The sequence below is a fragment of the Solanum pennellii genome, chromosome 2 (assembly GCF_001406875.1).
Source record: "Solanum pennellii chromosome 2, SPENNV200".
Classification (NCBI taxonomy): Eukaryota; Viridiplantae; Streptophyta; class Magnoliopsida; order Solanales; family Solanaceae; genus Solanum; species Solanum pennellii.
The window spans coordinates 50,969,338-51,089,497 of NC_028638.1; the positions used below are offsets into that span (position 1 = coordinate 50,969,338).

Sequence of the window (120,160 nt, forward strand, 5' to 3'; positions counted from 1 at the left end):
TAATTCAAAGATACCCCACCCCCACCATCACCATCACAAATTTTATTAATTTATTTAATTCATATATTTAAAAATTTGACACAAATAATTTGATTTAGTATTTGAAAAATTCACGCCAATTCCATTTATGTACACCTAACGGCTAACACCCTAAAAAGGTTTAGATAACGGAATATCTTTATATATTATTAAGCATTAAATATTACACAGAACAACCTAATTAGAATTAGATCTACTAAATTATTATTATGTAAGTTTCCTATTAATTTATTATCAAATAAATATTCAAATCAAATCAAACGAGTGAGTTTTCCAATTTAGATATTTTTATGCTTTTTAAGAGTTTGCTCCTTTTATTTAAGATTATATTAATTAATTATATTCTTTTATCTAAGATCGTGTTATTTGTTTTTTCGTATAATTATGATTAAGTGTAAAAAATAAATACGTGAAAGCAATTTACATATTTTCCTTTTCAAATTTATGAAAAGTTGTCATTTTCTTCTAAAATCATCCCATTTGAAAATTTAATGATTTAAGGTAACAAAGATTTGTGAAATAACACATTAACTAAAGTGGGAAAACTAGATGTCTTCAATTAGAGTGAAATTTAATTAATTTTGTGGGGTTAAAAGGAATCTAAGTAATTCACCTTAACTTCTCCTTTCCTATTTCAAATTTTTAAAAATCAGAGAGAAATTGATAAATAAATCAGTATCACTCGAAAAATAAAGGAAAGATCATTAATTTTGTTGCACCATGTTTTTTTGTTATGAATAGAAATTTTCAATGTAGTGTTATTTGTATATGTCATATTTTGTTCATATGAAGTGTCTCGACATTTTAGTTTCTCTATTTTAATTTAGATCTCTTATAACTTTTTTTTTAATCCGTTTAAAGAGAATACTACTTACAATCTTTTAATCTAAAACAATTTTTACACATATTTTTTTTAATCTGAAAATATCGTTTTATTCACTCTTTTGACTTCACATATATCTATGAAAATATCAACCATCTCTCTATTTTATTTTTTAAAAAATATGTATTATATGACATTATGTTATTGAGTGAAATAAAAACTCCACGCAACTAAATTTTTTTTTACCATCCAAACGGAAAAGGTTCACAGGACAAAACTTGGCAAAACAAGCCTGTGTTTGTTTGTCTTTTTCTTTTCTTATAGGAGTAATTTATAATTGTTCATATAAAGATTTTCTTAAATAGACAGCCAAGAACTGGATGGACAACAAAATAAGCTTTTTGAGAACACCGCACTGCGATTGAATGGCTGATGAAGAGAAAAAAAAGATGCATCTATATATAGCCTGGAAAATTTGGACAAAAGCAAGATGAACAAGTTGATTAGTATGTCTAAGGTTGTGGTTTCTGTAATATAAGGAGCGAAACTATATCATCTCATCATTGTTTTGATCAAACCTCTCCATGATTTCTAGGAGAAAGTGGAATATGTAACTCATCACATTCTGAGATCTCATTGGTACAACTTTGCTCAAGAGGGACTCGTTGTTTCGACTCAACTGTACTCTCAGCAAACACCTCTGTGCTGATAGTAGCAATGCTATGAATTTGATCTACCTCATCCTCCGCCAGGGATTCTAATGATGTGGTTGCTAACAATATTTCTGGAGAAACAACAGAACCTTCTAGTCTAGTTTTCACCTTGTGTCGCCATCCATGTAGCGAAGTCCTAACATTCTCTGAAACAATGGTCTTCTTGTATCTCGAACCCATCTGCTTAAACATGGATCACTGACTTGACATAAAATGTGTAGAATGATTACTAAGGACAAAAAAAGAGATTACATTGTGTTTGTTAGTTACCTGAGCAACAATAACATAGAGCGGAAATGTGACAAAGCTACACCAGAATTGAGAAACAACCCTGCACCAAGTCACAAGGATCATGCGAAAATCAGTGTATTCAGAAACAAGTTAACAAGGAAGTGAGACACAAGATAGTTACCCAAATGACAAGCGAATCACAAGAAATGTGTGATTGTCTGTGAAACATGAAGATCCCTTAATTTCCCACTGCACCAAGAAAAGGAAATTAGTTGTCATCCCCATGTACATATGGAAAAAAGTTGTATTCATGCAGTGACACGAATGTCTGTGTTGCCTCGCCTAAGGATTAGGTATAAACATAAAACAGACAAACTACATATGAAAGCATTGTCTGTTTAACTCTCTGTGTTGTTTAGACCATAGTTCAATAGTACTTTGCAGTTTGTTATAAGAGTTGAAAAGTTCTATATATGTTCTTTAAAGTTGTACAAGTTCTGTTTCCAACCAAAACTAATTGCTTCTCCAGTTGAAAATTTTGGTCAAGTTATATTGTAGAGGCTCCCAAAAAGGCAAAATAATCAAGAGCGTCAAACAAGAAAAACACTAGGCAGAAGAATCTATGTCCCTCGCTTTGATCACACAAGGGCGCAGAGTAAATGGAGAGTATGTGAATAGTTAATGTTTGAAACTTGCATCTACCGACTAACAGAAGGGATATATTGGGTGAAGAATTAATTTACAGCAAAGCAAAACTTCTATCAGAACACTAGTTTCTCAAGTTCTTACCAGTGACCATATGTATGTTGCCATCTCGAATGCATTCTGCATATGATTGAAAGAAGAGCAATCAGTAAAGCATATCCAAGGACGCTATATCATTGAGCTAAAAAATTAGTTGTAATATTCTTCTTGTTACCATTTGGATTCGAGGATAAAAAGATGTTATTGGTCATACCTGGAATGATACAAATTGTATTATCCGCAGCAGAAATCTAGGCTTCCCAAACCAGAAGAGCTCATCTCTAAGGTTGAACTGATGAAATCCTTCCAATGGACTACTGTCAATGATTTCAACTGCCAGCTTGACCACCACGCGATGAAGCTTGGTACCAACCAAAAGGATTAACTTCCAATAACAATTTTTGACAAAGTCAGAAATATGAGAACAAATTATTCTTCAGAAGCAAAATGAAAAATGGAACAGCAAATAACAAGGACTTACGATAGCTGGAAAGAAGGAGATCCAAAAGTAGATATTTGTGCCTGGACAATGATCATTAAAATTGTACTGAAAAAAGCATTCCGAAGCAGAAATTCCTGATAATATCTAGTAGATAAAAGTTACCATGAAAGCTTAAAAATACACAAAGTATGACGAAAATCCATAGTGGAACACTGCACACAAGAAAAAGAAAAGGAGTGTCTTAGATGACTGGATCCATAGTGAAATTGTGCAGTAAAGACAAAAAAATGGAACATCTTAGATGTCTTTCCATAACCATAGTATCTTACAGTTTGTGAAATATTGCATTTAGTCCTCCAACAGGGACATATATGTCAGCTTTTTTCTTACAGCACCATATAAATGGAAATAAACAACACATCGTATATGCCTAGAGATAGGGAAAGCTTTAACTGTTGATCACGACAGTCAGGAACAGAAAATTAGAACAAGTTATATGAATTCTCATAGAATCTTTTATAAGTACTTACTATAGTTCACGTGGAGCAGCTATTTTTTTGCCATGAGATAGAAAATAACTAATTCTAGTTGAAGGGGAAAGATAGGAAGGCCAAGTTATAGATTTAAAACAAAAGGTTCTTGTTGGCGAAGATAAAACAGAGAAGTAGAACTTGTTGGTGAAGATAAAATAGAGAAATAGAAAGGCAATATTTATACTCCCTCCAGGGAGAGTCAAGAAGTCAATCTTAACATCTTTACTGGTTTAACCAAACATGATAGCTGTAGCTATTAAGCGGAAACACGGAACTGTAATAAAAAAGAAAACATAAATTGTGTAACCTCAGAACTAGCAATTCCATATATCTGTATGAGTGCAGATATTTTATATGGAGTTATTATTGCTCTGCCATCATGTAGGATGATTCATAAGTTGGAAGACCTAGTACTGAATATAACATTGTGACACAAAAGTTATGTTCAAAACATAAACTTAAACTTCAAATAGATATGCCAATGTACCTTATGCCAACAATATCACGAAATTCTTCCTCCATGCTTCGAAGCATATACTTATGGAAATCATAAGTTAATGGCAGCTGATGAGTCTGCAAGACCACAATAACAATATAAAGTTTTTCTGTCAAAGGGATACATAGAGGTGTAAATCCTGATATCGCAACAACAACAAATACATTTGGCAGTAGGAAGTCACTGTAATTCTAGATAGCGAGCCCTTTGTTTCATGGATTAGTAAAAATGCTTCTATTAATAAAGAGAACTTAATCAGTGGAACAACATAGAAGTACCAAAATTAGGGCCTACTTGGTATTTCTTATGTACTGATTCACATCATCTACATAAGTGAATGTTGTATTAAGTGGTTATTAGCTTAGAGAGTCATTTTCATAAAATAACCAAAATTCAAATACGATTAATAACTGATTTATATTGTTATAAACGGGGGCAGCATGAAGTCAGCCATAGAAAGTCAGTCAGTTTTCACTTCCAAGTTTAATGACGATTGAGTGAAATATTTGCATTTGTGAAGTATAACAATACATGACTTACAGTAATAAAAGCCAAGCGCAAAGCCATGTAGTCAGCTTCATTTATAGAACTCCAGAACTGGCGGCTGAAACAAAGCTAAAAAGGGAATATTGAATTAAATATCTTGAATCACTGGACTCATTGCATCACTTGTCAAGATTCAAGAGGTTGTGAAGATTAAAGCATGAAGGTGAAATTTTCGTCAGACGTACATAATGATAAGAGAAAATTGTTAAATTTGATTGATGCCAATACAAGTAGGACATATGAATATGCTTCGATGCACTGGTTTACAATAATTCTTTCTGAATACGTGAATTAAAGTAACAGCAATGTAAGACCTAAACATAATTCTACAGTATTGTTAAGATTTGTGACTTGGACCTGAGTGAACAATGATTGTTTGCATAGTCATAGAATTAGTGAATGACATTGCAGATTAGTATCAACCTAAATCATAGTTTTAGCTGCAAATGCCACCTTGAATTTGATATTCTATATTAATTTTTAGTTTTTCATCTTCTTATTGTGTACATGTTAACACTTTTCCCCGCACTTGTCCAGAACAAATGTACACAGTTGTCCAGAACCCTTTTCAATGACTGAGATACCTCCACCATTGGGCTATGATAACTCCCCTTAAATTGAGATAGAAGAATCATTTCACATAACAAGGATTCACTCAACCAGATAAACAAGATTTGCCGTGAAAATACCAGCCAAACAAGAACTCTGTGCTGGCTCCATGGATGAGTGGTTTGGTGAAAAGTAAAAGTTGATAGACGTCCCATTCTCGTATTGTTTGGGACAGCTTCTTCAGAACCTAAGGTTAAACTTGCAAGTAAGTGTCCTGGAAATGACAAATAAAGTATGAAGAATAGTAGTATGGCTGGAAATTTTAGCACCTTTTAGTCTTTGAAGAGCAATCGACTTGGCATAGTTCTCCCATGTTCTCCAACTATATATCTGCATGGTTAATTCATGTTTCTTGATGGATATGAGAAGAAAGTTTTGAGATGTAATTAGAAGTTAATCATGAAGAAGATATCCAACCTTGATCATTGCCAGGGCAATGGCAAAAAAGCTATAAGATACATGGCTAACACCGAGGACAAGCAAAAAGCGATGGAGCTGCTCCAGGCTCTCCTTTGAAGCAAACGATTGGAGACCCTGGTAAAACCAACATGAGTGTTCTCTGCTCATGTGAATCCAGTACAAGCACTGGCCATTTTACTAAAGCAATTTGAAACTTGCAAAGAGAATTAAATGAAAATGAGAAAATGTGAGAGAACTTCCTTTCTTTTTCCTTCCTAAAGACAAGCTTCAGTTGTTGCTTGAGCTAGGGAGTCCGGAGGAGTCTTTGTTTAAATGAGTCTTATTTTCAAGTTCAAGGCACGTTAAACTTCCAAAAGAATTTGCTTCTTAGCGCGACCAATCTTGTAACTGATGAGCATTAGATGTAGTAATATCATGGAACTTCAGTGAACGAAAACATTTGACTATTAATTATGCTACATTTAGGATTTACATAGAACAATCTCATGTGACAAATTTTAGCTTACAACAATAGACTAGAGATTCCACGGTAGCATTAGTTATTTTCAGTAGATTATAGCTCGTGACAGATCAACCAAAAACTGTTAAAAGTAAATGTCAGATTAAATTTTGAGTAGAACATTCATTACTGGGCTACCTCAGGACAAAAATCTTCATGTCCACTGCTTAACAGTAGCCTTGATGTTGAGAAATTCGAGTATGAAGAACCTGATAAAGCAAATCTTGTAATTGCTGACTTCATCTTGTTTCTTGGCGGAGAACAGGGATAAAAGTGGCTGCTCACTGCTGACGATTTGACACAAATCTTTGCAATATAAACGATCCAATGCCCCATAAGCAGTGATAGCAGTCCAAAAACCATAAGCTCTGCTTGCCGCACAAAAAAGGGGAAGAGAAAGCAAAACAAATGAGTTAATCAAGCAATCATAAATTGTAGTGGAATGGATAGGATCCCTCCACTTTAGCGCAAAAAAGCAGTAACGTTTAGAAGAACCAACACCATCTGTTTAGGATTTATTAGACTAGAGGTGTAACTTCTGACATCAAGAGTTTTAGCTCAAACTCTATATTTGTGTTTAAGAACACACTTAATATGTACAATTTTCTATAACCGATAACTGTAGTATATTTGAAGTTCAAGTAAAAAATAACTGCAGAAACCTTCTATATATACAGTGATCAAGAAAGACTCAATATACAGATGATAAATAGGTGGCTTACCTTCCTTGATTTTCTCTAGTGCAGCATACAGAGGTTCCCTCTTTGTCCTATGCAACCACTATAACAACAAAACACAGAAAGCAGAGAATTCAACAGAAAATTTTTCACTTCCAAGAAAGATAGTCTTTTTTTCCTTACCTTTCCAAACTTCTTCAAACTTCCATGAATCAAGAAACCAATGCTCACCAGAACAGCTACGACAGTTGCCACGGCCCATGTTGGTGTTTCAGCAAACGACGCCCCTTCCAAATTACCCATCTTGACAAATAAGTAAAGTATGCAACAACCTTTAGAAAACTACATAAACCTTATTTACATCATCTTCTTGAAACAGAACAAAATGTGTTGCAGAAAGATGGAATCTTTTTCAAGTGCAAAAACTTCAGCAATGACTTATCATTAGTATTCATCAGCTGGATTTGGTTGACAACTTCATAGTCATAGTGATGAACATTTAGTAAGGCCATTGGGTGTTACAAAACATAATGGTCCCATGTGAAATGCCTGATGCAAATCGTTAGGCTATATGTTGTACAACCAATTGGCATTCTGACCATCCTTGTTCTGCTATAAATGCCCGCCACACCTATGTTGTAGTAATTACAGTTTTTCCTCTTTTCTTAAAAATCATATTACCTAGGTTTAGGCACATGTAAAAAAGAAATCTTGATGGTAGCTATTGAAATTTGAACTCTTTTATTCAAAGATTTTCACCCACTCTCATAGTTGGAGCTAGGGGTGTCACGGGTTTAATTTGGATCGGTTATTAGCTGTTTTAAAATTATTAAAATTAAATCAAATCAAATATAATATATATTTATTGATTTGGTGGTTAACAGTTTTGGTTTGGTGTGATTCTCTTGGTAGATTATTAACCATATATAAAAATAAATTAACAATTCATTCAAAATATGACTTAAATTACTGAACTTTCGATCACTAAATTTACTATCTGTAAAACTTTAAAATTCCATAATTTGACCTAGAAGTAAGAGAAAATAACATTTTCAGTCCCATAAAGAATTGTTATAGATACTAATATACATGAATAAATATTTTCATCTTGGACATTTTTGCTTTTAATAAGTAAATTATAAAGAAATTTTAATGAATATATATAATATCTTTAAAATTGTTTATAAAAACAATATATTAAGTATGTATATAATTCATCGGCTCGGCTCGGTTATTTCTTCGATTTTTACGAATAAAATCATAACCAAATCAAATACTATCGATTTTCAAAAATCAAAAATAACCAAACCGAACACAAATAAAATTGGTATTATTTTATCAATTTGGTTCAATTTTTCGATTTGGATTGATTTTTATCCAAACCGCGAACAACCTTAGTTGGAGCTACCATATGACGTTTGGGTTCACGTTAACCCTCATGTTGTTCGAATTTAAATAACACACTTCGTTCGATTTATATGATACACTTCCGATTTTCTTAATTGACAAATATTTTACTCAGATCCTACATATTTTGAAAAAAGTCACAAAAAGTCCAACTTCAAGTGTGTTTTGGAACGTCTCGAAGTCTGCATATTTCCTAAACCTAGTGTAGATCTGATCAGTCAAACTACATTACATAAATTAAAGACTAGAGCAATAATTCCTATCAGAACATAAAATATGATAGTATATATACTATTAATTTAAAATTTTGCAAGAACTATAAACTTCAAATTTTAAATTCATTTATCCCTCTTTATTAGTGTTGTCGTCAACATTGACCCAGTCTGGTTTAGACCTTAAAATTGTTCTTTTTTGTAGTTAATTGATTAAAGAGTTGTCTTATTGTTGGGGAGGTTGGTTTCTATGTTCTTCCAACAATGGAGTAACACAATGCATCATACAAACACAATCAACCTAAAATTGCATCAGCACTTTCAAGGTGTCACAGGTCAAACGTTGTGCTAAAATTTTGTTAGAAAGAATAATGTAGCCATGGTAAAACGTTGAAGTTGTAGAATTAACTTGTGTAAACTTCGATTAATTTTAAAAAATTATTATTAACTTCTACCACAATATTCGCTTCGATAAATTTTTGAACAAATAAAACAAATCAACTACTACTTTTTTTTTCCACAATAATATATCCTTGTTATTTTAAGGTATTGCGACAATCTTAAGTTCCCACATGCTCCCTCACGCCTATTTATGGGGTGTGGGTCTTGCTGGTTATCACGCTATATGTTTACTGACACTAGTTGTGGCAGTTAAACATAGACAAAAATATTATTTCCTCCATTCATTTAAATAGATTTTATTTTGGTCTATTCACGTAATTAAGAAAATATGATTATCTTTTTCTCATTTTGTTCATGTTTTAGATAAGTATATCTTTTTGTAATCTATAGTATTTTTTTTTCCATATTTACTTGTCATGTTTAATTTTTTTCATATTCATTAGAAAAATAATTATTGATATAAATATTTTACCAAATAATTTCTTTTAATTGAAATTTAGTATTACTATGTCAAAAGTGGTAAGCGAGCTATAGAGTTTTTAATAAAATTATTTAAAATTTAAAGAACAAAACACACGAACTAACTGGATGAATTCAACATTTAGTATCTATATATAAAATTAATTCCAAACACGTATGAATAGTAATATTATACGTTGGCTGGCTCTGCCCTTATCATAAGTAAAAGCAAAACTTCATTTTAAAATTAAAAGTGATTGGAAGAATACTATTTAATTCAAAAAAGTAGGAATGGTAATAGATTTATGACTGGACGGATGGCGTACTCGGTATAAATAAATTTTAAAAAGGTGATGAATTATGTGCCGGCGAAATTTAACAAATGCATTAAATAATTGCAAATTAATGACGGTACTATTTTATTAACAATAATTTAAGCTTATCATTCTAGAGGGCTTATTTGGCAGTTGAGAATTTATAGAAAGGTAGAGGAACAGCTTTAGTGGTTGGAGTTCTGAAGTAAAAAACAAATTCAGTTTATAAAAGTAAATTTGTAGAACTACTCAAAAGTATTTATTTTTCTTTAAAATTTAATCTAACATCTTGCTTCTGAAAAAATAAAACATTTTTTACTACTACTCTAGTAAACATTACGTATAGTGACCGCAATCTAAAAAAATGTAGAGGTCAAGATCAGACGTTATGCAACTCTTTTGTTTACATCTAACTAATCATCGGGATAAATGCGAAATCAGAACTTGAAGATGATGAATATACAATTAAAATTAAATACACGTTAGCTAAAGCATGTCACACAATATTGATTTTTATGAAATTGTTATTAAACATATAAAAATAAAACTAATGTACTTACATATAAATATGAATTAAAAGATTCTTCCCCGTAAAGTTCATTTTGCCTCGTGTGAAGTCATAAATTCGAAATTAGCTAGCCCGTTTCATTTAATATTTTTAAGGTTCAAATAAAAAAGTTAATAAAATTCGAAGATGCATCACATGTGATCCCGTGGGTTCGCCTCTGTTTCGAAGCGGAGGCGAATACACACGTGGGTGGACAAATAGAGAAAATACATGCTTGATTCTAATGAACAATTTATTGGTAGGTGATTAATTTGTTTACAGTTGATCTCCAGCGAAACTGCTGCAATTAAGGTGATCAAAGCTCATCTTGTGGTTTGTTTACAGCAAATCCATTCTCCACCCAAGCCAGATACCCACCTCCCATGTTGCTCGCATGCTTGAATTCCTACCAATTTCATCATATCATATTGTTTATTTAACCAAATCACATAATTGTATAACCAGATAGAAAAAAAAAAAAGAAAAAAGAGAGACAATTCAACTTACAGCATTAACAAGATCAGTAGTAGCATACAGGGACCTCACACCACTTTGACATCCCTGAATGATTACCCATCAAATTACATACGTAACATTTATCTTGGAAAATAAACAATACAATTATAATTAGATGTATTACCACAATTAGTTTTTCTTCTTTGTCGCACGCTGAAGATACCTGCTCCATAAATTTTGGATTCTTCACCCTACCTAAAATCACCAAATATCATTTATTTTACCTAATTAGGAAATAAAGATACAAACACAAAAGAAAGAGGAGAGACCTTGTGGAGTATTAAACATATAGGGAATATTCAAAGAGTTGTGTACATGCCCTTTCTTATATTCTTCTTCTGTCCTGTTCAATATGAATTGAATGAAAATCAGATCAGATTTCAATTTTCATATTGAAGAAAAATATTAATCTAAAATTTGTGTTAATATTTTTTACCTAACATCAACATAACGGTATCCAGATTGGATGAGTTGACGAGCTGCATGAACATCTACTGTGACAACCTCTGCTCCTGAGCTACAAAACAGAAGCAGAACAACAAAAAGAAGAGAAATAATACCATTACCCATAATTAATTGACGTAACAAATTGTGAATATAAAGAATTTTGTTCTATTGTACCCAAGTTGACTTGTTGCCATGACAATAAATGGAAGTTGTACTTTTATACAAGAATTTTTTCAAAGTGAAACTTTGACTTTCAGTAAATGCTGTTGAATCTATTGGCGTTTTCGATTGTTTTGTGAATGAAAATTAATTGGCATCTGGAACAGAAAAGCCAGTGGATTTTGATTTTGCCGTCTGTTGTTTACGGCACTATGTTTCGTGCGTGTAGGCTACTGACGCTGTGGCACAAAAATTAATATGAGCAAATGGGCCATTTTGTAGAGCCCATCAAAGTCTTAACCAGAAAGTCTTTCGTGGATAATGTCAAATGACAAAAAAAATTTAAATATATATAATATTTTTTTATTTTAAAATAAATTGATATTGTTTTTCATTTTTCAATTAAAATGTTAAAAAGAAAAAATAACATGATAAAAATATTTTTTCCTTTTTATCAAACAAATCGTCTTTTAAGGTGTGTTTTTTTCGCAGAAAATAAGTAGTTTTTTAATTTATTTTTCTTGTGTCTTAAGAAAAAAATGAGGTGGGTTTTAGTGGCGTAGCCACATACTGTCAAGGGTGTCCAATTCGTCGAAAAAAATTTAGCATATATACAAGTAAAATGATATACAAAATGATTAAATAATATATTTTGGACATTCTTAACATAACAAATTGCTATTTCTAGACATATTTTAAGAAATTTCTGACTCGACCACTGGGTGAGTTAGCATGTGAACAAGGCATGTCAATGTGGAATGAACAGAGATGAAAGTAACTCCATAAAAAATGTATTTTAACTAAAATAGGCAATCTCTTAAAATAGAGAGATGACTTTAACGTGTCAAATTTGAAACTAAATTTATAGTCGACTTAATATATAAAACAAGCTTTATGTAGTGCATTCTGACTAGAATGACAAATTTATGTGTTTTAATATATGTTATTTTTTCGTATTTCTTCAGTTTATAGTAAACTTTAGTGGATGCTTTTTCTTCTCTCTAAATTGAGTGGAAGACAAGTTGGATAAAGAAAAAACTTATGGTGAATTTTATTGGGGTCGTTTGAACAGAACACAAGCGGCCTATAAACGTTCAGTGGGCTTTTGTCTAATTTGCCCAAAATGTTTATTTTCATGTAATCATTTTTTTTCCTCAAAATTACATGTATAACCAAAGATATACTAGTTAATTAGTTAACAAAGTCATAGTTTGTCTTAATTATAATTCACGATCTACTTTTAGTTATAATTATGCGGCTAAAATTTTTTAGTTTTGTATAATTCGCATGTTTGTATAATTTAAAATTTGTATAATATAATTTATACAACTTTTATATAATTCAGAATTTGTATAAGCATTTACTCTTATGATGTTTGTAAATGTATAAATTTGTTGTTTCGAGTTTTGTACAAAAATAACTGAATTATACAAATGTAACTGCGAATTATATAAATCTGCAAAAATCCATGAATTAGACAAACGAGACAGCTTATATTATAACTATAACATGTAAATATACAAAGAATAAGCATAATTAAATTTATTATGATGGCTATTTGTGAAACTTCCCACGGAGGATTTTTGGAAATCTTTGCCATAAATTGGTTTTTTCTGATTGGAACGATAGCTCCGCTATTTGTTTGACTAGTATTGCAGAAAGCGTTTGTATATCTTAAATTATCATCAAGAAAGAAGAAATATAACACAACCGTTAGCGAGCATGAATATAGAAGGAATAGATCCTTTCCTCAAGGAAATAGGACTTAGGACACAAACTGAGCCAATATATAAATTGGCCAAACTTGCCTCTCTCAAAGATGATATGTATTTTGTTTCTAAATAAATAAATTGTTTATGATAAATCAAAAGCAAACAACTTCTTCTCTTTATCTTAAAACAAAACCGATCGTTCTCTTGTTGATTTCTTTCCCCAAAATTTCACAATCCTAGTTACTGATTGGTATAACCAAGTGAAAAAAATCTACAAGTTGTTGGGTTTGAAGGAAAAGTAACCTGCATTTGGTTTAATCTGTTAGAAACCACGGTAGTTAGGGTTTGATACTGGAAGTGCAACAACTTCATAAAAAAGAAATGTGTTACTATTAATACTCCACTTATAGTAAACATGACTATATTTATTGATCCTAAACACAAAAGATAATGAACTATTTTGGTCCATAAATTTGACAAAAAGTGAAAGGAAGACGTACAATCTTCATCATTAGTAATAAGCAAGTTGGGTGTCGATATTTCAAGGGAAACACGTTTTGTTTGTATTTGCCCATTTATTTTACATTTTGTTGTGGAAAAATAATCGAGGAGTTGACCAAGAGAAAATGGATTTAAATCATAATACTTGAGCCTCATATATCCTTGGAAACATTTTCAACAATGTCACGAGTTTAAAATTCATAAATCTTAGAATTACTACTAAGACTGTTTGGCGTTGAAAATGAGACAAGTGTTTATTCCAATTTCAATAGTGTAACTCAACATCTTTATACCAATTTGGGGGAAAATCTCAGCAATGAATGATACCGAATCGGAAATCTCAGCTCTACTAAGTAAGAATTCCACTCCATTTTTTTCCCCAATAACTCTACTTAATTTCACTATTCTCAAACACAAACATCACATTAATTTGTAGTTCAAACGGATCAACTACTCCATTGCAACAGTACTGCTGATGATGATAATGATGACTCTCCGGTTGAACAAGTTGCACTCACCGTCCCCATCACCGACGATCCTACTTTGCCGGTGGTTACTTTTCGCATGTGGTTTCTCGGCACTATCGCTTGTTTCCTACTCTCATTCCTCAACCAATTCTTCTGGTACCGCAATGAACCGCTCACCATCACCTCTATCTCCGCCCAAATTGCGGTGGTTCCGTTGGGCCACCTCATGGCCAAGGGTATTACTGACCGAGTTTTTTTCGAAGGAAGCAAGTGGGAATTCACACTGAATCCTGGCCCATTCAACGTGAAAGAGCACGTGCTTATCACGATCTTCGCTAATTCCGGCGCCGGGAACCCGTATGCGATTCACGTGGTTAGCGCCATGAAGTTGTTCTACAAGCAGAAGTTGACTTTTTGGGTGGCGTTGATCGTCATTATTACCACGCAAGTGTTGGGATTTGATTGGGCTGGGATTTTCCGACGGTATTTGGTAGAGCCGGCAGCCATGTGGTGGCCCCAAAATCTCGTTCAGGTCTCCATATTCAGGTATGGCCACTATTAAACCACAATGACAAGAGATAGTTGAATTGAATAGATTCACAGCTAAATTTATGTGGCGGGTTTAATTGCATATGAATTGTGTCGGCGGTACGTGAGCGGTGACCCACATATCTTTTTACTTTAAAAATAAAACAGAAAAGGGTCGAAATTGTCCTTAACTATACGAAACAGACCACTTATATCCTCCATTATATTTTGGGATCAAAAATGTCCGACCGTTTACGAGATCACAGATATCCTCAAGAGTTAACACCACAATTTTTTAGTGATGTACATGCCACATGGGACTAATACCTTCAGCTAAGTGTTGCCAATTAAGATTCACTACAAAGAACATGACATTTAGTGGCAATAAAGTTGCCACAAAATTTTAAAATATTGTCACTAAAGGTTATGAGTAATTTTTAGCCACGACTAAGGCTCCAACAACCATTCGCTAACAAAATCAATTTTTTCAACAAAAAAAACATGATAATTATTTTTTGATTGCAACTTAATTTTTTAAAATAAATAATTTGCAATATCAATATTAAAGACACTCAATATTATTACAAAAAATCATAAAAATTACTTCTGGATTCACATCTCCTACTATATAATTCATCATTGTAGATTTTATACCTATATATATAACATAAAGATAAAACGTACAATGTCTTCAAACTCCTATTTAATCAATATCGTTTTTGTTTTTTAAAAAGAATGAAGAAAAAAACACAAAATTATGATTTAATGTTAAAAAAATTTAGTGACGATTTTTCAAGCTTTTGTGGCGACTATTGTCGCCTCTAAAGTTCTAGTTCTTTTTTAGTGAATCCTAGTTGGCAACGCTTAGGTGGGGGATTAGTCTCATGTGACATGCCACATCACTAAAAAATTGGGGTGTTAGCTCTTGAGTGTATTTGTGGTCTCTTAGGATGACGGCGGGGATATATAATTGATCTATTTCACATAGTTTATGACAATTTTGATCCTTTTCTGAAAATAAAATATTGCTCACTCTCTTTACTCCTATTTATCTATTGATTCAAAAACAATTTTTTTTCTACTTCAATTTGTTATTTAAGCATATGAAAAAATTATATATTTTCTCTTACTCTTAATAAACTAATTATCTTAATCATTTTTTAAAATCTAGTATTTACTTCATTTCATTTTATGTGGCTTTATTTATCCTTGATATGATATTTAAAATAATAATCATGTTTATCATTATTTTTAATGATTAACTAAATTCAAATATGACAAGTTAAAGTAAAAGAAAAGAGTATCTTTCTATAACTACAAATATCCTGGTTTTTAATTTTTCCTCTTACCATTTAGTCAGAATAATGCAAGTATTAGTAAACATAAAATTGTTATGAGATAATTTATGTAATTATTATTTTATACAGAATTTCTCATTTTATCATACATAAAATAATACTACATAAATTTCTTTATAACTTATAGATCTATGCTTACTTTTAACTAGCAAATCAAACATAATATTAATTTTATAAACGAATAATTTACCTCCTAATTAGATACTAAACATGATATTACTTGTGATTCAGTACACCTACATAATTCACCTCTAAGTTACCTACTAGGATTTAGTATCTAAGATTTGTTTTTGATTAGAGGTTAGCGGTTGTTTCTTTTTAAAATTTTGTGGTTAGTAAAATCTACCACATATATAAATAGATAAAGAAGAAGTAATCCAAAACAAATTATAAATAAGGTGCGATTAATAAATTATAAATATGATGTGATTATAAATTATATTATTAAATAATTTTGATGTCTAGTCAAATATAATCACACAAAATTTAAACACAAAGTGTAATCTTAAAAAAAAAAATAACTATGATGATATTATAAATTATGTCATCTGAGATCAAATTAAAATTAAAATAAAAAATTATTTTAAATTTAATAGTACCTTATATTGAAACAAATTCTTACAAAAAAAAAAGTGTGACATAGATAATAGTAAGTAGCGTTCCCAGAAGGAAAAGTATAGCACATTCATGCTTGCAAGTCTTTACAACAAAAAATAAAGTTTCCATCATTATTATGAAAATACATAACTCTTTTTTCTTCAATTGATATACATTTCCGTATCAATTGTTACTGAATAATTATAAGCTATTAAATTCATTTCAATTGATATTTTTCCTTTCCCTGCCGCCAATTTCAAACCAAAAAGGGTTAGTTTTGTCATTTTAAAATTTAATCCGCGTATTATTATATACATTTTTATTCCATACTCTATTCCGCACGAACAAAGATATACATCGCATAATTTTTTATACACATATTGCATTTTGGTTTATGATATCATAATTTAATATTTGTTAATTTTAGTAGTAATTTTTATATAGATAAATATAATCATATCGAAAATGTTAATTCGTTAAACTGAACATGTTACCTTTGGTTTGGTTTGATTTGATTTTTTATTCTTTTTGAACACTCCTACATGTCACCACTGCTTTAAGATTTTTCCTTCCAATGGCAGGGCCCTTCATGATAAAGAAGAGAGACCCAAGAATGGAGTGACAAGAAACCAATTTTTCCTCATTGCCTTTATCTGCAGCTTTGGTTACTACGTCTTTCCAGGTTACCTTTTTCCAATGCTAAGTTCCGTTTCTTGGCTGTGTTTATTGTTCCCTTCCTCTGTCCTAGTCCAACAGTTGGGTTCAGGGCTTCATGGCCTTGGAGTAGGCACCATTGGGTTCGATTGGTCCACCATATCCTCCTATCTTGGGAGCCCACTAGCTAGCCCATGGTTTGCAACTGCAAACATTGCTGTTGGTTATTTTCTCATTATGTATGTTGTTACACCTCTTATGTACTGGTTCAATGTCTACAAGGCCAGGAACTTCCCAATATTCTCGGATGGCTTGTTTAAAGAAAACGGTCATGATTACAACATTTCAAACATCATAGACCCTAACTTTCACATTGATTTAGAGAAGTATGACCACGAGGGTCGTCTTTATCTCAGCATTGTCCTTTTACTAACTTATGGATTCAGCTTTGCCTGCCTCACTGCCACGGTTGTTCATGTCTTCCTCTTTCATGGATGGTAAGCTTCATACTTTGCTGTTATAGTGGATAAAATTCAGTATTTTAATGTGGCAATAGTTTTCAGACTAGAAAAGTTTAGTGCATAAAGTTTAGTAACCATTAGTGAAAGTAACCCCTGCCTCGATGTATAGAATGGAAGCACCACTTGACTAGTTATAGTGGTGCAGGGATCTATGGCATCTCAGCAAGTCTGCTTTACAGGAAAAGAAAATGGACGTGCACACGAAGCTCATGAGAAAATACAAGCAAGTTCCTGAATGGTGGTTCACGATTATACTACTAATAAATATTATAGCAACTGTATTTGTATGTGAATATTACAAGAACAAGCTTCAATTAACATGGTGGGGTGTTTTGTTAGCATGTGGCCTGGCGTTCTTTTTCACCCTCCCAATTGGAGTTATTACTGCTACCACAAATCAAGTAAGCACATATTTAATTTTCAGTAAAATAACAGCTTGAGATCATCAATAGCTACAGTTTTTGTCCAAATACTCACTGTCGGATTTAGTTAAAATTATAGCTTGGTGTCAGTGTTGTGAGTTGCTTTCTTCATTTGGCAACTCTGATGTTCCACGAGCTTTGTTGCTCAGACACCTGGTTTGAATGTGATCACGGAGTACATAATGGGATACTTGTATCCAGGATATCCAGTTGCTAATATGTGCTTCAAGGTGTATGGCTATATCAGTATGAAGCAGGGTTTAACCTTCCTGCAAGACTTAAAACTTGGACATTATATGAAGATTCCTCCAAGGGCAATGTTCATGGCTCAGGTTAGTTTTCTTAATCTTTTGGCAAAGAGAAGTAACAGAGTTCTGCAAATTGAAAAGCTTGGTCTGCAAAGGCGTTATTCATGTTTTAGGTCTATAACTATACAGACCTGTCCCAAATCTGTTTTTTTTTTTTGGGATTACTTATTCAGGTAGTTGGAACCTTAATATCAGCGTTTGCACATCTGGGAACAGCATGGTGGCTAATGGACTCTGTCCCATATATTTGCGATAGGGCTCGGCTTCCTCAAGGCAGTCCATGGACATGCCCAGCTGATCATGTATTCTATGATGCCTCAGTTGTCTGGGGTCTGATTGGGTCACAGAGAATTTTTGGAAATCTTGGCTATTACTCAGCCATAAATTGGTTTTTCCTGACTGGCTCTATAGCTCCTGTATTTGTTTGGCTGTTACAGAAAGCTTTCCCAAACCATCACTGGATTAGATTGATTTCGGTGCCTGTGGTATTAGCCGGAATAATTAAAATACCACCTGCTACTGCTGTCAACTACAACAGTTGGATCATTATTGCATTTGTTTCAGGATTTGTTTTATATCGATACTACAAGAGTTGGTGGAGTCGTCACAATTATGTTTTATCTGGGGCATTAGATGCCGGATTAGCATTCATGGGAGTATTATTGTATTTGTGCTTAGGACAGGAGCATGTTAGCCTTCAGTGGTGGGGAAGTCATACAGATACATGCCCTTTGGCTTCTTGTCCAACTGCTAAAGGGATTGTGGTTGACGGATGTCCTATATTTTAAGCAGATTTGCTGCCGGATATGTGGTGAAGGCCATGGTTCCTTCAACGTAGTTCGTCTGGTCATGTCTGTCCCCATTGTTACAAGACTTCTGTTTGTGATCATGGCTCTTGCTTGAGTCGACAGGTTCCTAGGACGTGCCATTAGCAGCAAGAATTGGAGGACTCTATGTAAAGTTTTATGATTAGTCCAAGATGTCACAAACTTGTGCCAGAAAATCATGACTCAAGAAAATGCTCTGTGAAAATAAAACTGGGATTGTTCTACTGTTCCTCCACCTCCTGTAATGAAGTTAAAACTGTTTTTGGGACACATACAATACTGTATAATATTTTCATTGTTGATGAATCTCCTTCATGTACGAAAAAAAAAACCAACCATTATACTTAGCAATTTTCCTCAATATTTTAATTAATTTTCTCCTCTCCGCTATTTGGGTAAGGAAGATAACAGGTGCAACACCATCTCTACGGCTGAAAGTGATCTGAGTTACACAGAAAAGAGTCATTGAACTTGGATGTGGATTAGCTATTGCAATGACAACAGAAGAAATAGAAGTTATATCAGATGGAAATCCTCAAGTAGCTGGTTGTATCCTTTTCATCCAATTGCTAGATGAGTCTAATAATAACACTAAGTTTTTCTACTGTATGCTTTAATGATTCCTTTCTTTCTTCCAACTTTTTCGGTTCATCAGTATATATCCAGCTGCATATGAAAGAATTACAGCTGCTTTTCCACTCCCTTTGATTATCATATACATAAAAGCCTCTTCTCTTATATTCCTGGGGACCATCCATATATCAGGAAGAACGAGCAGAAAGGCTAGTTATTGCTAATGGTTCCTCTTAATATTTGAAGAAAAACAATTTGGATTCGAATTGAAGGACAATTGAACTTCACATCTTAACTTAAATACAAGCACCATTTAGTTTCTTTCTTACATTCACTAAAAGGATGAGTCACTTTAGTTCAGCAAGTAGGCCACAAGTCATAGTTTCTCTAGCAGTGTATATATGGATTTTAATATCCTCAGTTCATCAACTCAACTATTTGTCAAGGTGGCTGTTGCTGGATATTGGGATACAATATGCAGATGAGATTATATTACTTCTATGATTCTGATCACTATTGAAATACCCTAAAACATCTCACTTCGTCGTTTTATTGTTGTTTCTGAATCTTGCTAATGTGTGGCTAGCCTCAGTGCAAGAACTAGGTGGAAAATTTTTTTTACTAATGACTTAGAGAGAGCTTTTCTTAGGATTCTGAAGAATTATATTGAACAAGCAAATTAAAGATTTAGATGGTGGCATGGGAATGTATAGAAAAGGTGAAATGTGTGGTACCACTGAAAAAGAGTAAAGAAGGTACTATAAATGCTAGGGTCCTTTTCTTCATAAAAAAGATAAACCACTTTCTCATGTTTTCTTGACATTGTTTGGTACCCAAGTTGGCTAAGGAATATTTTCTCAACACATCAGCCTACCTTGAGTCTTTTCTGTCTATTTTCAGTGGCTAATCATTGTCCCAAAGTATATTTGTATTGATAATCATTGTTGTTTTTAGTTGCCTAATACTCTTTTGCAATGTGAGTGCTCAATGAAGAACAGCCACACAACTTGTTTTAGTTTTTCTTTTATCACTAATATGAATTATTTAATGAATGGCCCTCAGATTTCAGAAACTAATGATTTAAGATGCATTATTTTATGAAAATTATGGAACAGAGAAGGCCAAAATTCTAGCTAGTTTTTGCCATTGGCTGATGAATTTGCCAAGCTTATCTAGACAGCTTTCATCAGGCCAATTTTTTTAAAAAAATTATAGCATCTTCTGCTATCACATTGTAAGGTGTGGATCTATGCATCTATCTAATAATCATCCTCTTTGGTATGGAAGCAACTAGTGAAGATATTTGTCTAGACATACTGTAGTTGATTACTACTACTCCGTCTCACTCAAATATGTTGGTTTGATTGAACACAAAAAAAAAAAAACTTATGATTTATAATAAAATAATATAGATATTTATTGAATTGTCAGTGTCGTGATGAGACAAGGTAATAATAATAATACATGGTTAAAAGGTGATTGGATCGGCATCCTAAGCTTGTTAATTATGTTGGGTGAGCTTCCAGATACCTCCAAGCTGCAAGTGAAAATCTTGGTGATAATTCTGTAGCTTAAAGAAAAAATTCATATGGACTCACCTCTCATCTTCCTCCAAGTGTCTTCTGACTTGTGTTATCACTTATCAGGCATTTGGAATCTGTAATGTTAATTGACAATTTCTCTCTAGTGCCACAAATCCGAAAAAAATCTTTCGAAGGAAATGAAAATATCTTCATAAATTCTGTATACTATTAAATGTCAATTCAACAAAAAGAGTAACTGCTAGCCTGGTAGCTATAAAAAAAAAATTAATGTGAAAGATGGAAATGTCTTTTAAAAGTTAACCGAGCAGTTTGATTTTTTTATACTATTACTTTCTTTGATTAGTCAAAAAGGTATTTGAAAGCTAAAATATCTTCTTATCATGATAATTTCCCTTTTGCTTACACTAAATAATTTTTTAAAAAAGAACAAATACTTCCATAAAGTTTATACGCCGCGCAAAGGAAGACGTTGCCCACTAATTATTTTGGCTATCTAATTACTAATAATTGTGTTTGTTTTATTTTAATGTTTTCAATGGAAGAATGATGAATTCACAAGCACTTACAATTGACCGTTGGTGCACAAAGGTAAAAAGTAAAGTGCCCAAAAAAATATTCCCCAATAAAAAAATTGGGAGATTCCCTCAAATTGGAGTTTATCAGGTGTAAAATAATAGTGTGCTTAAACATGATATGTAGGTACAAGATAACACTTTTTTAATTATATTATATGAAATGGGATGAAGAGAGATGTGTTACTATCGAATTAATTGTTTGCATATTGATATTTTTTCAACAAAGCAAAATATAAGTCATTATTCAATAGGCAAAAGTTTAAAATATCTAAACAGGCCTTCACAATTATGTAAGTAGAACAATTAGCTATTTTCGCAATCTGGTAATATCATCCATCAACAAGAATTATTATAAAATTCTACTAGTATAAGAAAAGGGGGAACCATGGTCTAACTGTTCATGGATCTGAGTTCTTCCAACTGTGCCTTTATTTGATCTTGAACAAGCTCTAATCTCTTTGAATAAACTTCCAATTCCAGAATCTGTTGCTTCCTCCATTTCTCATCCGTCTTCATATTGATATCACAGCTCATTAAACTGTTCCCCAATCCTCCTAAAGGGGATGGACCCAATGCCATTCCGAACCCAGAATATCTAGATCCATTCAAATTGTTAAACAATTCCTTGAAAATGGGTGATAGACAGCTCCTCACAGTTTCCTCGACCAAACTAGGAATTGAAGCTGCAGCTGTAGCTGTGGCCTGGGGGGCGGCCATCGAGACGGGAGTTGGGGGAAGAATGACATTTGTTCCTCCACCAGATGACTGATGATAGAACTGTTGAATATACCCGGGTTTTTCTTCAGAGTTAATTGCTCCTCCTCGAGGCCTTTTTTTCGACTTAGAAGTTTTAACATCAAACCCGTTAGGATTAAGATTGAAGTTAGGGGTGTGATCAATGAAATTTGCGTGGTTAAGGTTGAGATGTGAATCCTCATCATCAAATCCACCATCATCTGCTGGTGGTGGTGGTGGGGGACCACTGCTACGGACGACAATTGGTCCGGCATTGCTCCAGATCTTGCGAGAGATCTCGAAGGTGGCTTGATCGTGAGGGCTCTTAAACACAAATTCCTTACCAGATCCCATCTTGCTCATCACTGTCCGATACTTCTTCTTCAATCTCCTTAGCTTCTCTACTAATTGATTCTTGTTGAAATCCAACTGCAGCTTGTTCTTGATTTGGTCATAGAACGCACCTGTATCATGATGATGATGCGAAGATGAATTTATCCCACCGCGCTGGGTTGTGTATTCCAGAAATCCTTGTAACAATTCGATCTCATCTTCATCCATCCACAGACGTTGAAAAAGCTTGCGAGAATCATCCAAAACTAAGGGCTTTTTTTCTTCCACAACAATCGTGGCCGGAGTAACGCCGAAATCGTTGATCCGCTCTCGTTTTGGTTCAATACAAAGTGAATCAGTTGCAGGGACACCGACAACGGCTATAGTAACCTCTCCGGCGACGGAATGGTTCGCAACGGGCACGGGAGGAGAGGAAGTGGAATCATCCTCTTCTTCCTCCTCCTCATCGACATCTACGTCATCATCTTCATCAACAACGGCTTCGTTCTGGGGATGACCGCTCTCTTCATCATCTTCCTCATCGTCAAGATCATCATCGTTATAGACGACGGCCTGATCTTCTACGGAAGCCATTTGAGAAGCTTGAAGGTGTAATTAGGGTGAGGTGAGGGTTGGGTGGGGGTGGCGATTAGGGTTCGAGGTTAAGATGTAAAAGGGGGGTGGTTAGGCCGAAAGTAAAGGGAGTCACGAGCGGGGAGAGGTTTCGTGTAAGACTGGGTTGGGTTGAACGGTTCATCCATATTCACACGTGTGCCAGCCGGTCTGGATTCTCACACGTAACTCACCATTCAATTCTATTTATTTTATAATTTAATATAGAATCCATTAATTACTTAATTAATTGTTTTTCATAGATAAAATAAAACTTGCACTATTTTACCAGCGGTAGGTTCCAACTTCCAACCATGTTATATATTTAATAATGAACCAATGAGAGGAAATCAGATTTTTTTACATTTTGACATTTTAGGAATATATCATGAAGAGCACCAACAACTAGTTTCTCTTTTCTTTTTGGACTTCTGAAATAGAACCGTCTTTTATTATTATAAAAAAAATTATACTCTCGTCTATTTTTATTTGATCATTATATTATTTTAATTAAAATATTTAATAATATTTATTCGATTTATAAAATTAATGAATAATATATTATTTTATGTCTATTTTAACCTTTGTTATTAAATACTATTTATTTTTCAATTGGATGATTTGTATTAATAAGAGTAATTGGTAAAACTCTCTATTATTTATGGCTTTTCAATTCGTGTGACCTGTTAATAGTGAACAACTACTGTGTCTATTCCTAATTACTCGTGCACTTTTAAATTGTCACACTTATTAAGAAAACAATGATTGATATAGTGAGTTTATCATTTTTACCCCTATTAATTGTGAAGTTGATGAATTCCAAACTTAATTTTTTAAAAAGGATGAGAGGAAGTTGCTCGGATGGTAAGTGAAAACACCCTTCACTTCCAAGCCGAAGATTTCGAGTTCAAGTCACCAAAAGAGCAAATGGGTGAGAGCTCCTAGGGAGGGTAAAAAATCAAAAACTTTTACCTTTTTCAAAACAATAAATTGAGTATATAATAGGTAAAGATTTTTTTCCCTTTTCTAATTTATAAAATAAACAAATAATTCGGAATAATTAAAAAAATATAGACAAATAATTAAAAACATTGGAGTATTATTGTACGAAGCGTATGGTACCATATAGAAATTTCCTATAGTCGCATTAAGAAGATATAAATCGGACTTGTTTCATTATCAATCTTTTTTCCAATTGTTGTTTATGTCTTCTTCTTTAATGTTCTTATCTTTTTGTTTGGCTATTAAGACGTGAGAAAGGAACATCCAGTCATTTTAATTTCTAATACTCCTTCTGTTCATCCGCGATCAATTGTCATAGTTTTTTATTTTAGAGTCGAATTATAAAAATTTTAATTAACATTTTAGGAAAAATGCACAAGTACCCTTTCAATCTATATCAAAAATCCTAGTAATTATACTATACTAAGGTCCTATTGCTCCATGAACTTATTTTATAAATAATTTTCTACCTTTTTTCGACCTATGTGACACTAGCTTGAAAAAAAAGTTAACCAGCGTTGGACCCACAATATAGTACCACGTAGACCCAAAAGGAATAGAAAATTATTAATAAAATAAGTTCAGGGCAATACGATCTCAGTATAATATAAGTGTGTCTATGAGATTTCGGACACAGGGTACTTATGCATTATCCAACATTTTATAATGTATAATTTCATTATATTGATATACAAAAAATTGCAATTTATAGTATTTTTCATATAGTTTATGAATATCTATTTTTTTAAAAGAAATATATTAAATTAATATGATCTAATTTAACTTTAAAAATTTATCAAATTAATTTTTAAAAAATACAACATAACAAATAAAAATAAAGGGAGAAAGTAATATTTATTTAATTAAAAGGAGAAAGAAGAAAAGGGATGAGCTTATGTAATTAGTGGAATCGTTTACAATGTGAGTTTAATAGAAGCTAGCACATTTGTACCTTGTTTTGCTCTTTTTTTTTTTCTTATTTAACAATTAACAACCTTATCTACTATACTTAATGAAATTTTAATTGTAATTAGAAACTCTATAATTTCAAAAGTGAACCTATAAAAAGTACAAAAGCCACCATTAGTGGTATAAATTGAATAATTCTTGAAGGTTGATTACTAGTTGAGCTTCCTACCGCCAAACTAGCTAACCAAGATCCATCCGCTAGCATGGTCTGACCCATCGCCCCTGACCCTGACCCTGATTCGGAGCCAGGTAATGATTCGGGATCTGACCCTGATTCAGAACCTGACTCGGTCCCTGACTCAGGTGTCGATCCGTCTGTTTTTGAAGATTTTTTGCTGCACAAAAAGGAGAAAAATGTTAATCAAAGCTTATTAAAATGATTTATAATACTAATGTACATCAAAATAAATTTAAATTTTACTAATGAATAGTCATTTACACTTCTCTTTTGACTTAAAAGTTCTAACCCATAAGTTACCGTCAAGAGCCGTAAAAACAATCACTAATGCTAGCTAATTAGCCTGTAATGCCAAAGGTTTACAGTATATACAATTTAAATTGAATATAGATTTTATGATTTCATTTACCTGGTTTGAGAGGATGGACAAAATGTGATGATGTAATTGGCATTAGAACATGTGAATGTACTTGTCGCATCGTCATATGCATAGCTGTAAGATTTTGGACACGCTAACTTGAACATCTGCGAGTAAACCGACGGCGAGCACGTCGCCGGTGAAGCATAAGCGCCTTCACAACAGTACTGTGGAGTCTTAAAAGCATCACACGCGCTCCTACAAGCGCCGCCACCGTCCGCCCTTAGCTCCGTCGGGCATTTTTGGTTCAAGTCGACGTTGCAACCCGTGGATGCGCAAGGACCCATCCCGCCACTCACCTCCACCATCATAGGCAAATTGTACCCGTCCACTAGGCTCACGTCATAGAAATCCTGCGAACCTGAGCCGAGTGTAAACTCTGCTAGTGTCGCCGGAGTTGCAGCTCCTCCGCCGTTGCACTCCACCTTTCCGGAACCGCAATCGGCTGTTGCACATGTACCGGTTCCCGAATCGTCGAAATTACAGCCGGTTCGGCCCCAGAAACGGCCAGACCAGCCAGTCGGCGCTTGGAATGAACGAGAAGTGTCTTTGGTTAGCTCGAAACCAGTGCTATCCAGTTTTGGACTGCCCAGAATTCCAGGCCACACAGTATGGTCACACTTGTTCACAAATGTAAACGTAGCCTCAAATATACCTACATAAGCAAAAAACCGAAATACCAAATTAAACAATTAAAAACCAATGTAATCATCACTGACAATTTTTCTATTCATAACAATAAATAACAAAGCAAATTTAGAAATGTCTGTGATAGCTTAGTAGCTCAATTGATTGATTGGTTATCTAAACTTTCATGTTGTGAGCGAGAGAGTTCAATTTCCCTACCCCAATTTGAATAGAAGAAGAAAAAAAGAGCATTCGTTGGTTACCTTGACAGAAGGTGAGGAAAAGAAGGCTGAGAATCATCAAAGAAGTGGAAATTGCCATAGAGATTTTCACAATTGGTAATGTCTCTTTTGTTTTGAACAAAAATGTTGATAAATAAGCTTAGTCACAGTGGAGAAAGCAGATGCAATGGTTATGGTGATAATGGATTCTTGATTGGTAGGGGATAAGTAATCGGAAAAGGTAGAGTAATATAATTAGAAAGAAATGCAGATGAAATTAAAGAAGAAATTAGACGAAATTTGAAGGTTAGGGCCAGGGGGGCTGGCACTCACTATATAAGAATTGGGAAATTAAGGAGGGTGTGTGAGTGTGAGAAGGAATCTTTGAAAGATGAGAAATGGGGTTTGTTGCGTATTAATAAACAATCAAAGTCGGCACATAGATGGTGTGTGGTGGGGAAGGCTAGTAACTTTCACCAATTGGAATGCATTTTAGTGAACTTGTAAGTTGTTATAATCTTGCAAATTACCAAAAAGAAAAAATAAATTAAGTTAATTAGCTAAATAGAGTGCTTTGCCACAAAAATGAAGATATAATTAACAAACATCTTATTCAATAATTTAACTTGTAATTTGTTTACACTTTGCAATTATGTCATTGAGTTGTCCTAACAGTCTAAAATTATGAACTACATGTCCTTAAACAGTCTAAAAGTAATTCATTATTTCTACAGGCTAAAATTTTAGAATTTTTAGTTAGAACAGAGAAAAGGAATATAAGAGTCCGGAGCTTAAAGGGCAAAAATAATTGATAAAAGTTTTAAAAGGGTACATCAAAAAATTTTCTAACCAAAAGGGTAAAATCGCTAGCAATTTATGTTGACAAAATCGCTACCCCTGTAGCATTCTTGTAATTTCTTTAAAAAAAAAAATTAAAATCACTACTATAACAGCATTTTCATTTTTTAAAAATCTTTTTTTAAAATTGGAAGGCAGCGATTCTTTTAACAAAAAAGATATTTTGGTGGAAATTATTTTTTTAAGATTTAGAGGTTTTTTTTTAATATTTTAACATTTTTGAAATGTAAATCGCTGCCAAGGCAACGATTTTTATGAACTTTTTTTTTTTAAAAAAAATTATCAATACTTTTTTAATTTTTATTTTATTTTATAAATATTCTAGCCAATTATATTTTAAATCGTATTATACTTTTTATATTCCAGCCATTTATAAAATAAAATTAAAATTAAAAAATTATGGACAAAATTTTTTTAAAAAGAAAAAGAAGTTCACAAAATTTACAATTTCAAAAATGAAAGTCGAAAGAATTAAATAAAAATATTCAAAAAAAAAAAAAAGTTCACAAAATTTACAATTTCAAAAATGAAAGTCGAAAGAATTAAATAAAAATATTCAAAAAAAAAAAGAAAAAAAAGAACAAGAAGTTCACAAAATTTACAATTTCAAAAATGAAAGTCGAAAGAATTAAATAAAAACATTAAAAAAAAAAGAAATTCTGAAAATCGCTGTCAAAGTAGTAATTTCATCTTTTTTTAAAAAAAATTTCAATTCAATATAATCGCTGCCAAGGCAGCGATTTCCAAAAAAAAATCTAAAAAGAAATTAAGGAAAATAGGCAGCGATTTTCAATTAAAAAAAGATTTTTTATTAAAAACGCTACCATAGCAGCGATTTATATTTTTTTTAAAAGAAATTGTAAAAACGCACAAGGTATAGCGATTTTCAAAAAAAAATAATTAGGTTAACATCGTTAAAATAAATCACTATATTTATAACGATTTTACTTTTTTAATTATAAATCTTTTTAATATATCCTTTTAAAATTTTTATCATTTTTTCTCCGGACTCAAGAATATAATGTGCAAGTGCATGTAAAGTAAATTTATCATAGAGTTTTAATTATGAAAATATGGTTTGTCACATTTCCACAAGTGGTGCATGCAAAGATCCTAAAATAACAGAAACTAGTTTGAACACTTTCAGCCGCCGGCAAAGGCTGAAAAAACAGCAACTTGTCTAAATTCATAATCTTAGCTATAGTAGATAGTTGTATTAGACGTTTAAAATTACTAAAAATGAGGGGAAAAAAATATATTCCCTCGTTTGATTTTATCTGTCTTAATTGGCATCAAATTAAAGAGGGTAAGAAATTTAGAATGCTTTTTTACGTATCAAGATGTCGTTTAAATCTAATCATGTTAAATATATGTGCCGTGTAAATTAAATCCATAACCTACCCAAATCGATTCATCGTGAGAATACGTGTTGATACGAGAAAGTGGGAAGTCCCCACCCCCTTAGCTTATGATGGGAAATGTTGTCAGCTAAAATGGATGAGTTACATAATGCCACCGTTGCAACTCACCGACACATGTATTCCTAATCTCTCTCCGCACTATTTTTAGCGCATTCCGTATAGTACAACACATTACTCCTATTTTGGTTTTTCTTTCTCATTTTTCTTTTTTTTTGTTATTTTACTCATCTCTTTCAGCTGGTTATGTTAACACTTCATTTCGTATTTTCTTTTCCACAAAAAAACACATACTACTTTCTTTTCTCTTTTAATTACTGATTAAGTAATATATAGTACAGTGACTTCTACGTTCTTATTTTATGAACTACTCACACGAACATTAAAAGGGTATGTTATGACTTATGAGATTACGCAAGTATCAATTAAAATGTATTTACTATTAATATTCTTTTGTGATATTTTTTTTATAAAGTAAGGGTGAATTTTAATTCACATCTAGATATATAAGAACGTACTAAAAGAGCACTGCAAAGTTCTTTTCTTTTTTTTACCTTTTCTGGTGCCAATTTCTGCATTTTGGCCCTAAAAAAGGTAGGTTGAAGATATGATTTTCAGAGACTTTTAGATGAGCATCATCATCTCTCTATCTCATTTTGTGCTTTTTCCTTCCTACAACATTGGCCTCATCCCACTAAAGATATATGTCCGTATCTAAAAAATTCCCTTCTCAAAAGTTCACAAACAAAAAAAAAAGTTTTTTTTTTCATGTTTCTTTAATTATATTTTCTTGGTAAAGCAAAAATCTTGTATTTTATGATCAATTGATCATGATAAAAAGGTGTGGGAAAGTTGGTCTTGAGGGTGATGAGGATGATAAGATTATGCCCATTTGATTAATTAGTCAAGGAGTTAATAATTATTAGCTTAATAGAAATTTAACACTAAAACAAAAGGAGCTAGGAGGAAGGAGATAAATAATTATTTATTATTCAAAAGTGGAAACATAGTCTTTTATGGAGGGGACACAAGTGGGGTGCATGCATGGAAATGGCTAACTACTTTAAGCTTTATTGTTATTTGGAATCTGGAAAATACTTTTACCTTAACTAGTAATTACTGCTCTTATTATAGTTAATTGGGAAAAGGGTTTGATATATCTCTCAACTTTGTTATTTGGAGCTAATATATTCCTCGTTATAAAAGTGACTCATATATGCCCTTACCATTATATAAATAGCTCACATATACCCCTACCGTTACAAAATGACTCACATATACCCTTCACTTAACGGAAGTTAAAAAATTAGTTTTAAATTTATATTTATTACTTCTAATTTTTTTTAAAAAATTATTTAGGGGTATAGATGATTCTTCTATCAAAGTTCAAGGTATATTTTAATTTTTTTCATATATAAATTATTTTTTGACTTCTTTTATTATAATTATTTGAATTTCTTATTCTTATTTTGTTTTTTTCTTTCATTCTTTAGTTTAAAGAAAAAAAATTAAACTAGTTTTTGTGTGTATTGTAATTTAATTTCGTATTCAAAGAAAAAATTTGGTCATCTACTATAAGTTTTACAAGAATATTAGTGAAACATAAATAAATTTGATAATCAAAATAATAATTATAAATTAGTCATTGAAACCAAAAAAAGTCAAAAAAAATATGTTTGACGAGGATTAAACTTACTCATATGGGATTATATTTTTTAGAATAATAAAATTTAGATTACAATTTTTTTTTTCATTTCCGTTAGAGGAAAAGGGTATATGTGATCCATTTGTTTACAATTAGGGGTATATATGAGCCACTTTCATAACAAGGGGTATATCAGCTATAAATGACAAAGTTGAGAGATATATCAGACCCTTTTCCCTAGTTAATTAAAACTAGTATAAAGTGTACTCAATCAACTAATCTAAGATAGGAAAATTATTTTTAATAGGCTTACATCGATCGAGTTTTAAAAAAACCCTCATGCTATATATATTTTGAAGTAAGTACTGGATTTGTTATATGGTGGTCCTATTAGTTTGCTGATCGTTTTTATCACCTTATCCTAGAGAATTCCTTAGAGGTCAACCATATATCTCTACTGCTCATATCTTTTTTTTGATTCTCTCTCTTGTTCAGTGTATATATGGATTTACAATTTTAAAATAGACATTTTGAGAAACTAAAAAAAATGAATTTGCTTTCATCTAAAACAAACAATATTCTCCCTTTTCTTTTTGTGCATCTGTAATTCTGTATGTATGTGTGTCATATAAATAAGACTTGGGAATTTCTTTTGGCAAAAAGATAAAAAGTAGGGGTATTTGGGCCAAAAAAAAATTGTTTATAGGATTGGGAAATATTATATTAAGGCATCTCCAACACTACATTCTATTTTACTTTTTAAATATAGAGTTCTCTATTTTTTCAGACAATCAACTTCAACCCAATTCTCTATTTTACTTTCTAAAAAAAAATCTTTTTCCATATAATTCTTATTTTCTTATTTTACAATATAAATATTTTATTTGTTTTCCTGATATTACTTTATATAATTTTCACGTGATATAAAATATTTTTATTTTAATAAAAAATTATATTTGTTCTAAATTTTAAATAACATAAATTGCAAGAGAATATAATATAATATTCAAATTAATGGGCAAATTCAAATAAAGTGAAATACAATTCTATAAACATTACATATAAACATTCAATATTTGAAATTATTATGTTGTCCCCATTAATACTCTATTAATGCATTACGAAATTTAAAATGAGTATTTTTATCCTTAATTTTTTTATGTCTAGCTAAAAAAATGTTCAAATCGGAAATTTCATCTACCTCCATTTTTTTTGTTGGAGTTGGAGCCTCTATGACATCTTGAAATTGATGCATTAAGATAGCGTTCAACCTCAATTATCATGTTGTACAGTATAATACATGTAATCATTATATCATGTAGCATTTTCTTTTTCCAAAAACGTGACGGTGCTGCAAAACTTTTGCAAAATGTGATTGCAAAGTTCGAATGGACGTTCAACATCTTTGGCATGATTCATGTTTCATTGCGAATCAATTATTATGTTATGTATTGTATTTTATATTGTATTTTAATTATTATGTTATGTATTGTATTGTTATCTTGCATTTAAATTCATTATATTATTTGTTGTATTTTAAATTAAAGCGTTCATCTTATCATTTTAATTTTATGTATTTTTATAGTGAAAATTAATAATAAAATCAAATTATACTATCGACGAAAGTTAGAAAAAAATAAATACTATTAATTCGAGATGAAAGTAGTATATATTAAATAATATATATTTTAAAATATCATATTATATTCAAAAAGAAGTAGAAATATTAAATATTTAATTAATGACATTATATGTAAAATAATATGTTAATTTAAAAGTAATAAAAAATAATAAAACATTAAAAAAGTGAAATAGAGAGTGTGAATAGTAGTTCTCCAAATATAGAGAACAGAGGTGGCTTGAAAATGGTCTAAATAACTGTTAATCGTTGTTTATTTTTTGCATTGATGGATCGTTATTTAATCTAGTAATTGTATTAGTAAAATAGTTTTTATTAAGATAACGTGTGTTATAATTTTAGATAATATATTATTTAGGTCATTATAAAACTGAGAGTTTTGTGTCAAATGTATGAGTACTTCAAATATTTTTACAACTTATGGCTAGAAATTATGTTTCAAGAAAAAATTTCCATGGCCAAATACACATTAAAACTTCAACCAAAATCTGATTTCCCATACATATTTGGAAATATATGACTAAAGATGAGCTTAACTTAGTCACTTCAACTAAGGTTAATTTCAGTTGCAGACTTTAACCTCAGTAAATGAAATGTGTATTGATAAAGGCACATATATTGATTAATTTTTTCCCTTGTTATTGAAAATTCTTGTTAGTCACAAACTAAAACTTGAGGAGCGGACCTCCTCAGTACATGAAGATAGAAATCAATCCAAGAAGCCATCGCTAATGGAAAAGCAGACACTCATTCACTACAAAAAGTAGTTGAAGCTGAAAGAGGTCATCAAGATGATAACTGGATCGAACCTCAAATCGAAAAGGTTTAGATTTTCTTATACAAGGAACTTAAGGGTGCAATGTTGTTGAGGCTGCATCACCAGGTGTCTTGCACTTGCACTTGCACTTGAAGGGGTTGCCAACTCCGGAAGCGAAGCATCAGAAGAACACTGAAGGAAGAAATTTATATGCTTATCTAGCTCGCATCACCTAAAGGTAAATAAAAGAGACTATACAGTCACTAATTAATGTTACATTACACTATTAGACACCTAAAAGTTGGCATAACACAAATATTAAATTAGAAAAAAAAATCAGAACCAAGGATGCCGCCGTCGGATCCATCATGCACAAGTTCCTGGGAGTAAGGGCAGCTTCAACCAACTCCGCTACACCCCTCTGCACACATTGTGGCGGATCCATGCCATTCTTCTCCTATACAAGTCGAGAGAAGCCAAACTCAACAATGTCACAATGCAGGCATTTAGATATTAACTGAAGCCAAACTTACCTAAGCATATGACTTCAGTCACACGCAGATGTCTATATAATCATAGAATACTCAGGAGATGGCTAATGCTTGATTTTATTGAAACAGGGAAGTGGTAATTACTTGGTGAGGAACACAAAAGCTATATAAATAGCACCAAAAAGTAAACAAGTGGATAACTCTTCTGAGATGTATTGAGGGGCTATTCCATTGATCAGCCCAATGACATTCTCAACATTTGTAGTTACTTTTTGTTTTAAGTCCACAGGGTTCGGATTACCTGAACATACAACAGTGGCCAGAGGCATCCCAAGAGGTCTTCTCCAAGACCAAGATAGCAACTCATCTCGAAAAAAAATTGCCAGATGATACCATAAGAGCTGGCTTTGCTGCAGATGGCAATTATTTGGTTATCAGCATTCAGGAATTAAACAAAGTAGAATATATGATGTGTGCAGAAATAAATCTTACTTTAGGAGAGACCACAGCCTGAGCAGCAGCACACATGACAGAAACAACTAAGCCTTCTACTCCAAAATGAGAGAAAAACGCTTGCAAATTTCTGGTCAGGAACGGCACTGGCTCATTAAATTCAATCATTCCATTTGCATCATAAGCAGGATGGAAATCGATCTGGAAAATTTTTTCGGTGTTTTTAGCAAATACTATCTTTTTTGGAGACCTTCCACCAATTTGGAGCATGAACAACATAAAACTAGAAAGTGCCAACTGGATTACAAACTGCTTTTGAGAGCCCACTTGTGATTGCCACTCAAGAGTGTTTTGAACATATACTCTGAGAATATGCTTTCTGTGGCAAAACTTTTTACGATCTCATTATATGCTTGAAGACGGAGATCAACAACAGCACCTGGTGAGATCTATCCAGATATTGCTTGGTTGAGTTGCTTCTTCAAAAATGTGATTGGTAAGTCTGCTTCTCGGTCATTTTTTGCACAATGGTTCTCATAAACCTCCAGGAAAGTGCTGTACATCAAATCATCCTCTACCATGCGAACCTATATCATGAATTCACATGGATTTATTGAAAGAAAATAGCTCAATGTTGAAAAGTTAGGACAATCAGATAACACAAACAACTAGATATAAAGGCACTTACTGTGAAGAACGCAATTTGCATCACTACAGCAATTGTACTATAACACAATAGAGAATGGCTGCCTTATTTCTGCTAATAGAGCAAAAAAGGGGGAAAGGTAACACTAGTTTATGAGGTGAAGAGGATTAGTTAATACCTGTGACCATACGGGTATAATAATAGGGGTGTGAATGCAGATGTGCCGCCCGGGACTCCATGTGCTTCTCAAACATCCGATTCATCATACGGAAAAGCTGTAGGATCCGCTCATCACTTCTGGCATTTGGTGTTAAAGATGACTGAACAATAAAATGGCGCTGAGAACCATCTGATCCAATCAGCTTCAAATGGCGGAAGCTGCTACGATGTCTCCGCACTATTGGAATATCTGCTGCCACCCTGTCTAACTTCATAGTATTATCTGGTATTACTTCCTTAGGAGAAGACCATAGATCAGGGGAAAGTACTATGGTATCTACTAAAGCAAGAAACTGAACAAGGGAAACCAAAAAACAAGTCCCATTGATCATCACGGACTATCCCACTCATTTGGTATCTTTTGCCTCCATGTCTCAACGATGTCTTAAGATCAGCATATAGGCTACCATGAACCCCAACAGAAGAATTTCCAGAGATCTTATTTCCATAGGCAATGTCCATGAGATGGATTCTCCTGGTAAAACTGAGAAGCAACATTATCCATGTGATGGATTCTCTGTTCCCCTCCCATTTCATTGCCGAAAAAGAGATCTTGTACCACGATGAAGATAGTCATCTAAGTTGTAGCCCGTAGACCTCATTCTTTCCAAGAGACCAAAAGCATGCTGTGCTTTATCTTGAGAACGGAGAAGGGACTGAAGCAATTTGTTGCAAATTCGTGGCATCAAGCGGACACCTCTCTCCAACGTATACAGGAAGACCTCAACTGCTTGATCCAAGTTTCCTTCCTCACAAAGACTATGAATCAACATTACACAACTTGGGGCTGAAACCATGACATGAAACTCCACAAGTAAGGAAAAAATCTTCAAAGCCTCGTGTGGCTTGCATTCCTGACACATCCCAATCAACCAAATGTTGTAAGGTGATGAATCAAAGTCTGCCCGTTTTAGGTCAAACTCAAGCAACCCTCTAACTACTTTTTCCAGATCACCTTTCTCTAAGTGTTCCTCAATTAACCCTATCACTTCGCCATCTCGAAAAGCATGGTTTCTCAAATACTGAAACCAAAGGCTAAACGCAATAGAGATCTGTCCCCTCCTACAGGACCAAGTCATAAGGGACTTGTAGACCTCTGCACTTGGCATGCAGCCATTCTTGCTCATTTGGTCAAAGAGTTTAAAAGATTCATCTACCCTGCCAACCCTTTGGAGACCATCAATAAGTGTCCCATATGTAATTGAATCGGGGAAATGCCCCTTGACTTGAAGCTCTTGAAAAAGCTTTAAAGCACCATTAATTATTCCTGATTTGCATAATCCATTGATCAAAATATTATACGTAACTATATTTGGTACAAATCCACAATCAGCCAACTGCATAAGAAGCTTGTAAGCTTTAAGGATCTTACCTGTTTCACACAATTTCTCAATCATTTTTTGCAGGCTTGCACTGTCAAGGACTCGATCAGCACCTTGAGAGAGACGAAGAAACAATGAAGGGTTTTTACCTATCTCCATTTTGTAAAACATTAGATGAGCCTCCTCAAGCTCACCGGCCTTACAAAGACCATCAATGAGAGTATTGAAAGTTACAACAGAAGGAAAACATCCTAGCTTCTCCATCTCATTGAAAATATGCCTAGCCTCCTCCACGAGGCCATTTCTGCACATTCCACAAATAACAATAGAGTAAGTATAAGTGTCTGGAAAGCAATCATTTTCTGATATTTCTAGCTGAAGTGAACGAGCTTGGTCCAAGACGCCCATATCACAAAAGCCCTTGATCAGAGTATTATAACACTGTGTGTCTGGTTGCACACCTCTCCCTGTCATATCTCTTAACAAACTCAATGCCTCTTTCACCCTACCTGCACCGGATAAACCCCGAATCATAGTTGTGTACAACACAACATCGGGAACCACATTTTTTTCGAACAAATTTTTAAAGATAGATTGTGCTTCATCAATTCTCTTGGTTCTAACAAAACCATCAATCAGACATGTATATCCCTTTATATCCATTAGATAACCTTCTTTTTCAAAAGACCTAAGAAGTACATGTGCTTCATCAACCCTACCTAGTTTACAAAATCCATTAAGCAAGGTATTGTAAGTAACAAAATCCGGCTTACATCCTCTGGTCTTCATCACATTAAGCAGCCTATATGCATCATCAGTTCTCTTAGCCTGACATAACCCTGATAAAATAACCGTATAGGTAATCTTACTAGGCAATACACCTCTTTCAGTCATTTCATCAAACAGTGCGAGCGCATCGTGAGTCCTGCCACTCTTACACAAACCATCAATCAAAATGCTAAAAGTAGAACTATTGGGCTGCGAATTCAACTTCAACATCACATTATACACGGCTAAAGCTAACAAAATAGCATCTTTTTGAACCGCAATATGAAGAATCATATTGTAGGTATATATATTAGGTTTACAATCAAAATCTTTCATTCTACTAAAAGCCTCAATAGCCTTTTCTGCCTTATTTACCTTCCAATAACCCCAAATCAAAGCTGCAAAAGCGTTAGAAGCTATGGGTATACCTGAAAACTTAAGTTTATCTAGAACATTCCAGTATAAATCGAAACCACCATCTTTTGAAAGCATATCGGCGATTAAGTTTTTCGGAATCCATCTCTGAAATCGCTTACGTTTTGCAGCCCAGATGAAAAATCGAAAACCCAGTTCAGGATTCTTCCGTTTTTCTTCCAGAATAAAAGATATAATATTAGGACACAGGAAACGAACTAGTTCGTCAAGTGCTGGTTCCAGTGGATCCACTCTGTCGATGATGTTTAGGACCTCGTTGGACACCGCCATTTCCCGAGAGGTAGAAAATGATTTCGAATATACTGAACGAAAGATAGGAGAATGTAGGAGTTTCATGGCTTGGAAAAGAATGTAATGCTGATTGCCGATATGAGTCGACTGAGCGGGGGAGGTTTCAATGGGCCGCCATGAGAAGGAGACTTTGGTTCACTGTTTGTTAAGTTAATCAGAGATTTTGCGATTGCGAGGGTGGACGGCGGTGTCACTGAGGTGGCGGTATGGTAATTTAGGATTTTAAGCTCTGAGTCAAAATAGCAATTGCGTCCCTCAAGTTTATAAAATTAAACTTAAACCCCTCTCAACTTTTGGAAATGAAAATATAAAGTTTTGTCCAGACACTACAGTGTGAAACACAAATGCTCAAAGTCGAGTCGATCTTCATTTGAGATTTTTAAGCTCTAGTTTACTCACAATGAAACATCGTCATACCCTCTCTTAAAATACAGATTTCAAATTTTATCCAATTTGATCTATTTTGTACTTAATTTAATGAAAAAAAAATTAGAAGTAAATTCTAATGCATGTTGCACTATTATTTTATTACCATAATTTGTACCTCAATCTTTTTCCTCTTTTCCTCCAAGCTTAATCTCTTCAATGCTTACTTTGAATAATAAAGTTTAAAGTTCTTCCAGTATTAAATTTTATCAGTTGTGATTTTGTTTTGTTGAAACAAAATTTGACCTGGAGTGAGTTGAGCAACAGTTGATTTTTTTTAAAAAACAAAATAATCATGTCAAATTTCTTAAAAATACTCTTAGAGAAATATAATTTGACTTATTTATTAAGCATCAAAATATAAATTTAAAATTATATTTTTTCTACATACCAAGCACATCCAATAAAAAGCACTACTTTATATACCGAACTTAATATTATCGGATAATTTTTATTTTAATTTATTTATTGTACTTATTTAAAAAAAATTATTTTTTTTAGCAATTGATTTTCACATATTTAACATCGAACATTAAATGATAGTATGTTACATTCTATATATTGAAATTTAATTTCATAAATTTAAAAATATTTTCTTATTTTTTTTATCTACATATCAAAGTCAAATTATATGAAAAACTATTTAAACTAGGGAGCATACATGCACGACGAAACAAATCTAGGGGCATATATGCACTTTTCCGTGACTAAGGGGTCCGTATGTTGTTTTGAACAATTTTGGGGTCCAAACAGTATTGGCGTCTCCCGAACACGAAGTCTATCGCAACCACTATTTTCATCCGTCGTTGTCACTGGTGAATTCTCTGCAACTTCCACCGAGGAATTTTCATCTTACTCGGTTCTATGGTGATAAAGTGAAGAAACTTCAGAGTTAATCTCGAACTTGGATATTAATTTGTTATAACAAATGAAGATATGTTAGATTCAACGACGCGACGACAATGGAGGAAGCTTTTTCTTCTGATAATAGGAGACGCAGGTTCGCTAACATAACGAAGATCTCTTATACCTGCAGTCATCAATTTATATCTTCTTATACACTGTATATATTTGTTTTTTTTGGCTAGGCTATTCTCGCTAGAAAGTGATAAACTTCGATGAATTGGTACTAATTGATGGCAATTATTAAATCTTGTCTTGAAGATGAGGATGGAGGATTTTCCTTAATTGTTCTTCTAGATAAGCACATACAAATGAATGCACATCGAATTTACATTTTCTCCGAAATTATACTAGTACTTATTTATCATGATTCAGGAATATGTAGTAATGTAGATAGGATATTGATCTTGCAAATATTTAGCTGAAAACTGTTTATTAACAGCTGTCAGTTGATTCATGTCATCATATGTCTCAATTAGGGCAATTATGTGGTAAGAAGTTTGAACATTCGGTACTTGTATATTCTTTCAGTCTGAAATTTGAAATGAGTGTTACACTTAGCTAGTTGCTTGCTTCAATTTAATTTACTATGAATTTAAGGCTTTAGCTTTCAATTGATTAAACTTCTCTTAGAGCATATAAGAAGATACATCACAATGCAAATAACAGAGAACACATCAAGTTAAGGTACTATAGAGTAAAAGAGCTCCCAAAACCTTCCTGGAGCTATTGCATGAGTGCAGAGTTTCTCCGGCTTCTAGATGCTATCTATCTCAATTCAGTGAAATTGTTTAACTAACCTCTCTCCATATTATATATAGGAAAAACGCACACATGTATTCCTTCCCACCATATGTACCAACCTCTTTCATAGCCGCAGAAGAGCCTCCAAACTCCACCTGGTGTCCACTGTCATTTTGCAGAGTTCGTGGTTTCATCTAAATATACATGTATGCTACGTGGAATGTGTTTCTGTTCAATTCAATTGCAAAACCATCCATAATGATACCCGCTCCATAATATTTGTAGCTTGACTGTCAAGAGGTGCAAGCGAATTGAATGGGTGGTCAGTACTGTCTTTACTCATTGATTTCTTGTACTTGAGCATTATTTAGTTGCCTGTCCATGCCCCTTCTGTACATACATAGTCGATATAGTCGTACCAATCTGACTTAAATTGTAAATTTGTAGATTCCAGCTCTTTTCTCAAGCACCTGTCGTATTATAATGTTTATTGCACATCTTACTGAATCTGATATTGAATTTTTCAGTTCTAACAGACTCTTCAACAAATTAGTTGACAATGAAATGATATTTTTCTCACTTTGTAATTTCCCATTGTTCTGCCTTCGCCTCAGATTGCAACTGTTTCCACGTGGTATCATACAGAGGGCATCTTTTACGGTATGTAATATTTTCTTTCTTGAGAAACAAATCTTCCACACCCTGTTGTCTCGAGTTTCACCATTTTTGGCCAATTTTCATTGTTTTTAGGTGAGGTGTTCTTAAAATACGATAGACATATTTTCAGCATGCTATTCATAATCAGCTTAAGATGATACTGCGAGGAAGTCTAAGAATTTTTTTTTCACATGGATGTTTTCATCAGTGTCCTATTGACTAGAAACAGAAAAAGAAACGTTGCAATTTGGCTTGGTAAGTTAAAGCTTCTACATTTGTTTGCAGTCATTACAAGATGGATATCCCAGCTTAAGTAATCCAGGCTTGTATAGAGACTCTCTTTTGCTTTAAAATTATTTTAATCATGTAATCATGATCTTTCTCATCTTTTTAAAGTTGTGTTAATATGCATTTTCTTGTATTGCATACTCTCTTTGTTCTCTGCATGTTAACAATGTTCGAATATAACCATAGAAATTCGTCGGAAAATGAGAGATGTCCACAAAATCACAATTGTGCTATCATTGCCCATTACTTTAGTTTCGTCCATCATCATGGGACTCAGACTCTGCTTATTGCATCTGTGCTTCATTCTTCCTTGAATTAGTGTGTTTGCTCTTGTTATATTGAAAAAGAAAGCTTCCCCTTGTCTCGAAAGTATGTTGAAAAAGAAGAACTCTTTTATGCCTGTTTACCGTAGGAATACTTAGGGTTCTCCATTGTTAAGAAGGTAACTTTGTAAGGATTAATGCACATGCATAACTGAATTTATATTTGTTTAACTATTAATTGTGAAAAAAAACAATCTACTTCATAGCTAAGACCTGGGAGTGACCCAACTGCAATAATTAACAAACGACTGTGAGTTCATGAATCACTTTTCTTACTTTGATCAGATAAACATTGGCTATTGGTTGCTGATGGAAGAAGGCGAGAGGTATGATGAACAACTTTTATGCTTTATCTACAACAATGATTTGTAGCAACTTAATTTTATAATCTGACATTGTAGGTGTAGCTTCTTTTTTTTTTTATCTTGCTTCTTATTATTTATCTCTTCACCTTATAATTGGGAATGCTTTACTTTAGAGTTGAGAAAAAGGTGCAACTCTCCATAAAAATTTCAGCTATTAGTGGATGCTATATAGATGGACTTTTATTCCACGTGCTATTGCCCCTTAAGAGGTGAACTGCTTAATGTGCATTTGTTAATAGCTAGTCTTGTATTCCTACTTCCTTCCAATCAGAAAAACTGTGATATAACTAGGCGATCGAGATAGCCTAGCTAATTGATAGGAAGAGTATATTAACGGAGACAAATTGGTAACTTTAGACTCTCTTTCACTTCATTGGTTAGTAAATTTGTTCAATTTTTTCCAGTAAAATGTGAAAGCAAATGGACATTTGGGATTTTGCATGTCTCAAAGCCACGATGCTCTGACGTTGGAAACAATTCGATTTCTACATGAGGTGCATTCCTATTGATTAATCTCTTCTCCTTCTATTTCCAGTAAGAATTTCACGTGCTATTTTTTTTCCCTTAATGGTTTTTCTCATGAACATTTTTTTATCTTCATGTTGGTGGAGTTTGCCAAAGCAATATTGCCTTTATAGTTAAATAGTGGCTTTGGTCTTATATATTTAAATTAATTTCGAACATTATCTAGATAAAAAGGTGCCTTGTTTGAATGGTTATCATCACTAATATTGCCCCACTAAAATGTTTCTTCAACTATGCAATCATAGCTAAACACGAAGAATTGTTCTGTCTCAATTAGTTAATATGTCGCGTATATTTTTGAAAGGATTAAATAATAAGGGAGGCAGTTTATTTAGTTTCACACTCAAATTTTTATAAGTTTTTACTTGCCCCTTCGTACTATGCAGATGGGAGAAAATGTGATTAGGAACTTCGAATGCTTATTAAACACTCTCTTAACCAAAGCCAATTACTTAAGCAAATATATAGCAGCTACCCATATTAATTAGATTGACTTCACTTCTTTATTCTTGAGCTAAAAATATCTTTTGACATGAGTCTTTTTTTTAAAAATATATTTTATATAGTTCAATTTCTTTCCGAAATGGATTGATCAACCTCTTTCATAAAATTTGAATATTGTTAAGGAGCTCGTATTAATAGTACACATCATGATATTGTCTGGTTATTTTGGACTCGAAGAGCACAAATCATATTAATTTTCTTATTTAGTTGCTTAGGTTAAGGTCATAATCAAACCAAAAGGAATTATGGGGAACATTCAAACCCACATAGTTGAATTATAAAAGGATTAAACCTTGTCCACACTTTGTAATATAAAATCCCAAACAACTTCGATGACAATGATCATAATCAAATTATATTACACCATGTACGTCGGCAATTAGGACTTGGCTGTTCTTCTTGTAGTTCAAATACTAATATATGATACAAAAATTAATTATGTTGTAAGTTTACTATTATAGGTGAAGTTTTATGACCACGCGAAATTTAAAATGCTGCAGAAGTAGTGACATAAAAAATGGCAATGGAACTAGAGTAGTAGTGGTTGAAATACCATTAGTAGTGAGCATTGAGACGTTGCCTCCAACTTCCTTATTCTTGTCCAGTTGATATCTGACTGCAAAAAATAAAACAAAATAAATAAATATTATTATTATTATTATTGTTGTTGTTATTATTATATTATTATTATTATAACACCATAGTAATAATGTGACCTGATATTACAGTATTAAATACTATTAATGGCTGAGCATGGACGGTGCCTTGTTAGGACATAAGTAAGCATTTTGGATCTACGTACGTACCAAGAAAATCATAGCTTTTTGGGTTTGTTTATAATATACTTCCTTCGGTCCTATATTAGATAAACATTTCAATAAAGATAATTGTCTCATAACTTATTAAATCATAATAAAATTGATTATATTCTTCTCATGTTATCCGTACAATTAATATTGTTTCTTTTTGAACGTGAACAATTCTCAATACTAGCTATTCCTATACTCTATGTATATTTTCTATTTTATTTTTATGCACATTAACATAAACAAAGAACAAAATAAAATAATTGATCAATTTATTAATGATTTTTGAACCACGGTGTAAAATAGTGCCTACCCTTGGACTGAGGGATTATAACCCAACACACCCCCTTGAGAAGTTAAGATATAATGTAAAAAGTATGATGAAGCACATATTGTACGCATAAAATGAAAAAAAAAAAAAAGATTTACGCAGCAAAATGGAGCATCTCTTTTCCCTTAATTTTCGTTATATTTCTTGGATTTGTCTCATTAGATTACCCACTTATAATAGAAATTAAGCTAAAGATATAGATGAACGACACACAAAAGCAATTATTTAATTTAGTAATGCATTATCTACGGAACATAAAATTTGTATGTTGAAACTTGAGGACTTTATGAAGTGGGCATAGCTCTTTTTATCTATTTTCTTTTTTATCTCTTCATGCTATATTATATCTAAAGATCAAATTGGGAATTAATGCTTGCTTTAGATTTGAGAGGAAGTGATTAATTTCCAATTAGAATTTCTGATCATACTATTATGCTTTCATATTGTGTATATATTTTTTCTTCCCTTATTGGGGATATGATCATACCCTTTTAGTCTAGCGGCTTGTACATGACACTTGAATTTTTTATCCACATGCATGGTGATGGAGTGATCTGTCAAAGCAAATTTGACTTTGTTATTAATGACTTTTTCTCTTCTTTTTTGTAATGGCTGATGTTTTGAAGTTGAAAATTTGGATGATAAATAAGGTGATTGCTTTGATTTGTGTGTGGTAAAGTTACTCATGGCCTGTGATATGAGCAAATCTTACTCATGGCCACGAATGTCTGATTAGGCCTAAAATGCAATTCAGCCTTCCACATGGGCTGCACTCTCACATTCGTTTTTCATTCCACATAATAGTACACTTTTAACTTTTTAAACTACACAAATAAATATTTAAATTAAACAAACTTGAATAAAATAGATATATATGTAGTGTTATAAGTAATATAAGATAGTATATATCCTATTTGTTCAACTTTATATAAATTCAAGTATTTACTTGCACAGACTCAAAATTGAAACATACAAATACCATATTATCAAGTTAAATAACACGATTATAGCCTTTTTGAGTTCACTTCTAATTTATCTTAACTCAAAACTAAGTACTTCAAAAACTCTCTTTCACCTTATTCGAACAACGCAAAAATACTTGAACGATATTTTGATTTATAAAAACATGACTTGAAATCTACTTTTTTCTTTCTTCTATGTAGAGGCGTAAATAGTTTTTTGAACAACGAAGTTACCCAATAGATTGTGGTATCACTTTCTAAAAATACAGTTTATAATCAGGAAAAATTAATAATGAAGTTTTTTACTACGAAGTGTAAAATATCCGGTGGTATATATAGAACTTACACTATTAACATATGCGCATTCAGATTTCAATCAATTATATAAAGATAAAAGGTTATTACTGTTACTAAAATTACAGTGGTCAATTTAGGCCCTCCAAAAAATAATATCAAGTTATGCACATAAAAACTCTTGAGATTGTCAACATCAGTAAGGGCATTACTTGACATATAAAAATGATCGAAGCCTCATGCCCTAAAACTTGTCTACACTTCAATATTATTTATTTACAAAAACCTGCTAAAATATAATCTCAACCAACCCTCTTTAATTAGTTCACTTGTTGTTTTCTTTTTTTCCTATAGTGCTCTCTCTTCATGCAGCCTTTTTAAGCAAAAAAACAAGAAAACAGAGATTCCCACGCCACATGGATACCAATTCTTGAAAGTGTCCAAAAAATTGGCCGACTTTGGTCAATTGAGTTCACATGCAAAAGTTGGTATATTTTCTGCTTGAGGCCAAAAAACTGTCGAGTGACTTGACCCACTTCAGTTCTTATAGATCAAAAATATAACTGCTAAAATGGTGATCATCAAGCTTGGTAATGGACCATAGGATAAAACGCCACAGCTACTGATCAACGAAACGTTACTGCCACCACCAGGGTATTGTCCTCCAGATGATTTCTGACTGCAAAATCATTATATATTATCGAATTAATATTTTTATTAAGGTGACATAGCATAACATGGACGGTGCCTCGATTTGTTGGGGACATAATGAATCTACCTAACATGAAAACCATATAGATAATTTTTTAAAAATAGATAGGACACAACTAACCGACTATTAGGAAGAAAAAGATGTAAGGCTTATGTATGGTACACAACGCACATGGGTCCCCAATTAATACCCCACCATACTCTCAACTTAAGGTTTGCTTCAAATGAAACCAACAATATAATCCTTTTTTCGGGTGACCCATTATAAGATTATCAAAAGGTAAATGCTCCCATTTCCTATAACAACTTTCATCCTCGAAACATCTGCAACCATGTTATTTGTTCAACAAATGTCCACCTAAAAAAGCTCTTCTAATTTGCATGCATATTACTACATGTTTGACTTAATCATGCACATCGCAACTCCTTGTAATAATTGATTAAACTGTACTGTGAAAATGTTAATATCAATAGTTAATTAAAGAGTTGTTTTGATTTCTATCGAACATCCTAGGCTTATTGCGTATAAACTAATTAAATTTCACGATCAAATAATTTTTTTAAAATTTAACCCAAGGGTATATAATGTACCTAGTTGAAGGAGCAGGACAAAATGTTATGACATAATCTGCAGAAGCACAAGTGAAGGTGCTGGTTCCATCATCATACGCATAGCTGTATGCGCGCGGGCATGAATTCTTGAAGAATTCTGAGTAATCAGTTGGCTTGCACGTATCAGGCGTAGCATAGGCTCCACTGCAACAATATCTTGGATCCCCAAACGCTTCACACGCGCTTTTGCACGCCACGCACTCATCGCCACTGCCGGTACTCACAAGCTTTAGCTCCGACGGACATGGCCCATTCAGATCAACAACACACCCAGTTGCAGAACAGTTTCCGGAACCGGTTCCACCTTGTGGGGTTATTAACATGGGCAAGTTATAACCATCCACTAAACTAACGTCGTAGAAGTCAAGCCCATCGGCTCCGTTGAGTGTGAACTCCGCCAAAGTCGCCGGCGGAGCAGCTCCGCCGGTGCACTCTAATGTTCCGGAGCCGCAATCACCTGTTACGCAAGTGAATTTACCCGTTGCCGAATCTTGGGAGCAAAAAGAGCGACCCCATAAACGACCTGACCAACCCGCCGGAACAGAAACGGGAATGGCCTGTCCTGGATTCAGCTGAAATCCAGTAGTAGAAACCGGGGATGTTCCAGCCCCAGATAATATCCCCGGCCATACTGTATAACTGCACTGGTTTACTAATGTAAATGTTGCTGATGACACCCCTGTTTTTTTTTTTTTCCAAAAAAATTAACAAAAATGAATACGGCAATACTTCAAAGTAAACAACAACAATTATCAAGCAGAAACAAAAACTTACCTGAAATTAGGAACACGAAACATAAAGCAAGGAGGGGAAGAAGGAAAACTTGAGCTTTCTCCATTCTATTTTATTTGAAGAGAATGAGAAAGAATATATTTGGCAATGTGGAGAAGTAGTAAAATGTTGAATCTAAAGTTTTTAAATGTCCGATATTTATTTATAGGGAAAACTTAGAACCGACGTTAAAGGGGAAGACAACCAACACCGCCAGAGTGTGGTCGGCTCCGCTGAAAATGGGTTGTAATAAATTAAAGGGAAGAGAGGTAATTAGTAAAAATATTTGTACTAAGGAGGATGTGTATTGAAGGAGGATTTAAATAGAATGGTAATTAGAAACTTTAAAGAGAATTAAGGGAAGGAGGGACTTTTGGGTATGGGGAAGGTCGGGAGTTTAATGACGGTTAAATCCAACGGCCCTATGGGCCTTCGGAAGATAGCTATGGGACCCGCCACTTGGTGGGACCCGTCATTATGAAAAGGTCAAGTTGAAACCACTGAACTGAACATCAGCCGCAAAGATTCATATCGTTTTTTTTATTCTGCTTCAATTTATTCTTTTGATTTTAAGAAAATATAGTATGTTATAACTAGACAAGAATTGCTATGTTACATTAAATAATATTTGGAATTTAGAATATATCAAATATTCATTTAATCTTTTTTTTTTAACATTTAAAAAGTTTGAAATTAAAAAAACAAACAAACTGGATCTGAGGGAGTAGACTAGTATTATTTCTAATATGTTTTCACGCTTTCTGTAATTATGTCCCAAAGATCAAAATCGAAATGGAGAAGAGTTTGACAGTTGATACTCTCTTCAATTTAAAAATATGTTACTACACTATTTCAATTATAGAAGTTTAAAAAAATGGGGTGGGGGATTTTAAAAACATACATACTTAAAATTATGGTTGTTATATATTACCTAAAATGAGCAAAAATTGGAAAAACAGATTACATAGGCCAAAGATAGAAATCAATAATAAAAAAAATATAAACTAAGATCTTTTCACTGTCAGCCCAAAAAATTGAAAAAGGAAAAGCAAAGTGGACGCTTATATCGTCCACAATAAGCAGTTGTTAACTAGTTGAAAGCTGTAATTGTTTATGAAAAAGTATTGAAGAGCACATGTGATTCTGATTCCTCCTCCTGCAAATATGGGTTAACTTTTGGGTACGATGCAAAGCAAAAGAAGACACAATACTGGTCGCACTAGTATTTTCAAAGGGAATAATCACTACAAACCATTCAATCAAAAGTTTTACCATTAAGCATTTGCAAAACCATATACTGTTACAGTCAATGATTCTATTGGGGATCAAAAAAGTGAAAATAAACCAATACAACACATTGTATGTTTTAGTAGGTTTTTAATGTGGAATGCCTTGATTAAACCCAAGTTACATATTAACTATACAGTAAAAGATAATGTATAGTCAAACATTAACACACAGACGTAAGAGCTTACGCTTCACCTCCCTTCCAGTTTTTGAATCTCGAGGAAAAACAAACACAGGGAAGAAAAGCTCTCTGGTTAAGCACCATACTATCTCGAATCACTCGTAATATAAATCAGTCCAATTATTAACTCAATTCTATACTTCCTGGGAGAACTTGAACAGTAAATGAATTCAAACACTGCCGTTTAAATGTCAAGGATAGTAGACACTTCACCACTAGCCCAAATTTGACCCTGGCCAGGAGATGCACTAAACAAAACTAAGATGAAGAATCAAGGATTCAAAGTCATCAGTTACCTTCTCCACAAGGAAGAAAACTTGGTTTAAAAACTTCACATGAAAGGATTACAAAGGAGAAGCAAGCTGAGAGGCATGGGGGAGTTCAGCCGGAACAACAAGGCTAATTCTCATTTCCTCAAGACAGTGATTAGATTCAACACTCAGCAAATTCTAGATTCAACACTTGGCATTAGAACCAACTTCAGCTAGCTATTTATCTTAAGCGAAGTTCCAAAACTTTGTTTGAAGAAAACAGATTGGTTCTAGAATTAGATAATTCCTAACTTCCACTATTTCACTAGCACTTCAACTGTTCAATAGTGAATCCAAATTGCATCTTCACACAGAATCCATAAAGGCTAGACTAGTAGATCTTCCCATGTCAACCATCTATTACCAGAAAATGTCATGAATCATAATCATTCACGATCAAAGCCACGAAGGGGCAGACAGAACTAGAACAGCCTACAAAAAGTGCAGTCCGTAAAATCCTTCAAGGACAACATGATAGACCGAGCACAGCTCTGCCCTCAAGAAGTGATTAGCTTAAATCAAATCCTGAGCCCTATCCCTTCTTATCTCAAACAAAACTACTGGCTTCACCACTTCATGCGTCAATAGCCAAAGGGCATGAAGATTCCTTACACTAAAGAACATCATTAAGTTCTATATTTAGTCCCTGAACCACACAAACCCTTCCCATATAATTTAGCAAGATGTGCAAAAGTAAAATAAAGCAAACAGACCTAAATAAGCCAATTGACAAAGAAAGAGAGATTATTTGTATGAACTTTGACTCATGAATCTGATATATGACCACAGAGTTCTGGCACCAAGCTACTACAGAATTTGAAAGACCAGAATATTCAACAAAAGGACATTATGTAACCACAAGTCTCTCTCACATGATCAATAAAATTATTAAAAAGTCTAAAAAGACAAAAATGGTTCTATTTCAATCAACTATACTACAACTATTCAATCCCAAGCTAGTTAAGATCAAATGTTATTTCAAAACTAACATTTGCAAAAATATATTCTCAGCTAATTCTGAAAAATTGAATACTTCATTTGACACCAACTAACAAACGCACCTGGTGCGCGGAATATCTGACATTGAAAGGTCTGTCATCCATGAAATGGACGCATCCCAAGGAGATGTAATGTGGATAACCTACCTTGATGCAAGCATGAGTGGTTGATTCTAGGGCTCAAACCAGTAACATATATAGGTCACACTGAGACAACTCGCCGCTACTATGCGATGCAAGCATAAGTGACTCTCATTATCACTAGAGCAAATCTTTTCTACCATATCTCTCACGTCGCCAAACAGTAATTCAGAGTGTTGTTTCAATATATTATTCATCCTTCCATTTCAGTTGTTTTTACATGTTTATTTGTCCAGTATTCCAACTTTTTTCAGAAGTAAGATGGAAATAACATTAACAGGTGATAATTGTCAGTGTAAAAAAAATGGGAACTACAACGAATGTGAAGAGAGATTTGGACTCTATGACATTTTTTTATTTGAGATAAGATCTAATGGAAAAACAAATTTTAGAAAGAATCCTAACTTCAATAAGAACAGAACAGTCAGCTTAGGACACTTAGCTAGATTACTTGTTTAAAGACAACTCTTTCCATATACGACAATTTTTATTATAGAAGGAAAAGATCACAAGCACTATTTGCTGGTTTGGAAATTAAACCAGTGTTCAGATATGGAATATGGTGGGATATGTCTAATCGGCAATTAAAAGAATTTCCAATTGACATCTAAATAGAAAACACTAGGTTGAATATTTGATTACTAGTAGGGGTAAGGCTCGGTACACACCACCCTCCCAAATGACTGTGTTGTTGTTGTTCAAAATGAACAACAAAGCAGCATATTCTCGACAAACAAACAAGACAATTACAAGTATAAGCACAAGCAGAGATGACAAAGATTCCAAATAGAGGGCAATATTGTAGGACAAGCTTGGCCTTGTGTATCAGGGTCACAACTGAGTCACCTAACTTAATCAGCATCATGTGAATTCTCATGTTTTCCCCATGAAGCACAATTATATGTATGTATTGTATACGGTATCATAATATAAGCATAAAAGATGTGCTTAAAGTGCAAGAATCGAACCTTCAGCTTTTTTATATACTTGTATATAAACCATTAACTAAAACTTTGCATCCCAAGAACATGAATTCAAACAGCTCGGTAGAGCTACTCCGAAAGCACAAGCGGTCACATAGCTAATCAAAGAAAAACTGGAAAAACATGTCACTGCTAAGAAAATGAGTACTAAGAGGGTGTAGAGAATAAAGAGAAAGATCATTTACATGATCAGTTCACGGATTGGTTAGTGCATTCCCTAGCAAAGTGGCCCGCCTCTCCACAGTTGTAACACTTGCTTCCTCCACTACCACCCCCAGATCTCCCAAAATTACTACCACCACCACCGGGACAGTCTCTAGCCAAGTGTCCTTGTGCACCGCATGAATAACAAGCCCCACTACCTCCACCACCACGGGCGCCAACACGTCCAGCACTCGGGCAATTTCGAGCCATATGGCCATACCCACCGCAAGTGTAACAGACACCACCACTTGCTCCTCCTCCACCACCACCACTACTACGGTCACAATCCCTAGCTAAATGTCCAGCAGCACCACAGTTATAACACCCGCCTCTGCCACCTCCTCCACCTCCACTGTTGCGATCACAGTCCCTAGCCAAATGTCCCGTCCTTCCACAGTTATAACACTCACCGGCGCTACGATACCCACCATCATTGCCGTTCCTCCGATAACCACCATCATCACCACCATAACCGTAACCCCCACCCCCACGACTGTTACTATTTCCCCTGCCATTGCGGCCACTATCGAGAGGAGCGCCATCGGGCCCAGTGACATCAGTAGCCTGGTACTTATCTCCATTCACAGTCATGGTGAACTCCACTTTCTGGCCTTCGTAGAGAGAACGGTAGCCATCAGATTTGATCTCTGATTGATGAACGAACAGATCTTCGGATCCATCATCAGGTTTGATGAAACCGTAACCCTTTGGGTTACTGAACTTAGAAACTGTTCCTGTCATTCTGGATGCCTCCACCGCCATTCTTAACCAATTTATTGATCGGAACTCCGCAAAACCCTTGAGAATGTTCTAATTCTATGACAGATTTTTTTTTATTAAAGAGAAGTCTAGGGGAACCCTAAATACGGTTTCTGCGTCTAAAACCGTTTTAAAAGGCGGCGTTAGCGCTTTTCGGCTAGGTTTGGATCTAAGTTTGTTATCAATTTATCTAATGTTTTTTATTTACTTTTTGTTTCGTGAGTTATATCACTTAATTTTTTTTATAACGTCAAAATTTGAATCTCTGCATATTTTAATAGATTGAATCACTATGATTTTTGTACGCACTAAAAAGTGAAAAAGAGCCACCTAACTTTGAAAATTTATACCCTAGAATTTGTTTATATTGTAAATTAGGACTAATTGATAATCAAATATCATTTTGGTGTATAGATGTTGATAAATACTGCTGTAAAAAAGATGGCAAATGTTTTAAATAATGGCAATTTGCTTCATAGTCCTTTACTGTTTGAATAAAAGAAAAACCACATTATAAAGATATTGGTGCATCTTTTACGTGTAAAAATAAATATTTTATATAATAAACGTAATAATTAATTCATAAAGAACTACATTGACCCATACCTCAACAAAGGATATTGTAGTTAAGAAAATTGGAAAAAAAATATTGTGATTTTTGGTTGATTCAGCTATATGTTATTGATCCATGCCCTCAAAATTCAACTTTTTAGAGGGACAAATGCCAATACACTGATTCATTAAAAGATACAGATGAAAGATTTAAAAAGGGAAGTCCCAAAAAATGAAATTAAAATTTCAACGGAAAAATTTACCTATCTACATGGATGCAGGGGGAGAGAAGCATAGTGTTGGCTCATATTTGTACAAAGAAAAGTAAAAATATTTAGTAAACTTCAACATTCCATTGCTCTGCCTTCTTCAATTGCTTCTTGTAGTCCGCCCAGACAATACCTTCAAAAGTGAAGCAAATGTAAGCCTCGGATCGATATATATACCATACTAAACAACAACTATGCCTTAATCCCAAGCAAGTTGGGGTCGGTTATATTAGTTCCAAACTGATTAATGCATATTTATGGTGAATGAGTCAAGTGTGTGGATTTTATCAATGTGTGGAAAAAATGACGACATAGTTTTGACATATGTTACCATCTCTTTCTGCAAGTGAAGACATGATTTCATCAATTCCCTGCTCCATGCCCTTGAGTCCACACATGTAGATGAAGGTGTTGTCTTTTTGGAGCAAAGTCCATAGTTCTTCAGCATATTGAGCCATTCTGGTTTGAATGTACATCTTTTCACCCTTTTCGTTCGTTTGTTCTCTGCTCACAGCAAAGTCCAATCTGAAGTTTTCTGGGGCCTTCTCCTTCATTTTCTCGAATTCCTACAACATAGCAACATGAAAAGTCCAGACTTCAAAATATGATCAACTTTGATAGAAATACTTCGATTCAGCTGAGTAAACTGTGGAGATCAAAAAGTTATCGATATGCTAGAAAATCACCTCCTTGTAAAGTAGTGAGCTGCTGGTGGGAACACCCAAGAAAAGCCATGCTGTACCGTTGAACTACATAACACAAATCCATGTCAATCAGCAGATTAATGATCGGAGGTAAAAAAAAGAATTGCTACATAACACTACAATGAAATTCTGCCGAACCTTTGAATAAACTACAACAACTACATACTCAATGTAAATCCCACAACCATTTCTGAGTAAACCAATGTTTGGTTATTTTAAATGTTTAATAAACATTCATCCTTGACTCAAATAGCACTTTATAGTTCACCGCGTCGTCCATCTAAAACTCCTACTTTTATGCGTAACTTGAACTCATTAGATAGAACACTTAAATAGACATCAGATTGGCCTATACTTATTGCTTTAGTTCAGACTAGAAAAGGCTTTGACGGTAACCAAGCAGTTTTTTTCTTTTACTTCTTTTCCTAGCATATGCTGAATAGCCAATTAAATTAAGAATGAAGAGAAACAATCAAAGAAATATTTATTTTGTGTACCTTGTAATCCTCGTGTTTCTCAAAGAACATTTTCCACAGGAATGAACGGAAAGGAGCAATTCCAGTTCCAGTGGCAAGCTGAGACACAAATTCAAATTAAAAATAATGCATAAGTCAAATTGACAGGCAGCAGATATATCTGAGATGACAACAATGTAGCTACAAACAAAATTCACCATTATAACGGTGGCATTTGGATCTTTAGGCATGAGCATTTCTTTGCCTACAGGTCCAGTAATCTTGACCTCTGCTCCAGGCTTCAAGTCACCTGATATCGTAACATTTGTAGTTTCATAAGTATAGAACAAGCAGAATCTACTACTCCTACTATATATTAGGAATAGTCAAACTAAAATAAAATGGATAAACCTTAAAATCGCCTATGAAATTAGGGAGTCGTGGATTCTTACATAAGAAGTTTGAGCAAACTCCTTTAACTTCTTCCCCTTTGTCATTGGTGTACACAAGCCTCTTGACACACAGAGAAACCTGAATAAAACCTCAAGTTCAGATACTTTTGTTCACCGTAAAACTTGCAGGCCCCTAAACTATGAGTAATATTAGGACGGTTGGCTTATTTTAGGTGCTTTTATGCAGTTTTTGAAGAGTTGGGGTAAAGATAAAACAAAATGACAAAAATAAGTCAAAACTCTTAAGTTAGAAATCCTAACTTATGATTTTTGGCTTATGATTCATAAGCCAAAAAGTGGATCCAAACGGGCTCTAATAGTCTAACGTATCACCCTATAGTATATAATCTCAAATTTTCTGCCGTTACCTTCACTGGCAGACTTGCAGACCCCAAAACAACTATGAGTATTTTGGAATTTGCATAATGTATCACCTATAGTTATTGGTAGAAATGATAATCACGCCAATATTAATCACACTCAAAATATATGCTTATCAATCTGTTAAGAGTCAACTGTAATATTTGAAATTTTGTGAATATATAGGAACTCAAAGCTTACAGTTTTGGAGTCACCGAAGTCACCAAGGGCACTGCTAGCAATTGAGTACAATCTAAGCTTGTGAGGCTTCCCATTGGCATCAACACCATCAGCAATTACACCAATGGATTGTCCTTCTCTATATGGGACCTCTCCTGATCAACCCATTAAAATTAATTCAGATCAAACAAAATTTACCCCTACCTAGTGAAAGGCAGAGAGTTTGTTTCTGAAAGACCCACGGAATTTATACAAGAAAACAAAAACTATTGATTTGTCAGATTAAGAGCATACCCTCAGTGCTGAAAACCATATGCCAAGTTTCACCAGGTGCATCATCACCAGTGATCTTAGTGTTTAGTAGACATCTACCAACATAAGGTTCCTTTGGCCTGAATTTATTGACAATTACACCTTCCTCCTGTTTCTTTGAAATCTTCTCAACTTTAGCAGGAGCCTCAGTGGTCACTTGGGCTCTGATAGAAACTAATCTACTACCACCAGACACATTTCTGTAGTACAAGGGCACCTGTCATTACAAATTATTAATCCATAGTCAGTTATATCACAATTTGCAAAAGAAGTAAATTGAATTTTACCTTGTTGAAGCTGATTTTGTCAGTAGAGATGATGGAGTTTCTAGAGGAAAAGGAGGTGGACTTGGATGAAGGAAGAGAAACTGCAGCACTTACTGCAGTAGCCATGTTTTTTTATGAATTATGAGTAAAGAGAATTAAGAGGGGGGGAATGGTGAAGAGGAAAAATAAGGAGAAATGGGAATTGGGATGTTTTTAGTAGAGATTGGGTAGTGGATTATGAATTGGGTGGAGGAGATTGGATGTGAGGATAAGGGAAGTGTATGATTCTACAGCCCTTACCCTTTGCTCTTTTGGCACTCAGTTTCTAACTAATTTGTGGCCAACAACAATCTTCTTGATATTTATGGATTCCAAACAAAACACATATTTCATGTAACAATTTAACTTATACTAACTTATATGCACACATCACACTATCGAAGGACTCTGTAATGCGCGATCCAAATCTAATCGGAGCTTCAATGTGAGCTTCAAACACCAAACGAAAAACGAAAAAGAAGAAAAAAACCTTATATGTACACATTGTGATTTGTGAGTTGTGACACTAACAAAAGAACTAATGATATTTGGGATAATATAACTTGTTATTTATCAGTCATCTGCTATTACCAAATCAATATTGCATGTTAAATAATTTTTAGGCCACCAAAACAATAAGGCAAACTCATGAGAGTTAGCTATTATTTGAATTTTGTTCATAAATTTTGAAAATTTATTTTTAAATATTTATTTGGTCATAAGATTTTATCAGATTTTAATATTGTATAAGTTTTCAAAAATTGGATCAAATCAATTTTTTACTCACAAACTTTTTAACAAAAGCAAATAAAATATATATTCAAACACAACTTTAAATTTTAAAAATCATAATTTTAAATTTAAGTTTCATGCAAATATGAAATCTGAATTTTTTCAAGAATGGGTTAAGCATTCCACTCCCCCCCCCCCCTTTTTTTTTTTTTCTTAAATAAGGCGTGAAGTTGATGTCCAGTTAGTAACAATTAACGACGTAACATAATTTTAAGATGAAAGAAGTTATGGTAAAATAAGTTTAAGATTAAATAAAACATTGAATTAGGTGAAACTCTTCGTATCAGTAGTATCCTTTTTACCTTTTACATATTGAGCCCAAAGAAAAGAAATGTCTTTTATTTAAAAACATAAAATAGAATTGCGACGTGAACTAATTTAAATTTTAATAAGTTTGAGATTAGATCAAATAAGAATTATTTCATATTTAGTGTTAACAACACTTAACAATTAGTTCACTAATTCAATGTGTTATTTGTTGGGTCGAAAAAGTTTTGGGCTGGTTTGCCACCCCTACTTAATTTACATTTTCAAAGTTCTACATACTGATCTAAGTGAAGATGATGAGTTTGTTCTTTTAGCCCATGACGTTATCAAATGTTCCAACGAGTTTGCTCTTACAAGTTATGATTCCCTTTTGTTGCATATATCCTAATTCACATTTTACCATCATTCCATACAAAGGTGACCCAAATTCGAGAGCTTTTGACTAAAAATAAAGAAATGCTTATCACTTCACTATAATTCTTGTTAGATGTTTACTATGTGTACACGTCCTGCCAAAAGTTTACAGCTTAGCACTATTTCAGCTAACATTACAAGCAATTTGCAGCCAATGGCCAGTAGTAACCACTAACTAACCAGTCAACACTAATTAATTAGAATGACATGTATTAACCCAACTAATATTATCTACTTCCTCCTAAAAAGTACAAGTTTTAATTTGAATGACAAAATTGAGGAAAAAGAACAATTTGTTTTAATGGATTATAATTCATCCTGAATCAACGATAAATTTGAGTATGTGATTAATATATCACCCTTGCTCATATTCTTATGGGAAACTTACATAAATATACTATAATAAAAAAATATTTACCATTTATAGCAATAGCAATTTTTTTTCACTTGACCACTTTTAATTCATTTATATACAAGTTTAATACATATTATAAAGATAAATTTATTATTCAAATATAATACAAGTTTTAATGAAGAATAATACATTTAACACACATTTTAATGCACTTATAATACAATATGACAATTTTTTACCAAACAAACATAATATATTTCAAAAACAATTATAATTCAAATGTATTGCATACATAATTCACTTTTAATACATATTACAGATTTATCACAATATTGCTATAAATGGTAATAAACAAAAAGTATCGCTAAAATCAGTAATTATTTTTAAAAATGTATTAATTTATGTAATTTTTCCTATTCTTATTTTGCTGCTGTTGACTGTTATCAACAATATGTTATAAAGTTATTTTTAAAAAAAACATGTTCATTATAAAATGATAATATAAAGTTAAAGGTATTTTTAATAATTATTATAAATTCTGAGTAAAAATCATATTTTTTGAAATAATCAAATATTTCTCCCATAATTTATGGTTTTCGCGATTGAAGTGTAATTGAAAGTTTATCAACTCTCAAGTAGTCAAGTACTTGGATGAATTGTGAATCCTTCAATCAAAGAGAAAAAAATATTTGGGCAAGATCTTTTATGATAGACAAAAGTATGGACACCTTTTTAATCAATTGAATAAAAAAAAAGTTAGATAGCCGAAATTGAGTTTGTGAAAGCTGGCTTAAGTTATAAAGTATGCAATCACCAACCTAAAAACAACTGTATAATACAAGGACAGGTTGAAAACGTCCAGTATCCAACCTGGGGCCTTTGGAGCCCATGATTTCTTATATTTCTGAAAAAAGAAACATGGTGATTCAAGCCTGCAACAATGAGCTGCATATCGGTATTGTGTCTGGGGATTTAAAACTTAAAATAAATACTTTGACCTTATATATACCCGCGGTTCTGCCCCTGATTCTCAGGGATCTAGAAAGAATAGAAAAGGCTCCTGGCTGCTGTTTCTTAATTGAAATGTCATGGGGTTCTAGACAAGTCCAATCTTGAGTCTTCATTTTGTCAAATTCAGGGCTTGTAATCACCTCAGCAAAAAGAAAAGGTCACATTTGCTATTCGAGGTTTAAGGGAAGTCAGCAGCTGCCTTTGTGTAGGGTAGACTTAACATATGATATTAGTTTCAAAAAATCAAGGAGAAATTCTCCATAGCCGTTGCAACTTTTACTTGAACCTCCTCCTCTCTACCATGACTAAGCTACTATTCAGCTCCCTCTAATATGAGATTATTTTATACTTACTAGAGAGCAAACCACTTTCTTCATACAAAGATATGCATGCCACTTTCTCCAAGTCTTTCCAAGAAACACTACCGCTATATCAAAACAGAAAACTAAACAAGTATTCAGCTAAATTCATTGACCTCAAAATTCATATTTAGCTATAACCCAATTTATCAAAATTGTTAAATTAAAATTAAAAAAAAGTATTGAGTTATTCACCTCAGTTAGCATACTACAATTTTAAAAAATCATTCACTTTTTAAGTTAACTTCCATTAGTCTCACCTTAGAAACGTTCAGGAATAGCTACATACAAAGGAAAATAAAGGATTCTGTTGGCATAGGGCCAACTGAGTTTCCCTTGGAAAATGAGAAATGCCCTTAAGCATCACAAACTGACAACCAGAAATTTGAGAAATGGAATATCAATCAATATTAACCAAAGAATAAGGTATTCTGTGTCCTAGATACAATAATACACCTTGTAGAACTGAACAATATTACAATGGATCAACAAAAGTCATTTGATTTTTTAATGCGGTGAACAGGGTGTTCCACTATATCATTAGGGCAGACAAAAAGACCTATCTTATGTACACTCCCAAGACCATAGTAAACTGTAAATATAAATAGAAACTTTTCATCTAACAACTTACAAATCCTGCACATTGAGTTTTGCAGATGCAATTAATGGAATCCCCTTGATCCTCTGGACTGATAGAGTTCCAGCCTGCTTTTAGCTTCCTGCAGTAAAGACTCCATATATTCATCTTGAATCAAGTATGACTGTTTTGATGCCCATTCAAGAACTGTAAGCACCTCAGCTTGAGCAAGCTCTTCGCTATCTGGAACGTGCAATGCAATGTAGCATAGCAAAAGCAATGATGGACTCTGAACTATTTGTTCACCAAAGTAAACAAGTTGGATCAGATGTTTTGCCCCTCCAGCACTAATGATTGCCTTGGAATGATCAAGGTGAAGGTAGTTATCCGAGCTAGCAAATTTTTTTAGGGCAATGGCAGCTTCCTTAGAAATATCTGCTTCTCGCTCGTCAAGCAGTTTTACTAATGGAGTAATCATCCTTGTCTCAGTAGCTCGAAAAGTCCTTGCCAAACTCCCAATAGCTTTAACACATGGAACAAGCAGATCTGAATCAGCTTGTTCAATGATTCTTAGCAATTGATCAACAACAGCTTTGCAGGCAGGGGAATTAGGCTTGAAGGCAGACCTTCTCAACTCGGCGTCTACTTCCGCCACTGATGTTATTTCCATTATTGCCATAGCAGAATCATACTGAACATCCTCAGGTCCTTTCTCTAACAGTACTGCAAAACAAAGCAACGCTCTTGATTCAGTGATACTACGACAAATGGGCGAATTTCCCTTGGCAAGTTTCCATAGTGCTCTTGCAGCCATTGCCTTCATATAAGCCTTAGTAGCAGGGTCCTCTAGTTCTCTCCCTTTATTATTCAGCCCAGATGAAGAAAGACTATGCTGACTGTGGTGGTGCGCTTGATTTTGCTTCTGACTGTTATTTCCATTAACCTTGGTCTGATTTAAACCATTGATAGGATTCTGCTGAGGCTGTTTTATTTGACCCTTCATTGCTGTAGCAACCACACTGTGCATGTGACTAGGCTTCTTATTCCCCAAGGGATGTGGAAGAGCGTGATTTTTGTCATCATCCTCAATCAACTTATGCGCTGTATCGGTGGCGCTACCATTGGTATTACTAGCCAAGACAACAGCGTGGTGCATCGATGTGGCTTTGCTGACAATGGCGTATTTGCTATGCTCCTGAACCGTCTCGAAAGCTAGATGACTAACCAGCAATCGAATTGTATTATGCTGGTGAAAAAGATCTTGACATTTGGGATAATGAGCAGCAAGCTCAGATACTGCCCAAGCCACCACTGCTTGAACCTTCATAGGACCTTCTTTGAGGATTTTCGCAAACACTGAGCAAACCCCAGCATGTATCATGTGTTCAACGCTTTCCGGGTCACGCCCAAGAAGACCAATTGCCCTAGCAGCATTCTCCTGACCTTCTGATTTCCCTTCCTTCAATAATTTCAGCAATGGCCCAACTCCGCCTTCTTCAATAATCAATTTCCCATACCGGTCATTGTCTCTGGCTAAAGAAACAAGCGAATTAGCCGCGTCTGATCTGTCATCAACACTCCCCGTGTACAAAATAGCGATCTGCTCCCAAATTAGGCATAAAATTGGCTCATTAGCAGCAATAGGAGGGAGACCCAAACAGTCATCAGCTCGTTCATCAGCTGAAGCCGAAACACGGAGAAGCCAAGACACGTCACCAATGGAGTTTTCCAATTGAGAAGACATTTTACGGAATTGTGCAGCAGGTATGATGGTAAAAACTCGCTTTACAAGTCCATGGGCTCTGCACTTTAGCACAAGAGCCAAAGCTTTTTCAAGAACTTGTTCAGTATCGTCAATGATCCGACGCGTGGGCCGTTCATAAAGATCGTTGCCGGCGCGTGCAGCCTGTCGGAGAAGAGCCACAAGTTTCTCAGTTTTGGACCTGAGATCAGTACATTCTTGCTTGAACGAACTTGCCTCATCAGCGGCCTTTATCACCTGGTCTGCTAACTGGATCGGCTTTGTCAAGATCTGCTTCACTAAATCCGCCATGAAACCCCAAAAATTCAAAAACCCTCTGAACTACAACAAAACCGTAGATCAGAATTCTTAAAAATTGAGTCTTTGAATAACCCCAAAACTCAAAATCAACCCACTGACCGGAAAAGTCAGAAACAGAGTCTTGAAATAATAATGTTTTGTTTTAGTATTGAGAAATGAAGAAGGGGTAGAAGAAAGGTGATTTCGAATATGTTTTAGGAGTAGTAGGTTTGAAAGGGATTTGTTTACATTGAAACTTGAAAAGGTCTTTCAAGGTTTGGCAATGGAGGAGTTGGGGTTTGGTGACTGACTTGGACAGTCTTACGATTTTTACGAGGTCAAACGCCGTGTTTTAATATTTAATATATTCTACTTTCCTTTTATAAGGTTGGACTGCGCTCTGTTGTAATTAGCTGTCTCGATACTACACTCCAATCTAATTTCATATCAATAAACTTTTACCGTTATAATATACGGTAATAAATTAACTATCCAAACATTTAAACTGCCATAACACTACTAATAATTCATTTAATAAAATAATTTATAATCAATCATATTAACTTATACAAAATGAAACGAAACCAGTAATATACTAATAGAAGGATTGTTAGTTGGTCAGTTTTAATTACCTCCTACTGGAAATTGTGTATTTGTTGGAGAGTAATATATGAATCAACATAGGGATGTGGAGATATAAGGTTTTGAACAGAAGCAGATCATAAGGTATGTGGGGTTTGTTATTGTGGACTAAATAAATCACATGCCTCCTTCAATGCCAGATTGAACGGCTACCCTTTTTTGGGATAATATCTTCTTTTTTTTTTCTTATATAGTATTTGATTCTCGTATCAAGAATAATTATTTTATTTTAGAATTTTAGTATATCATTAACTAAACAAATTTAATAAAATATATTTATTACTAAACTTATTTGAATAATATGTTAGATCAATAAAAATCAAGTAATATGAAAAGTAAAGACCAATAAAAATCAAGTAATATAAAAAGTAAAGAGTATAATTATTTCATGGCCCTAGACTTTCTCCTCTCTTTTGTTTTTTTGGTACTTTGTTATAAAACTAATTAATGAGACAATATTGATCTTTGGTGAAGTTGCAATATTGTGATTTGGTGAATTTCGAATATCTTTTAATTGTGTGCAGACATATCGTTCAAAGTACTTTTCAAATTTTAATATTCAATTTTTAAACTGAATAGAAAAAATCATTTTCATCAAAAAATTTAGCAAAAAATAAGACATGCTTCTCTCACACTTTTACCTTTTTACCTTCTTCAGTTCCATCACATTTGGGGCAAAGCCAAAGCATTAGTTATGACTTTAGTAAGACTCAATTAATTTAGCTAATATATTATATTTTTATAAAAAAATCACTTAATATTATTAAATAATATATTTTAAAAACTAAATGAGTTTATTATTTTTCTTTTTATCAATAAAATTAATAAATATCGCCTATATTATATCTATTTTTTACCTTATTCGTAAATTGTAATCTTCAGAAGTTTAGCATTTAAACCTATTAAGTATCAACGCTCAAAATGAAGGGATAAGATAACATATATTCAACCACAAGGCATGAGTTTTTGACTTTATAAGTAATGAATATGTTAAACGTGTTAGCCTCACTTAATGAAATGATTATACTAGTAATGAATATAATAACAAATTAATTGACGCATGATTGCATTAGTGATAAAGTCAAACAACATATACAAAATCAAGTATGATGGTAAAAATTATATGAGAAAAAATGTATAGGAATTGTCAGTTGCTTGCAGATTTCATTTAATTGCCTCAGCGCCATCAATGCCGCAACGCCATCGTATAATTTTTGAGTGGTGCCTATCTTTCCACAAATTATGCTATATTCCCACTCATATTTTTCTCCTAAAATATCTTTTCAATTATATTTCTTTTTATTTCGTTCGTTCACTCTTATATATTTATAATAGTTCTCTAAATTATATATTTTATTTTTATATTAACTATTATTAATGAATAATGTAGAGTGATCACAAAGAAATTATTTTCTTTTTAAATGAATAGATAAAGTAAATAGTGTAAGTGGTACGAAAATATAATGTTCACAAAAGAGAGTAATATTCTTTTATCTTTTTATTGGTTGTAAAAGTTTCTTATATCCTCATTTTTAAGGTAAACAAGTTTTTCAATTGCCAATTAAACACCTAATCTAGTTAGATCTCGTAATATATATTGCATCATTAATAGTGCATATTGTTACCCCGTTTAAGAAATAGAATAAATTTATTTTTTGGATAGATTCTTATACGGTAGAGTATAATCTATAAGATAATTTCACGAATAGTTAGTCAATATTTATTTTATCATTGTTGCATCAAAGTTGATCAAGTATTCTTTTTTTATTATAAAAGCACTCAAATAATTAACTTAAGTATCATGGAAAATCACTAAATCTATTTTTTATAACCAAAAAAAAATCATTCAACTTAGTCGCGAAATATGACAACACGTCATTAAAAAATCTTTTAAACCAAAAAGTCATTCCACTCGTCTGTGTATCGTATAAAACATCCTTTATATTTCTTCTACTGAATTATGTAATATTTAGAGAAAATTTAGTGACTTGTTTTAAATAAAATAGTTTAGTGATTTTCGTGATACTTCAATAAAATTAAGGGAGAAATTTTTTTGTTACAAAAAGATAATTTAATGACATTAATTCAATAAACAAAAGTTGGTTGATCGTTTATGAAATCAACCCACACTATTATAACATAAGATGAAAAGAACTGAAACTTTCTGTTTTTTAATAGTGCAATGAAGTACCATGATCGATCAGTTTTGGTACTCAATCAAGCATTTGACTTTCAATATTTATTTTACAGTTGCATTTATCATAATCTTTCTTAGCAAATTGTGGGGACAATTTGCATATAATTAAAGGATTAATGGCAATTTTTATCTACGTCTTCTATTAAATTAGAAGAGAGTAGATGTACACTAAAACTAATTAATCATACATAACTCTCAAGAAAGCTACATGTTGCATCGATTTAACTACATTTTCTCTATCACTTGATATCAATTTACCGATTCATATTCGAAAAATTTAATCGATATACTTTATTTAATTAATTTGTCGAAAATATATATACTCAGCCAAAATAAAACTTAATTATTTGAGTTGTCTTTTCATGGAATTTTTTGCTTTATTAGGTAAAATGGGGGGGAACTATAATAGTAATAATTTTCTTTTGTATGTTTCAAGTACCGATTGAAACTAAAAACGGAAATCATGGGACCTTATAATTAGTTGGCCCCAACATAAGGAAAAAAAATAAAGCAGGTATAATTTTAAAAGGGAGAAAAAAAAACAACTACCACTGGTAGATTCTCTATATATGAATTATTGATACTGTAAATTGTTTAATAAGTTGGTGAATCTAAATTATTAATTAGTTGGCAAACCATATATTTTGGAATAGTGGCAATCACGAAGTACCCAATTTATACAAACTTTAACAAATGAAGAAACGGTCAAGCGTAGTAATGAAAATTTGGAAGAGTTGTTCCATCTTTTGATTTAGATATTAGTTAGTTCCGAATTATGTATCGATCATACATAGCAATCATATTGAAATATCATGAAATATTTTAAACTATGAATAATTTTATTTATCTCATTCCGTACTAAACGATACCTAACGGATAGTATTAAGAAAAAATTGTGTCTAGATTCATTAGGATAAAAGCGCACTTCTTTAAATGGTAAGTCAATCAACATTGGTTGTGGTACATTAGTGGAAGTGTTTCATTCTTAACCAAAGGTCTCGAATTCGAGCTTTGGATATGAAGAAAATTATATTGGAAGCGCCACGCTCGAATGATCCGGGTGAGAATAAAAAAAAACATAAACAAGCTTTTATAGAATTGTTAACAATGTGCGGGAAAAGGCATAGATTTATCCCGGAACTTGTATCGAAAAGTCAATTACACAATTATACTATCCTGACGACTTATTACACACCTCTGCTATTTAAAAGTAAACTTGTTTACCCTCTAAAGCTGACATGGCAAAATAATAATAATTAAAAAAAACAAGTGCATCGTCAAAGCGTCAAATAATTACTAAAGTAAAAAAAAAAATTAAAAATCAAAATATTTCTTAAACACCCCACCCCTCATCTCTTCTTCTTCACATCCCACCCTCCTCATCTTAATAAACCACAAGAATCAACCAAGAAATAAATTAGGGATAATGCACAAGTACCCCCTAAACCTATGCCCGAAATCTCAGATACACACTTATATTATACTAAGGTCCTATTACCCCCCTGAACTTATTTTATTAATAATTTTCTACCCTTTTTTGGCCTATGTGGCACTATCTTATGGGCCTAACGCTGGTTGACTTTTTTTTCAAGCTAGTGCCACGTAGGCCAAAAAGAGGTAGAAAATTACTTATAAAATAAGTTCAGGGGGGTAATAGGACCTTAATATAGTATAAGTGTGTCTCTGAGATTTCGAGCATAGGTTGAGGGGGTATTTGTGCATTATCCCAATAAATTACTTCAAAAAGCAGTTAAATTTTGGGAGATTTCAATCGGTGGGGCTTTGATGGAATTTTTAAGTATTGAGTGATCTATTGAAAATGTAAAGAAACTTATTTTTCTATTATCTTTATTTTTTAAGAAATCTCCACGAAGAACATGGAAAAATAACAATGCCCAAATCTGAAAAATATTTACAACTACAAGTCGTAACAAATAACAATCAAAGTTTAGTTTCCATGACCAATCAATACAAGAAATTGAAGCAACCTTCTTGTGGGTACATTTTGGAATGGAAGAATTCTTTCACTCCAGAATTAACTCCAGATTGCCAACAATTTTCTAGGTGGTCATTGCTAAAATTTCTTCTTTACCATTTTGTAATGAAGTAGATAGAATTATTAGAGAACTTTAATAATTAATTAGGAATTAATTAGTGTAAATCTAATTAATTAAATAAAAGTTAAGTAATAAAGAAAAAAAAAGTAAAAAAATATTTTAAAACTACAATTTCTAACATGGCGCTGATGTGGCAGCGAGTGTAATACACCACATACTATGAGAATGGTGTTGCACATAGCATGGTGATATTAAATTCACTATAAATTGTAAATGTGTATAATAGATTATCATGATAGATAAAGCGTGTAACTAACTTTTCTCGATAAATTTTTGAGGGAAATCTAAATGATAGATAAAGCGTGTAACTAACTTTTCTCGATAAATTTTTGAGGGAAATCTATGTCTTTTACCAATAATGTGCATACATTTAACTAGGCTTAATGCGTGTATCATCCTCTATCACACATAAATAATTCTGTTCAACTATTTTTTTTCTCCATCTAGCTGTATGATGATTGATGAAAAATATTGGAGCCTCGAATTTTTCTTTTAGAAGAAGGAGAATATATTCGATGGAGATTGATGTAACATTTGGTTACACAAATTGCAATAATTGTACGTGATCTAGAGATGCCATTTCTCCCGATGAATTTCAATTACATATTGCTTAATATGGAAGGGATTGCAAAAAATAATTGAATATCAATACTTTTATTTCTATTGATATGATAAGCTTTTCTTTTAATTCGTTCTAAAAAAGGAAAATGAAGGGAGTAATACATACACACCTGACATATCATATAAGATTCCTTTGTCGATGCCAAAGCAACCAAAAAAAGAAAAGGTGAAAAGTTTGATAAATGCAATTTCAGTTAAGTGAAAGGATATCACAATTTTTCAACTTTATTTTGCTGGCAGATATTAATAGGTACAAAAATGGTCTATTCTGAAAGAACAAATTAAACAAAAAACAGATTCATATGAGGCTAAGCAACAAAGAAGGAAGGAGATTGAGAATGCGAGATGAAGTGTAAATTACATTTCAAATAATCTCTAAACGCAAAATCTTCTTTGGGTTTTGGGAAAAGTAAAAATAAAACAATTTTTCTTCCTTGAAATTATAGTATGCTTATGAAAATTGTGTCAAATATATGCTTATCGTACTTGGTTATGGAGAGTATTAGTACAATTTTGACATCATTCTGCTTCTGATATTTCCAAGAAGCATCACAAGCAATGGCATATTTGAAAGGATATCTTTTGAACACGGGGTAAATAAAAACAAATTAAATTCTGCCATGAAAAAGAAAAAAAAAACAGATTTATACTCGAAAAATTAACAACCCTTGGTTTCTGGTAGAATAAATTTGTATTCCAATTAAAGTTCAGCTGTATTTTATTTTTTCATGATCACATTCTTACAACAAATAGCTGGACCACAAGCACAAGAATATATGTCCAACATTATTAATTGGGAAGAATCATTGAATATATAGACCGTTGTCTACTTATATTGTTTTGGGTGATCCTCAACTCATAGAAGATATCTTCGTTTTATCTCTATTATAATATTATTTCTATTATATTACTAATTGAGTCATTATTATTTGTAATTATTTTCTAATGTAATATAATATTTAAAAGTATATTATCAACAAGTTATTATTTCCGCTCAAATTAATAATCTTTTTATTTTATTTTAAAAGATAAATGGTCACTTTAGATATGTAATTTAAATTTATTTTAATATTATTTATATTATGTAAGAGTATAAATTAAGTCTCTAACATTTGTAATTATTTTCTAAGTAATATAACATCTAAATACATATTATTGATAAGTATACTACTTCCATTCCGTATTAACAATTTTTCTAATTTAATTTATTAATTGTTTTTTTTGTCATTTAGATATGTAACTTGGATTATAATCATTTTTGGTTACAAAGTATGCACAAAATTTACATGATAATTTAAACAATCTACTTTTATGTTATAGACTTATATACAGTAATAAATAATTAAACTACATTTTTAAAAGAGTATGAAAATATTTGATGCAACAGTTCAAAATGAAATAGAGGAAGTAAATTAGTACACAAAATAATTGGGTAAGAATAAATTGTTAAGTTAAATAATTTTTAGCTACACACAATAAAATAAGGACAAAAAATATTTATTTTGAACTCCATAATACATTAATAGAACATTCATGAGAGTAACGTAATAGTTTTGAAGTATTTATGTAAAACTTAAAATAAATTTTGTGATAGTATTAAATTTATTTTATTTAGAAATTTAGAATAAAATATAATTTTTTTTAAAAAAATTGTATTACGTAAAGATTGTAGAATGATTATTTGCAAAAAGAAGAAATGATTTATTTTAGAAATAAGAAAATAAGAATGAAATATAATAATTACAGAGAGAAACAAAGATTTCTTTTTAAAGAATAAAATAAAAAATTAAATTGAAATTAATTGTTTATAAAAATAGAAAACTCTATATTTAAAGAATAAATAGGAGATACGGTTGGAGATGATATTATATTTGAGGTTGAGTGTTTTTTTATATGGGTATTAAAGTCACTTTTTTCTTGATTTACTCAATGTTGGGACCTGGGTCCCCGCCATATTTATTATGTTTTTTTTATATTGGATTGGAAAATGATACGAGTTTCATGTGGAAGTTTATAATTATAAAAAAAATAGTGATAAATTAGAGGCGGAATGGTCTGATAGACCCTTATATTTGTATGAGTTTGTTTTCTGGATCAATCTACTTGATTATTTGTCAATTGAACCCTTAAACTCAGTGAAATTAAGCATAATAAACCCCTTTCGATGTGTGGAAGCTTTAAACACTTGACAAAAATGACATATTATCATCCAATCACATTTTAAATGACACATCACTTAATAAGATTTCTTTTATAAAAAATTCTGATTTTTCTTTCTTTTTCAGTTCATTCCTCCTTTATCCCTTCACCTCTCTCCATTTTTTTTAAAATTTTACATTAGAGATGCAACTACTACCTTCCATTTCCACTAGTATCATTACATTCCCAAATAAGTAACAATTATCACTCGATTTTTTTTTTTGAAATTTCTTTCATTCACAACTTTTAATCGTATTACTTTTTTTCCAATTGGACCACCATAAAACTCTTTTCCTCGTTGACGTTAACAAATAGTCACTAAAATATATCAATATACTCAAATATTTGTGTACAATTAAATTACTCATTTCACCTAATTTCACAAAAACATTCAACAATCATTTTTGATCTTTCAAGATTTTTGAATTTTTATCACTTTATAAATTATAAAATTATCCCAAAAATAAAAGAAAAATACATATCTACAACAACAATACAATTTCATTTCTATTCCCAAAAGGAAGAAAATGTAAAAAAAGAAGAAGAGAGAAACAAGAAATTGGGAAGGACCGGAAAGGGAGAAAGAAGAGAATTGGGGGTTTGAGAGTAGAAAGAAAAAAAGAAATGGGGATGGGCGGGGTGGAAAAAGAAAAAGAACTAAAAAAAAGAAGTTAGTTTTATTATTTTTTATCTTTTTAATCTATTTTTAAAAAAGAAAAAAAATATTTTTAGCCTAAAATTTGATCTTTCACTCTCCTTTTATGCGTGACATCACACATTTGTACCAACCGAATAATAAAGTTGCCACATAAGTTTGGCAATGGTTAAAAGGGTTTAAAACATAGAGTTTCATTGATTTTAAGGGTTCAGTAAACAAATAGTCAAGTAGAATGGTCTAGAATACAGACGCATACAAGTAGAATGGTCCATCAGACCATTTCGCCTAAATTAGATGATAAAAACTTATACTCCTAACGAAAATGAAATATTATTATATGAAAACTAATATAAGAGAAAAATATTAAAATTGTTGAGAGAAAAATCTCCCCATAAACAGAACTCTTTGAACAAATACAATGCGGATTTATTGTGTTGAGCTATGAGAATACAAATCTTTTTTTTTAACTAAGAAACATTCATTAATAAATAAAAGAACCTTCGAAGAAGAGTACAAGTAAAGGGGGCTAGACCTTACCTTAACGATTCTATTTACGAATCTTCAATTTATAAATCTCCAACTTTTCCTCTAAGGAAAGAATAAACAAAATATTGAATAAGATTATGTTTTCATTATTGAAGAAAACAAACTTAAAATAATGTAAAAAAATCACGGCAAAAGCTTAACTTTTTACCCTCTAAATTGTTTGATCTTGATTGTACAAGACAATCTTAGATTGTGTTAGAATGAGAAAGATTTTGATAATTGACAAATAAAGAAACAGATGAAAAAAACAGTTTTTCGACGTATTCTTTACAGATCGAATCCGACTTGGATAAGGAGAATGTCAACCACATTAATTAGAAGTTATAAAGCTGTGGAAGTATTATTTTTTGACAAGAAACCAGTACAAAAAGTTTTCTTTCACAAAGGAGTTCGCAGGCAAGATAATTTTCTTAATCAAATAGGAAAGCTAGACAAACTAGAAAGCCGAAGCAAAGAAGAAAGTATAATGACGTGAATGTGATTTTAAATCTGAAATGAAGTAGGAAGCATGAGCAGATAAGGAAATCAAGTTAAAGTCAAGAAAGAAAATTAAAGACAAGTTCGAGTTGAACTATGAGTTCCACACAAAAGAGGAGTCTTACATGAAGTAGGATTTCTTGTTGAAATAGGTTTTGGATTCAATTCCCTATAAATAGGACGATAGTTTCACTTGAGAAAAATTGCGCAATTACATAGAGAGAAAATCAAAACACTATCAAGAGTTTTGATATTAACTTGGGGAGTGTTGCGAATTAAGTGAGAAGTTGTAAGATTGTATTCCAGAGTCTTGTTTACAATCTGAGTTTTATGAGTAGGAGTTGTTCGACAAGTTGCAGAACTTGAAGAACATTAGAAGATATAAAATCGGAGGGTTTTGTGTGTTGGGTAGCTATAAATTAGAGTATAATTTCTTAGCTAGGAATTAGAATTTATAATTCCTTAGGTTATATAGTCTTGTAATCTGTTGTTGATGTTCAAAATTTGATGAAGTGGAGTTAAACCCTACAGAGGTGTAGGTCGTGGTTTTTATCCTTATGAGTTGGGGTTTTTCACGATAAAATATTGTGTCATTATTTATTTGTTTTACAAAAAGTAACTGTTGTAATCTGCAAAGGAACATATAGAATAAACCTATTCCTTAGGCAAATTTTGGGGGTCAGAATTTCAACAGCTTGTCCTACATTGTCCTATATTAGTTGGGGGAAATAAGTTATGATCTCCTTAAATATTTTTAAATAATTCTCGATTCATGATCTAACTTTTGAAGGTAAGTTAGGTTCAATAACGTAAGATGGTTGCATTATTAGCAAAAATGAATAAAAAAATTATCAACTCCTACTAAAACCATTATGCATAAGTTATTGAAGCATTTGCTATTCTCATAACTTACCAAAGCTTGCAATCTGCATAAGTAAAGATGCTAGATGAGTTCCCAGCCCAAAGCCTGGTTATAACAACCATCTTTTTTCACCTATCTGATCCTTAAGCTAAAAAGGGGACGAAAAGAAAAGAAAAAACTCAAAGCTTTACAAGGATATAGATAAACTCATAGTAAAAGCAACAATACTAGCATCAACATTTTGGTCTAATAATTCTTAAATTCATGAGAAATTGAATACCAGTAACATATAGAAAGAGTATAAGTGACAAGATATATGCTTTCTTGACCTATCATCAATAAACTTCAAAAAATTACAAATATATTCTTTGAAGAATCAAAAGCAAACATGTCATGAATTCATTCCTCGATCATCACCAACCAACATCAAAGATCAAGATCGTATGGTATTGTTTTCGGGATCCATTTATCACCTTGCAAAAAATTACGAACAGTAAACTTAGTCGCCTCTGTTTTGTCGATAACTTTAGACCACTCTACTCTCTTGCTAGTATCAGACCCCGGTCCCCTGTTATTATACTCCGCCAAATATATCTGCGTCACTTGTGGATTTTCACTCCACCCTCTTGGGTCAATAAAATCACTAATATAACTAGACATAATTACTGCCTTCCCTCCATTTTTCCAAGGCCAACCTAAAAAACTCTCAATTTCTGTCTTGTTAAATTCTCTTGTAGTTGATATGTTACAGTTCTGAAGAACTAACCCCGGATTCGAAGTAATGCTACCAGCCCCTGGAGCAAGTATTCTCACTCCTTGTCCATGTATTGGTGGCCTTGCTTTAAGACGACAATTTTGAAATATAGCACGTCCGCTACCAGTGATAAAATCGATTGTACCAAATATCAAACACTCTCTGAAAAATGAAGTATCTGAGGAAAAAATTGTATCCTGGTAACCCAAAAAACTACATTTATAAAATGAAGTAAAGCCTTTAAAAGGAGCAATTGTTAATGCAGCTGCTTGACCACCTTCTGGTCCAGCAGTATTTCTGATTGTCAACGAAATCCCAATAAAACCACTGCCGTATACTTCTGTTCATTTTCAAATTTTAAAACGTTGTTAGACACTCAAAAGTTTATGAATTAAAAACACGATTGATGTTATTATTATGCATAGATTTACCTAATGTGGCGGTATTAGGCGTTCGATACTGTTTGCTGTTTTTATTTGCTGAAATTATTGTGACGCCCATACCATCACCAACAAGGGCTATGTTTGGTTTCTCATTCGGAATAGTGACGTTTTCATTGTAAGTTCCTTTTTTGACATGTATAAAGTATGTTTTTGTACTCATTTTCGGTGCTGCAATTACTGCTTCGGTAATTGTTTTGTAATCGCCAGAACCATCTTGTGCAACTGTTGAATCGAACGCCGTACAATTCCCCGCACCCCACCATAGCATCATAATGATTGACAAAATTACTCTCTCTTTACCTTCCATCGACATTCTTTTTCCTACATTAACAAAAAAACATATATTTAAGATCCATAAACTAGACAATTGAATGCTAATTTAGAATGTGTTTGGTTCATTGAAAAAAAAAAGTAATTTTCTAGAGATAAAACACTATCATAATTATTTTCTAGTGAAAATGATTTTTAAAAAAATATTTTTCATTAATACCGAAAACATTGTTAGTATAGAATTGCTATAATTTATATCTGAATTCATAGCTTTCGATATAAATTATACTTATATATGTAAAAAAATCTCAAAAAATATTAGATAAAGAAGAAAATCTCAATAGTTGAATCTATTTAATTTAAATTATAGATCTGCCTCTATAATTCTTCAGCATCCCCCCAAAAAAATAATTGGAACACACATTAAAATAGATAACTGATTTAGTAGAGAAAAATTCGCAATAATGGCTAAATATCTAATATATCTGAACTAATACTATAGGATTTGTTCTGAAATAATTAGCATTAGCTTACCACGAAATTAACAAACTTTGATGGATGCTTATGTTGGTGTCTATTCAAAAGATAAAAATAATTGATTGATGATAAATTAAATAATACATTGTGAATTTACAGATATAAATGTGATGATAAAAAAATGATGAATCATTTGTAGGTGAATATGAAATTGCATAGTCCTTCATCTTCATTATATAGGGGCACAAGTGATAAAAGTCAAATTGATTTATTAAATATGTACTTATTATTTTTGATTTTTAGATGTAACGGTTTAGATGCATAGTACATGTTACTATAAAGTCAAACTTGCAAAAGATTTATTAAATTTTGACTGATAATGTCAAAGTGGATCTATTTAACAGTAATTACAGGTCAATTCAAAAATAATAGTAATATCTTCGAGTTTTAAGTAGCAACTTACAATTATGCATATTATACATCTTTGACAATGAATTTGGAGATCTTCTTAAGTTTTTGGAATAAAATCATATATTTAAAAACCACATAGAAACTATTATAAGTCTTAATATTAATAACTAAAATTATTTTTAAAAAAATTAAAAAATTACAATAAAAACAAAGTTATTTTAAACCATAAAATTCGAAAACTCACATAGATAAGTATAGATTTAACCAAAATTCGGAATTGTAGAAGACCAGGATGAGCTTATAGATTTCCTAACGTTTACATACTCCATAATAACTCTATATTGTATTGTTACCTACACTTTCCAAATGTTATAAATGGAAATTTTTCAAAATGTCAATATTTTAACATTTAAGAGGAATTATTAGCAACACTTTCAATATTTAGTAAAAATGTCAAAATTTTAATTTGTTATGTATCTTAATTATATTTTTATTATTTGTTTTTATTTAAAGAATAGAATTATTTAATAACAAAAGGTAGAAAATCAAGGGAGAGAATATTTCAAAAAAAAAAGGTAAAGATTACTTAATTTTCTCATCTGTTACATTTAAAATAAAACTCAAACTTTGTTCTTTTTTTCTCTCTCCATAATCTTAATCTTTTTTTATTAGTCATTCTAATAGCTATGTCAAATGAATTTATAGTTATTTAAGAAACATATTTCTATTCATATATTTTTTTCATGTGTATTTATTTGTTTCTTCTAAAATTTTGTATTTCGTATTTATTTCAATATGTATTTTATTCGTATTTCTATTTATGCTAGTTTTTATTTAGAATATTGTATAATAATATATAAAATACCAAAAAGTAGTATGATTTAAAAGTGAGATAATAATTTTTAGAGAAGGAACATATCACTTAAAATTCTCATCATTAACAATTTCAAAAAAAACTCCTTTTTCATTATATTAGATCAACTTTCTTTTGTTATATTTTTATTTTAATTGTATACCAATATTTTTACATTTTATGTGCTCACTTTTACCATTCAAATTAAAATTAATCTTTTTCTTTCAAACTACAAATTATATTCCGGTGATCAAAATTGTATTACTTGATTACCATATATATATATATATATATATATATATATATATATATACATGTATCTCAATATGTATGAATATGATTTGTGAAAGGGTACAAGATTTTTGGGGGGAAATAGCATACTTGGTGGAAAATAATAAATTTGTTGAGGAAGGATATAATATTCTAAAAAAATAAATATAAATTGACTATGAAAGAAATAAAAATACAAGATTCTGGAAAACATTTAGCATACATAGTAAAATAATATAATCAATATATAATATTCTAAAAAAAATACAAATTAACTGTTGAAAAACAGGATACATATATGTTTAAGAAATACAAATTCATATGAGATAGCATACATAGTGAAAATGATATAATCAGAATACAATATTCTAAAAAAATATAAATTGACTGTTAAAAAATAGGATACATCTATGCTTAAAAAATACAAATTCATATAAGATACGTATTTGAATGACTACAAATAAAAAAGAAATACAATATTCTTAATAAAAATACAAATGACAAGTAAAAGAAAAATCATTGACAAATAAAAATTAATATGAATATTATTCTGATATGAATACAATTTCGCAACCTTTTTCTTTGACTCTCTCTTTCTTCTTCGTCTGCTATGTTTCTTTTTTTCAATTCTTTTCACCAAATTCAAATCTGAATCTGTATTTATTTCTGATTTATAACCTTATAAGCAAAAATTTGAAATTATTAAATATGAATATATAAAAAAAATCAAACAATATATTATGTATGAATGCTTTTGTGGCTTACTACAAATTACAATCTACTAAATCTCAAATATGAAAATAAAATCATAAAAATAGTTTTTCAAATACTAAAATTCTGAAATGCATAAATATTTGGTGAGTATGTTAACAAACTCATATTATAATAAAAAAAATGACGAAAAAATTGCAATACATACAATCCAAAATTCAACATAATTTTTATTTCGAAAACAAAATCTTATGAAATCTCGCAAAAATAAAAGATGATTACGAAAATACCTTTATGTATTGAGAGATTTCTTGAATTGATCGATAGATCTGAACAAATTGATATGAACTTGAATAATTAGTTCTTCTTCAACAATGAGAGACAATAATGGTGAAAATGGTAAAGAGAAAAAAAAATTGAAAATCTTAAAGATGAAAATAAATTTAATGGTATTAAAGTCTAGAGAAGTTTGATAGTGAATATATTTAATGTTGGACTTTTTTGTGGAAAAAAAAAAAGGAAAGACAAATAATAGTATTTACAAATTATTTTTAACATATTGACATTTTAACATTTTGACTAAATATTTTAAAGTGTAAATGTTTTTACTAATTAAGTTAGAAATTATGACTACTTTACTATTTTTTCCTAAATCTTATCATTAGAGAAAAATATATATAGTAATGTTACCTATATATTTCAAATATTGTGTATTTTATCATTAATTAAGAGTTTTCTACAGTAGATTGAGGAAAATATATATTGTATTGTTACCTATACTTTTCAAAAATTATGTATCTTATAATATTAATTGAGAGTTTCTTTATATATATTCAGGAAAATATATCTATATAAATGTATTTTTTTTGCTACAATATAATAAAATAGAGAAAGAAGTGAGCGAAATTTGCTATGTATCCAGATACATAGGAGAGTGACGAGTGAGATGGAAGAGAGACGAATGGAATTTATTATGTATCCCAGATACTTGTGAATCCCCTTGTATTCGGTATATCTAGAACACTTTTCTCCTATTTTTGTTTAGAATATAATTAACAATAAAAATTATGTTTCATCTAAAAGCTTAAACTTTTACATGAGATGATTACACACTTCAACATGTATCAGAGCGGGTAGGAGTTTCTTGGATTGAATCTTACTGTCACCCATATTAAAAAAAAATCAAGTGCTTGGCCAATGAAAATAAAAGGAAAAATTACGGAAACACACGTCTTATGTTTCTCTTATTTTCAATACCCCTTTCTGTTTCTAAAAATCTCTAAATTTCCTTATTTCTTTAATGTATCTGAGCCAATATTTAATGTATCCAATTTATTTTATAATGTATCTGAACTAGTTTTTAATGTATCTAAGCTACATATTATGTATCCAATTTATGTTATAATGTATCCAAGATATTCTTTAATGCATCTGAACTATATATTAATATATTCGATTTGTGTTACTTTTTAAGGAATTAATGTAGTTACAAACCAAAGAGGGATAAATTATAATTTCATATTAAAACTATGTGAAAATTTATCCAAAATATAATCAGACCTACACTTGAGAAGGTGTGTCAAGAATATAATTAACTACTAAAAGTATGTTAAATTCGTGATATTACAACTATAATGCAGCTAAATAATTAGCTCATAAACTAGTAAATTTTTTTATGTTTTCCATTATTTGATGTTAATCTGGGTCATACAACTGGGTTACTTTACAAAGTAAATATATATAGAATTAATGAATACGGGCCTGACAATGGACTTAGTGAATCCCCAAAAGGTAAAAGTTTGGGCTTTCTATGACTTTTGGGCTGACAATTTTCGAAATGTATATCCGGTGTATAACTCATGTATAGGTATGTAATATTGTATAATCAATATATATTTACTGTGATTTCTAACAAGCTATAATTTATAGTCAGTGTCAATATAACAAAAATAACTTTTAGCGGCATTAAATATTGACATTAGTAAGAGTGCTAAAGTTTTTACCGATATTAGTTAAGTGTCAATAGAAATAATGTCGCTAAAGACTTTAGGAACATATGCAAAGAGTGTTAATACTTGACACTATAATCATTTTTTATGTAGTGTATACTTTCTATGGTTTTACACAAGCTATAGTCTATAGCCAGTGTAGACTTTTTATAGCTTTATTGTATACTTTTCAATTAGCCTATAGTTCGAAAAAGACGCTACGAATAACATTTGAATAATGTAGAAAATTTAAAGAGAAAAATTGAGAGAGAAACATAATTATACTCATTTTATTTTATCAATAAAATTATATTTCTTCATATTTTGTTTGTGAATAATTTATTTTTCATAAGTTAAAAGTTTTTTTTTTCAAACAATAATATATATTGAGTATGATAGATAATATTATTTTATGAAAATGAACATGATACACTACTATCCTCAGTAATGCTTCATCACTTTTCCATTGTCCACTTTTAATTTTTTATACGATGCTTTACAAAAGTTATTTTAATTAGTTTTAAAGTGAAATTAGATTATATTAATTTAATATTTTAAATCAAAAAAATAAAATATTCATAATTTATTTAGAAAGTATTATAAATTATAATTTGTTATATATCAATATAATGAAAACATACATTACGAAGTGTTAGTCAATTTTTATTTTATAATTTTCACTAAAAAAAAGAATCATGACAATTAAGTATTTTACGAGGATAGAGAATTTGTAGGGATTAAATTGATTTTCTCTTATTTAGTCGTATTTTATTATAAACAAAAATATGACTGATCATATTACATTCGTCATCATTTATAGAAAACTTTCAATTTCAAAGGGGTTTTCGTGGATTATATAATTTAATTAATAACCCTTTGTTTTTTTTTAATTGTCAAAATTTAACTAAAAATACTTATTAAGAAAATATTAATTGATGTAGTGAGCTTATCATTTTATCATTATTTATTAATAGGGTCGCAAATAAACTGAAGGTATAAAAGGAAAAAATAAATTCTCATTTATTATTTTGTCAAAAAATGACTAGTAAAAACAGATATAAATTAAGAAATATTTGACAAGTAAAGAGGAGCGAAGGAAGTAATTGTAGATTATGACTTACTCTACTCATTCATCCGTCTTTATGAAAGTTCCCCTTCTATTTATTATTTTCTTTTAAACATAGTATACAATTTTATTTTATTTTTAAAAAGGGAAAATTATAAATATAAAATATTCAGGAATATATAGTGATTATAATAAACTAGAAAAAAAAAAGATTACAATAGTGCAAAATAGAGTTGTCAATATGGACTTGTCCATTTTATTTGAACTAATCCATACATACGAGCCTAATGGGGTTTTAACACCCAACATTGAGGAGTTTTTGCAGCCCTTAACCGCTAGACTAGACTTTTTATTTCTATCAAGAGGTGTCAATACACATATATATATTTATTAAATTAAAATTTGACTTGTACCTACAATGTAATTTCCGACACGAAGGGTATCGCTTGACACCCCTTAGTCTAAAGTGGGTCCGCCTTGACTTTGCAATTTGACGGGACAGGTCGGGCTACCCCGTATTTTGTGTAAATCAAAAAATGATCGGCCCGACGCGCAGGTACATGGGCTACGGGCTTTTTCGCTGGGCTAGTCCTCTTTTTATAATTTTTAAAATTAAATTATAATTTTTAAAATTAAGTTATAATTTTAAAATGTTATAATAAAAATCGACAAGACAATACTAAATAAGGTTAGAGTTACTATTTGTTAATCAAATATACAAATAAAATTATTTATATAGTATTTATTAAGTTTAATTTCAAATACAAACATAACTAGCCAAATAGAAATATTAATTTAATTATTTTTTAATGATAATAAAATACAAAAACTGGCAATATTCTACAGGTTATGGCCTATGTAGTGATTCTCTATAAATTTTAAGAATTTTTTTATTTTATGTAGTACATATTTTATAAATATAATTTGTATTTAAAATGTAAATATTTCAAACTTTAATCAGATTTTACTGTAGACTTTTTTTTAATGTTCTATTTTTTTAATTTTTTGATTAATTTTTATTTAGCCCATGAGCCGATCTTATCTTTATTTCTCAAATCCCGCAAATCGCATTCAATCCGAGCTAAAAAGTAATTTTTTTAAATAGGCTTCAAAAATCATAGCGCACACCTATCAAATCACGAACTAAACCAGACTGACCTAATAGACCTATCTCATATTAACTGCTCCAATTCAAAATAAACTAGATAAACACAATCATTTTATTCTTTTGTTTTAATTTTTTAAACAGAAGTTCAAGCTTCTAGAAAATTTGCAGTGCTATCTTGCAAGTTGCATGGATCTAGAAAAAGAGAATAAAAGAATTATAATGGCTCCAGCTAATTAATTCCTTTAATTATGGAGATTTTTATGTGTCGAGGGGCTGCATCTTTCTAACTAACTAAATATTTTATTTTGATATTTAATAGAGTAGCGGACGTAGAATTATTATGAAGGAGTATTAATAGTTGTAGTAGAAAAAATAATTATGAGGATGGTATAATTAAATCCATGATTTTAAGGAATTTTTATAATATTTTAATTATTAAATTAAATGTTTAATTTGTGTCTAAAGTTATCCATACTTACATATGCATTTAATAAATCAAAATTTAATATATAAATAAAATATAATTTTTTTAATATATAAATAAAATATAATTTTTTGACGAAAGGATATGACTCGACACTATGGGTACGGCACTGTGTAATAGGGGGCCTGCAATTGGCATCACAACTTAACGCTTATTATGATAGATATTTTATTATTTGCTCGTCAAATTAACAAATTATGATTAAATAATTCAATATTTTGAGAATACATACTAATTGATCACTGCTAAATAATGTAAGTCTACGCATATCTGAACATACCGAATTCTTCTTTTAAAATACTAATATCAATTATCGGGTATGATCATGATTTTATCATATTACTCATTATTATTATGCAAGATTAAATTTATCCGAAAAAATATTTCAGTACTTGTATTTTTTCTTTAAGAACTTTGTCAAATTTGTGTGACAATTTAACGATAAGATGGTGTCCCCACTGAATATTTCTGGTGCAAGAAATAGAAAGGTCAGATACTCAAATAATTATTAATGGCCGGTAGAGAATCAAGACAGCCCATGTTACCTTTTATCGGTTGAATAATAATGTATAATGTAATCAACTTGTAGGTATAGTGTCATATACTTTTTTGTTTATTATGATATATCGTCTTAAAAAAATATTGAGTAGTAAATGAAGTAATTTAAAGTTTTTAAGTTTTTAGTGATATATATATAAAAAAATATTTGTTATAAATATTGTAATTATTATTATTATTAAATATAATTAAAAAAATAATTATACTATTATTGTTATATAATTACAAAATTATTTATTTGTTGTAGTGCAGTAATAAGCAAAATTAGTAACTACCACTTTACGTTTAGCAAGCAACAACTTTATTTATTTGTATAGAATGACAAACTAATAACATAAAATAAATATAGTAGCTACCCTTTTATTTATTTGTGTTTCACAACAAACTGTTTGTCAGTCTCTCTCTACCTTATATTCTCGCTCGCCACTCTCCCTCTCTGGCTCGCTTATTCCCGTTGCTCGTCTCTCTCGCTTTATATAATAGAATTGTATAAATTGTATTTTAAATTGTATAAAGCGAGAGAAAATTGTATAAACGCATGCAAATACATATATCTTCGTCCTATACACTTATAATTATACAACACAAATATTTCCTTGCCCAAGTCTCTTTTGTCTTTCTCGTTTTATCCAAATTCAAATTGTGTTTACTTTCTCTCTTTCTCGTTTTATATAATTTAATTCAATTGTATATTCCCTACACAAGTCTCTTTTTGCCTTTCTCTCTTTCTCGTTTTATACAAATTAAAATTGTATATAATTTCTCTTTCTCGTTTTATACAATTCAATTCTGCCTTTACAATTAAAATTGTATATAATTTCTCTCTTTCTCGTTTTTTACAATTCACTTCAATTGTATATGTATAGCGAATTAAATATATATAAGTTGTTATGGAGCCCTATTAGTATTATACTACTTTGATCTTTTCGATATCCATTATAAAAAAAATAAAAGAAAAATCACGATTTCTCAGGATCATAATTTTTTTTTAAAAAAAATTACTATTTTTTTTTTGTAAATTCATGATAAATCAAAATTACATAAATAGTTTAAAATGGAGATTAAACCTGGAACTGCCACATATCTACCTACAATTTTTTCTTATATTAAATGAAGAATTAGTCACAGCTAGATTCTCTAGCAAGTCTGTTATGTCCCTTATAATTCTCTGTTTGGTTTAAGAGGTGATATTTTTTTAAAGTTTGATGAACCGATTAGGATAATGTATTATAAACTTTATATATAACCGCAATTATTTGATGCAAATGATTGAACATTACTTAGCAGCTGTCCGGATAATTTTATTGTCTTTGTGACTGATCTGTCCTAATTTATATAGGTTAAATTTCAATAATAAACAAGTCACACACAAAGCAAATCTAATTAATCGCAATTCACAAGGGAAGTACCTTTGTCTTTTCACATCGGCCAAACATTAATAAGATCATGCAAAGGGCCAAACATATAGCTACCCTACCAAATTTTATCTTACCCAATTCATGTGTTGTTCGATTCATACAAAATATTTAAAAGAGGATTTTTATAAAAAAAAATAAAATTATTCTCTTATATTTAAACATCAAAATAAGAATTTTAAATGAAGAATTGATAAAAAATAATTATCGATTAATTAAATAAAAATATGTCACGTAAATAAATTGTAGCTAATAAAACCAAAATTATGTCACCATTTGCTATGTCCATCTCAAGTGTGAGTTTAAAGTCAGAGACTTTGCCCCCATTCCCATTTTTAGTTGTTTTTTTTTTCTTTTCAAAATCTTGGAGCTTTAACTCATCTAAATTATCGTATTAGGTTTGTTTAGTTTTCTTTTTCATTCTCATGATTCACGATCAAATACGCTAATTAAGAATAAAATAATATTATTATCTTCATCTTTTATTAGATGAATATTTTATTAAAAATATTTATCTCATATTATTTGATCACTTGCTGGTTAAATCAAGATAGAATAAATTCAATTCTTTCTATTTTATCCAACTATTAATAGTATTCGGAAGTTTAAACTTTAAACAAAATTTTGAAGATTTAAGAATTTCTTTTTTCAAGAGGCTAACGAATATAAACAAAGGGCAAAATAGTTAAATTGATCAATTTATTAATAATTTTTAAATTATCGTGTAAAATACAATATATCCATCTAATATGAGACAAAATGGTATTCAATACACCACATTTTTATGATAGTCCATTAGTCCCTGCTTTTTAGTTACTAGTTTTATATTAGTTAATCACTTCATTAAAAATATATGTCCCAACTTATTTATCCATTTTCTAAATCAAATAAAATTATTCAAAAAAATTCAATTTATTTCTATACTAAACAATTTTGTAAAAGTATTTTGTTAACTTTTACTTGTTACTATCGACCTGGCACGTCCAACAAAAAACTAATTATTGAAATTGATATTCTACCAAACTATTCCTATTAAATGATGTTTATTTTTAACACTTAAAAATGTCTGTTGAGAATAAATATATAATGCTTAGGATAAAATATGATAAAATAAAAAAAAATTCTTGATATGTTAAAAGTGATAAGTAAAAATAATTTTTTTTATTAAATACTTTGTATCTATTTTAATGATTCTATCCATAAGCGTTATGTTTTTGAGAAATTATGCTGATATTTATCAATATAGATGAAGTATAAATTTAAATTAATAGAATCAACTATCTTATATAATATAAATTTAAAATGAATCATTTAATACGAGAGGACGGAGTATAAGTTACTTACAAGAAACAAAGAGTGCATCCTCCAGTAGGGACTGCTTTTAGTGCAATCCGTTTATCCGAACATATCCATATTAAAATATTATTCCAATTTGATAAAACTTTAAAACTCCACTACATTACAAGAGACACAACCTAGTGGCAGCCTCCAGTTTTGCGTTCACAAGGATTTACATAAAATTCAATTGGACGTATCCGTATTAAATTCATAACACTATGATTTTTTGATTAATTATACTTACTTAACTAGTTACTAATCACGAACCTTTTTTAATAGATGATAGAGCTTTTAGAATATGTTAGATTGCTTTCAAAAAATTTTAATTTTTATGCTTGAATTTACATCAGATGAATCAATCAACCTCACAGGGGTACTATTTAAGTTTTTTGCAGAGTGTTTACTTTTACTTTTATTTATTGGTGAAAAGAAGAAATTACCAGCATTGATTTTGACAAGGATTTAAAGATTAGCTTTTTCTTCTTTTTTTTTTTTTAAAAAACAAGTTATTATAACGGAAATATGTAAAAGCACGGAGGTTTGGATGTTAGGCAATAATATCGACGAGAATGGTCATTGAGCAATTTTTTAAAATTAAAAAAGAGCTCTTATCGAATCAATATTCTTATCGGAGGGATTGTAGCCTTACTTTTTTTTGAAAATATATATATAATTAGAGAAAGGGAAAGAGGACCACACGAGTAGTGGAATTCTGAGATTTGAAATTCATGTTAGTATTAATCAGCATATACAAGTAGAAACTCTAATAAGATAACAGTAAAACATAGCAAATCTAAGCTAAATTTTTTTTTCCGTTTTAAAAATCTCTTTCCCACTATGCCTCAGAAAAATATACAACAGGCTTCAAATGATGGAGAGAGCTACCAGCACTGATCTGTTTCCCAGTTACGGGTAGTATAGCCGGTGAATGCCGACATTGCTGAAGGAGAACAGCCGCCGGAGTATAAATTGACGTTCCGGCGCCTCCGGAATAGGCGTCGGTCATAATCGGCACGTTTATCCGGATCCGAAAGAGTAGAATAGGCAGAATGAATCTTCATGAAATCGTCCGCCGACGTGTCCTTCTGATCAATTGCCGCCACATCAGGATGACAAACCCTAGCTAATCTCCGATAAGCTGCCTTGATCTCCTGGATCGTAGCGCCGATCGGAATCCCTAGAATCTCGTAGAAAGACGCCGGAGAAGCATGGATAATGTCAGAAGGCAGCGTCGAGTACCTTGACGTGGTAGATTCAGTTTCGACGGAAGCACAAGTCGCCGCCGCTGCTGCTGCGGTGGTGAAGTTACCGGACTGCCGGAATCTGACGGAAGACGGTGATGGAAGAGAATTATCGCCGGAGGAAAATATATTCACCGGCGGTGGCGGAGTTTGAAGAAACGAACGAGGAGAAGTAGTAGATATCATGGGCATGTTTATTTTTCTTTTTGGTGTGTGTGTGGAGTGTAATGAGTCAAGAGAAGGCGAAGGGGCTGAAGTTATATAGAAGAATGGGATAAATTTCAACTGAAATGTAAAAAAGGTTTGGGGGACCAAAAAGATAAGTAAATAATGGAGGGGCCATTATGCAATTATGTGGACAAAGAAGTTATGGAAGGAAGGCTTATCCGTTTTTATGTATTTGGTGAGTCATCACTTCTGCTTATCCAATTCATCAAGTGAGTCCTCAGTTCGTTGTCAATATCCACATATTATGTTTTTGTCTCGTTTGAGAGGTTAAATGAATGGATTAGAATGATTTTAAAAGTATTAAAAATTATTAACATTTTTACTGTTTCTGAAAATTCCTGGGTTTGATATTTTAATTTTTTTATATGCGCTTAAGCTACTGCTACTTGTGACTTTTGATGAAAATATCAAAAATATTAAAATCTTAAAATTGGAATGGTTATAAACCGTTGAAAGGGAAGTGGGTCCACACTCTTTAAGCTGACCACAAGACATCAATAATCCATATCATTTTCCACCGCCGCTCACGTCTATTAATTCATTAACATTAACGTTGTCTTATTCACTTCTTTAAATTGTTTTTTATTTGTTTAAAATATAGATTGAGTAAAATTGTTTAAAAATAGTTCAAATCTCATGTTCATGGTTTTACCTTTTCATCTAAAATTCAAGGACAAAAAAAATCATCGATTGAATGCTTTAACCATAATTTGACAACAAAAGGTGTGTTTCTGATAATTCATATTTCAATGATAAAAATAGTTGCTTAATAATATTTTTAGTTTAGAAGGTCTAGAGATAATTATCTTTTCTATCTATTTTACTTTTTTCATTAAATATTATTTACTTCTTTTGTTCCTTTTACTTGTCCACTTTTGAATTGACACACCTATTAAGAAATAATTAATGACGTAGTGAATTTATCATTTTATCTCTATTAATTATGAAGTGGGTGAAAAGTTCTACATTTTTCAAAGTAATTAGTCATCTAATTGTGGGTATAATAGGTTAAAAAAAAATTCTTTGTTGATTTGTCAAAATAGACAAGTAATTAGGGTCAACTATAAAAAGAAAAGTGAACAAGTAATTAGAGACGGAGGTAGTATCATTTAACACATGTTTTCAATAAAGTCAAAGGATAAAATAGTACTACCTTTGTCACTATTTACTTGTCATGTTTAAATTGACACACCTATTAAAAAAATAATGTGAGTTAATCATTTTACTCCTATAAATTATGAATTGTCTAAATTGAAGACTTAATATGAGTTTAGTGCTTCTAGATATTTTGATGATCTCCTCACAAGTGTAGGGACCTGGTCCTTTGCAGAGTTGAAAGCTCGTTCATTCACTAAAGTGCTGGACAACTGTAAAAGTTGTTTGTGTCAGGAAGATTGGTGAAGCAGCAGAGTATTTCACTAATCAAGGACGACTAGGTTGTTTGTTTGATGGATAATAACTTTTCATAGTATATATCAAACAACCAACCACAACATTAATCATTCGTTCGAAAAGAGAGAATCTTCAAGCTTCAAGAACAGCAAGGAAACTGATCGAAGTACATTTATTGCTTTTTGTATTTGCTGTATTTGTTTGCTTGTAATTGTTCTTTTACTGTAGGATTCGTTTCAACTGTGATAGAAACGTTTCAAACTTGGATGAATCATTGTAAGGGCTGGGTTAGAGGTAACTTCGGCTTTTACGTCAAGTCTATAGTAATCAGGTAGGATCAGTATAGAGAGCAGTGTTGTATCTACTCATGCTCAGCTAAGTGATAGGGAGTATTACTTAGTATGGAGATTAGTATGTTAATCTCTTGTCTTGTACCGACTTTTACTTTTGCTTGTTAAAGATTAGTAGAAGTGGTTTTGAAAAGTCATGTTGAGAACAAGTTGTGGTTTTCCTCCCTTGAGCAGGGAGATTTCCACATAAAGTTGATTGTGATCTTTACTTCTGCATTTGTTCCTTACTTGTTGATTATTATTGTCTTGAGGACTTGTCTTGAAGACCTGGTCCCATCCAAGTAAGTAGATGCATACATTCCAACACTTAAAATTTTCAAGAAATTATACATTATCCAAAGTAATTAAATGAGTGTGTAGTAGGTTTAAAAAATTATCCTTTATTGATTATTCAAAATAGATAAGTACGTTGTGTCCCTAATTACTTGTCCACTTTTCATTTTTAGTTGTCCCTAATTACTTATCTATTTTGACAGATTAAGAAAAGACAATTCTTTTTTTCTCTATTATACCTTCAATTTATTATTTTGAAAAATGTAGAACTTCTCAAAAAATTTAAGTTTTTAATTCATCCACTTCATAATTAATAGGGGTAAAACGATAAATTCACTATATAAATTTTTTTTCTTAATAGGTATGTCAATTCAAAAGTCAACAAGTAATTAGGGAGAGAGAAAATAATTAACAAAGAGAGTAATATTATCTCTATTATTTATTGTTTCTTACGAGATCTGTCGAATAAATAATGAACAAATATTGGTTGAAGGGAGTAATTTCTTCTTGGAGAGTGGAATATTGACGTTGACAATTGGTAAATTGAACCAACATAAATTGTCAATTTTCTTTGAGTAAGAAGTATTCCTTTATCCTTAATCTGGTGTCACTGTTTTGTATGTATTATGATTTATGTGTTTAAGTTTCATGTGTTACTGTTATAAAATACTCAGGCAATTAAGTTATAAGTTCCAGAATTTTAATTTTTAAAATGAATATTAAATGATAATTTGATTTAAAAAATAATATTAATATGCTAGTATAAATCAATATTTACAATCTTTTACACTATTAATAATAATAATATATATAGCTTAAATCCTTGGCTTCTCAACACATGATCGTTCAGTTATTGACTTATATTGCAGCTCCCATGTGATTAACCAATAATTCATCACTTATGAAGATTTATCTCTAAAATAATAATACTAAGTCATGTCCCAAACGGTACGCCACTTAAAGAAAATTATGTTTAAAGATAAGAGTGATCCATATCTCTATCAAACCATAATGGACATAGACAACTACTCTTATTTGTTATCTAGTGTCTGCTAATTCATAACAAAGAGTTCTATCAATCAATTATAAAACATCATTGAAAAAATCAAACAAATTTATCTTATACCCACAAAATTAAAAAAATAAAGACAAAATTTTTAAACTATCAATTATTTTATACATGCATTAAAATTTGTGATCACCATTTGTTTCCAGAAAACCTGTCAAAATCATCTCATGGAAGAAAAAAAATGGTTCTAGATATGGACAACACATGCAAGCACCAAAAAAGAAGACTTAAAAGTCATATAATGCTTGCAACTATTAGCTAATTGATGATGCAACATCCAGTGAAATTAAATAGACCATTTTTGTAATATTTAAAGGACTTTTGTTTTGCAAACTACCAATCAACTTGGATGGGAGAGTTATAATTTTTTTTTTCCACTCACAAAGTATTAAAATAAATTTTAAGTGGAGCATATACCCAAACGCAATTTAATGTCATTTATTAAGTTCAACTTGAAATACCTTTTTCTTGCCTTTCATATATTACTTATATTAAAATTCATGTTCCACTCCGATAGAAATAACTTTAGCGATAAAAAAAATATATATTATTAAACAAGAAAATATCTTTAACGATATTAGTTAATTTATAAAGAGTTCTAATTGCTTTAAAAAAACATATTTAACAACAATTATTATCTTTAATTAATTATCATTAAAAATAATTTAGAAATAATATCCAAGCACCTATTATTGATTACTTTACTAACTTTTTTTCAGTTATTTTATTTTTACTCCAGATAAAGTTTCTCACAAAAATTGTACATACATTATCTCAAGATAATGTATGCAAAGTACTAGCAATGTTAAGTTAATAAAGTTTAAATGATAAAAATGTTCAAAAAGGTCGAATAACATTCTGCCCAAATAGATTTTTTCCTATGTTAAATTATCTGATGATGATGTCTTCTTATACCACCAACAAAACATAACATTAACTTTATGTTACGATTATATCTTTCTGTCCGATAAAACAATAAATTACATTGTAACATAAAAAAGTAAATAATGAGTTAATAAGGAAGGTATAGTAATATGCTTTACGGGGTCCCAAGAGTCACATAATAACAAAGAGTTTGGTGTTTCTTGAAATACTCATGAGGGATCGTTTTCTTCTATCCTGATGTGCTTGTGTTTCCTTAATTTGACCCCACTTTATATATATTGTTTCTCTATTATGCTCTGTCATATTGGATCTATGTTCTAATTAATAACCATATACAGACAATTACAAACTTATTAAATTTATATTCATAACATGACATTATTAAAAGTCACTTTACCAAAAGGATAATGTTAGAGGCATGCACCCTCCATCTTTTCAGACCCTACTACTTATGAATGTAATATTGTACCACACGTGATTACTTTGCGTTTTCAACAAAGATAATATGTTAAATTTTTAGATGACATGATTGCACAATTATCAGATAGATATTAGAGAGTAGGCAACTAAAGCAGAGCAAGAATAATGGGAGGACATGCTTCAAAATTCATCAAAAACATAAATAAATTGAGTTGAAGAAGAATTCAACAATCAGTTCCCTTAAATCAAGATCTTCAGAACTTTTATATTTCAATGACCACTAATTAGGGAGGAGGAGAAGGAGTTCGTACCTTTTCTTTTCTTTTTTTCTTATAGATAAGATGACTCAAAATGTAATATACTTGATAAATAAAAAAAATACACTTAAATATAGTGTCATATTTAATAAGGAGGATCAAAAATTTATTTTGGATACTCGTGTGAGTGGGACACCAATATTTGCATGAGTGATCCAAAATATGTTCAAAACGCCCACAGACTTTGAAATAAGCATATTGATTATAACATCATCATCATTTTAATATATTTCAAAAGCATGATGGACACTTATATAACGTCCGCTGATTCATCAACCCAAGACTTTTCTTCGGGGACATTTATATATACTATATACTATAGTTTGAATAATTATATTAATCAAACCACGTATTAAGAATGGAAAAAAAGAATATTCAATGTTTCGAGAAAATATGTCAAATCAGCTTTAGGACAAAAGGTTCTAGAATCCCCAAAAATAAAAAAGTAACACAGTTTGCAAGGCCAAATTGATGAAGCAACTTAGAGTGAAAATAGACCATTTTCTCTAATATTTTATAACGACTTATGTTGAGTTATGGTGAAAGCATGAATAATAAATCACCGGCCCATAAAAAAATTAATCTAAGGTCAATACCAGCTCCAATAATATGCTTTACAATATCCCAAGAGTCATTTGATAACGAATACCTCACTTAAATTTATCACATTTTTAGCTTCCTCTTTTTCTGTTTTCTGTTCATAAATATTTGTCTTTTTTAATAAAAACAAAATTTTCAAAATATTTGTTAATAATCTCTATTTGATATTAAAAGAAATTAAGACATAATTAATTATTTATTTTCACCTTTTACACTTTGATTTGTGTATAAATATGAACGAATATCCAATGTATTACCAAAAAAAAAATACTTATATGATCTTAGTTAAGTCAAATTACTTCCTACTTATTGTTTTCTTCTAGAGCTTTCAGCCTGACATACTAGACTTGTATTTATCTAATTTGGCCCTACATCTATCGTAAGTATCCACCTTTTTATTACTCCATTTTTTTTCCAAAAATTTGATTTTAATTCATATTGAGAAATATTCGATGTTCAAAGAAATCATATCTAAATACATAACTTATTTCATTATATCTATTAAATCTCATATCAATTAAAAAAAATTAGTAAATTTTTATTCTCCGACACTTTATATAATATATCACTCAAATACATCACTATATACAATATATCAGGACATACGTGATGTATCGAGACATTGAATAATCTATTTGAATTCCACCAAATTTTAAGAGAGTTTATAATTTAGAAAATAATAAGAATATAATATAATTAACTCTTAACAAAATAAGTTTCGTATAAAATTCCCTTTAGAATAATATCAATCTATTCTTAACATGTTATTTCTAAATTATTTAAGAATCAATTACAAGTCAGTGTAAGAATATATTTTTTCCCTTTCAAAATACCTATCACAATTTCTTTTTTGATAATAAAATTTATATATATATATATATATATAAATTTTATTGATATTTTAAGATATACATCATTGTATTGATAGGAGAAAATTGTAAAAATTTTTTATATAGTTTTTGAATATTTAAGTTAATCATATGTAACTTAAAATTAGTCAAATTAACTACGAAAAGTGAAATGTGATAACTATTTTGATATGGAGGAAATATTATGAAAAATAAGTTCTAAAAGGATGTTCGTGTTCGTATAAAGTTGAATCCTTCAATAAACATCACAGAGGTGCGCCATTAGCTCTTAATATCCTGACTGTCTATCTCATAGACATATACTTAATACATATATAAACTATGATCCACTTTGATTTGCTTGAAGATCAAGTGTTCGATAATTTATATATATTTAAGGCGAGCCTCGAAGAACAACTATTGTTGATCAGAATAATAGTTTATTGAATTAGATATTTCGAAAATAGTTGTCGTGTTATTATTTTTTAGAAAAACAAAGGTAATCTTTTATTGGATATATATTTCAAAAATAGTTGTCATGTGATCGTTTTAGGAAAACGAAAGGTCATTTTTGCTGGATGTATATTTTGAAAATAGTTGTCTTGTGATCCTTTTCACGAAAACGAAAGGTTATTTTTTTTAAACGATATGAATTGTATTTGCTGTATCTTTTTTAAACTTTGATATAAATACAAGAAAATAAGTATTAATCAGAACAAATGGCCCATTAGCTCAGTTGGTTAGAGCGTCGTGCTAATAACGCGAAGGTCGCAGGTTCGAGACCTGCATGGGCCAAAATTTAATTTTTTTGGTTACATAATAACAAGTTCCAAAAAGGTGATAGATGTATATTTTTATGATTTATCATTAATGAGGTCGTATTACATACATACATACATACTCAAAGAGAACCCCAGAAAAAGTCACAAAGGATGTATGCTACAAACCTTAATTGCTGCTGGTTGTTCAGGAGAAAGCAACTTCCTTTTCTGGCAAAACTCTGCATTCATTTCATATACAGAATTGCAGCAGCACATCACATGAGAACATGTAAATGAAGTTGGTTTTTTTCTCATGGATAACTTTCACATCTCTGACTAAATTTTGCGAGAGCCTCTGACGGTTGGACTATTCACCATTCGCGAACTTATACTTGCAGTTCTTAGAAGCCTCCGGAATTCTGACAAGCTTATCTTACCATCTTTGTCGATATCTGCTTCTTCTAGCAATGGGTCTATAGAGCCTTTTAAGCCGGTATGCTGCATACAAGTAAAAGCCACATATGAGTATTTTGTTTTATCTTTGCAGAGTTGCGGAACAGGACAGGGTTCAAGTTTTCATAGAAAGCTAGCATTTATATATACAACAGTGTTGATCACTTGAACAAGAAAATACGACATACTAACCATTCTAAGTTCTTCTGGAGTTATGAATCCATCTCTATCAACGTCAAATTTCTCAAAAGCAGTTTGCGATCTTTGCTGCCATTTTAACAAATTATGCTCCTCTAACTGATGCACATGTAGAGTCGCTGCAACAAACTCCGGGAAATCAACAAGCCCGTCTGTGTTACTATCAATCTGAAAAATCAATGAACAGAATGCTTCAACTGTAGGAAATGCAGTATACATAGGCAGAAAAAAAGCATTGGCAATCGTTGAGTAAACCCTCAGATTATCGCATGGACTCATAAGCCGGAAATTTACAGAACTACTATGTGACAGACATCACATTCCTTTTTATCTTCTTTTTTTCCTTTTTGTGGATGGCTCTTTGGTGCGTTTGTCCTTTTCTTTCCTTATTCCCTTTCATAGGAGGAGTAGGGACTAAATTGGTTGCAAACAGATGTCCCAGCTTGACGTTATAGAAGGTATTTCATAGGAATAACTTGATCTTACATGCCATATTATAGTGATATACTTTCATTCCTAAATATATTAGCTTACCGCTTGAAGAATCTCATGAACCCGCGATTCTTTCATCTTCCAGGGAAGATCCTTGGCAAGGGCCTGCATTAGAATTGGATGTCATAAGTGATAACATAAATGACAAAAATAACATTATATTACACAAGGCTTTGTTGCAAAGACAGGAATATAAGTGCTCACGATGTTAGCCAGAAACTTAGAGAAACTGTACAGGAAGAAACTAACTAGACCATGAAATAAGGGAAATACCTGTCTCATTTCTTCAAGGCTAATAACACCATTTTTATCCACATCAATTGCAGAAAACTGGTCCCGGACATCTGCCAGCTCCTCCTCATCAAGTGTGCTAGCCAATGCCTGCCAGATAATGAAATTGCATGAAGTTAATGTTCTCTACTTTTTATTTTGACTTAGTATCAGATAAGTCTATGAAAGTAAGAAAGCTATGAAGTTACCCGTAATGCAAATTGCTTTAATCGACTGTATTTGACAAATTGCCGCATGTTCGACAAGACAGATATGTCTAGTGGAATCTCAGACGCATCACCTCCTTCACGGACCCATGGATGTGCTGAAATGTTCATATATATCAGTATGAAAAAACTACCATTTGTTGAATCATCAATTCAAAGGTCACGAGAATACCAGTAACATCTAATTAAGTGAAAACAATGAAAATTATTCAACATAATTATATGAAATTTAACAGAAGCATGGAAGCTATATAGCAAGAACTGACAAAATGGACATCCAACACAGTGCTAATGAAGTTGCTGACTCAAAATTGACAAATTCAGTATATGAATCTTTTGGACCTTGAGTTACTTCTCCGATAATCATGCTTGGTAATTGTAAAACCTAATCATCACTTAAAAAGATTGTACTAAATCAGAATATAATTACTTACACAGGGCCTGGGCAGCAGTAAGTCTAGCACGAGGATCTTTCACCAATAATTTCTTAACAAAATCTTTAGCACTGTTGCTTATAGTTGGCCATGGCTTGCGACGAAAATCAGGTTTGTTTCGTAAGACCTTAGGATAGTAGAAGCGGAGTTAGAAACAATACTAAATCAGCTAAAAGCACAAATACTTCACCAAACATGACAATGAACAAGTTACACTTCTCAAAAGAATTAAATAACACATTCGAATAAGATTTTATTTAAATAACCAACAACCCAAACAATCCTTATTCAAAGATACAACCGTAGCTTCAATGAACTCAAAAGAGAATAAGAAAATTTCAGGTTTGAGAAATTTTAATACCGACTATGGAATGCAGACTAAGTTAATCAAGAACTAAGAATAATAAAGCAAAACTATACAGGAGATTCATCATCAGTACCATATTTGGAGTAAAATTTTGAAATCTCAAATGTAAAATTGGCTAATCAGACAGAGAATTATGCAATTCTTTAAAATGTATTATGCAAAGTTAATATTGGTAAATATGCCACTTTGACAGAATAAAAAGTTTATTTCCTAGAAGAGCTTAAAGATCATAACGCATTTCCACAAGTTTCCAAGAAAGAATCACAATTTAAAATGTTGCCCAGCTGCAGAGCTATAAGAATAAATATTAGCAGCTCACCTCCTTGAATATGCCATCCTCTGTTTTATCCCAGAAGGGCCGACGACCACAAAGTAAAATGAATGTAATCACGCCAATGCTCCACACATCTGATTCAGGTCCAGATTTACGCTTTAATACCTCTGGGGCTACGTAATATGCACTTCCAACTATATCTTGGAATTTCTTCCCTGCATTTATTGATTTAAAGTTATAAGTTTTTGCTATCTAAGGAAGAACCAAAAACATCTTTGACGGCTTTAACAGATTTATGAAGAATTGAAGTTCATACGCCATAGCAAAAAGATCTTTCTCAAATACGAAAAATGAGTTTAAACTAAAATATGTCATTGAGTAGATTTGTGGACATCCAATCACCTGGTCTTATGAAGTCTGAAAGACCAAAATCTGTGGCCTTTAATGATGAGTCCTCCTTTGAAGATTTAAAGAGAAAATTCTACAAGAAAAGAAATGTGTGTAAGAGAAGCAACATAAAGCAGCATTAGTAAACCAAAGGAAGTACATAACTTCTTGCAAACCTCAGGTTTCATATCACGATGCACCAATCCATGTAAATGACACTGAGCGGCAACTTTTAACATCTGACCGACAACTATTGCTGCATCTTTCTCGGTATAACGGCTGTCCTTTCTGATCAAAGGAAATCATCGATAACTTACATATGTATTCTTCTTAACAAGAAATAAATTATAGAGCAAGCACCACAGATCACGAGATTAAGTAAACCTGGTTTATACTACTTACTTGGCCAAAATGCGGTCCAACAGTTCTCCACCCTCACATAACCTACAGGAAAACAAATTTGTAATCCATCAACTGTCCTTTAGATAGCATAATTGATTGTAAGGAAAGAACTAGGACCTGACGAATCCATACAGAGCTCTTAATAACGAAACTTACTCCATTACTATGTAAACATAGTTATCATCCTCAAATGCATTATAGAAATCAACTACATTCTCGTGACCGGCTAAGGCCTTCAATATCTTGACTTCTCGTTTTACATCCTCAACCGCAATTGGAACAACCATCTGCAATGATTCACTAGAGTTATGCTATAGTTGTAATAAACTGGAACATCAAGAAGTTCAAGATAAGGCAATTGATTATGCAATAGTATAAAACTTCACAAGCTTCTAAAGAAGAAACTTCCGCAAATATTCTTATTTGCATGAATAACCCCATCATTCCAGAAGGATGAACACATCTTAACTGGTGTGCAGAGATAATAGGAGACAAAGTTGGACAAACCTTTCACAAAAAGAATAGTTTTTCTCCATAAAAGCCGATGGCAAACTAAATAGTTGCATCATGCATCAATAACCAAGACTTGTGCAGTCACTTTCAGATAAGTCCATTCATCAGAAAACCAAAGAAGCTACCACTACCTATTGATTAAAAACTAACTCTCTCTAAACCAGGCAAGGAAGCCATTTTCCATTTAACTGTACATAATAACAACAAGCAGCACTAATCACAGAAAACTAAGGTCCAGTGCTTAGGTGTTCCTATATGTCAATGCTTAGAACCACAACCATCATAATTAACCAAACAACTTCCATAAACCTATAGTTTTCGAGATGTTTACGTCTCTTAAAAAGCACAGCTTCGCCAGTTAGCAATCCATTAAAAATTAACTACAACTTAAATTGGTATTTCAAAATTAGCAGAAGATAGTATTTTGTAACCGCAAAAGCTAAACAAATACACTGATTGAACCAAATAAACAGAGACATGAACTAAAAACAAAAAGGATAAAGCATGCGAATTCGCAATTCAGTAGTTTATGCATATTCTTCTGAGTCAACCAAAGTCAACCAAGACATTTAAAAATAATTAAAGAAGAAATAGTTGAACCTATAATTAGGATTGAACAGAAATTTTCACAGATTCCAAATTTGGTGCACTACACAACTCCATAAGAATTTGATATAGCAGAGGATGGGGAAAGGAAAAAAAAAAAGAACCTTTTTCTTTTCAATTCTCTTGACAGCCACACGATTTCCATTAGACTTGTCTGTTGCAACATATGTGTATCCAAATTGTCCATGACCCAACAACTTTCCGATTGTAAACTTGTTATCAAAATCTTTATCATACCCAAAATCCGTTCTTTTCCCACAAGGAATAATCCCACTTTGCTTCCTCGTATTATGCTTAACATTTTTCTGAGAATTTCTCGTTTGTTGCTTAACCCCACCGTTATCCTTACCTTTCTGTCGATTGTAATAAGACCCCTCTTGTTTTCTTGATGTATTTGTTGTTGTAGGAACCGGGTTCGCTGAACTCCGCCGATTACGGTGGCCATTCACGGTGGCGGTATTTGTGGTGGTGGTGGAAGGGGTGTTGCTGTTTGAACCACTAACTTTTGAGCTAGAAAAACATATGTTGCCCATTTTGATATATGATTAAAATCCTCAAAGTTGAAAATTTTCAGATATTTGAAACAAAAAATCAAGAATCAAGATTATGGATAATATAGGGAGAAAAGAAAAGGGGGCAAATTAAATAAAAGATGAAAGATTATAGGAAATAGGAAGAGGAAGAAAGGAAGAAGGAGACAGGAGGTGATGGACCATGCTAATGGTCAAAAACATACTTTTTTAATTTTTTAATTTTTTTATTTTTGAAGAAGAAAACCATAAGCCCTCTTATTTCTTATTTTCAGCTTGGAAGAATGGAGGGAGAAAAAAATGAATATTTGCAATTTCTTACTTTTGATTTTCTATATTTAACATTTTCTCTCTAATAAAAAAATTAATGGCAGATTGAGATTTTTCTCTCACTTTTTTTTAATGGAACAAAAAGAAAATATAAATGAGGTTTTTGGTGTTCTCTTGTCAATTTTCTCAGTCACTTCCTCTCCTCAGGTACGTATTTCATACGCACGTGCAGAAATTTGGTATCAAGACTACTAAAATAGACAAAGTGAGACCAAAAAACACGTGGTATAAATAATAAATATATAATTTCTAATTTTATATTAGATATCGTTTAATTTTAATTATGTATAGATACATATCTAAATTATTATAAATTTGAATAAAAAGACACCCATTTAACAAATCGTGTGATATTATTTTAAATTTTAGAGCAATTTAGTTAGCAAAGATGTGCTCCAAACATATCAATACGTACAAACTACAAAGCATTAATTTGTCAAAAGGTTGAGCATAAGCCTAATAAATTGACAACCAGTAAAATGACATAAGCCTAATTAATTTGATAGAAATTTAAAAAGCTCTCCATGATAAAAAAAAATTTCTATGCATCCCAAACTATTTTTGACCTCAGTTTTCATTCACGTGATTCAAACAATCAGTTCATATATATTTAAATTTTGTAAGGAAAGAAAATGAATTTAATTAGTCTCTGCGTCCTTTTTTTTAATAACCGCTTTATCTATTTAAAATAATTGTTATAACCGTTATCATATGTTAACTATTAGCTAAAAAAAAAATTATATCAAATAAAAATACCTTAAAGATACAAATTGTTTTTAGCTATTTTCTTATAAATATAAAAGAAATAAAGTTTTTAGTAATGTGCAATTCAATAACATTTACTAAGAATAATTTAATGAATTATATCCTATATTCATTTCTTTTTCTTACTAGACTTAAAAAGAATGTAAAGTGATCGTACACACGGAGGGAGTAGTTTAATCACCAACTTAAGATGAATTTTGTTTTCTAAAGACGCCAGTATACCACATGTAATTTATCCATTAGAATTAAGAAGAAACTCATGGCGATTAAAATAAAATAAAATATAGATAAGCATTTTGCAGAGTACAATATTGTTTAGAAAATGCCTCGCCGTCCATTAGAGAGATTAATTTTTTTTTTTTTTTTTTTTTAAAAAAGGTGGGCAGTAATATCATATAATATTAATATTAAAATTTCTATTATAAAAATATAATGAGTTCAGTATTAATATTTCTACAAATTCACCTAGAATTACTTAGTTGAAACTTTTTAAAAGGAGGAAGAGGGATCGTATGCGTTTGCCTAACGAAATATTCTGTGTACTTAATTAGTTATACATATGGCTTTTGTAAGATTGAATGATCGAATTAACCTAATAATAAAAAGAGTCACCATCAAATTAAATTAAAAAATGTTTGCAATGCGTTAACTATGTTTAAAAAATTTAAACCAAAATGTGAACTTTTTACATAATATTTTTAAAAATCAGGTTTAGAGAAGATTTTTGTTTAGCTATATATTAAATTTATGGGTAGCTAATTGTGATAATTTTAAAAACAGTTGACTAGTAAAGCATAAATATCGATCGATATCTGTCCCAATCCTGCTCACCTATATGACCAAAGTTGAGAGTAAATTTATATGCCTATGTTTGGCACAAGTATTGACCTAGTCTTTTGGAAAAGTTCAAATTTCTACATGTATTTGGCAAGTACAAGTCATATCAAGAAACTTTCAAACTTGAACTATACAAGTGAGTGACTAATTAACTTTTATATTTGGTGATAGGATGACCATTCTAGTTGATTACAAGATTAAAAGCCTGGCCATAAAGATAACGAAGATTTATTCTAATTTATGGTGTCAAATGGGTTAAATATATGTCATTAGGATTTGGAAACTTTTCTATAATTTGAAACACAATGAGATCTTTGTTCTAACACAAACAATTTCGTTTTAAAATAGATTTCAGCCACCAAATATATTTCTCTCTTCTTAAAAAAAGTAATTTATACGGGTTATTATGGAAGTATCTAACCCTCCAAGATGTACTTCTTAAATAACATTTTTTAGAATTATTTATATATAATTAGATTTTCTTGGTTCAAATCCCAAGAAAAAATGAGTAGTAAATCTTTTCTTTGTAATGAATCTTGCACAATGTAATGTTGAATTAATGAAGGCTCTAATTTAAGTATCAAACGCTAATAAAAATATCACAGGATGGAACTTAGAAGATTATTAATTTAAACAGGCCTATAAATTTTAGAATTAAATATAAAACTTGTGTGAACTTGCATTAAAAATAATTAGAATATTAAAATTGATAGTTTTTATGTGTGAACAATATTAAAAAAGACATGAATTTGGAGCATCTATGCAAGTCATATCACTGTTTTGAAAGGCAGGGGCGTGAAGCAACGCGTTTTATACGGTATAGAGCGAGGTGTAAGTCTCGAGCCACGGAGCGTAAGTCTCATGGATTTACAAGGCGTACTCTCATGTATATTCAATTTTAAAATAAGCAAAAGTAAATTTTTCAATGATTTACAATTTTTATTTGAGATAGATATTAATAATTAATAATGAAGAAAAAAATATTATAATTACTATTTGAGAAATACAATTAGACAACAATTAAAATATGATTTAAAGAAAAATATTAAAAACGCCCCGACGTGCGCTTTTACGTCCAAGACTTACATTTTATGCTTAGAGCTTACGCCTCAAATTTTAGGACTTACGTCTCATGAATCTACGTCTTTCATTTACACCCAACGGCGTTTTCTGTATGCCCCGCCCCGCGCCTCGTCCTGGGACTAGCCCCAAAAATGTTTTTTAAAACACTAAGTCCTACTAACAAATAAATTTTAGAAAAATTAGTACGTAATAAATCAATTTAAAAAATCGAGTCTAAAGAGCATCTTTTTCACTAATCGCAAATTGCATTCACGTCTAGTAAAAATGTAAAATTGCAGAAAATAACAGTCTTGTTTGAATATTCCAAAGTTTTTGATCTGTTTTTTCATTCGATATTTCATATTTGTATTGCTGCCTGATTATATTTGAATTTGTGCAACATATAGTCCCATTCGGAGGGAAACACCCCTTGTCAAGAATTTTTTTATACATAAAATTCAAATACAAAACTTTTAATTATGAAAAATGCAATCTCATTCTCTACGCTATATTTGATGGTAGAAAGCCTTTAGGTTATTTGGCTATATGTATCCTCAAAATTCAAAGTTAAAACCAAAAAGACCTCTGAATGACCAAACAACTACGAATAGTAGACTTGACTGGACTGCATACACTTCTGAATGACCAACCAACTACGAGTAGTATACTTGACTGGACTGCATACACTTGATACACATTTGCTCTTTCAATTTGATATTTATCGTTTAAGTGGTAAGAGTACGTTATTTATTCTATTTTATGTGATATTTTTTGTAGTTTGAAATTAAATAGATTAGATCGTAATTTTTCAAATATCTTTAGACATTTTTAATCATCAATTGGTGTAACTTATAGTATTTTTTATATAGTTTATAAATATACAAATATTATTTTAAAAAATTTAAAAATTTCATGCATAAATTTTCTATTAAATTTAAACTGTTTGACTTTTGAAAAATGTAAACTATCACGTAAATAGAAATAAATACAGTGATATAAATTAAATGTGTGAATATTAAAACTTACGTCAATGTCTCACCTTTAGAAACGCAAAAGAAGGCCAATTTTTTGTATTTTTGTGTGTTTCCGTTTAAACAACTGCGCGCGTTATTTGATTTTGACCATCACAACAGGAGACGGCAGAATTTGTACACTATATGCTCCAAAAGTTAATAAAAATTTCTAGTTTTTCTATAATTTAACTTTTTGAAATTAAGAAAAATAATTCAATAAACATATACTTTCAGTGCTAATTTTACAAATATTTAATTCAATCGGTAAAAAATAGTGTTTTCGCCCAAAAAAATTTAAAAATATTTTAATAAAAAAATCATTTTCCCCATTCATTGATCTGTTATTTCAGTTGGAAATATCATATTTTATAATGTGAATTTTCCATTAATTCGGAGTGGCAAAAAAAAAACTTTGTTTCTAGCAAATGCTTTGATCATTTTGAAGGTTGGGACATCTTCTTAGCTCGATGAGAAAACATTTTCCAGACTGATATACTAGAAATTAATTACATAATTAAATTGAGTTAATTCTAATTAAACATGTTTAACGTACTAAATCCCTCCATCTGTTTTCACACTCCATAATTTAAAAACTTCCATTTCACACAACAAAAGAGTGAGAGTTTATCATTTTGTAAGTTGGGTAGTTGAATTCTCCATTTTCTGCTTCTTTCTTCTTATTTTCTTGATGGGTCCATAAAGAATATCTACTTAATAAATCTTCTAAAAAATGTGGTGATTTATATTTTTAAAAATAACACAGACCACTTAAAATTAATTACATAACAAATAATGTGATCTAATAATATAGTACTACAACTTATTCATTGTACTTTTTTTTAAAAAATAAAGGAATTGGAAAATCTGGAAAAAAGTATCTCGATCTTCATGAATCGTGATATATGTTGTTGGACAAATTTTCATGCCTTACACGCAGTACGCACCCATTGGCCACTTTATATATACTTCAACCATTAGTCGCACATAAGGTGCTGCCTTTTTGTGGAGCCTCTTTTCCATTTTTGTTTTCTTGGTGGTGGTGATCATACGCCCCTGTTTCTATTTACTTGTTCATATTTTTTCTTTTAGTTGTTTTTATTTACTTGTTCATTTTGAAAAATTATGAAAGGATAAAAAAATATTTTATTGTATTTTCATTTAAATTTTTTAAAAATTTTCAAATTTTAATTCATCATTTTTAAAATTATAATTAATAAATATAAGCATCATACTAATTATTGCTATATTAATATGTATATCACTTTTAAAATGGACAATTAAACAGGAAATAACTTATTATACTCAAATATGAAAGCAAGGTACACAATTGAGTGTTAAAAAAATAAAGAAACGTGCCCCATTACGTACACGTGGTCCAAACATTGGGGTGCTCTACCTCTACGTCGGTGTTTGAAAAGAGCCACTTACTAGTTCAGTAATAGTATTATATCCCACATGACTAGATGACAAAAATTGTTAAATGATTTCTCTTCCTTTTATGGTGTGTATAGATTTGTCTCGTATATATCTTTATCGGTGAATAGTGGGTATATGATGAAAAAAATAGTCAAAATATTCTGGATACTATTTTAATCATCTCAAATACTTGTTGTATTTTTAATTTATATAGTCCTTAAAAAATATTAAGTAGGAGGGATGCGTGTATAACTATTTAGTTTATTTACTTATTACGTGTTTTATTGAGGTATATGTATTCTTGAAGAATTTTTACCGAGTAAAACATGGAATAAGAGAATAATTCAACTTTTAAAATGACAAATATTTTTTATATTGACGATAATATTTTGAGATGGAGGAAGTATATTCAATATACAAATAAATAAATAAATGAGAAATATGGATTCATTAGGTTCCGAATGCAGGACAGCAAAGGCCAATTGTGTTTCTTGCAAGAAAGGTTCACGCGTCTCCTTAGCTACAACTTTGAATATTTATGTATTATTACTAGCAGATTTCTGTTGTAAACTAGGTGGCATATATATTCACGAATAATATAAAACAAATTTTATGTAAATTAACTGGTTATGCGTGATACTTTTCATTTGTATTTATTAAATTAATAACAAATTAATGCTTGTTATTATGTCATAACATTAGTGCTTATTTATATTTATAATTTTCTTTTAAAATGACTCGATTACTTTAATGTTTTCTACATCATCATATTTGTTTTTAATTCTTTTCGTGTCAATTACAAAGTGGGAGTAGCTCATACTTATACGTCAAGAAATAAAACAAATCACTTTTTTTTTCCTTGTTAGTTCATTGAAAAAGAAAGATATAAATACTTCACTCTACTTTCCTCCTGGATATAATTTTTTTTTACAATATCGCATAAAAATTTTTTAATATATATTTTTTTAATCTTTTCTAGAAACTTCCATTCCTCTTACTTTCTTGACTTAAATTTACAATCTTCGAATCGAAAGTGAGGACAATATAAAGTGATTTTCCAAGTTTAAGAAAAAGTGATGCAACTTTATATTAAAAGAAGTAACGGACAACATATTTGATCTTTTCCGCCATTTCACTTTTTTTATTAATCACACGGAACAACAAATGTATGTCAACTCTTGAGTCTTGTCATACCACTTTCTCATATGTCAAGAAAATAAAAAATTAAACGAAAGTCATTCTATACTCGGAAAATTGGGCTAAGAGCAGCTTGTAATTGAGCAACTGGGCTGGTAAACTTGGGCTAATCATATAGCATCTTCCAGTGTTTTGAAAGGGGACGTGAGACGAGATATTTTATATAGTACAGGGCGAGATATAAGTCTTATGGATCTACGAGTATAGTTTTATGTATATCCAGTTTTATAGTTTTATCTTCTTTCGTAGGAAATGGCGTTATGTATCATCTAAAAGACTTTAATTTGAATAAAGTAACAGTAAGTTTGTTTTGTAATAAGATTAAAAACATCACCAATTCACAAGAACATGATTGATTGTTATTCAAGACAATACTGATAAAAGAAATTACGCGCATAGCTTGTTGTTTCAAGTGTTAAAACACTTAAGCAAGAATTTCCTCAATGGGCTTGGACTCCAACTTGGCCTCTTCAGTTTTTATCTTCTCATCCTTGGCCAGTTTCTTCAGCCTAGCTAGCTCAAGATCCTTACTCATTTTCCTCCTGTACATTTCTGCAAATGTAATCGGCTCATCCATTATCGCCTTCTCTCCTTCCCTAATTTTTAACGGATACACTTTTGCATCTGGTGCTGGATTCTGGAATGTGGCTATCGATAATCTACTGCTATTCGAATTCACCACTGCTTGATGATCAGCATTCTTGAACCTTCCATTGCTCAAATACTGTCCAAAATTCACATAATTAAATTCACATAATTTTAATTTTATCGGAATATGTACTAGTACTAGTACCAACTTACATGACCATGATCACCAAGATTAACCACAAAAGCACCTTCAACGGGCTGAACAGTGATCCATGTTTTGCCATTATCTTTAGTGGCTTGAAGCCCACCAACTTGGTCTTGTAACAATAGGGTAATGGTTCCTGGATCAGTGTGTCGTTTGAGCCCAAGAGTAAGGTCAGGCTGTGGACACTTTGGGTAAAAATTGACAACAACTTTTTGGTCCATATCCACACATGCCTTGGTTAAAGCCTCTTTCTCTAAGCCCATTGCCTCTGATAGTACTTCTAATAATTTGCAAGCCAAGTCCATTAACTTTTCACTGTATTTCTCAGTTACACCTATCCAGCCTTGTGGTTTGTCTGGCCATCTAGAATAATCTCTAGCTCGAATTGGGTATGAAAAGTAAGTCACTATTTCACGCCAGTCTTGAACCACTTCACCCTACAAAACAATTGTAGTGTATCGTTTTAATGAAATATAGTAATTAGATAGACTTTTGTATATCGTTATATACCCATACTTTAAATAATGAACCTACAAGAAAAAGTAAAGTACGAAACAGTGGTGGAGCCAATTTTGAATAAGAGGTTCAATAGATACACAAAGTAGCTGAAGAAATTTGACATTAACTATATACATCTACCTAAAAAATTATTTTAACCTTATAATTTCCCGCCGGTAGGTCCGATTGACCCCGGTAATCCGCCCTGCTATGATGAGCTACTAATAAAAATGTAGTGTAAATAGGTAAAATAAAATAACTCAATAATAAATAAAAACAAAATTAAACTGAAAAATTAAAATAATGACATAATATTATCAAACTATCATTAAAAAAAATAATTGTTTTCATCTACATGTACAATACCATAAAAATTTAATAACAATTAAAACAAACTTTATATTTTTCAAACTATCAATACAACGGCTACCTCGGGAAAAAAAGGGGATCTGTTACAAACACTTTTTCATCCGTAGGTATATCTTTTCTATATTTAGAAATTTATCACTAACTTTTTTTATTTATTCCTATTAGTCAAAATAAAAAATAAATTGTGGTGACATAAAAATAGGTGTGAAATAATTGTTACCTGTAAATGGCTTGAGACAATGAAGCCACCTTTCTTGCCACCAGACATGTCAAACCGAAGCTTTTCGTCAGGAGGCAATTCGAAAAATTCCTTTGCTAATTTTGTCATTTGTGATATTAATTGAGCATCAACCCCATGATCAATTACCTGAAAAACACCCCAATCTTCACAAGCATTTACTATTTTCTCACATATTTCACTTCTTCTTCCATTAACATCATCAATACCTTGCAACGATATTACTGGAATTTCGTCACTAAATTTATTGTAAGCAACTTTTGGACGTTCTTCTTCATCCCTAATAAAACTTGTTTCAAGGGTCTTTTCATTTGCTAAAGCTGTTAGTGTTGAAGGTGCCATTTTTTGTTTGTTCAAAAGAGTTATGAGGTGCCCTTTTTTAATGGTAAGTAGTAAGGTGAAATAAGGGGTGGAGATTTATAAGGGAGTGTTTGCGTGGAGCTATTACTACCCTTCGTGTCAACTAACAACATTTCACGTGTTCTCGTACTAGAATTGCATTTTGCTTTACCAATTGAAGGGTAGATACCACCATACTTTGGGGGAAAAAAAATATATGAAAAGACGTCGAATTAAATGATGTTGTTTTATTTGAAATTATTGGAGTTAAATTTAAATATTTATTTTGATATTGATTATCTTATTAAAAGTATCTGGTTTTTAATTCTTGTAAAATAGATTAAAATGTAAAGCGTAACACTCAAAATGAATATTGTTTAACTTCGTAAAAAGGTACTAATACCATAGTATGTACTCTCTATTATATTAGTCTTCTGTTCTATTTTACACACATTTTATTTTATATGAGTTAGTTTAACTTGACACGATATTTAAAAAAAATTAATTTATAAAATAAAAATAAGTGATAAATATATATATATCAGTTTATTATGAGTTTACTTAATATAAAAATATGTTATTTTTAGAGGACTGATTAAAAAAAATAGGGGAAAAGCGTAGTTGCATTGTTGAAAAGTAGTTCCTACTAAAAATTGTTTTTCCACTATAATAATGTTACCACCAATTGCTAACAATATTTTCTTTAAATCACACGATAATTGTTAATATGAAAAATTCACCTTTTCAACTATTAATCAACAAACGGAGGGTGCGTGAAATGGAATGTTGGTTAGGAGTTAGGATAAATCACGTGACTAATACCAACCAGCGTCGCCTAACTAAAACAAAAAACATGTATATATACTTTTAATCATCTTGTGTAAAGTTTCTGTTATATATTACTCCTCTCTTAAATTAATTTAATTGTCGTTGCTACTTGCTAGTTGCTTCTTATAAATTATCCTATAATTGAGTCAGGGGAAAAAGGGTTAAACATATCCTTTAATTATATGAAATGAGATTATTGTTTTATTAATAGTTGGAATCAAATATGTTCATTTTTTAATTCTAATTTTACCCTTATTTTCAAATGATGAAGTTTATTATTGGTTATGTGTCTCTCGTATCTCTTAATTAAGGATTAAAGTATTATTTTTTTAAACCGAAAACAAATTTGTGCCTTTTGCATAATTCATAGCAAATATGACCTTTTTTTTCTTCATAATTTTGAGTTTCAAATTTTCTTTATTAATTACTCATTTATTTTTTATCTTATATAGACATTGAAATTTTGAAAGACTCTACCCTCAATTCTGATTGGAACTCTAGAGTCTAGATATATTAGATTTTAGTTAGAATTTTTGAATGCTACTTTACCTTATACCCTAGCTCATGACCATATAAATGACAATATATTCCTTTAACAAGACATATCCTCCAAAAACAATTTAACAAAATTAATTAAGTGAAGATGTGTGCAAAAATAGGGCAATAAAACTTGTGAAAACATACTTTTATCATATTAATATTTTTGAATGTGTAATAAATAGGCTACTTTTGCACAAATTGCTTAAATGATGCTATTCCTGCAAATCAGCTACTTTCTACAGCGGATGCAGGGAAAGTCCAGATAGGGATCATCTAAGGATTGGGCCTTCCCAACTTTGATTTGTCGTTAACAATAGTAATAAGGTCAAGGAAAGGTTACGTAAATGTATTCTTCGGCCATCTATGGTCAAAGTATACATTTTTTATATTTATTTAAGGAAAACTTTCACATATAGCAAATAAAAAATTATATTTGTATGCTATAGCAAAGTTTGCATAATTGCGCTTCATAGCAAACATAGAAACTATATAATTCGTTATACATATACAGTTGAAGCAAATTTTATAAAACGAAGTGTATAAAACAAGAAAGAGAAAGACACTTAGGCAGAGAACTGTATAAAAACGAAGTGTATAAAACGAATTGTATTATTATAAGTGTATAGAACGATTATATACAATTTGAATTTGTATAAAATGAGAAAGAGAAAAAGACAAAAGAGACTTGACAAGGAATATACAATTGAATCGAATTGTATAAAACGAGAAAGAGAGAAATTAGATACAATTTGAAAATTGTATAAAACGAGAAAGAGAGAAAGGCAAAAGAAACTGGGCAGGGAAGTATTTTTATTATATAATTATAAGTGTATAGGACGAAAATATATGTACTTGCATGTGTATATACAATTTTCTCACGCTTTATACAAACAGAAACGAAATTTATACATTTCGCTTTTGTTTGTATAAGTGAGAAAGGCGAGGGTGGCGAGCGAGATTTGGAAGAGCGGCGAGCGAGATCTGGAAGAGGGGAGAGAGGGGAACAAAAATATATGTATTTATACAATTTTCTCTGCTTTATACAATCAGAAACAATTTTTATACACTTTTGTTTGTATAAAAAGTGAGGAAGCGAGCGAGAGATTGGAGGAGAGTGGCGAGCGAGATATTTGGGAGAGAAGCGCCTGACAATTTTTTGCAAATGTTTGCTATGGAGCACAATTTAATCAAACCCTAGCTACTCCATTTATTTTAAGTTATTAGTTTGCTATTATATACAATTTTCCCTTTATTTAATGTATATATGTATATTGATCATACATTTAGTATAAATATACATTATGCATTATGTATATACATTTAGTAAACTAGATGTCCGAATGATATTTCACTTTAAAGTTTCCGCAAGTTATATAGATTAGTCTGTAGTCATATAAAATAAGATTAAGTTATAACATCAGAGGCAACATAAATATTTTTTGCATTGATGATATCAGAAGTAATAAGAAATTGTGTATATTTGCTGATCATCATTTAAATTTTTGGTTTTGCAAAATAGAACACCAAAACGTTTTATCATATTATATGTATATAATATAATTGACCAATATATAAACGTTTGATTACATTTAAGTTGTGCTGGATTATTAATTGATAGTCCTGGCTGGCAGCAGGTTCCATATCTACTATATTTTTGAACATAGATGTTGGACAACTTGCCACTGAAATAACAATTCAAATAAGGACTAATCATATCGCAAATTTAAGTTTTAAATTTTATCGAAGTGAATAAACTTGTACTTATTGTACAAAATTTATGTTAATAATTTAGTGCAACTTGTAAAATTATATGTGCATATAATCTTAGTTTGGAGTATCAAATCTTATTATTGGTCTAAGACTTGAGTAATATTTTAATGGAACCCTGTTATCGAAACACTAGTGCACTGTGAAGTTAGGCTGGCAGTGTGACTTTCTGAGCTTTTTCCCATGTCTTGCCAGGCCAAACATCATCACTTAGATAAGTAGGCATGTTCCCCCCGATGCCGAGCTTAGCTTAATTAATAATAGTACTAACTTAATTACTCAAGTTAGATTTAGAGCTGTCAAGATGGGCTAGTCCACCCCATTCGGGGTAACTCATACAAATTTTGATATTTTACATGTCAGGTCGGGCTAGCCCATTTTTATTATGGGCCAGAAAACGATTTGCCCAACCCACAAGCATGTGAGTTACAGGCTTACCGGATTAGCCCACTTTTTTAAAAATTATATTTTTTTTTGTAATTATTAAATTAAATTATAAATTATAATTTAAAAATATTTTCATAAATATATATTAAATGATGTTAATTGTTAATCAAATCCACAAATAAAATTATCTTTATAATATTTATTATGTTTTTTTCAAATAAAAGTGTAAATGTCTAAAAAGAAATATTAACCTAATTGTTTTGAGTTTAGACTCTCTTTAATTTTAAAACTATATTATATTTTTCAATTAATTTTTACTGGCCCACGGGTCGGCCCTACTGATATTTCTTAGGTTCCACAAATCAGCAGGTTTATTCAGGCCGGGCTAAAAAGCTCTTTTCTTAAATGGACTCCAAAAATCTTAGCACAGCTCTATTAAATCGCGGGTTAGGCCGGCCAAACGGGACTAGCCCATATTTGAGACTCTAGTTAGATTACATCAGAATTTTTTTAACCAAACTAAGTCATTATTTAAATCAATTCACCAAAATAATATGTTTTAATTTTTTTTACAAAACTAGTATAAAAGTATTTCTGAGTAATGTTTTAGGGTGTTTTTATTTTAAAAATTCAACGAATAAAAACGGATGAAGTTGACGACGTTAAATGAATAAACGTATTTTATTATATCAAAGTAAGGACTCGCTTCGTATTTTGTTTTGGAGACTACGGGCACTATCGATTTCTCACAACTTGAATTTTATTATATCAAAGTAAGGACCCGCTTCGTTCTTACAATCTTGATCACACTTGTTGCTTGCTTCAGCCACACTCCTTACTTGAGCACTTACACTTGTTTGCTCTCTTGGTTTCTTACTTACTTGGTTACTTTGTTTCTTGGTTGCATACAACTCAAATGGATCACCACTATTTATAAGAGGTGATGGAACAATCTAGCTAAACATATTTTTCTACTATATTCTATAATATTCATTCAACTACTTAATGCTAGAACTATCTCTATCTAGAACATTTCTAGACTATTCTCTCTAGAATATTCATTCTAGAGATCTTCCTTCAATTCTCCATAACTCCGGAATATTCTAAATTTTTCTTGACTTATCTTAAGTAAATAATTAAGTTGGCGATGAATCCTTAACATTATGCTTTCATAATCAGGAGAAAGGACATCAAAACCAACTGGCCATTTACTCAGAAAAATTTGCACGCAGCTTTATTTGAGGCATGGCGCGGCGAATAATTTGTTACCTCCTTGTTCCAGTAGCTACAAACTGTAATCCTTTTTGCATTTTGTGCTAATATCTCAGTTATAAGAATAGTTGTCCAGTACCAACATGTTTTATTACTTACTAAACACTTTTTGTAATTTTGTAATTATCTATAAGAACAGTAGTAACACATGGATATTTCAATTATTTTGTATTTGGTTTGTGTTTTTCCAATGGTTATGGAAAGCAATTTTGTTAAGATGGGGTTATACTTCCACCTCTAATCATCTAATGATATAAAGTTTGCAATTTTGTAATTATCTATTTGGTTAGTGATGATTCATGCCGCTTGTAAATTCTATCGTATAATAATCATTGGGACTTGGGAGGTATCATTCTTTCTCTAATCTTGTTTAGATGTAAACTTGACAAAAAAAAAAAAAGAGCACAAGGCTTATTATTAACAATAGAGAGTTCACCTGATGGGAAAAAATTATACACTAATAATATCATTGCACAAAATTAACAGTAATCTTACTATCTATAATGTTTTGGGTGTAAAACGTTACTATGAGTAACATTTTAAATTTGTAGGATTTCATTCTGCATTTGCAGGATCGGGTGATTGGATTCTCAATAAACGTACTCCTTGAGTTAAGTTTTAGGAGTACGTTTATTCATTTAACGTCGTCGACTCCGTCAGTTTTTGTCCGTTGAATTTTTAAAATAAAAATATCCTAAACGTTACTCAGAAATACGTTTATATTAATTTTATAAAAAAAAATTAAAAACGTATCATTTTAATGAATTAATTTAAATAATAGCTTAATTTGATCAAAATTTCGATTACATCATATATTAGACTTTAGTTACATTATCTGCCTAGCTAGACACGTAATTAAACATCATCTTAACCCAAATTCAAAGTTCAGAAACTAGATCATCGAAAAAGGTTGCTTCTTTATCACTGAACCAACAATTTTTATTTTTTTTTCGTTTTTAAATAATTAATGGATTCTCAATATAAATGCAATGGTTCAGGTAACGCTCAGCCATTGTCCTGAAATTACTAACCCAAAAATATAGGAGCGAATCTATGGTTGAAGGCAAAATGAAATCGTATTAATGCAGAGTCTAGATCTTGTTTGTGTTAAGAAATTTAGTTAATTTAATAAACAAAAAGATAGTATTTTATATTAAAATCTTGAATCTAACCACGGTGCTATAAATTCTGATGCAACACTCTTCTTTTTGCGTCACATCCAAATAGAAGGCTTGCTCTGTACTTAAGAGCTCTCTGTTTTCTCCTTCCTTCGTGTATACACACACCATTTTGTGTTTTTGTTTCTGAAACAATGACGGTCCAAAAGGCATTCGTTGCAATGCTTATTGCATCCTTTCTACTAGTCCATTTCGTTAATGCTCAAAAGGTTTGTCATTTCTTTTATTTTTAAATGAAAATGTTTATTATCACAATAAGTAGTCGATTAAGAGAATTGCTATCTCACATCCATCATGTTTGAACTCTTTAGGTTGACTACAGCAAGCCACCAGCATCAGCCCCTCAAGGTCCACAGCCACTAGGTAATCTATCAATTGCATATTTTTGTTCTGTATGGAGACATGTAATAAATAAAATTGTGTTGTAAATGATTGTACAGATTGCATAGGAGCTTGTAAATATCGGTGCAGTGAGTCGTCTAGGCAAAATCTATGCAACAGAGCATGTGGAAGCTGCTGCCATAGATGCCACTGTGTGCCACCAGGGACTTCTGGAAATTATGAAGCATGCCCTTGCTATTTCAATCTTATGACTCATAACACCACCCGCAAATGCCCTTAATCCCTTCTTCTTAGTTTTTAAATTTGTTCCCCAAAGGAAGTCCATTTTAAAAAAAAAACACAAAAAAACAGAGTGTAACTTCCAATTCAATTCAATGTTCCTTCTGTTTACGAAGCTTGTGATGCAATAATACATAAGTATTTATAACTTGTTCATAATGAGAATTTGCATAATCCTCTTCTACATCTAACTCCTACGTCCTAACCCTTTTAAATCATTTGTTAATTGGGTTTAAGTTCCAAATAAAACACTCAAACATTTAACTCGTTCAATTATTCCAACTGAATCAACCACTTTCACCATTGCTAACAATTAGGCGCTTACATAGTTGTTTTGATTCGCAATAATATGTATCTGACTGTGATTTATTAGACAATGACAACGGTCCAATTCAACAATAGTTATAACATATATAATCTACGACTAGCGTTACTCTTTGCGGAATTTCTCGTAAATGTTTTTATGACTATAAATATTAAAGATCAAGCTCAAAGCAGTTGAATTTATTTCTAAAACGAAAAATAAATGAAATTATAGAGAATGTAATAATATTTCATGTATTTGAAATATAATTCTGAACAGAGGCGTATCTAAGGGGAGTCACCGGGTTCACGTAAACCCATGATCCCCTCCCTAGATTATATATTAGTGTTATTTTTTTAAATAAATATTGAAATATGAACGTGTAATGTGACAATGACGGAATGGACTTCTCTCCGTGAGGTTAGAAATTTGAATTTTATAATTATTTTGTTTTAATTTTCTTTCTAAATGCCAAACCAATCAAATTTATATCATAATTCATAGATCAACCTTTTTATAACAGTGCATCCGTCATCTTAAAATTCTGAATACACTTCTAATCGTGCAAATATATTTTTACAATAAACGAATTCTATTGTTAATTAACATAGATAAGTTGGGTGTGCAGTCATGGATGACGAATATTTGGCATCGTTAACGGGTAATAAAACTCATTACATCCCCCAATACCTCTGTAATGGTTTCTGTATGTTGCATGTTACCACCACTGTTATACTCAGAAGGTTCTCTATTTTTGTTGGATTACTGTATCGGTTAAAATATCAATAATTAAATAATTTTTGAAGTTATTAAAAAATAAAATTATTTTCTTAGATAAGCTACTCACAGATAAATAATTTGTATTTATCCAAGATAAATAACAAAGATTAGCGATAATTTTAGAAAAATCATTTTCATAAAACATGAATAATGAAGTGGACGAGTGTGCCAGCTATATATATGTGACCCTTTGAACTAAAGAGAGATGCTGTCTAAGCAATCCAGCTGTGAGCTGTGCACCATTAATTAATATACTTTTAATTTTTAATGATGCAAACTCTTTTTAAAAAATGTACTTCTCCTACTCTTTTAATAAAATAATTTACACAGTTTGTTTCAACATGCTATAGTAGTATTTTTATATTTTAAGATAGGAAATTTTGTAAACAATTATTTTTATAAGTTTAATAATATATAATCTTAGATTATTAATCGATATTAAATTATTTAACTTTTCTGTTGTTTCTAACAAACATTCTTCAATTCTGATCAACTCTTAACACAAAGAGTCATAATTTGTGTGGTTATAATGAATAAAATCTTGTTTTACTTTATTTTTCTATCGTGAATAAATTTTTATCGATTTAACAAAAATACTTTATTTTATCCTTTTTTCTAAAGTCGAGATTTTCCACCAAGCTTTTAGGAAAATAAAGGGTTCTAGAGAGAGAAAAAATTCTTTAATAGTATATTATTGAAACACATTAAAAAAAAAGCACTTAAAAGTTAGAAATGTACTTTAAAATTTAGTCAAACGCAAATTATCGTTCATTAGTGTTTTCAAATTAATTATCTAACTACAAATTATTTCTCACTAAAAATATTTCTATTGAAAAAACACTTTTTAAAAATATTATTCAAAATAAATTAATTTTAGAAGTTTGACCAAGCATGCTATTACTCTTTCTTTCGCCCATGTTTCATCAAGCCAGTTTTGTCAAATTTCATTTACACAATCTATTTATGGACTTTTTATCATGATTATTTTAAAGTAATAAATCAATATTAAAGATTACGGATATTAAGAAATGAAATAGAAATTTTTAAATTTTAATTTGTTGAAATTAATTTTATACGTCGAACAGGAAAAAGATGAAACTGAAAGGCGACAAAAATAAAATTTCAAATCACGTATGTCGCGGAGAAATTTAGGTGCTCAAATGAATAGACCTGTAATATTCAGAATTTGTTTCCAGATCTATAATTTAGGTGCCCAAATGAATAGACCTGTATGAGGCAAGTTTCCACCAAATGGTGAAAACAATAATTCAAGTTATAAGGACCAATCAAAGTCCTAAATTTTATGAACATTTTATAAATAATGATTTTTGAAAAAAAAAACAGCTTAGTTTAATTATTTTATGCAACTTGGGAGAATCTCTAACAAATTATGTGCTTGTAATCTATGTTGCTGTACCAAATCTTGCTATTTTAATGGTATGTTTTTGGTATTGAAAAAAAAATCATTTTTTTAATGATTGGCTAAAATGTTTTATAAATAGATTTTATATTTTTACAAATTTAAAAAAATAACTTTTTCGTAAAGTTAGAAAATTCTTCTCCAAACTCTCTTTCAATCTCACTATTTGAATCTTACACCCGACTCAAATTTAGGGTCCTTACTCAAACTCAGGTCAGGATCAAATTCAAGAGTCACAAATCTAAGGTCTCAAGTCAGAAATTGAGTCTCGAATTAGGGTCAAGGTTGTGAGTCGAGGATTAGGTCTAATATCGAGAGTTAGAGTTTTAAGTTGAGTTAGATACAATTCATAGTATTTACCTAGATTATACTTGAAGGCTAAAATTATATCTTCTTCTTACAAGTCCTATAACATGAAAACCCGCATTACTTTTTATTTATTGAACTTTTTTTTTTGGTGAAACAATCATCTACATAAAATTATTTTTTATATAACAAAATACTATTATAAAATTATTTTAAAAAAATAAATAAATATATTCTCGAATTATCGTAAATAATATACAAATACTCTCTATAGTACTATTGTGATATTAGTGCTCATGTAATCTAAAACTAGAACAAACATACATTTTATACTAATGGACATACACGTGTAATAATCTCATTTTTATACCTAACATTTACTAAATATTGAATCGCCAGATAAGATTGCATCACATATCCCTACTTAGTCATGTTTAGTTTTTGAACGATACATACATCAATACTCTAAAAATATAACCAAATATACCTATATACTGTTTACGATAATATAAAACTATGTTTCCGCTTTTTCCCTAAATATTTTTTAAAATTTGGCCTAACTCTGTTTTCTAGAATAGTGATGCGAAGCTAGGCTGGCAGTGTGACTTTCGAAGCTACTTCCCATTTCTTGTCATCATCATCACTGTGACTAGTTGTTTATGTGGAGGCATACTTTCGCAATTGTATAAATCAAACAACTACTAAATGGTTATTTATACACAATTTTTCACCTAGTGAATTTTTTAAAAAAATAGGGAATTATTCTTAACGTTTTCGAATTCAACCTAAATTATCTTTTCAAACCATAATAAATCTGCAAAATATCGGATTCAGATAACAATTAACAAGTACATACAAAAATAAAATTAAAGAACTTACTGTCAGAAATAGGAAATAATAGTATACCGAATGGTGGTTGAAATAGAAGAATTTTGAGACCAATTGGCTTAAATTGACTGGATCTAGATGGATAAGATCAGCATATGTATTTTGATTCACTTCACTCACTCCAATCAAAAGCTTTTAACAATGGGAATTGTAATTACCTTCAAATGTTGTGATGGGTGGAAAATATCTATTCAATTTTAATTAGTGATTTATTATTCAAACTCTAAGAATAAGACTACCTTTGTTAGACAATATTTTATTCTCAAAATATATTTTTTTTTAAAAATGTGATTCGATGTTAAATTAATTTAGGCTGACCCACTGATGTCGACACCCAAATAAAACGTGGGTTAGATGGAGAGTGTCTTTTCTCGTGCTATAAATAACACCTCTCTCTGTTTTCAATTACACATCCATAGTGAAAGCCAGCTCAGATTTCAGAGTTCTCAGCTTTACTTCTTTTTTGTATCTAAAACAATGGCATCCCTAAAGGGATTTGCAGCTTTGCTCATTGCGTCACTTGTGCTTGTTCATTTCACTTATGCCCTTCAAGAGGTTCCTCTTTTTTCTCAAATTAGCATGTGTTTACAAATCAATTAATCTCTATCATCTTGAAATAACGTTTGATTTTAAAATATTCGCAGGTAATTAGCGGCAAACCACCAGCACCAAGTCCTCAACCTCCAAAGCCAATAGGTAGTGTAGCATTTTAAGTATTTTCACTATTCATTTTAGTTCAATTCTAAATTTTGAATTCGTCTTTTGTTACAGATTGTACGGGATCTTGTAAAACGAGGTGCAGCAAATCGTCACGTCAAAATCTCTGCAACAGAGCATGTGGAAGTTGCTGCCGTACCTGCCACTGCGTGCCACCGGGGACTTCTGGAAATTACGAAGCATGCCCTTGCTATTTCAACCTTACTACTCATAACAGCACCCGCAAATGTCCTTAAAATTCAGAGCATAATTTTGTTCTTCGTCTGCAAATTTAAATGTACTAGTATTTCTTATTGAATACTACTATTATATTGTGTACTATGTAACGTGAACTGTTGATTTTGAAATTTAAGTGTAAAATTGAAGGTTGAGAGTTTTCAATGCAATATTAATATGGGTGGGTACTATTAAATTCATTGACTCTGGTCGTCCCATTTACTGTACACACAATTAAGTGAGTCATTCTTTGCTATGGAGTATGGACTAATAAGTGTTTTTGATTGAAATAGCTGCGCTGCATTTATATTTTTCTTCTTTTTGTCTATAAAGCTAGAAAGAAAATAGTCATCGAAAATTTTATTAGTACAAAACAAAGCTAGCAATTCTGGATATATTTTATTACGATGTAATGATGTAATGAATAATTAATACTCACCTTCAAACAACATGTGAAATATATTTACACAGTATTATCTGAACTGCATAATAATTGAACACAAAAAGAGTACTGCCTTGGTTCCATCAATATTTTGGACCACCCTTAATAATTTATAGATTAAAAAAATTAATTATACTTAAGCGATTTTTAAATTAAATTAAATACTAGTACTCAAATCAGTTTGAGAAATAGTTATTAAGTGATATAGGTATAATTGGAAATTGTAATTACTTTTCTCTTAATTTTTTAAAAATGAACAAAAAATAAATAAGTATTTAGTAAAATTGAGAAATAAAAACAAGGAAACAAAGTGAGTAATGTACATTGTACAACCAAAAGCTTCACGGAATTATAATCCTTCTATGTTCTCTTTTTCTAATTATTTTTTTTTTTTAAAAAAAACACATTTTTATAACTAAAAATTATGTAATTTTAATTACAAAATTATATTTTGTATCATTAATAAAATAATTTGTAATTAAACAAATACTATCTACAATTTGTAGAACATAAATTTAAATTTTTTTAAATAATGTCACATGAATCGAACAGACACAGAGGAAGCGTTACTTGATCCTATAAAGACGACAGATAATAGCGTAACAAAGTTTTAAAGACACGCTTTTCCTCAAGAATTTGGAATGAAGTAAAGTTGACGAGTCCTTGCTGTACAAATAACTCGAGCAAAGTACATCACTTTTGGACATATTATAAGTGTCTTTTCTTCTTCTTTTTTTTTTTTTTTTACATTTAGATAAACTATACTTGTTATATTTTATATTAATTAATTATTTTTCATTTTATATAGTATTTAAGAAATCATAAATAAGACAGTAAATCTACTAATTCACTCCTAGGAAACTTGTGAATTTAAAGACTAATAAAAAACGTAAAAAGTTATTTGATTTACATTTTAAACTCAGAACTAGTAGTCTTCTAGCGCTGGTTGTTTGGTCTGAGGAATAAAAATAAAAAGTTGATGGGATAATTCTTTTGTAACTTGTTTGGTTATCATGTTTAAGATAGTTTATCAACCATTTATACTATAGCGGTGGAATAAATTATCCCGAATATATAGTGGAATAAGTTATTTTAGAATGTGTAAGTATAATTTGAATCTCCTTAGGAGACATTTGTGAATGGATTTTAGCAAAGGGACAAGTTGAATAAAGAATGTTGATAAGTCAAAGTGATTAGCTTGACTGTAATGTGAGTTAGGTGAGGGATAGTATCCAAGTTGTTCTCACTCCAATCAATGCCTACTCACCCACAGCTGGCTGGCTTGTAATGCCGGTGCTTCTTTAATCGAGTTGGGAGCCAGAAAAAAAATTTAGTAAAATTTTTTAAAGGACAATAAAAACTGAGGAACAAATAAAAAATGTAAACCGCTTATAAGACTCATTTTAGTTTGTGCCTTATAATAATAATATTATTTAAAAAATGTGAAAAAAATATTAATATTCCTTCTTCATTATTTAGTCAATTATTTTATTCTTGTGTTTTCGTATTTATTCAAATTATTAAGAACCGATAATATAATTATAAGTGAATCTGTAATTCTTACCTTACTACAAATCTTTTTAGTAATGTGGATAATGTAAAAAATGTAGTGAGCTCTGATCCCATCAAAGCTACTGAAAATCAAATGAAAGTGCATGCATGAAAATGTAATTGACAGTTGTAGTAGCTCCAATCAACTGCCCCATAATGTTGTTCATTTTATCTCATAGAGTAATTAAAATCAAGTAGGGTAAATACTCAACGGGTCAGAGGGAGTTATCACATGAATCTATGGGGTACATTTATAGATAATTCCATCTTCTATAGGTGATGTGATACATAATCTCATAATTTTGATATAAATTTTGTCATATTTTCAGTTAATACCCACAACCAAACATTAGACAAATTTAATCTTAGTTTCCTCTAACAAATGGCCCTTGAAGCCTTATTTTATATGTATAATTAAGATAAGAGAGAGTTGTTTCGGATAACAAATTCTCCTTTTTTGCAAAAAAAAAAAAAAAAAAGTGGTGAGCTCCTAGGGATCGTAGGCAAAATTCCACAAGTAGTGTTTATAGCGCCCATTTTTGCAAACTACAATGAGAGCAATATTTAGCGCCCATTTTTGCAAACTACAATGATAGCAATATTTTCCAATCAAAACATAGCAAAACTTGCGCGCACAAAATCTAATCCTAATAGTGCAGATACAATATCTTATTATAAAATGTGTGACTAGCTGGATCTATCTAATATATCGAATTAATTTCAAAAGAGTGAGG

General features: G+C 31.2%; 16 protein-coding genes, 1 long non-coding RNA gene and 1 other non-coding gene across 26 annotated transcripts; 4 read left to right on the plus strand and 14 right to left on the minus strand.

Moving 5' to 3' along the window:
• Positions 1-1,185: 1,185 nt before the first annotated feature.
• On the minus strand, positions 1,186-7,439 carry LOC107009259 (MLO-like protein 4). Of its 2 annotated transcripts, none has more exons than XM_015208564.2 (15): positions 6,956-7,433; positions 6,818-6,875; positions 6,234-6,463; positions 5,594-5,710; positions 5,446-5,506; positions 5,257-5,363; positions 4,562-4,636; positions 4,013-4,098; positions 3,155-3,204; positions 3,032-3,072; positions 2,765-2,935; positions 2,596-2,631; positions 1,988-2,055; positions 1,846-1,906; positions 1,186-1,755 (listed from the first exon to the last, which is right to left on the minus strand). In XM_015208564.2, the coding sequence occupies exons 1-15, from the start codon at positions 7,073-7,075 to the stop codon at positions 1,435-1,437; spliced, it is 1,602 nt and encodes a 533-aa protein (XP_015064050.1). In that variant the 5' UTR covers positions 7,076-7,433; the 3' UTR covers positions 1,186-1,434. The 2 variants fall into 2 exon arrangements, with proteins under 2 accessions (XP_015064050.1, XP_015064051.1); XM_015208565.2 differs by having other exon boundaries at positions 1,659-1,773; positions 6,956-7,439.
• Positions 7,440-10,178: 2,739 nt separating this feature from the next.
• Positions 10,179-11,502, minus strand: LOC107010457 (thiosulfate sulfurtransferase 18). 2 transcript variants are annotated; one of them, XM_015209742.2, is made up of 6 exons: positions 11,251-11,502; positions 11,066-11,146; positions 10,899-10,972; positions 10,754-10,824; positions 10,621-10,674; positions 10,179-10,519 (listed from the first exon to the last, which is right to left on the minus strand). In XM_015209742.2, exons 1-6 carry the CDS (start codon positions 11,268-11,270, stop codon positions 10,430-10,432), a joined length of 390 nt encoding a protein of 129 aa, XP_015065228.1. In that variant the 5' UTR covers positions 11,271-11,502; the 3' UTR covers positions 10,179-10,429. The 2 variants fall into 2 exon arrangements, with proteins under 2 accessions (XP_015065228.1, XP_015065227.1); XM_015209741.2 differs by lacking the exon at positions 11,251-11,502 and having other exon boundaries at positions 11,066-11,244.
• A 1,979-nt stretch (positions 11,503-13,481) lies between these two features.
• Positions 13,482-19,768, plus strand: LOC107009519 (oligopeptide transporter 7-like). Its single transcript, XM_015208863.2, has 6 exons — positions 13,482-13,801; positions 13,885-14,461; positions 16,980-17,549; positions 17,719-17,974; positions 18,145-18,327; positions 18,477-19,768. Exons 1-6 carry the CDS (start codon positions 13,765-13,767, stop codon positions 19,089-19,091), a joined length of 2,238 nt encoding a protein of 745 aa, XP_015064349.1. The 5' UTR covers positions 13,482-13,764; the 3' UTR covers positions 19,092-19,768.
• Positions 19,769-21,095: 1,327 nt separating this feature from the next.
• Positions 21,096-21,516, minus strand: LOC114075974. The gene is made up of 2 exons (XR_003576261.1): positions 21,302-21,516; positions 21,096-21,240 (listed from the first exon to the last, which is right to left on the minus strand). It is a non-coding gene; the product is annotated as an uncharacterized LOC114075974 (long non-coding RNA).
• Positions 21,517-22,034: 518 nt separating this feature from the next.
• LOC107011937 (probable transcription factor At3g04930) lies at positions 22,035-23,887 on the minus strand. Its single transcript, XM_015211627.2, has one exon. The coding sequence runs from the start codon at positions 23,482-23,484 to the stop codon at positions 22,213-22,215; it is 1,272 nt and encodes a 423-aa protein (XP_015067113.1). The 5' UTR covers positions 23,485-23,887; the 3' UTR covers positions 22,035-22,212.
• A 1,490-nt stretch (positions 23,888-25,377) lies between these two features.
• On the minus strand, positions 25,378-27,319 carry LOC107011057 (thaumatin-like protein 1). The gene is made up of 3 exons (XM_015210376.2): positions 26,960-27,319; positions 26,061-26,724; positions 25,378-25,808 (listed from the first exon to the last, which is right to left on the minus strand). Exons 1-3 carry the CDS (start codon positions 27,015-27,017, stop codon positions 25,544-25,546), a joined length of 987 nt encoding a protein of 328 aa, XP_015065862.1. The 5' UTR covers positions 27,018-27,319; the 3' UTR covers positions 25,378-25,543.
• Positions 27,320-33,093: 5,774 nt separating this feature from the next.
• Positions 33,094-38,153, minus strand: LOC107011056 (pentatricopeptide repeat-containing protein At1g79540). 5 transcript variants are annotated; one of them, XM_015210375.2, is made up of 5 exons: positions 36,416-38,153; positions 35,003-36,310; positions 34,218-34,765; positions 34,027-34,135; positions 33,094-33,691 (listed from the first exon to the last, which is right to left on the minus strand). In XM_015210375.2, the coding sequence occupies exons 1-2, from the start codon at positions 37,902-37,904 to the stop codon at positions 35,577-35,579; spliced, it is 2,223 nt and encodes a 740-aa protein (XP_015065861.1). In that variant the 5' UTR covers positions 37,905-38,153; the 3' UTR covers positions 33,094-33,691; positions 34,027-34,135; positions 34,218-34,765; positions 35,003-35,576. The 5 variants fall into 5 exon arrangements, with proteins under 5 accessions (XP_015065861.1, XP_027770595.1, XP_027770596.1 ...); XM_027914794.1 differs by having other exon boundaries at positions 33,094-33,466; positions 33,578-33,691; positions 35,003-38,149; XM_027914795.1 differs by having other exon boundaries at positions 33,094-33,466; positions 33,578-33,691; positions 33,768-34,135; positions 35,003-38,149.
• A 6,876-nt stretch (positions 38,154-45,029) lies between these two features.
• Positions 45,030-51,082, minus strand: LOC107011058 (thaumatin-like protein 1). 2 transcript variants are annotated; one of them, XM_015210378.2, is made up of 3 exons: positions 47,085-50,816; positions 46,290-46,989; positions 45,030-45,666 (listed from the first exon to the last, which is right to left on the minus strand). In XM_015210378.2, the coding sequence occupies exons 1-3, from the start codon at positions 47,146-47,148 to the stop codon at positions 45,525-45,527; spliced, it is 906 nt and encodes a 301-aa protein (XP_015065864.1). In that variant the 5' UTR covers positions 47,149-50,816; the 3' UTR covers positions 45,030-45,524. The 2 variants fall into 2 exon arrangements, with proteins under 2 accessions (XP_015065864.1, XP_027770433.1); XM_027914632.1 differs by lacking the exon at positions 47,085-50,816 and adding an exon at positions 50,968-51,082 and having other exon boundaries at positions 45,058-45,666.
• LOC107011059 (cold shock domain-containing protein 3-like) lies at positions 50,954-52,124 on the minus strand. The gene has a single exon (XM_015210379.2). It carries the CDS (start codon positions 51,946-51,948, stop codon positions 51,172-51,174), a length of 777 nt encoding a protein of 258 aa, XP_015065865.1. The 5' UTR covers positions 51,949-52,124; the 3' UTR covers positions 50,954-51,171.
• Positions 52,125-52,565: 441 nt separating this feature from the next.
• Positions 52,566-55,872, minus strand: LOC107011119 (ferredoxin--NADP reductase, leaf-type isozyme, chloroplastic). The gene is made up of 9 exons (XM_015210479.1): positions 55,517-55,872; positions 55,212-55,446; positions 54,939-55,072; positions 54,378-54,456; positions 54,144-54,235; positions 53,968-54,045; positions 53,453-53,515; positions 53,098-53,332; positions 52,566-52,899 (listed from the first exon to the last, which is right to left on the minus strand). Exons 1-9 carry the CDS (start codon positions 55,619-55,621, stop codon positions 52,832-52,834), a joined length of 1,089 nt encoding a protein of 362 aa, XP_015065965.1. The 5' UTR covers positions 55,622-55,872; the 3' UTR covers positions 52,566-52,831.
• Positions 55,873-59,103: 3,231 nt separating this feature from the next.
• LOC107011836 lies at positions 59,104-61,724 on the minus strand. Its single transcript, XM_015211492.2, has one exon. The coding sequence runs from the start codon at positions 61,360-61,362 to the stop codon at positions 59,395-59,397; it is 1,968 nt and encodes a 655-aa protein (XP_015066978.1). The 5' UTR covers positions 61,363-61,724; the 3' UTR covers positions 59,104-59,394.
• A 10,371-nt stretch (positions 61,725-72,095) lies between these two features.
• On the minus strand, positions 72,096-73,179 carry LOC107010130 (probable pectinesterase 30). The gene is made up of 2 exons (XM_015209384.1): positions 72,855-73,179; positions 72,096-72,763 (listed from the first exon to the last, which is right to left on the minus strand). The coding sequence occupies exons 1-2, from the start codon at positions 73,177-73,179 to the stop codon at positions 72,096-72,098; spliced, it is 993 nt and encodes a 330-aa protein (XP_015064870.1).
• An 11,338-nt stretch (positions 73,180-84,517) lies between these two features.
• On the minus strand, positions 84,518-85,306 carry LOC107008954 (chaperone protein dnaJ 11, chloroplastic). Its single transcript, XM_015208179.2, has one exon. The coding sequence runs from the start codon at positions 85,246-85,248 to the stop codon at positions 84,697-84,699; it is 552 nt and encodes a 183-aa protein (XP_015063665.1). The 5' UTR covers positions 85,249-85,306; the 3' UTR covers positions 84,518-84,696.
• Positions 85,307-92,144: 6,838 nt separating this feature from the next.
• On the minus strand, positions 92,145-97,631 carry LOC107009312 (calcium-dependent protein kinase 18). Of its 2 annotated transcripts, XR_001455395.2 has the most exons (13): positions 96,927-97,631; positions 95,860-95,990; positions 95,704-95,745; positions 95,478-95,589; positions 95,317-95,395; positions 94,960-95,129; positions 94,274-94,400; positions 93,822-93,937; positions 93,616-93,723; positions 93,385-93,447; positions 92,845-93,018; positions 92,386-92,697; positions 92,145-92,221 (listed from the first exon to the last, which is right to left on the minus strand). XR_001455395.2 is itself a non-coding variant. In XM_015208623.2 (12 exons), the coding sequence occupies exons 1-12, from the start codon at positions 97,353-97,355 to the stop codon at positions 92,536-92,538; spliced, it is 1,713 nt and encodes a 570-aa protein (XP_015064109.1). In that variant the 5' UTR covers positions 97,356-97,631; the 3' UTR covers positions 92,249-92,535. The 2 variants fall into 2 exon arrangements, 1 of the variants encoding a protein (XP_015064109.1); XM_015208623.2 differs by lacking the exon at positions 92,145-92,221 and having other exon boundaries at positions 92,249-92,697.
• On the plus strand, positions 92,160-92,233 carry TRNAI-AAU. Its single transcript has one exon. It is a non-coding gene; the product is annotated as a tRNA-Ile (tRNA).
• Positions 97,632-104,255: 6,624 nt separating the features above from the next.
• Positions 104,256-106,270, minus strand: LOC107011910 (naringenin,2-oxoglutarate 3-dioxygenase). Its single transcript, XM_015211594.2, has 3 exons — positions 105,853-106,270; positions 104,774-105,202; positions 104,256-104,696 (listed from the first exon to the last, which is right to left on the minus strand). The coding sequence occupies exons 1-3, from the start codon at positions 106,210-106,212 to the stop codon at positions 104,397-104,399; spliced, it is 1,089 nt and encodes a 362-aa protein (XP_015067080.1). The 5' UTR covers positions 106,213-106,270; the 3' UTR covers positions 104,256-104,396.
• A 5,941-nt stretch (positions 106,271-112,211) lies between these two features.
• Positions 112,212-112,964, plus strand: LOC107010653 (gibberellin-regulated protein 11-like). The gene is made up of 3 exons (XM_015209945.2): positions 112,212-112,390; positions 112,493-112,544; positions 112,622-112,964. Exons 1-3 carry the CDS (start codon positions 112,316-112,318, stop codon positions 112,801-112,803), a joined length of 309 nt encoding a protein of 102 aa, XP_015065431.1. The 5' UTR covers positions 112,212-112,315; the 3' UTR covers positions 112,804-112,964.
• A 3,931-nt stretch (positions 112,965-116,895) lies between these two features.
• LOC107010373 (gibberellin-regulated protein 11-like) lies at positions 116,896-117,633 on the plus strand. The gene is made up of 3 exons (XM_015209652.2): positions 116,896-117,055; positions 117,145-117,196; positions 117,272-117,633. The coding sequence occupies exons 1-3, from the start codon at positions 116,978-116,980 to the stop codon at positions 117,451-117,453; spliced, it is 312 nt and encodes a 103-aa protein (XP_015065138.1). The 5' UTR covers positions 116,896-116,977; the 3' UTR covers positions 117,454-117,633.
• The last annotated feature ends 2,527 nt before the right edge of the window (positions 117,634-120,160 follow it).

Coding starts and splice junctions, on each gene's coding strand:
- LOC107009259 (XM_015208564.2), bottom strand. CDS start 7,075: ATGGGTAATTTGGAAGGGGCGTCGTTTGCTGAAACACCAACATGGGCC. Junction 4,099..4,561: donor TGCGCTTGGCTTTTATTACT/GTAAGTCATGTA, acceptor GTGGTCTTGCAG/ACTCATCAGCTGCCATTAAC. Junction 2,632..2,764: donor TACAATTTGTATCATTCCAG/GTATGACCAATA, acceptor AATCATATGCAG/AATGCATTCGAGATGGCAAC.
- LOC107010457 (XM_015209741.2), bottom strand. CDS start 11,199: ATGGGTAATGGTATTATTTCTCTTCTTTTTGTTGTTCTGCTTCTGTTT. Junction 10,973..11,065: donor TACCGTTATGTTGATGTTAG/GTAAAAAATATT, acceptor CATATTGAACAG/GACAGAAGAAGAATATAAGA. Junction 10,825..10,898: donor TATGTTTAATACTCCACAAG/GTCTCTCCTCTT, acceptor TGGTGATTTTAG/GTAGGGTGAAGAATCCAAAA.
- LOC107009519 (XM_015208863.2), top strand. CDS start 13,765: ATGAATGATACCGAATCGGAAATCTCAGCTCTACTAA. Junction 13,802..13,884: donor GGAAATCTCAGCTCTACTAA/GTAAGAATTCCA, acceptor ATTAATTTGTAG/TTCAAACGGATCAACTACTC. Junction 18,328..18,476: donor GGGCAATGTTCATGGCTCAG/GTTAGTTTTCTT, acceptor TTACTTATTCAG/GTAGTTGGAACCTTAATATC.
- LOC107011937 (XM_015211627.2), bottom strand. CDS start 23,484: ATGGCTTCCGTAGAAGATCAGGCCGTCGTCTATAACGATGATGATCTT.
- LOC107011057 (XM_015210376.2), bottom strand. CDS start 27,017: ATGGCAATTTCCACTTCTTTGATGATTCTCAGCCTTCTTTTCCTCACC. Junction 26,725..26,959: donor TTTCCTCACCTTCTGTCAAG/GTAACCAACGAA, acceptor TTGCTTATGTAG/GTATATTTGAGGCTACGTTT. Junction 25,809..26,060: donor TGTCCATCCTCTCAAACCAG/GTAAATGAAATC, acceptor CTTTTTGTGCAG/CAAAAAATCTTCAAAAACAG.
- LOC107011056 (XM_027914794.1), bottom strand. CDS start 37,904: ATGAAACTCCTACATTCTCCTATCTTTCGTTCAGTATATTCGAAATCA.
- LOC107011058 (XM_015210378.2), bottom strand. CDS start 47,148: ATGGAGAAAGCTCAAGTTTTCCTTCTTCCCCTCCTTGCTTTATGTTTC. Junction 46,990..47,084: donor TTTCGTGTTCCTAATTTCAG/GTAAGTTTTTGT, acceptor AAAAAAAAACAG/GGGTGTCATCAGCAACATTT. Junction 45,667..46,289: donor TGTCCTGCTCCTTCAACTAG/GTACATTATATA, acceptor ATGATTTTGCAG/TCAGAAATCATCTGGAGGAC.
- LOC107011059 (XM_015210379.2), bottom strand. CDS start 51,948: ATGGCGGTGGAGGCATCCAGAATGACAGGAACAGTTTCTAAGTTCAGT.
- LOC107011119 (XM_015210479.1), bottom strand. CDS start 55,621: ATGGCTACTGCAGTAAGTGCTGCAGTTTCTCTTCCTTCATCCAAGTCC. Junction 55,447..55,516: donor ACAAAATCAGCTTCAACAAG/GTAAAATTCAAT, acceptor TTGTAATGACAG/GTGCCCTTGTACTACAGAAA. Junction 54,457..54,938: donor ACTTCGGTGACTCCAAAACT/GTAAGCTTTGAG, acceptor GGTTTTATTCAG/GTTTCTCTGTGTGTCAAGAG.
- LOC107011836 (XM_015211492.2), bottom strand. CDS start 61,362: ATGGCGGATTTAGTGAAGCAGATCTTGACAAAGCCGATCCAGTTAGCA.
- LOC107010130 (XM_015209384.1), bottom strand. CDS start 73,179: ATGTCGATGGAAGGTAAAGAGAGAGTAATTTTGTCAATCATTATGATG. Junction 72,764..72,854: donor GCCTAATACCGCCACATTAG/GTAAATCTATGC, acceptor GAAAATGAACAG/AAGTATACGGCAGTGGTTTT.
- LOC107008954 (XM_015208179.2), bottom strand. CDS start 85,248: ATGCCCATGATATCTACTACTTCTCCTCGTTCGTTTCTTCAAACTCCG.
- LOC107009312 (XM_015208623.2), bottom strand. CDS start 97,355: ATGGGCAACATATGTTTTTCTAGCTCAAAAGTTAGTGGTTCAAACAGC. Junction 95,130..95,316: donor TTCAGACTTCATAAGACCAG/GTGATTGGATGT, acceptor CAATAAATGCAG/GGAAGAAATTCCAAGATATA. Junction 93,448..93,615: donor GCCTTGAAGAAATGAGACAG/GTATTTCCCTTA, acceptor ATTCTAATGCAG/GCCCTTGCCAAGGATCTTCC.
- LOC107011910 (XM_015211594.2), bottom strand. CDS start 106,212: ATGGCACCTTCAACACTAACAGCTTTAGCAAATGAAAAGACCCTTGAA. Junction 105,203..105,852: donor TTGTCTCAAGCCATTTACAG/GTAACAATTATT, acceptor ATTGTTTTGTAG/GGTGAAGTGGTTCAAGACTG. Junction 104,697..104,773: donor ATCTTGGTGATCATGGTCAT/GTAAGTTGGTAC, acceptor AATTTTGGACAG/TATTTGAGCAATGGAAGGTT.
- LOC107010653 (XM_015209945.2), top strand. CDS start 112,316: ATGACGGTCCAAAAGGCATTCGTTGCAATGCTTATTGCATCCTTTCTA. Junction 112,391..112,492: donor ATTTCGTTAATGCTCAAAAG/GTTTGTCATTTC, acceptor TGAACTCTTTAG/GTTGACTACAGCAAGCCACC. Junction 112,545..112,621: donor TCAAGGTCCACAGCCACTAG/GTAATCTATCAA, acceptor ATGATTGTACAG/ATTGCATAGGAGCTTGTAAA.
- LOC107010373 (XM_015209652.2), top strand. CDS start 116,978: ATGGCATCCCTAAAGGGATTTGCAGCTTTGCTCATTGCGTCACTTGTG. Junction 117,056..117,144: donor TCACTTATGCCCTTCAAGAG/GTTCCTCTTTTT, acceptor AAATATTCGCAG/GTAATTAGCGGCAAACCACC. Junction 117,197..117,271: donor TCAACCTCCAAAGCCAATAG/GTAGTGTAGCAT, acceptor CTTTTGTTACAG/ATTGTACGGGATCTTGTAAA.